General features: G+C 45.4%; 7 protein-coding genes across 14 annotated transcripts; 2 read left to right on the top strand and 5 right to left on the bottom strand.

Annotated features, from left to right (window-relative positions):
* Positions 1 to 4,148: 4,148 nt before the first annotated feature.
* On the bottom strand, positions 4,149 to 11,266 carry SUMO2 (small ubiquitin like modifier 2). Its single transcript, XM_066200349.1, has 4 exons — positions 11,079 to 11,266; positions 9,499 to 9,630; positions 6,375 to 6,446; positions 4,149 to 4,835 (listed from the first exon to the last, which is right to left on the bottom strand). Exons 1-4 carry the CDS (start codon positions 11,097 to 11,099, stop codon positions 4,773 to 4,775), a joined length of 288 nt encoding a protein of 95 aa, XP_066056446.1. The 5' UTR covers positions 11,100 to 11,266; the 3' UTR covers positions 4,149 to 4,772.
* Positions 11,267 to 17,096: 5,830 nt separating this feature from the next.
* On the top strand, positions 17,097 to 28,049 carry NUP85 (nucleoporin 85). Of its 3 annotated transcripts, none has more exons than XM_066200567.1 (19): positions 17,097 to 17,177; positions 17,270 to 17,363; positions 17,451 to 17,613; positions 17,967 to 18,037; positions 18,360 to 18,403; positions 19,151 to 19,220; positions 20,099 to 20,220; positions 20,547 to 20,681; positions 20,994 to 21,116; positions 21,443 to 21,574; positions 21,945 to 22,051; positions 22,325 to 22,408; positions 22,584 to 22,649; positions 23,124 to 23,275; positions 23,367 to 23,484; positions 24,801 to 24,901; positions 26,485 to 26,636; positions 27,201 to 27,287; positions 27,868 to 28,049. In XM_066200567.1, exons 1-19 carry the CDS (start codon positions 17,145 to 17,147, stop codon positions 27,967 to 27,969), a joined length of 1,956 nt encoding a protein of 651 aa, XP_066056664.1. In that variant the 5' UTR covers positions 17,097 to 17,144; the 3' UTR covers positions 27,970 to 28,049. The 3 variants fall into 3 exon arrangements, with proteins under 3 accessions (XP_066056664.1, XP_066056663.1, XP_066056665.1); XM_066200568.1 differs by having other exon boundaries at positions 17,119 to 17,174; XM_066200566.1 differs by having other exon boundaries at positions 17,270 to 17,613.
* On the bottom strand, positions 26,816 to 47,321 carry GGA3 (golgi associated, gamma adaptin ear containing, ARF binding protein 3). 3 transcript variants are annotated; one of them, XR_010723459.1, is made up of 18 exons: positions 47,266 to 47,321; positions 41,839 to 41,923; positions 41,370 to 41,445; positions 40,811 to 40,909; positions 39,887 to 40,010; positions 39,268 to 39,371; positions 38,661 to 38,741; positions 37,599 to 37,736; positions 36,504 to 36,585; positions 35,939 to 36,055; positions 34,759 to 35,019; positions 34,113 to 34,180; positions 33,400 to 33,722; positions 32,681 to 32,946; positions 32,328 to 32,497; positions 31,877 to 31,987; positions 30,467 to 30,674; positions 26,816 to 26,925 (listed from the first exon to the last, which is right to left on the bottom strand). XR_010723459.1 is itself a non-coding variant. In XM_066200563.1 (17 exons), exons 1-17 carry the CDS (start codon positions 47,303 to 47,305, stop codon positions 30,564 to 30,566), a joined length of 2,256 nt encoding a protein of 751 aa, XP_066056660.1. In that variant the 5' UTR covers positions 47,306 to 47,321; the 3' UTR covers positions 28,390 to 30,563. The 3 variants fall into 3 exon arrangements, 2 of the variants coding, with proteins under 2 accessions (XP_066056660.1, XP_066056661.1); XM_066200563.1 differs by lacking the exon at positions 26,816 to 26,925 and having other exon boundaries at positions 28,390 to 30,674; XM_066200564.1 differs by lacking the exons at positions 26,816 to 26,925; positions 41,839 to 41,923; positions 47,266 to 47,321 and having other exon boundaries at positions 28,390 to 30,674; positions 41,366 to 41,436.
* Positions 47,322 to 47,405: 84 nt separating this feature from the next.
* MRPS7 (mitochondrial ribosomal protein S7) lies at positions 47,406 to 51,210 on the top strand. Its single transcript, XM_066200576.1, has 5 exons — positions 47,406 to 47,487; positions 48,028 to 48,219; positions 48,520 to 48,583; positions 49,477 to 49,644; positions 50,485 to 51,210. Exons 1-5 carry the CDS (start codon positions 47,432 to 47,434, stop codon positions 50,704 to 50,706), a joined length of 702 nt encoding a protein of 233 aa, XP_066056673.1. The 5' UTR covers positions 47,406 to 47,431; the 3' UTR covers positions 50,707 to 51,210.
* Positions 51,211 to 51,387: 177 nt separating this feature from the next.
* MIF4GD (MIF4G domain containing) lies at positions 51,388 to 56,775 on the bottom strand. Of its 4 annotated transcripts, XM_066200574.1 has the most exons (6): positions 55,911 to 55,999; positions 53,932 to 54,068; positions 53,663 to 53,772; positions 53,213 to 53,368; positions 52,457 to 52,549; positions 51,388 to 52,329 (listed from the first exon to the last, which is right to left on the bottom strand). In XM_066200574.1, the coding sequence occupies exons 2-6, from the start codon at positions 54,011 to 54,013 to the stop codon at positions 52,102 to 52,104; spliced, it is 669 nt and encodes a 222-aa protein (XP_066056671.1). In that variant the 5' UTR covers positions 54,014 to 54,068; positions 55,911 to 55,999; the 3' UTR covers positions 51,388 to 52,101. The 4 variants fall into 4 exon arrangements, with proteins under 4 accessions (XP_066056671.1, XP_066056669.1, XP_066056668.1 ...); XM_066200572.1 differs by lacking the exon at positions 55,911 to 55,999 and adding an exon at positions 56,249 to 56,775 and having other exon boundaries at positions 53,663 to 54,068; XM_066200571.1 differs by having other exon boundaries at positions 53,663 to 54,068.
* Positions 56,776 to 56,850: 75 nt separating this feature from the next.
* Positions 56,851 to 65,714, bottom strand: SLC25A19 (solute carrier family 25 member 19). The gene is made up of 6 exons (XM_066200569.1): positions 65,536 to 65,714; positions 64,893 to 65,048; positions 64,033 to 64,203; positions 63,050 to 63,233; positions 61,763 to 61,893; positions 56,851 to 60,568 (listed from the first exon to the last, which is right to left on the bottom strand). The coding sequence occupies exons 1-6, from the start codon at positions 65,659 to 65,661 to the stop codon at positions 60,368 to 60,370; spliced, it is 969 nt and encodes a 322-aa protein (XP_066056666.1). The 5' UTR covers positions 65,662 to 65,714; the 3' UTR covers positions 56,851 to 60,367.
* Positions 65,715 to 67,093: 1,379 nt separating this feature from the next.
* Positions 67,094 to 111,196, bottom strand: GRB2 (growth factor receptor bound protein 2). The gene is made up of 5 exons (XM_066200873.1): positions 111,028 to 111,196; positions 77,812 to 77,909; positions 73,296 to 73,418; positions 70,828 to 70,996; positions 67,094 to 69,445 (listed from the first exon to the last, which is right to left on the bottom strand). Exons 1-5 carry the CDS (start codon positions 111,103 to 111,105, stop codon positions 69,260 to 69,262), a joined length of 654 nt encoding a protein of 217 aa, XP_066056970.1. The 5' UTR covers positions 111,106 to 111,196; the 3' UTR covers positions 67,094 to 69,259.
* Positions 111,197 to 119,888: the final 8,692 nt, after the last annotated feature.

Below are 119,888 nucleotides of genomic sequence, written 5' to 3' on the forward strand. Positions count from 1 at the left end.
ACCAACACAAAATTCACCACAAAGTGTATCCTTTGCATCCAAGTTTCCCTGAAGAGTATTTGCTACTTAGGTTTCCACAACCTTAGCCTTTCCCCAGGACCCCAAAGCCATCCTCATATTGGGATTGTTTAAACCTGCAGCTCTTCCCACAGTCCCCATTCCCACTGCAGCCCCTCACCAACTCACACACATCCCTTGGCCTTCCCCAGCACCCTGGGCCTTCTCTTCTGGGATCTCTGCTGACACCCAGCCAGTCCTTTCACAGCACCACCCACCCCACCTCACCGCTCCCATGGAAACTGAAATCCTTCCGGGATAGGGAAAAACTCTTCCCTTAAAGGGACTTCAACCATTCCATAAACACTGGGTGGGGCTCCCAGCACCTCCATGTTACAGTAAGATCACCATCCCATGCTGCTAGGGAAGAAACCAGGCAACTCCAGTAATTAAGCATCTTGGAGGTCAATCAAAAACTGAGAACAGGGATCAAAATTCCATCTTCCATTTATCCTCACACACCTACATCCTAATCACCCAGGAGAAGTTCTGTACCACCAATTCCTTCTGCCACTAAGTACTAAAAAGCAAGACAAACTAAAGGATTATTCCCTATCAGACCACATTGTCTGGAAACTCATTACAGGCAGAATGAACAAACCTCAATAAACCAGTGAATTAAATGCATTAATTATGCTGGTAATATAATTAATAATAATCCAAGTTATTTAAATGGTTTTAGATTAATACTCCACAAGAGTACATCACAGCAGCTGATACAATACTGAGAAGAGCCCACTACCTAAAATTCTAAGAAAATTACTTGGATTTATTGTTCACATGATGACTAAGGAGGCATCTTTTCATCTTTAGCTTTGAAAACAAATTGCTATTCCTTAGAAATTCAGTTATTTCCAGCTGGCTGAAGCCTAGGAAGTCTCCTCTCTTGGAGCCAGTCACATTATGCCTTTTCATTAATGTTGCAGTAAGAGACACAATAGAACCAGCATCCACAAGGCAAATGACACCACTTATGTTACACTGACTTGGAAGTAACTAAGTGAAGGTACTAGAAAGGAGAATTTCTGCTGGAAAACCATCTCACTTTGACCTTAACCCTTGTAGAGATGCTTTCTCGTTCTGATACTGCAGTTATCTTGAAGCAGCAATTATCTTAGTGTTACTTTAGGGATTTTCCTTTGTTAAAAACACCTCCATATGCCAGTACAAGAATCTCTCTCGTGTTACCACTTGGAGTATTTCCTTACAATCCCGGCAGCTTGGAAGATTCCATGCCAGAGCAGCCTTGCACTCCTGAACCCCTTTTGAATCAGCACCTCAGGCCAGTTACCACTGACCCCCAGAGGAGCCCCCTGGGTGGGTGAGATCCTCACTGAGCAGATAAACAAAGACATTGATTTTCAGGTGTCAACCACCAAAACCAGCTGTGATTTCAATCTGTCTATCTCCCCTGCACATCAATAAAAATGCCTTACTTAAGGTACATGACAAAATTTTGGTTACCTGTTTTTTAGTAACTGGTCATGTCCATAACTCATTTGAGGGAATAAAACCCCAGCACAGGCTGAAGGCAGGGTCCAGCCATCCACCAGAACTCACCAGGGGACTGGATCCAATTATGACTTACTCCATCCTTTTTCATTTAAAAACCATGGGAGAAATATTAACTAAATTGCACGGCAATCACTTTAGAAGACACTATTTGAAAATTGTAATAATGTAATTTTCCCAGGCTCTTGAAAGATCCCAGCTGTTTAATAAAACATGAGAACTTACCTCCCAACTAGCCTGACAAGACCTCTTTGCCCAGTTTTCCTTTATCCTCCAACATGTGGACTGCCAGAAGTCCATGTGGCTACCACTATAAACCTGGGAACTGCCACAAACCAAGCCAAGCAGCAAAGTGAACTCAAGTTGATCTAAATTGTCCATATCCCATATTCCACACCACTTCCAAATCATCACCCCCAGCAGCAGCTTCCTCAAAGGAGGCAGTCACAGTAAAACCACTGAGGATTCCAGCAATCACAAATCCACAGGTCAATCTGTAGCACCAGAGGAGCAGTACAGACAAAAACAGGTTCTGACTAAAGAGAGTATTGGCAAGAGTGCTATTTTTCTTTTTTTTAAAGAAGGACTGTATTTATGCGTTAGTTACACAAATGTGTTATATATCAGAACCAGAACTGGAAATCAGCCCACTTTAAGTTTGCTACACAAATGGAAATTCAACATTTGAGGCTCTTGAGGAACTAAGTCAATGAAGTTGAGATGTTTTTGTGATTAAAAAAACCAAGAAACTACTGCAGTTTTTGGCTGCAGTCACCACCATTCATAACACCACTCAGCATTGTTAGAGGAATCATTTCAGGAACACGAGCAAGCCCAGGTAACAGCAAAAAGATGTGAAAAATGGAGGAATGTAGGCGAATACTGCACATAAGTTCATGACAGATGAAGTAACACTGGACTAATTCAGGAAATGAAGACACTGTTTTTAAAAGCTCTTCAGTACCTGTCACTTGACTTCTGTTGCCTTAGGAAATAAAAAGTTCAAGGCAAGATACAACACGGAGCTTTGAGCTTCACGATCTTAAGTTGAGCTGAAAAAAAAAATTGTATTTAAGGAGACCTCACCCTTTCTTCAGAAACTAAAGCAAGTCCAAACAACTTTTTTGGCCAAACAAGATAAAGACAGCTTTCTCTTGGGAAAAGTCTTGGCATGACATCAAGTTGAAAGAATTTTATTCACTGATATCAGAAGTTTAGCCAGCTTAAAAGCCAGAGATTCTAAAGCCAAATAGCAATGTATCCCATGTGTAACCTAGGAAAGATGTTGAAATATATTCCCCTACCACCCTCTTTTTTTCTTCAAAGTAGATTTTTCTAGGCCTTTTAGAGTTTGGATATGTAAACATTTGTTCACAAGAAGGAATTTCAATCCTGCAAAACACCACAGAAGTCTACAAGATACATCCCAGAAATGTAATCTGCTTAGCAGTAGCATTTTCTTGAATTAAGAGAGGCACACAGTAGATTACATTCTTCAGCTACAGAGTCAAAAGCAACTGCAAAAAGATGTTAATTTTCCCGGGATCTCCATTAGATGGAACTAATGTAGCATCAAATGTGTTATTCCTGACAGAAGACAAATAGATCACAACTCTCCAGCTAAATGCACACACCCATCATTCTGTCACAAAACTTCCAGCTCAAGCAGGCACAGGCCCCACGTGTAATAATCACTCCTTGAATTAACTGTTACAAAAATTACCATCAAAGAGTGGTCTCTACTAAGAAATTTGTACCTAGAAAAGCATTAACTTGCTGCAAACACTCTAAAGTATTGGAACATTCCTAGGACATCAGAAAACGCTGTGGGGCTGTGGATTTCACAGGTATTTAATCTTTCACGAACATCCAAGGATTTCACTCCAACCTCTTAAATTCCCCCAGAAAGTTCCCAAGAACTCAACAACTGTGGAAAAGACTTCTGAAAAGCACCACCATCACTGCAGCTCCCTTCAGTACTTCCAGCCTCTTCCCCTCTTCCAAGCAGCACAGCAGAGTGGGGTAAAGCAGAGCTTGGAATCTCCACCACCACAGCTAAATACACCCAAAAACAGAACTCAATTTTTTATTTTTGCTTTACATTTCCAGGCAGCTCCCATTTGATACCATGGTAAACTGAACGGTTAATGAAATTATTTGCTCTCTTTAACTTAATGTTTACATCAATAAGCATTCAAATACAGAGTCTTAAATAAACTACTGCAACAACAATATTGATGCTTCTATTAAAGACTGAAAAGAAGAGCTCAACCCAAAGGCATTACTAAGTAGCTCAGTATTTTGCAGTTTGCCTAATCAAACAGTTTTGGCTTATCAGAACATACACAAAAAATTAAAAAGAAATCAAAGTAAGAGAAAACTGACTTCTATTTCCAGTTCAACTGCTGACTGACAGGTGTCAAGGAAGCTTTTCCTTTTCCAACAGTCTTCTGCCTAGACAAGGGGGATTATGCTTGCTTACCACAGAGAAAGCTGAGATTTGAGAAGCCTAAAGTGCTGCAGAGAAAGAAATACAGGTGCTGAGTACTACTACTCCACAGAAAAAGAAAGAAAACTAGTTATTTTAAACAAGAAGTTTATTTAAACAACAAGACGTTTTACTTGAAGGGAAAACTATCTAGGATTTTTTTTTCTTTTTTTTTAAAGAGTAATTTACCCCTACTTAGACAGAGATTGCTCTACATGTAACAGCTACGTACAAAAAAGTTATAAAATTGCCCTTGGTTTTACAATGATAAAAGAAAAACATTGAAATTATCCAATCAAACAAGGTATGCAAGGTTTTTGTTTTTGAACAGTGAGAGCAAAATAACTTACTGGAATATAAAGATAACTCGGCTTATTCTGTGATTCTGTAAAAGTAGAAGGAGCATGCCACTATGGGAGAGAGGGGCATTTTCACAGAACCAGTTTGTTTTCCCACCCCATCTCCATTAAATGTTGATCAAAACATACCATTGGCCATTTAGTTAAAAAAAAAAATGTATTATGTCTGTGCACATCACCAGTTACTTTATGTACAATAAAAGGAATAAGAAAAAAAAAATCAGAGAGAAGAGAGAAAACTATACTGCAGTAGTCAGGATGTGGCTGAACCAAGTCTCATTTTTCTAATTGTGAAGTGTCGCCTGTGGGAGCACAGTTCTGGAGAGGAAAGTAGCAGGTTCTTTTTTGTGTTTGTTTTAGTAAACTCCTCCTGTTTGCTGCTGGAACACATCAATTGTATCTTCATCCTCCATTTCCAACTACAGCAGAAAAAAGAAAAAAGGGCTTTCACTCTTCTCGTATCTCTGCAGCAGCCTGGGTTGTTCTTACAGTTCCTGACTTTATGTTTACTTTTTATGCAACTTAACCAGAGAAGCCCCACTCCCCTCCACCACCACCCCTTGGTACATTTAACAAAACTCACTGACTCAAAAGCAAAGAAACTGTCCAGAAAAAAAAAAAAGCCAATTGATAACTGCTGACCTAGAATGAATTCTAGTACTAACTTCAGGGTACATGGTGTGACTCCTAAGACACAGATTGATAATATTTGATTTCTGTTGCCTGCTTTGCCATTGCACCTTTGTTCTCCTATTTACTCCCTGAGTTTACCTTAGAACATTGCCACAATTCCAGCTGGCTGCTGCTGCTGAAATGGCTACAGCACTGGGGAACCAAACTGGAATTAAGGCCCCTGCCCAACCAGGCAGTAAAACCAAGGAGCAGCAATCACAAAAAAATTAAAAACACTTTGCATGTAACCATGTAACAACTGCTTGTGAAGAACAGCAACACTTCATTAATATAATTCTCTTTTTTCATCCTGATTTTTACAGTTGATATTCCTGGGATGTTAATGGCACCTACTGACAAAATCTGTACCAAAACTGAAGGTGATACTGTAACTAATGCAAGTTTTATTTCTAAACAGACTCAACTGCTGCTCAGGAAATCAAGTTGGTCTATGCCATTTACCACAGCTACACAAAGACTGATCCTGAGCTTTGGCATAACATGGATGGAAAGAAAAATCATCCTGTTGCCTCAATTATCAGTGTTGCAAATTAAAAAGTTGCATGCCTTGGGGCCACAAGAGACACAATCTTTGAAGCAACAGCTTGGAAAACTGAGAACTAGAAACTGAAGTCTGTTATTTCATTACAAGAGGTTCTGAAGAGCAGATAAAACTATCACTTGTCCAGGCTGATTAAACACAGTTCTGTGAGGCAGGACAAAAAAATGCTCCAGAGCCACAAGGAACCATCCTGTTCTTGGAATTACCTTCCTCCAAACACTTAAAGACAACTCAAACTTCACCATATTCATTAATTACATGCTGCTGAAACAGCTTCAGATTACAAACAACAGAAAATTAGTTTCGTATTAGAAATGCAAGCTTGCTAACAGGATCTCTCTGATAACATCCTGGCAAGCTTTGATACAAAAAATAAACTCATGGCTTCAAGAAAAACTTCAATTCTTACCTTACCATCCCTATCTCAGAGCCAAGAATCAATACAGCAGAAGTTTTACAGGACTCAACACCTGTACATTGTACTTGAGTCTTCTGTTTTGTTATTACAGTGATAAGAGATTTATTATTCAAAACACTAAATAAAGTCCTGGACTCCATTTCTAATTATCCTAAACTAGTTACACCAAAATAATGGTTAAAAAAAAATAAAAAATCCAGTTCTATCAGTAATAAACACATTCACGTAACTATTCGACAGGAAACAGAAGCATCAAGTCCTGCAGCAAATTGCAAGTAGTTCTTTAGCCTTGCTTGTGCTGTTTACCTGTGCAGGTGTGTCTGTTTCATTGATTGGCTGCCCATCGAACCGGAATCTGATTTGCCTCATTGACAACCCCTGCACAAAGAGAAGCAACACAAAGGGAAATAAATCTGCTGTAGAAGTACTCAGAAGTTTACTCTTGAATTGCAGCACCATCATTAAAAGCCACCAGAGATTCTGCCCTTCCCTCATGCCCTGACTTTTAGGCATTTCACTCCAAATCCCTGCAATCTGTTTTGTATTAAACACTGCATTGTGTCCAGCAACTCAGGAGAAGCAACAGTGCCCCCACTGACCGAGTTAAAATAAAGCCATTTGTGCTATACCCCAAAAGGTTTATTGTGTTAAAGGCCAGCAGGTTTATTGTGCTTTTGGGTAATTCACTTCAAAACCAGGTGCAACACTCTAGGTAACAAATGTCCAACAGTGACACTCAACACTCCTTTTTGATCTTCCCCAAAAACAAAGGTGCTCTAAAATATTTCTTCCAGCAATGCAACAACAAAATTAGTCTGCAGCAGCAAAGGGTAATTAATGGAAACTTTTTGACCTCCAATTCCTATCATAAAGAAATCAATATATCAAAAGTTTTTCCATGCACAGATGGAAAAAAAATAAAGGAATTTTCTACTTTCTACAGAAATTAGGCCGTATTTTTGGATAAGCATTTCTACCACACAACACTCATTTTGCTGACCTCTTCAATCCCTAGAAGATTCTCTCTCATTCTCACCTGGGCCAAGAGACTGAAAAATGTAACTCAAGAGTAACAACCAACAATCTCCTATTGATAACATCAGCTCCAAAATCACCAGTGCATTTTCCAAGGTATCTTCCAGCACCCCACACTCTGCAAGGGCAGGTCAGTGACATTTGGGGACACAAACTTCCTTTCCAGCTCTATCCACTCTCTCCACAGTATCTAAATATCCAAGAGCCCAAATCTGGCTTTGAAGCCAATCCAATGGATTGCAGGCTCATGCTTTGGCATTTCTTGAGTTAGAAGAGAAGCCTTCATTCAGCCTGGCACAGATGTCACACAGAACAGAAAACAATCTAGTAATTATTTCTGAGGAGCAGATTTGTCAGGAAAAATATTTTAGTAACTGTGAGTAAACTTTTTTTTATGAACTTTATGGCTCACAGCAAAATGCCTTCTCCAGCAGGACCAAGACACTGCAGAGTTCACTCAGAACATCATCTGGTCTAAGGGAAGTGTGTGGCTCAGTCTCATGGCAGCAACACATTTCTGCACAGCAACATTTGCTTTGAGCCCTCTTCCCTGACATTTGTTTGAAGAAACATGTATTTCCTATTCCCAGAGTGTTGTTTTCATCCAGGTTTATGACAACTTTAGGAGCTAAATAAATGTTAGCTGAAAACATACTGAAAAACTGTCCTTTGGTGAGCTTAGCGTCCACAAAACATGAAATATGGTTCATGGATGATTTTTTCACCACTTAAAATAATCACAAATAGCCTTGATCTTCTCAACAGATCGCTCAGGTTTAGTTACTTCCACTTTATATCTACTACACACAAGACATGATTATCATCCTTCACAGCTGCTAAGTTCTCTACCACCTCTCCAAAATGAAATCTAAAGTCCACAGTTTAAGGATTTTAAGTTGGGGTGTACCTAGCTAGGTAAATAAACACATGAATAAAACGTAACAAATATTTTTAAGCAAAATTTCAGAAGTAAAGACCTAAAGACAAATCTAGATCCACAAAAATATTCTTTGGATACTTATTAGTTTAAAACTGAGATCAGAAAAAATGTCTCCCACTCTCAAGATTTACTGATTTTTTTCCCTCCAATTGATACCTGGGTTTTTTGGCTGGCTTTGGTTTTGTTTTTCTTTAACCAGAGTAAACATTTTGGCAATCTAAGACAATTTGGAATCTTATTTTTGCCTGTTTCAAAGTAACTAAGAATGAATGATACTTTAAAAATTTTATATGCCAGGACTTTATAGACAAATAACCAATCCTCAAATTCCCTAAAAGACAGATAATGTAACTGCACTCTGTGACTGGAAAAAGCAACCTAGTGATTGGCAAAATATAACAAGAGTTTGTTTGACTGAGGTAGGAAAAACAAACTCACAGCTTCCAACATTCACTAATTTCTCCACAGAACACTCCTACAAGAACATATTCACATGTTCAGCAAGAGCAAATTTTTTGTGTCTTTACTCTTATCTGCTGTGGCACAGGGTAGACCCAAGGGGTTTTACCACTCTCTATGTGAATCACAGGGGTTTTTTTTCCTGGAGATGAAATAGCTGCACCAATATCTTATACTGACCTTATTGCATGCAATAGTATTTTTGAATATTTATCTTTTAAAAAAATTTAAAAATCACAAATTCTGAACACTTTTGTAGAGCTAGAACTTTTTAAAGGCAGACAGTCACTAAAAAAAAAACAAAAACAACACAACGAAACATGATAACAGAGACAAAACTGAGACAAAATTTCCCTTATCAGGAGCTTCAGAAGGAAGAGTTCCACAGCTCTACTCAAACAGGTGTTTTTAAAACTTGCAATAGCTGCCTGCAGCCTCAGAGACTGCCTGCAGCTGCCACCACATCACCAAATACCAGGAGTGTGTTTGTCTCTCAGAAGATTCATTTGTCAACCAGGGCACGAGAGAAAAAAAAAAGTTCATCATTAAATGTACCAGCTCCTTCTCAAGGTACCTTCTCACCTCAGTACAATGAAGCTAATAAATCACAAGTCAATGAGCAGTCCAAGAAGTTACTCAGAGCTATAAAAATCCCTGATTATCACTTAACTCTCCCCTAAGCACACCCCAAACCCAGCCTTTCCACACTAACACTTGTGAGCAGCAGAGCAGCCGTTACCTCCCAGAAGCCTCCACCTACAAATGCAGATTTCAGAGATGACACCAGATCTTTATTTCACCCATTTCCTGTCACAACCCTCTCAGTCTACCCTGCAACAGACCCCAAGGACAACACACTTCCCCACAGCACAATTAGTTTCTGTTCAATCTCTATCATTCGGCATATTTACTTAAGTTTTAAGACTTTAAGTGCCTTCCTCTATCCCTGTGGAGAGCAGCTCTCCCCCAGACACCGTTCTCCTCCTGAGATCATACCTGTCGTTCACAATAGGCTTTCATTAGTTTACTAAGTGGTGTGTGCCTCTTAATCTTAAACTGCACCACAGACCCATCTTGCCCTGCCACCTTCAGATTAATGTGGTCATTGTTTTCAGTCTTCACTCCTTCCTGTAGAGGAAATAAAAGAAGAAAAAAAAATACAACCAACACTTTTTTAAAAAAAGGTACGAAACAAGAAGTTAACATTTTACCAAAGTGCAACAGGTTATTAAAAAGGAGGAAATAAAGATATTAGAGCTGTTTACTGACTTGAAACCTTGAATTAGGGAATAAAGGTCAGCACTTCTCAGTTGAAAATTTAAAGAAAAATAGCTAGATACAAAAAAAAAAAAAAAAAAAAAAAAAAAAAAAAAAATCCGATATTAGCTGTCATTCTGCAGGTTGGAAATTTAGCAGTGAAGAATTTACCAGGTCCGGCGTTCAGAAACAGATTGGGGAGCAAAAAAAAGAAAAAAAAGTTATTTCTATCAAAAGCACAATACCCAACACCAGTGCTCCCACTGAAAGGAATTAAGTTACCTAAGTTACCTATATTCTAACTATGACCCGTTATAGCTGATTTGTGTTATAACTGCGATCCCAACCAGCAGCAAGGCTCTTTCTCATTGCATCTTAAACTTTTTCCTACCGTTTGACGTCCTCATTAAAAAACAAAACAAAAAAAAAACCCAAAAAACCAACAAACTTCCCAGATACTTTAAAGGGCTATATTTGAAACGGTGATAAAACCAGAAGCGGCCCGTCTTCTCCTTCAGAAAACGTTTCAAAAAAAAAAAACTCCACATCAAGCAGCCCGACCCTCTCGGAGCGGAAAACTGCGGAGATCAACTTCCAGCTCGGTCCCTCGTGTTCTGGCCGGGGCTCAGGGCAGGGGGCCGGGGATCGGGGCTGCTCCGCTCCGGGGGTGCCCGGCACCCCCGTTCCAGCTTTGTTTTCCCTCTTTTCTGGGAGCCGGGTCCCGCCATGTGTCAGCCCGCGCGCGGCACCGCGCCCTCCGCCACTTCCAACTCGGTTTATAAATCGCGTGGGGGAGGGAAAGAGGGAAGGGAAAAAAAAAAAAAAAAAAAAAAAAAAAAAGGAAGGAGAGGTGAGGGAAAAAAAAAAAAAAAAAAAAAGAGAGAGAGAGAGAAAAATAAAAAAACCCAGCCAACCCCCCGGCGGCGGCCTCTGTTAATTCCTGCCCTGCGGAGCGGAGCCCCCGCAGCCCCCCCGACCCCCAGCGGGGCCAGAAGCGGCACAAAGGGGCCGGAGCCGTGAGGGCAGCGGCTGCCGAGGAGGCCGGCGGGGATGCTGCGGCCGCGGAGGAGGAGGAGGAGGAGGAAGGCAGCAAAAACCGCCTCCAGACCTGCCTCTCTCCCCGCGGAGGGCGGGAAGGCGGCCCGCGTTCGCTCCCCCTCTCCCCGGGGATCCCCCGCCCGCCCCGGGAGCCGCGGTCTCGGCGCCCCCCCACCCGCGCAGGAAAATGGCGCGCAAAGGCGGCGCGGGGGCTGCGGGCCGGAGCCGCCGCCTGAGGGGCCGAGCGCGGCGGCGGGAGCTGCGGAGCGCGCCGGCCTCACCTTGGGCTTCTCGTCGGCCATGGCGAGTCGGCGATGCGGGGGCGGCTCGGAGCGCGCACAAAGGGGGGGCAGAGCCGGCCGAGCGCGGCGGAGAGAGGGAGAGAGAGGGACACAGAGAGAGGGGAAGGCGGGGGGGGCCCGGGAGCGCGCACGCACAGCCGCGGGGCCGCGCCTTGCCCCGTGCGCGCGCGCACCCGCCGCGCTCTCCCCTCCCCCCCGGGCGCGTTCCCGCCGCCCATTGGGCCCCGGCACGCGGGGAGGGGGCGGAGGCAGGGCCGGGCGGGGGGGCGAGGCGGGACGGGGGGGGGGACCGGGGGGGCGGAGGGAGCGCGCGCGCGCCCCGCGGCCGTTACATAACGCGGCGGCGGCGGGAGGGGAAGGGCGCGCGCACCCGCGGCCGCGCTGCGTGCGCGCTGCGTGCGCGCGCTCCCGCCCCGCCCCGCGCGGCGGGCATTGTCCTTCGCAAAATGGCCGCCGGGCCGCCCTCGGCGCCCCGAACCGCGCCTCGCACCGCGCCCCGCACCGCGCCCTTCCCCAACACAACTTCCCCGGGCCGTTCCCAGCAGCCTTGGACCCCTCAAATCTTAAATCCCCTCAAAGCCGCCGGGCCGCCTGCCACAGGTGCCCTCAGTGCCCCTTGGGTGCCCCGCACGGTGGTGTTTGCACGCACACCTTCCGTGACCACCCTCAGCCCAATGGCACGGGCGGCCCAGGGCGGTGCGGGAGTCCCCGTCCCTGGCGGTGTGTCGGGGAAGAGGGGATGTGGCACTCGGTGCCGTGGTCTGGCTGATGAGGTGGCGTTGGGGCACAGGTTGAACTCGCCGATCTCAGAGGCCTTTTCCCACCTCACTGATCCTGAGGTTCTGTGATCTCCTTCGTCACTGCCTCATCAAACCTCTCCGTCCTGCTTGTGCCCCTCGCTGTGTTACGGAGGACACCGATAGCGTGGCCGCCCTCCCAAAACTGTCGTGGGAGAGATGCCACGTCTGTGAGGGAACAGAGCACCTGCAGCGCCCCAACAATTACACTACATAAGTGACATAAATCAGAGGATACACCACCAATTATGTGATTTCTTAAAATTCATCCCAGTGGAAGGGAGGAGGAAATTTTCAATAACTCCAGAGATTTCACAGATTCACACAAAATGGTTCCTGTGCCTTTTTTCATCAGCATTACACTCGCCGCTATCATTTGTCAAATGCTTCTCTGCATCACATAGATGGAAAAGAAACACCACGAAAATGATCCCTGTCAGTCCCCCACGGATGGATTTTCCAGGTGTGCATCACTCCACGCTGGTGCTGCTCTGCGTGGGAGCACTCTTGGTTGTGACACCAAGGTGGCCGTGTGGTCACAAACCTCCTACTCCTGGCAGGCCAAAACTTTCTGCACCATTTCAGAGATGTTCCTTGTCCAGAATAAACTGCTCATGTAGCGAAATATTGACTGAAGAGACACTTCACTTACGGGCAGAGCTGTAGACTTGCTTTTCACCGTCAGTTCTGGTCCCTCTCCTCTGCCTTTATAATGTTACTTCACATTCTGGCTCCCTCCTTCTGAGCACAGACTGGATTTTTACTGCAATTTTCTGGAAATTGCAGATGAGTAACACCCACTGGGCAGAGGAAGCTGAAGCCAAACCTTTATCCAAGTACCCAGTTGAGAAAATGTCACAGCCATGGCCCTACCTGTGGCAGAAGGATGGCCCAGGCAGCCGCCTGAGCTTCCACAAAACGTGAGCAGTGAAGTCTTTTACCATCCCTTGTAGTCGAAAATTTAGCCTGAAATTTCATAAAACCTTTTTGTTTTAGTATTTTACTCCTCCTGAAGAGTTTTAATCAGTCAGTTCTTAAAAAATCCCAGGCACTGAAGCGTTTGACCCAAGAAGGCAACAGATGCTGTTTCAAATTGTGACAGCACTCAAACAGATCCTCCTTTGAGCTCTGCTTTCCACTCCTACCTATGTCAATTTACTTGATTTATCATCAGAAGATCAATCAGTTGATCCTGCCTGTTTTCACTGTGTTTAATTACTCATCCTGTTATTTTTCTATTTGTTTAAGGTACTGGGAGGTGAGAAGCACTCTGTCTGGGGAAGACCATGTGCTTCTACCCAAATCCCCCTTCATGTGTGATGCCTCAGGCTCCTATGATCTCCCTTCTCCTTTCATTTGAGCTCTGAAAAGCAATGGGCCACTTGGTTTGGACCTTCTCAAAGTCCATCATCACCACTAAGAAGTAGAACTACTAGTGAGAACAAGGAAACAAAGCACCTTAATGCCCACCCTTCTGTCTCATCCATGGCTTTTTAAAGGGAAACTCCAAAGCCATGGGGTACTTCACAGAACAAAAAATGAGTTGTAATTCCCAATGGACCTTAAGTTCTGTTTTTAAGAGACCATGCAACATCACAGAGAAGTGTGAGGAAGGGCATCATGGGGCTTGATGGTCCTGTTCTATATTGTTCCTGTCACTTCTTCCCCCTCTCTCCTTGAAGATCCCTGTGCTACAGGTCCAGGAGGAGGATTTTTTGGGGAGGTGGGATGAAACTGGCCAAGGCCTGAGCATGGCATGAAAGAACTGAAAGCAGGAGTGGTGTCAAGTGAGATACCCATTAAGGCAGCATCACAAATAGAACAAATGTGCTAAAAAGGACAGGAAAATACTCTAGAATTTATGAGAACATATGGGAGTTAGACGTGCTCAGAAAGGCTGAAAACGGCTTCAGCTGCACCAGCACTGGTCTCACTACCAATCACACAGATTCCAAATCACAGAGCAGGTTTCTACAAACCTCATCTCTGTGTGGCTTTTCTTTTTACATAGCAACAGTGGAAACTCTGAGAAACTGGAGCTGACAATAATTAGTGCTAAAACCTGCAAAGAAACGGGTCCGACGGCAGCCCTGGGAGCGAGCGGTGGGGGGAGAAGCTACACTGGGAACTACAAAGGCCCCACTCCTGCAGGAGGGTCTGCGCTAAAGCAGAGGGGAGCAAAGCAAAGCTTTTTTGTCCCTCCGAGCTTCTCTTCTTTAGTACACTGAGCGGAAGGCAAGCATCACGGTGAGAATTCCTGAGCAATTCCATCTCTGGGAGAAAAAAATTCCACGTGTTGTTTCTTAAAATATTTCCATGCTTTGTTTCGTTCTTGTACTGCAATTTTATAAGGAAAAAATCTAGATTTTTGCAGTGCTCTTTGGCTTAATTCTCCACCTTCTGATGAAGAGGGCAGGGAACACAGGCATTCCATATATATGCCCTTCATGCTGGGATTTTAAAACATTATTTTTTTTGACAACAAAGCAGCTACAGGCAGAAGGTGTATGCTCCTGCACATCAGCAAGCATTAGTCTACAAAAAGAGCTCCAGCCCCTTTAGAACTGGGTGTTATTTTGCACTGAGTCCAAGGCAAGAACCGAAAGCAAACAGTAATTTAGAGGTGTAAATAAATGTGTTGGGTTACTGGATCAGACCCTGCGGGTCTGAGCGCTTTACTCAGACTTTGCTCTTCATTAATTCTGTCTTAGCCCTGGGAATAGAAAATACCTTTTGCCTACAGCCCTGCCTGTGCTCTGCCTACCGTGTTCATGATGGTGATCATTCCCTCTGTTCCTCAAATAGCTTCCAAACATCCTATTGCACAAGGTAATTCCTATCCTCATCAGATCCTTTTTTTTTTTTTTCTTTTTTTTCCTTTTCCTTCCTGACTGTAAACCACACAATTTCTCTTTGCTTTCCTTGCTGGACCCACAGCCTGTACTCCAGAGCCTTTCTGAGCAATGTGAAGTTCCACGCTGACATGGAAATTCCCAGTTCTGCTCAATTATGTGGACTGGAGAAACACAGAAGCCTCCTTGAGAGGTGAGCAGGAAGGTTTCCCTTCTAGATATGAGCAGAACTCCAGCCAGTGTTCAAGAGGACTAAAAAAAAAGGTCAAGATTTCATACTAAAACTCACCTTTCCCAGGATGATTTCCCCAGGAATCATTCATTTGAGAACAACAGATGCTGCGGATATGAAAAACCTCTGACACTTTTAGAGAGTGAGCAAAGTGGATGCTGTGTGCCAAGAGACAGCAGGAGAACATCAAAGAGTTCCAACTTTCAGAATTTCTTTACACAGATGGACCAGGGAGCAACAGAGGACACTGTCCTACTCCTAGATCCACCTCCTCCATGGTGGATCCCTACACAGGTTACATGGATATTCTAAATATATTTTGCCACTCACAAGAAACTGCTGCAGTTATAAAAACATCACCTTAGCTTTGAGGAACAGTGGCAGGAGGCCTTGTACTGCTGGGTTTTCAGACATACGGTTTTGATTTGCATCAAGAGCCTTTTAGTGATGTGTGGAATGGTATTTTGGATCTAGGAATGTCCACTAACATCCTCAGAAGTCTGCAGCACAGAGCAGCACCACTGCGTAAGACAGTAGGTGAATTTGACTTTGTACAGCAGGGATTCAAATACAGCCACATCCTCAAATAATAAAACACAGACCCTTACTCATGATAAATGGTGAGGAATTTAAAATTGGTTAGTCTTCAGCTTCTCAAGCAGTTTTCTAAGTATTTAATTTGTTCAACCTGCAAAAATTCATTCCTTCTGACCTGAACAGACACCACTTCCTTTTCTCAGTGTGACTGGTTACATGACATGCTCTTCCCAGAGATAACTGCTGGCTTTATTTTTTTTGGAAATGATGGATGCAGCAGCTGATAAGTAAGAAAGGGCAATTTAGCTCTGGAGTTTTGCAGCATTTGTCATACAAGGACAGCAAAAGATTTACATTATCTTGAAATGTTAATTTTTTGTGAGTGTCCTGGGAAGGCACCAGCTTAAGTGGGACTGGTTCCAGCTGTGAGACTAGCAAAGCAGCACTGCTAATACTTGTCTTAAAAAGGTTATTGCTGAAAAACTTGGTTATTGGTTAGCACAGGCAAAAAGTGAGTAGACAAAAGTGGGAAGGAGAGCGGAATGGAAAGAGAGGAACAGGGTGCTGTTAGTGTTTTATCACACCAGGTTATTGAGTTGAATACCATGACAGGTGAGCTCCCAGCGTTAGCAGAAGGGTGATGAGCCTCCAGCAACCTCAGAAGGCACCTCTACCCGGTGTCCAGGGGATATTGACCTCTTCCTGGACCCTTAGGCAGTGAGTGAGTGAGGCTCGATGGCAGTTCTTCTTGCTGCGATCCTGCTTCATTTCAAGTCCTTCCCCAACCTGCACACAACTCACTGGTCAAAGCACATAATACGATTCATCAGCTTTATCAATGCCCAAGAGCTCCAGAAAGCATCACCTTCAGCATCCCAGAGGCTTCTCTACCTGTTTGACATGCATAAAGAAATAGGAGGCACTGGTTGTTACACAGCAATCGGTCAATGGAGTGAGCATGAAAACAACACTGCGAGTGACTGTGCTCTTGAACAGAGATCAGGCAGGGTGTGGGGTCTCCCTCACTGGAGATATTCCAGAACTGTTTGGACACAATCCAGTGCCGTGTGCTCTGGGATGAGCCCGCTGGAGCAGGGAGTTGGGACCCGAGTTTGTGGTGCTTCCAACTTGACCCCTTTGGTGAATCTGTGAACGCTGACGGACCAACTACATCACTGCACTACAAACCCAGGGCCAGCAATGCTACCACGCAGCACTCAGTCTGTTCTGACAAGAAAAGGAGGCAGATAGTGATGGGGTGGCATCCATCCGTCCGTCCCTCTGTCCGTCCCCCAAGCCCGCTCGAAGCACTCCCCGCCCTCCCCGGCGCTCAGGGACGGCAGCTCGGGCGGGGGCGGAGCGGAGCCCGTCCCGCCCCGGCGGGGCCTCGGGAACGGGCGGCGCTTCCGGGGCGAGCGGCGGCGCCTGCCCCGAGCCGGCGGAGACCCGCGGCCCCTCGCTGTCCCGTCCCGTCCCGTCGCGGGGCGGCGGCTCCGCCGGGGCGGCAGCGGCCGGGCGGGGCGCGGGGCTCGGGGCGCGCAGGCAGCGGCGCGGGCAGCCCGGAGGGGCCTCCGCAGCCCCGGCGGGCGGGAGCGGGAGCGGGAGCGGGAGCGGCGCGGCCGCCGCCATGGACGAGCCGGACGCGGAGCCGCCGCTCGTGGTGCGGGACGGGCGGGCGGGGCGAGGCCGGGGGTGCGGGGCCGTGGGCGGTGCGGGGCCGGGGCGCCGCTGACCGACGCCGTCCCCCCACAGGTGGTGCCGGGCGCGGACTCGTCGTCCCGGCAGCTCTGCTTCGCCTGGGGCCCCGCGGAGGTGCTGGTGTGCGAGACCCTCTTCGGCCGCGCTGGTGGGTCCCGTTCCCGGTGCCCGTCCCGATCCTGGGGTGAGGGCAGGGCGGGCGCTGCTGCCCCGGCGCTGACGGACTCTGTTGCAGGTACCGAGGATGGAGCGCCGAGCTCCTCCCGCGTCTTCGTGGTGCGCAGAGATCAGGACATTTACATCCAGACCCTGCGGAAACTCTTCAACGAGTCGCACGGGATTTTCATGGGGCTGCAGCGGAGCGAGGAGGAGCTGGCGGGGAAGTCGCGGAAGGCGCAGTGAGTGGATGGGGAGGGTGGGAGGCACCCGCCGCCCATTCTCCAGCCGGGGGCCAACGCCAAGGGCCGACAGACGCCTCCGGTGAGGCAAGTGCCGCTGGCCAGGCTGCTTATACCAGCTCTGGAATCAGCAGCGGGGCAGACAGAACGACCATTTTGGGGAGATTTTACAAATTAAGCTTCGGATCCTTCCAATAACTACGCCGGTAGAGTGTGACACAGTCTCACTGATTCCAGCTGGATCCACCCAGGTTCTGAGAGCTGCTGCTGCAGAGAAACTTGCAAGGCTTTAGGGGACATAACACTAAAACTCCAACAGCTCCCTCCCACCAAAGTCTTTTTGTGTTTGGCAGATTGGTTCAAGTGAGTAAAAACTACCGGTCAGTGATCAGAGCCTGCATGGAGGACATGCACCAGGCAGCGGGTAAGTTTGTTCTCTTACTGCAGGAAAACACCAGTTGCAATTACGAAAGTAGGATTGTAATGGTAACTTATTGCAACTACTGTACAATAGCATGTGTGGGTTTCAGTTATTACCAAGACTCTGTTTCCATGCTGGAGATTTCCAAGTTGGTTTGTAAATCTGGTCAGGGACTGTTTTTTTCCCACCATACTGTAACTGATTTTCTGGGGACTTGCAGCCTTTTCGTATCTCATGTGGCAGATATATGGAAAGCTACCAAAGCTCAGAAGGGACTGTCAAAGGTAAATATGTTGCTCTTTGACTTTCCTTGTTTTTCCCTCAGTTTCGACGCGGGACCCTGCGCTGCAAGGCCAATACAGCACTCAGGTAATCTGCAGTCCTGTCAGGTTGAATGTGGATTACTGGCTGGTGAATTCACCAGGCCACCACTGTGGCATGAGGGACTTCAGATTTAACTCTTGCCTTGTGTATGAGATGCAGTTCGTGACCAAGAATAGATGGAATAAATAGTTAATTCCCGTACTTCTAAAACAATAAAGATGCCAAACACCTCAATTCACTGCCATGTCATAAGCATATTTGCTGTTGTAGATGTGATGTTTTATTGTCATCCCAAAGCTGACAAGAAAAGTCTCAGACTTGCTTTGTGGTGTTTCACCTCTCAAACTCTCAGATTCCAATCAGCTGCATCTGAGCCTTGTAGCAACCTCTGGGTGTTGACGGTGAGCTGTCAGATCCATGGCATGTTCTGGGAAGAGCTGAGTGCTCACACCAGTTTTGTCCCATCAGCTGTAGTGATGTTGCTTCATTGGCTGTTCTTTCTTCCTTTGATGTTTGTATTGAGTCTTAGAAGTGCAGAAAGGCTGAAAATAAGACCAGTTAGGTTGCTCACTGGTGGCAGATTATTGCTGCATTTCATAACACAGTGTCAGTGTTTTCTGACCAAAAGAAGTGTGAAACTGTGGCCTGTGTCTCTTAATTTTTATCTCTAAAATGTCAGTCTGATATTTCTCTGTAAGAACTGGTTGCTGTGGACAGCGGATGCCTTTGTGTGGTTAAAATACCCAACTGGAATAATGACTAGCTCTGAAACTTGGCCCTGCTTTCTTTCAGGTTTCCATTCTCTCTGCAATGGAGCTGATCTGGAACTTGTGTGAGATTCTGTTTGTTGAGGCAGCTACAGGTGAGCCGTGAACTATCCTGCTGTGGACTGAAGGGTTTCTTCTTTGCATATTTAGTTGCTTAAAATGTATGTCATATTCATTGTGTCACAGTTTCATGTTTTAGAGATATGGAGACTGTCTATAAGCCTTTTAATACCTCTTCTGCCTCAGTTAATTGCCTTCTTTATATTGAATTATGTCAGGCTAGTCAATTTGCCTTCTACTTTTCTCCCTCACTCTGATTTAAATTGTTTCTTTGTCAGAACAGTTATGAAGAGGAGGGATATCAAAAGTTGTTGCCAATCTGTTTTATGTATAAACTTAAACATGTCTTTAAGCATTAAATGTGTCGATACCAGTTAACATTTACTCAGCTCTCATACAACTCCCTTGACTTTAGGTTGCCATTTTTGAAGTCAGTCTGTTTTACATATTAAAGTAGGAAATAATTTTTGAAGGAAATCATATTATGCAAACAAATGTGCTACTTACAGAGTCCCAGAATTCGGGAGAGATTCACAAATTATAGATTACTTAATCTAAATTGATCACCTAGTGGCAAATTCCTTCCTCTATTCAGTTAGTAATAATGGAATTATGCTAAAATAAACAGAAACATTCTATTTGTCTCTTGGCATTGCAGGATTTTTGATCTGGATCACTCACTTTTTATTTCTTCAAATTTGGGTTTTCTACTGAACCATGTGGCCACAGGAAAACCTGTCAGAGGCTGGGTACTCCCAGGACCTCTCTGCTCAAGGAACTCTGTAATTTGGGGGTGGCAGGTAGAAATCCAGTCAGTAAATCCTACCTAGTGATGTCAAACTGTTACGAAATGTGTGAGAGCAGTTTGGGAACAAGCACATGGGGACTGACAGAGGGAAATGTGTCTGCACAGCTGGGCCCCTCCTGCTGCGCCTCCTGGACTGGGTGCGGCTCCACGTGTGTGACGTGGACAGCATGGTCCGGGAAGTTCTGAGCAGTGAGAGTCCATCCAAACACAAGCTCTTCTGGAATGTGGTGAGTATCACCACCTGGAAGATTCTTATACAACAGGAATTCATGTCTGTGCTTTCCTTCTTCTTCTTCCCTGCTGGACACAACACCTCATTGCTGTCTGCCTGTGTCGGCTTTGGGATGAAGCCATTCTCATTTCCATTCTCATCCTTCATGGCCCAGAGAGGGCAAGCCTTACGCTGTTACTTGAATAAGCAGTGCCTACTGTTTAAACATTTTAACTCCACTCCCCTTGCCTGAATCACAGGTTAAAATGGCTCTCTGATCCCTTTCCTGGGTGTTCCATAATCTTGCCCAGTGTGGAGCTCATGGACAGGGGGTTTTTGCAGGTGGATGTCTTTGTGCTCCAAGGCCGGATGGACGAAGCGCGGCACCTGCTCTCCAAGGAAGCCAGTGCCAATCCCGCATCCAGGAACATGTACAAGATCTTGGATGACTTGATGAAGAAGATGCCTGTGCCCAGTGTATGTAAAAAGCGTGGTTTTTCATGTAGTTTGCTGGGAAAGGCCCCTCGGTTGTGTCCCTTGTAACAGTTTGTTCCCCTTTAGAACATCTCAGTCTTACTCCTTTACAGTAACAATATTTGTGTTCTCGAATTGCCCAAAGACCAACAATTCAGATAAAAGTCTGTTAGGTGACAAATCAACATAGAAAGATGACAGGCAGCCTTAAGTTTAGCTTTTTATCAGGACTGACTGTGAGTTTGGCCAAGAGCCTGCTGTGATTTGACTTGGTGTTTCCTCTATTCCCTGTATTCCTTTATTCCCTCTGTTCAGCTTAGCAACACCCAGACACTGACAGAGCTGGAGCTGAAGTGGCAGCACTGGCACGAGGAATGTCAGCGGTATCTACAGGATGGAACTTTTGCTTCCAATCCCCACATGGAGTCCATCTGCAAGGTGTGTTTTTGCTGGGAACAAAGGAAACTTTGGACTAAAGCATTGAATCCATCCTTGTGGATTTCAGGAGCCCAGTGTGGCCATAAGTAACTTTGATATGTCTCGTGTCCTCTGTTGGTGGTTTGCCGGCCTGGGCAGATGGGTTTCTCTCCCTGTCCAAGGCCTTAAGGCTGATTTGGAAACTGGGCTGTGAGAAAGGTCTTTGTTATGTAATTTTGAATAAATTCTCACCTTTGCAGAACAGGAGTGATGCCTCTGGAGGGCTGGAGTGCAGCAGTGTCCATTGCTGAGTCTGCAGCATTCCTCCCGTGTTTTTATCCCATTAGATCCTGCTGGGAGACGAGGATGCCATTCTGGAGAAGAAGGAGCTCATGACCACGTGGTATCACTTCCTGGTCACCCGGCTCCTGTATTCCCACCCCACGGTGAAGCCGATGGAGCTGCGGTTCTATGCACAGGTAGGAAACACAATTACTCGAATATTCTCCACTGTTTCGAGCACACAAGGGTTACTGCACTGAAAGAAAAACTTAGGAAAAGTCTTAGAGCAACTACATGCCTGTAAGATGTTGTCTGGAGTTTGTAAAAGGACTGGGAGAGTGATAAAGTTGACAGATAATTATTGAAGACCCACTTTTCAGTGTCATAACGTTGCCAGTCTTGTTCCTGCAAATTGTTTTCCCAGTTCCCTTATGCTAAAATGAGGAAAATTCCATTTTGTTAATGTGTTCAGCCCCTGTGATCTGTTATTTCCCAAAAAATAACTGCTACATCCAAATAAATGCCTTGCTTCTGCATTTATCATGTCTTTGTCATCTCATTCCACAGTCTAGTATGGACCTGTTCCTGGGTGGAGAGAGCAGCCCTGAGCCTCTAGACCTGATTTTAATGGCAGCCTTTGAATTTGAGATGCATCAAGTGATCAAGGAATGCAGGTTGAGTTTTAAGGTTTTTGAGTCTCTAGTCTACAGTATTGCTTCTGTGCATTTGGGGCAGGGTATGGGTATAGAACCCTGATCATCCTTGTAAAATAATTTAGCAAAAATACGTGAAGCTGGCAGCAATTAAAAGTATTCCATTAGGTCTCGGACATTGCAGCCAGACCTTGGACTGTAACAGAGCTGTGTATTGGTAAGAAATGCCTGTGGAAAATCTGATACAGACCCTGGCAGTGTTAGGCTTAGTTTTTCCTTTTGCTTCAAACACAGCATTGTCCTGAGCAACTGGTGGTTTGTGGCTCATCTGACTGACCTGTTGGATCACTGCAAACTCCTGCAGTCTCACAATCTCTAGTAAGTATTTATTTGCATTATTTGAATAAAGCTGATTAAAATAGCCCAGAGGAGAAAAAAAGAACCAAAAGAAAACATGCTGCAGAATTTTACAGTACTTGTGAAATAAAGTCATCTGATTTTTCCAGTGAGATGCAGATAATAATATCTGGATATTTGCTCTCTTTCCTCCCAGTTTTGGCTCAAACATGCGTGAATTCCTCCTGCTGGAGTATGCCTCAGGACTCTTCTCCCATCACAGGTACCAAGTTTTGTTTTATGACTCATAGGACAGACTTAGACTGAGTCAGCCAAAACAAATAACTGCATGCTCATGAAGTAAAAGAGAAAAACTTAGAGCAGTCCCTGTTAGAATTTCAGCAGAGGTGTCCCTAAGGGACTGCACAAGATTGGCACATTTCCCTTCCTGAATGGAGACAAAAGCTGTCTGTACTTTTTCATACTTCATGACTTGGGCACAGCCACTCCTGCCACTGTGCAGAGTGCCTTGCTCTGAAGTTCTTATGAGCTGCACAAATTCCAAAGCTGTGGGATTTCAAAGTTATTTTAAGGGAACTGGCATGGGGTAGAAAGGAAAAGCCACTTCAGGAATGAATACAAAGTTAATCAGAGCTAACAGTTACTAATGCAGGCTCGGATTCTCCTTGGGGCTTTTCTGTTGTGCTCATTGAAGATCTCTGGGGTTGGAATGGTGGTGATTTCTCCCCTCTCTCAGCCTGTGGCAGCTGGGGGTGGATTACTTCGACCACTGCCCGGAGTACGGCCGGGTGTACCTGGAGCTGCACATCGAGCGCATCCCACTGAGCACGGAGCAGAAGGCCCTCAAGGTGCTGAGGATCTGTGAGCAGAGGCAGATGCACGAACAAGGTGGTGCATTTTCAGTCTCCCTGTTCTGCAGTGGTCCAGCTGAACCTACTGACACTAATTCTCCCCCTCCTTTGCCGCGTTTCCCCCCAAGTGCGCAGCATCTGTAAGATCATGGCCATGAAGGCTCTGCGGAACAACCGCCTGGGCTCTGCCCTGTCCTGGAGCATCCGAGCCAAGGACGCGGCGTTTGCCACCCTCATCTCAGACCGGTGAGGCTCAGCCAGCAGCTCCCAGGCTGGGGGGGACAGGGGGGAGGTGGCTGCTGTGTCAAGAGCCAGGAAAGCTCCAACTCCTGCAGGTGGGGCCAGGCACTTCCTTCTGGACCAGAAAACAGCACCCTCAGGTGCTCTCCCCTGCAGTACCCCAGCTGTGCCTTCTCTGTGTTGTTTTCCTTCCTGACATCTAAAGACAAAACAGATTGGCTTTATCTGAGAGTCCAACCCCCTTAGACCTTGCTTGAAAAAACATTTAACAGCTTCTGTCCTCTGCCCTTCACCTGCTGTGACAGCTGTTTGATGGGCTGGACAGAGACCCAGGGGGCTGATTTGGGTGGAGGATAATCCCTACTTGTGCTGTATTTCAGCAGGTTATTTATAATCAAATTCACCTCACAACCTCCAAACAAGTCAGTGGGAGTCACTTAAGCCACAGTTTCTACTAGAAATCTCACTGTTTCTACTGAAAATTTACATCAAAGAGTGTTTTTATCATGTCCCTGGCTTTGTATGAGCCTCTCAGAATTCCTGACCTTGTCTGGGATGGGAGGGTTGTTATCAAAGTGAGGACAGTACTGACACTTGGCTCAGGTCTCAGCAAAAGCTCTGGCAACTCTTGATGCTTTGCAATCTCTAACAATCCATGTTGTGTGGATTTTGCTAATTGGAAATAGTCAGAGACCAGTCTCTGCATAGTTAAGAGTATAATTTTGAAATTACACTCTGGGTAGGTGGCCTGGCAACACTCTGTCTTCAGCACTGGAAATCTGAGTGATAAGAGATTGCTAGTGTGAGGTTTGGGTTTTTTTTTTGTTTGTTTGTTTTTTGAGGGAGTGGGAATCATTACATTTCCTTCAACAGAAGGATGAAAAAAAATCACAGGAAGCACCTCTACAGAAAGCAGCACAATGGAAGCTGTGACAAAACAGATGAAAAGCTTTTGGCATTATTTTTGTTCCTGCTGCTTATCAACTTTTTTGCACAGCAGAAAAGCAGAGCAGAGTGGGAGTGTTACTTATGCACCCACCAGCCTCAGCTTCCTGCTTGCCTTCCTTCACTTACTCCTTTTTAAAAGTAGATCTCAACTACCACAGAATGCAGAAGAATCAATGAACTGTCTTGAAGTACATTACACCAGTTCCTTGGCCACTTCCAGGGAATGTTTGACAACTTCTGAAACCCTTGGGAAGGTTGATGAAGTGGAACTGAGCTGTACAGTCAAGTTTTCTGGGAAGAGATTAGGAGGTACAGAATGGGTGTGGATGATGTCCTCCCCTCTAAGCTTTCCCTGTGTTCCACTTTCTCCCCAGATTCCTTAAGGACTATTGTGAAAGGGGGTGTTTCTCTGACCTGGACCTCATTGACAATCTGGGCCCATCCATGCTGCTCAGTGACCGTCTCACATTCCTTGGTGAGAGCTGCCTACAGCGTCCATGGTGGTCTGTTGTGGAGAACTCCATGGAATTACTTGGATTTATGCTTTCTTCCATCTGGCTACCTCCTGGTTTGGTGGTGAGGGGAAAGCAAATGGTGAATGTGGTTTGGGATGCAGCTTGTACCAGGGGTGGCCTTTACCGCTGCCCTCACACCCGGTTCCTGCTCTGCTCTGAGCAGGACGGGTCCAAGTCCTGACACTCCAAACTTCTTTCTTCTTTTTCCAGACTGTATCACTACCTTGAGGGGCTCTGGAATACTAACAAATGCTTCCTTAGGGGGTTCATTGGAAGAGTAATCCACTGGTTTAGGTTGTGTTGACCTTGTTATAATTTTACCAAGTCCTCCGAAGTCTCTGGTGTGTGGGTTCAGTGTGCCAGTCAAGCTCACTGGAACAAGAGCCCTGCATCCGTCCTCTTACTGAGCACTTGTGCCAGGAGACAGTGAGGGCCTCCAGCTCATTTCCTTCAGGTACCACAGCTTCCTTCTGCCTGGCACAAGGCAGGCTGTGGTAACCTGCAGCTGCTCGTGGCGTTTGATTCATGGACCGAACCAGGATACTGATTTCTCTGATGCTGTGAGTCAGGGATCTCAATTTCAGGGGCCAGAATCTGATAGGAATTTGGAACAGCAGTCAGCATTGGACTGACTCCCCTCTACCTGATCCCACCCTTACAGGGAGGGTGAGCATGAGTTTTACCTGTTTCCACTTGGTCCAGCTTGCAAAACTGAATTTCCTTCAGTTTGGAAACTGAATTTCCTGCATTAAAGCTTATCCTAAGTTAGGTCTAGAAGCTAAACATAACTCAGAAAATTGGTAATCCCTCAGCTCTGCATGCCCAGCATAATCTGGTAACTGTCAGCTCCAGAGAAGCCATTTCCCTTTCCGCTCTTTCTAAACAATCCTGAAAGGCCTGAAAATATTTCTGCCTGTTTATCCCTTGGGGTTTTTAGAACATCAGGTGTACCTTTGCTGGACAACTTCCCCATGACTCTGCCTTGAGCTCAAGCATTAGTCAAGGTGAATCTGAATGAGAATCATTAACTTCCACTATTGTGACAGTTCAGTGGATACAGAATGAACCCCACTTCCATCCTCAGACACTCCTCTCTCATGCTGGATATTGATGTTATCACTAATTCTTAACAAATGCAGAACTTTCCCTATTAATAGCAATTCCAGTTTCCATTTAAACAACCAAGGAAGACGGTGCAACCTTTCAGACCTCCTGATACTCTTGTGACCTCGAAAAGGACATTCTCCCTGCTCTCTAAGCCACTGGGGCATTACTCCCCTGCGGACACTCAGCATGAGGCAGCAGTGGCCACTGACCAGGCTGATGCAAACCCTGCAGCTCACCCAGAACAGCAGCGGGGTTTGGCTGCCCTTTCAGGGAGGCTCTGTTGTCACCCTCCTTCGTGCACCACATTCCCAGTCCTCCAGACCAGGCTGCTCTGGGCTCCTTTGGTTGGGGGTGGTTCTGCCACGGGCTTTGTGGGAGCAGACGGATCTCCCAAGGCCCAGCAGCCCCTGATGCCCCGTTCCCCCACCCCTGGCAGGGAAGTACCGGGAGTTCCACCGGCTGTACGGGGAGAAGCGGTTCCCGGAGGCGGCGCGGCTGCTGCTGACGCTGATGACGGCTCACATCGCCCCCTGCTCCTTCTGGATGACGCTGCTCACGGACGCGCTGCCGCTGCTGGAGCAGAAGGAGGTGAGGTCCTGTTCACACTGATACAGGAACCCTGACAAGGGAGCTCGAAGTGGTGACCCTCCTTTCCTGCTCCTGCCAGGACCTGTCCGTGGCGGTTCCAAGTGTCCCAGCAGTGGGAACACACAGGGACCCAGGAAGGGATAAATTGACTCTTACCTCGGTTCCCTGCTCTTACAACAGCAGCGGAGTTCATCTGCACTGGTAATTTTAGCACGCACTGCATCCAGCTCCTTTGGGTGCTTTGCTTGAAGATTGTTCCAGTGCTTCTTTCTTCTAAGCACAGTTTTTCCTTTAAGATCCATAAAGAAAAGGACAATTCAGCAATTACAGACTCACAGTAGCCACTCTGACTTCATAGCTGACCCTGCTTGGTGCAGGAGGTGGCACTAGAGACCTCTTAAAGTCACATGCAGCCTGAATTATTCTTGGATCCTGTGATTTCAGGGGTTAGAGTGGATCTGTGGGAGTGTAAAAGCATTCTCTTCCTTTCAAATGCATTATCTTCTCAGCCTGTGTGATCTCTTTAGATTTGGTCTTTTTCAGTAAATACTTTGATTTCCACAGGTCATATTTTCAGCAGAGCAGACTTACGAGTTGATGCGATGCCTAGAAGACCTGACAGCAGGGAATCCAGATAAGCAGAAATTTCAGGTAGCCCCAGTTCTGAGCACAACTGGATGATGAATCAAGGGGGGCTGTGGGAAGGGTCAGGGAGGGAAACTCTGCATTTATATTCCTAGTGATGGCATTAGAGACAGACAGCCCAAGTCCCAGAGACTGATAGAGTAGGTTCAGGGCAGTCAAATGAAGCATCAACAAGAGACTGAAGTATTCACAAACCCAGTGCAGGAGTGCTCCTACTCCTCACGTTCTCTTGGTTTGCACTGGACCATGCTGCTTTTCCAAGATATATAATTGCACGCTGCATGGGCAGGGAAGAGCTGAGATGTTGCCACCCAGAAGCTCTGGCTCTGAGCATTCCAAGAACAGCAGGGAACCATTTGCTGTACATGCAAAGCCCTGCAGCATCCAGGGAAGGGAAAGGCTGGCAGTGCTGTCTTGGGTTGAGCTATTATGTAGGAAATGTAGCTTTTGCCCTTCTCAGGAAGTCCCTGTAACAGGTAAATACCTCTCACCGACCTGCATCTTTACTTTCCAAACCCCAAGACAGACCCTGTCACCAGCTCATCACCGTGTGCAGTCCCCTAACCCAGGCTCTGCTCCCTTCCAGGATGATGACATTGAGACAACCAAAGTGGAAATGCTGAGACTTGCTCTTGCACGGAACCTCGCACGGGTCATTGTCAAAGAAGGCACTGTGGAAGGGTCTTGAAGACTGCAGGGTGTTCCTCTTCCTCTGGGGCTTGCTGTACATAAACTGACTTTTTCTAAGAATAAATGTTTTGTTTTGCAGATTGCTTGGTCATTTGTTCTTGTCTTCCAAAAACAACTTTACATAGGCTTTTTAAAAATCTTTTATGAAGGAGCTGCATCAAAACGTTACAGCTGCTTGTTCCAGCTTGGCCTGGCAGTCCTCCCCTGGTGGAGTGAGCCTCACTACAGCTTTTCCTTGGATTTTTTCTTTTCTTTGCCTCTAACACCCAGTACAGAAATGAAGGCCACCCTCTTAAACCAGTAGGGTTTTAGGTTTTTGGCTTAGGAAGGTCTTGAGTGGATAGTTTGAGTTTGAGGCTTTCCAGAAGCAGCACCGCACTGCAGAAGCCATCGAGAGAAAGGGCCAGCACAGAGCCAGGTAGGGAAAATGATTTATTCAACATGCAGCAGCACAAACGCATTGAAGATGTATGTACAGGCAGGACTGCTGGGGATGAAGCAGGAACCTCGCCCTACAGACAGGGAACATTCATGGTTTCATCTCCATTGCAGCAGGACTGTGGTGCCTGTCTGTGTCTGGGCGGCTGCTGCTGTTCACAGAAAGCACCTGTGCTCTCCCTCCTTCCTCCAAGTCACAGTGAGATCCATGTGCAGGGAAGTGGTGACCTCGCTCCTCAGGAGACACCACCCAGGCACTGCCCCCATGCCTACTGTGTCTAAAGTGCTGGCAAGAACATAGCTGAGGCAGAAAGAATTCTCTCCTTCTCCCTTATCCCCCAGTCCATCAATTTCAGACAGCTTTCTTTAGGATCCAAACAACCCCTCCCTCTCCCCTGCCTTCTACATCAGGGAGCTGACAAGGCTGAGGTCTCCACAGGCTTCAGACCAGGACAAGCTTGGATTCCACCTTCAGGGGCTCCTGCAGCTGCCTGGTGCCTCTTAGGAGGACCTCAGGCTTGTGAATCCCCCGTTTTTCATCTCTAGGGATTTTCCTCTGCAACAGTAAAGAAAATTAAACTACCAATAACTGCAAGCTGCGTTTGCAGCCAAAGTTTTACAGCCACCATTCATTTCAGCATCATGTTCTCCTGTGGAGTTTTCCTACATGAGGCAGGAGCCTCTGTGTACTGCTTTTCTCTGTGCTGCTCCTATCCCACATTTAAGAAGAGCTGTTACTTGTCAGCCCTGCTGGAAACGCAGAGCTGAGTGTCCAAGGACGGAGCAAGCACCCCTCTGTGCTTGTATCAATGGGTATTTAAAACCCCCATTAATTTACAAGTCTGTCTCAGAGCTCACTGAGGCACTGCTTGAGACGGGAAACTGAGAAGGAGGAAGGAGCTGCTGGAACCAAGTTATGGTGATATAAACCTCATTTCTAGGAGGTTGTAGCTAAGGGATCAACTCTTCTGATCATCAGTTAGCACTGATGTCCAGCAAAACTGCTTTCCCCTTTGTGGGGACAATTGCACTTGGCCACTTAATACAGGGATCAAAGAAAATGGGGCATTAACCCAGCACATGCCCCATCACAGCCCGGGGGAGCCTCTTCCTTTCTCTGCCTGCTTGTTCTGTTTTAATACCCTACAGCTCTATTATTTACATCTTGTAGGTCATTGTACTCAGCTCAATAAAACACAGTATTTGACTATACCAGTAACACTGTCTGTGGGAGGGGACATGAGAGGCATCTCTCCTTATCCCTGGATTCAGTCACTGGCCCTGACTAGTGATTGTAAAGACAGTTCTGTGCTCCAGGTGCTGTCCTCCTCCAATACTGATCAATACCCTCCAGCCCTTTTTCCTCCTCACTATGCAATTCCTCTTTTCCCCACACTGTGGAATGCAATGAAGGCAAAAAAAAAAAAAAAAAACCAACCCAAACCAGTGTAATCATTTGCAGACAAAACTCAGCCCCAGCTGCCCAAATGGATGCCCCAGGGCAGCAGCCAGCACTGTAAAATAAATATAACAAGTAGAGATACAGCAGTATGGCACACACAGAGCAAGGGGATGCTTACACGGGCCCTTGGGAATGAACCAGGAGAGGGGCAAGGGAGCTAAGTGCTATTTCAGTGTAAAAAAGGAAGCATTCCCTCATGGAGCAGCATTATTGCTCAGCATGCTCACAGGCCCGTGTGGCACAAGGAGGTCAGTCCTAGGGAGGGCTCTGTCAGGGCTCTGCACTCAGCTTGTGGCATCATCACCCCACAGCCTGTTGGGATCTCTGGACAGCAGTGCAGGAAAAGCCAACTAAGTCCCCTTCTCCTGACAGCTCTTCCCTCAAAATACAATAACTTCAAGTTTAATAGAGTGGAAGATAGAACCAGATTCACCCAGAGGTCAAGGTAAAAGCAGCCAGCACTGCCTGTCACTGGCTGCCTCTCAGTTCATGCTTGGCGTAAGTGTTCCAGGGCCCCTTCAAATGTGGGGCACAACATTCTGGACTAAAGCTACAAGCAGAGTGGTCAGGACATGTAAACAAAGCTGAACATCACCAGTGGATAGCATGTGTGTCCCTCCCCACGGCACATCCATTCCAGTCCTGTGGGATCCTGCCCTGGTCCTGTCAGAGTCTCTGGCAGTGTCCTAAGGTCATAGATTCCCCCACTGCTCGACTGGGGGAAACTGATCCACTTCGCCCACTTCTGTGCTGGGCTGATCTCCCAGGGTGAAGGTCAGTCTGTACCTCAGCCTCACCTTCTCCTGCAGGAAAGACAAAACCCAAAAGCAACGTGAGAACAGTCCCAGCTCAACAGCCCTGAACAGAACACTTCACTGTGACAGCTCTACAGAGAGCACAAGACTTCTGTTGTACAGAGCAGGGGCAGGAGGGTTCAAGTGAAGTTCACTGAGTTCAGCTATTTACAAACCTCAGTTATTCACCTTACACTTTTTATACCAAAAAACTTTTACTGCTTAGCATGGAGCAGAACAAGAAAAGCATCAATGACCTGTGAGCATAGGCTCCACAGATGTGGCCAGCTGTTCAGCTGCTCTCCCAAGAGCCTAAAGACTGCTGCTGGAAAAGTTCCAAAAATTAAATTCCTCATCATGTGGAGGAAGATAAAACAGTTCCTGCTCTGAAAAATGCCTTGCAACACAGTAAGCATGAGATGGAAGCAGCCCTTCAATGAGGGCACCTTCATGTACCCACACAGTTCTTCAAACATCCACTAAACCCCTGACATTCATCCTTTTATCTCAGAGCTTTCAGCTGATACTTGAAGAGCACTTTTGTTGTAATTCTCAAGTATAAACATCTAAATTTGTCAAACAATTAGAAAGTCCTTCAGCTTTGGGCTTTCAGGGCTGGCTGATTGAATGAATGACTACAGCAAGGAAAAACAGCTTCTCAGATGCTCTCAGCATCATCAGCAGAAAGCAAGCATCAACCCCATTGAATGCCTGGTCACAAGTACTTCCTCAGAGAATGATGGAACAGACATGATCTGACATTTGTCTGTTGGTTCATCAAAAGTACTGCTACAGCACCAGTTTATTTAGCATGGATCTAATTATCAGCAAAGCCAGGCACGCTCAGTGCACAGGGGAGTCAAACTTCTGATGCAGCTTTGCTACCCTTTAAAGCTGAACCCGACATGATCCTTGCCCTTTTGCTGGAAGAAGTGTACTGCCCCTTCTCATACCTCTCCCTGCCAAAGACTGTTGGAAGAGCCTCCTCTAGCCCTGAACCAAAACACCAGCACTCCTTAGTAACCACTTCTGGAGGGCACAGTAGAATCACAGATAATTAAGGTTGGAAAAGACTTCCAAGATCATCAAGTCCAAACTTTCAGGAACCAACAGCTGTAGCTGTTCAAATGTTTGGTCCCACCCCTCCATGGAGTTCAATCGATATCAAATGTGTCTGAAGAGGGCAGGATAAATCCCAGTGTCCCTCTCACCTTTGCAGGATTTGCCAGAAGCATGACCTGGGTGATGGCAGCTGGCGGCTGGATGGGATTGAATGGAGACAGCTCAGTGCCAGAGGGTGGCTGTAGCTTCACTTTCATGGACTGCAAGTGAAATAGAGAGCAGAACCTCAGTGATGATCTCCTGCCTTGGGGACAATGAAGGATGCGTGTACAGCTGGGGGGACAACAGCACACGTCCAAACAGAAGAGAATCAACCCACAAGTGAGGATGAGGGAACAAGAGCCAGCCCAGCTTGCAAAACACAGCAGGAACAGGCAGATCTCGACTTATCCTGTTCAGTGTTTTTTACCTCTGACAAGAACCTCTGTGTTCTGGACAGGGGCAGAGCACAGCCTATGGAAAGGTCAGACCAGGCTGTCCCAAGCCCCTGAGTCCACGGCCAGGCCTCTCTGGATGCAGTCTCTGTCCCGGTGTCCCTACCTTGGGCACGGCCGCCTGCAGCACGATGTTCCTGACGGGCAGCGGCGCCGTGTTCAGCATGGAGACCACCACCACCAGCACGTCCGAGCGGCCCGGCGGGCACTCCCTGGCAAAGTGCAGCAGGATCCGGAACCCGTTCTTGTCGTAGGCTGTCACGGGCAGGGCACTGCCTGCCACAGGGAGAGAAGGGAGAGGATCCAGGTTCGTGCTGCAGCAGATGGTCTGAGGCAGCATCAGGAAATCGGGATGTTTGGCTGGAGTTGCTCATCCTTTCTCTCTATTTCATGAGCTTTGACAAGAAGCTTTGCCTTTAAAAAATATCCAGAGCAAAGTGAAAAACCTGAAATACTTACTGGGTTTAATGGATTCCAAGGGAACATGGACATTGGCCAAAGAAATTTCAGGTGCTTTCATGGGACTGCCTTGCTGCTGGAATGATGCCGGCTGGAAGAGAGGACTTCCTGATCCAGCGGTGCAGCTGCTTGGGAAGGGAGCTGGAGGGGCTCCAGAGGCAGGGGCTGGGAGCCCTGCAGGTGCTGCTAATGGGGCAGGGGTGACAGTGGTTGGCAAAGTAACCCCAGGGAACACTGAAGGTGTTGCCATGCCTTGGGTGGCACTCCTGCAAGAGAGACAGAAGAGCCGTGGTGAATGGAGCTGGAGGTGAAGCAGGAATTTCACCAATAGCCAGAGATAACAGCACATCACAAGGACAAAGAAGCAGCCTGCAGTCAAGCACGGTCTCACGTGAGGAGAACTACAAGGACAGGGCTGGTGGTTGGGTTGGGGTCACTTCTCTAAGTCAGGAAGGAAACGAGGCCTCCGTACCTCAACTGGTTCCCCTTCACACCATGCGCTTGGATCAAAAAACAGTACAGCTGTCTGCTCTGCCTGCCTTTTCCTCCCAGAGGTGGGAAACTCCTATTAGTTTGTAAACTGAAATCTCTGAGAAGAAAAATCCCAATCCCACATTTCTACCAAACCAGGGAGTTGAAAGTCACCCGGAGAATCTGGCACTGCGGTGAGCTTGGCTTCCTAACTGCACAGCCAAAGCCAAGTCAGGACTTTTGGTTACCCTTTGGCTTCTTCAAGGAGTTGTCCCAATGCATCCATCTTATGTGGCACGTTGCTCCCCACAGATGAGCTGAAGTACCCAGGAGCAGCTGGAATAGTCTTAGGAGGCCCTGCAGGGGCAGCTGGTACAGCAGGAAATACAAATGGTGCTGAGTTTGGTGCTGGGATGCTGGGAGCAGTCTGGGAGGCTGGGAAAGCAGAAGGCAGCGTGGCTGATGTCCCACACGTGGTCTGTGATGTGTGATGGAGAAGAGCGTTCCCTGCAGGGTTGCAAGCAACAGTCACCATCTTCAGATTAAAGAAATCCAGGTCCAACTGCTCATTCTGAAAGAGAGGACAGGCAAATGCTCTAACTCACTGCTGGCCCTGATGCAGAGATGGCACTGCTCTATTACAGAGGGACAGAGGTTTACCACAAAAACAGATGCTGGGTGACAAGCAGCAAAGTCTGCAGCCTAAGTCAGGGCTACATCTGATCTATAACTTAGGCAAAGCAAGGACTAGCATCATGGGAACAGATGGGACACTGAGAAAGCCAGGTTCAGGGACACCTACTCTGTTTAAACATAGCTATCCCAGATTTTAGGGCTAAGTTAGACAGCCCCTTTGCCTGAGTGTGTGATCACATGCTTCTCCAAGGTGACAGTGTGTCCTGAGACCTCCCACAAGGACAATCTCTTCCTCTCCCCCTTCCCTGAGGCTCTTCCTTTGTACCTCAAACATGCTCCACTGGTTGTTTTCCGAGGTCTCCTTCCCTGCTGTAGGGGCTGGGTCATTGAGGCCTGGAGGGAAAAACAACAGGAGGAGAAAATGAATTCAGTGTCATTCCTTGGCTGCTGTTTCAGTACCATCAAAACTTGATTCAGCTCTGCCAGAGCCCAAGAACCTGATGAATACTGACACGGACTGCAAGGCTATGATGAGGAAGCGACTGAAGCATCAGCAGCCACAGTGTTGCCCTGCACACAGCTCTTCTAACCCATCCTGATTAGCACTGCCTTCTGCTGCTCACATCTGGGCTCCACAGACAGGCGTCCTGCAGGCTGGCTCCTATGCACAGCCTCTCTGAGGCACCTTTCTTTAGCACTACCCCACAATCAGGGCTTCATCTGTCCCAAACTGCAGCCTGTACACACAGCATGTCCCAGCAGCCCCAGAGATCAGACTGCAATTGCACTAAACATTTACTTTCTTGCAGCCAGCTCTGGGAAGAGATTTTAATACTGACTCACTGACCAGGTCTAATATTCAGAATGATGCAAGGGAGCGTTCCCTGGAAGCCAGGAACATGGACAATGCAGAAGTAAGTCCTTGTTAGGATAGACTGAGCTGTCCTTTTGCAGGCCCCTCAGTGTCTTACCCAAGCACAGGAGCTCCTCATCCAGCAAGGACAGGGAGTTGGTTGTGTTGCCCTGCTGAGCGGGTGCTGTTTCCACCTGGCTGAAGGAGCTGCTGCGCAGTGGTGCCAGTGCCTGGGGAGGAGGAGGGAGGATGGGGATTTCAGCTGGCCCAGGGGCTGTGCTGGGGGTGGCTGTCAGGCTGCTGGGTGGTGTTGGGGTGTTGCTGACGTCCAGTCCAGCAAGGTCAATGAGGGTGTTGAGGTTGTTGGTGGAGTTACTCCCTGCAGCAGACAGGAGACAAGTACTACTAGGAAAGAAGGCAAAAGGCTCAGAGCAAACCCAGTGTGTGGAAGAAATTAGCAGAGAGATGGTTTAGATCCTCATCTGAGCATGGCTTATGGCCCATTGTAACAGAGAAAGGATATTTGCTGTCTGGACTATGTAAATCAACACAGACAAAGAATTTCCACATGAAAATCTGCTGCAACCACTGCTTCAGTGCTTCACAATTCATGATCGCTTCAAAACCTTTTGAACTCAGATGAGGCTTTGGGAGATCCTAGGGCACTATAATAAACAGAGGCTACCAGAAAGCTGGAGAGCTGAAGGAAATTCATACCATCTCAATCTTCATATTTAAAACAACCTTGTCCCGGTAAGATGCTGCCAGGCAGCAGCAAAAATGTTTGAGTCCCAAATGGTAATTCTGTCACACTCGTGTCCAGAGTTTTCAATGGTGAAGTTGAAGTGTGAAGTTGGCAACTGGCCTGAATTCACAAATGGAATTACTTGCAAAACCAGGAAAAGGGCCCCTGGTCCAGCTCCTACTCTTCAGCTCTTGTGTTTTTTTAAAAAAATATCTTCATCTTACACATCACCATAAAGAAACAGGACAAATGTGGAGATGACAATGTATGAGAACTTCCAGCCACACAAACTGCTCACAAACAGGTTTGCTACTGATGTCATCAAAAGTTTCAATAATATGGACTGAGCAATGGAGAATGCAAAGCTGCAGCACTGCTGCTCCTGTCCAGAACTGTTTATCCACTGCTCAGGAGCCTTCTTGTTCCCCTCTGATTCACAAACTGTTGGCCACAAGAACCATCAAAAGCTACTTTAACAAAACAGGAAACATCATTCAAAAGACCTAGAATTGCAGGATTCAAAAATTAAACAGCTGGCTTCCCAGGAACTCACCTTCCACTAGAGACATCCCAGGGAGATCCACTTCACCATTGACCACCTGCCCCTCTATTATTTTTTTATAGGAATTTATCACACGTGATAGATTGTCACTGGCCTGCAGAATGTCCCCTACAAGAGAGACAAAAATTACCTCCAAGGTTTTAGTCACTTTGTTCCCACTAATGCTGAGAGTGCTCAGTTGTCAGCTACATAATCAGCAAGAAAAAACATGAATGTTTGGCTATGAGCTCCATCACTCCGCCTGTGCCACATTTCTGTAAGCAATACTCTGACCTTTTCTAGCTCCACAAACATTGAGTAACAAGAAAAACCCAAGGGTTGTTCCCCACAGCAACTCCCTTCCCCTCCCAAAGCAGCAGCTGTCCCCCATCCTCCTGAACCACCAGCTTTACTATCCAGTCCTCGCCTGAACTGAAATAAAAAGCACAAAGAGGGAAGGATTGTCCTTTATCAAAGCAACAGGAACCCACAGTGAGGAGATGACCTTACAGCTGAACCCTTACAAAGGCAAGGAGCACAAAAGCAATTAAAAAAGGACAAGTGTAGCTCAGTTTACCCAAACTGCTGTCATTATCCTCTGTCTCACTGGCCAGCTTGAACAGTGTCCGCCTTTTGGTTTCACACCTTTCGTAGAGCTCCTGGAAGACAGATTAGGACAAAGGGTTTCACTAGCCAGGAGCCACTGCCAGCAGCAGCAGTCAGCACAGAACGACCCCTGGAACAGAGCAGTCTCACTCTGCTGACTGTGCCAGCGTGGCTGCACTGCCAGGATGGGCCTCTGTGCCCAGCTCACAGTGCTGAGCAGCGTTACAGTGAGCTTGGGGTAACACAACCTGCATTCCCAACACATCTCTCAGTCCTCCCTCACATCAGCACTTATGGCCAAGTTCTAGTCCAAAAGAGATGCTCCCTCCCTGTACAGTAGTCCCTAAAAGCCTGAGGAAGAGCAGAATCATGCCTCAGCAATTAGGCTTCAATTGTGCTGCAACCACTACTGAGTCTGCAACCACAGAGCAAAAAGGTGGCAATAACGAAATGGTTCACAGAAACAAACAAGTTTCTCAAGCATCTCATCACTGTTTAAAGACCTTGTCATTAAAAATAAGTGGGTTTAATTTTTTTTAATATGATAATGTGCAATTCTTAAAGGCTCTGGGCCTACCAAGTCATCCCTGGTGGTTGTTTCAATTTTCAGCTGTTTCAATGTTTCATTTTTAGCTGATGTTCTCCTAACCCTGTAACACAAGCTAAAACTCTTCCTCTGAAGGGGAGGGACAATTTTCTGCCCTATTCAGCTTTTAGTTTATTCATCCAGAGTGCTGCAAGGCACAGTTATGACCTGCAATCCATGTGTCCTTATAGGACCCAGAACTACAAACTGCAGCTTCTTGGTTCTGCCATAGTGCACCTTTGGAGAACAGCTGCACCTCATTTCAAGCATACATGAAACTGAGCTACTCCCCACCCAGCTTTTTGGTGGAAGGCACTAAAAACATGGATATTTTCTTGCCTGCTGTTCGCAGCAACTGCTTCTTGTTTCTCACCACTGCTCTCCGTTTTACTGCAGTATTTGTAATTCTCTGCAAAACTCAAGACTGGAAGAAAGGACTGACTCCAGGATTGCTGGGAAGAAGGAGCAGCTCAGACCCACCTTCATGAGCTCCCTGTCAGCCTCTGATGAGTCCTCTTTGCTGTAATGAACCAGCATCTCATTCAGCAGCTTCACGTTGTTGTTCACCTCCTCCAGCGTGTGCATGCGCTTTGTCACCTTCTGGATCCGAGCCTCATCCTTCAGAGTGGAGACCACAGACAGAAAGGGTGAGTTTCCTTCCAGAAGTTCACAGTAACACAACTACAGATATTATCTGCAAACATGTCAAGTAATGGCTATTTAAAGTTAAGCTAGAAAAAAGCAAACAAAACCCTTCTTCATTCATGTGAAGCTTTATTTTATTGTCGTTTCACCACCATTCAGAAACTACAGGCAACCCCATATTTCCAAAAAGTCTCATTAAACAGACTTCAGTGTATAATTACACCACTAAAATGTTTCCAGAAGTTCTTTTCTGACCTTTTCAGAAGATTTTTTTTCTGTTCACTTGATGCCATTTAACAAAAGAGACGTGTTTGAAGCAAAACATTTACTAGGAACAACAAGCACACTCTGGTGGAAAATGTCCACCCATCTCTGATTGGAGATTCCAACTGAAGATGTAGGAGAGTCTGCCCTGGGGACAAGAGGAGCTTGACTGAAATATCTAGGTGACCTACACAACCACTACAGTCCAAAAGGTATCCTTTTATTTGCCAGAATCCCAGTGAGTCATTTCCTGGACTCCAGAGTTTGGAATGACTGCCATGGGTGGATGCAGCACAGCTTTACAGACAGGAAGGTATTTCCATGAACTTGTTTGTGAGAAGACCCAGTCCAGTGACTCAGTCCTTAGCATCCAGAGGTGGTACCACGATGCTCCCCCCAAACCTTGATATGAAATCCCACTTTGAATGATGGGAATGTGGTTAATTACAAGGGACATTCAATTCCTGCCCCATCCTCCACCAGAGACACCAACTGCAGACATTTCTGTGACACAAACATCTCCTAGGTACAAGCTAGAGACCAAATCCTAAGCTCTCCACCATTTGAAGTCAAATTGCTTAAAACCTGGAAAGCAGACTGCTGATCTGAACCAATCCTACCAGAATTTCTTACCTCTTTTACCATGGATTTTATAAGTTTGTTGGCCTCTTGTAAATCATCTGGGTTTTTGCTTTTCAGCAGCTTGGCTAGAAGCTGAAAGACAAGAAAATGATAGTCAGGAAACAAATAGAGACCCTTGAGCAAAGAGAAAGGAATCTATATGAACAATACAGGGGAAAAGGGATACATCCCAGTACTACAAAGCTTGCACAGCTTCCACAGTTACAGGGACTTCAGCAGTAGTCATTTAGAGTTTATTATCTATGTGAGTTGTTGAATTCCTTCTTTTTACACAGGACATGTACTGTGAAATCTCAGAGACTTCTGGCACTAGATAGTTATTCTTCCCATACATTATTTTTCCTCCTGTGTGTGAAAGTCTGCTTTCCAGTACTTCAGCAGGATGGCATGTTAACAGAAGTAACCCCATAATGGTAACACAGACAAGGTCTTAACTGAATTTTAGGTTAAGCAGGTGGACAAAGGAGTGAACCCTGCAAAAGTACAGACCATGCCTCACCAAAATAAAACCCACATTACTATACTTTGCTTCCTTATTCTAAATGTGCAGTGAGTAATCACTTTCCATCAGTGATTTTGACCCAAGTCTTTATTGTACCTTGGATTTCTCCTCATCATCAAATACCGGGTTCTTGGGACGAGGCGGTGGGGAAGGAATCAGTGTTCTGTCTGCAGGAATCACGGGATCAAACATGACAATCCCTGGAAGCACAAAGGGAACCCCTGTGGGTCAGCACACACCTTCACACCAGGCAGGGCACGCAGGTACACCCAGGCTGCTGTCAAAGCCAACACACAACTGCCCCTGACACCGCCATGCTGTTCCAGTGAACGGTACATCCAAATCCCTGAGCTGACTTTTACCCTTAAATTAGACTTGTTCAAAGCATCCAGTAATTACTTCCACCAAAAAAAAAAAAAAAAAAAAAGAACAAAAAAAAAAAAAGAACAAAAAAAAAAAAAAAAAACTTTAAAAAGGCCCTTCAAACCAAAACAAAAGTATTTGTAAGGTATTTCACTAATTTAGTTAACAGAGCCAACCCAAATCTGCCCAAGGCATTTACACGTAATGAAATGCTTTCCAGAGAATTTCTCCCTTGTTCTATCTCCCCTTAGAGCTTGCCTTGACCCCATTTCATTAGAAGCTGTATATTTTGTGACACTCTTGCTCAAAGCCCAGGCTGAGAGAATCCATGAGTGAACATTTGACTCCCTACCTTGTCTCTTCAGCATGTAGTAGGCATCCTTGATTTTGGATTCCTCTGGCAATGCCATAGTCCAGCTATACAGCAATTCAATGACTTTGGACTTCACCTTCTCTGAGACTCGGTCTCCCAGGTACTAAGTGTGGGAAAAAAGATCCAAATCCTTCATGTTCTTAATTTCTTTTTAAAAATAAAGCTCTGTGGAAGCTCTGTGAAATACATTCAAAGGTGTTTGATCCAAGTTCCAAGATATTCTAAGGTACATCTCATTAGGAGGAAAAATTGCTCCTCTAATAGATTTGAAATAACAGTGAAGAGAAGCTTTGTGATTGCCTTCATAAAAAAAAAAAAAAAAAAAAGAAGCAGCTATTCTGCTGGCTCCAGGATTTTGCTATTTTAAAAATTACAGCAATACAGAGAACCACCCCCTCCTCTGTCTTATGGGAGAGAATATGGGAATGCATTGCTGCATCAATCACACCACAGGGAAGATTTTCAGCACATTAAACTCATCATGAGTGCTGAGGGATTTAGCCTTGCACTCTTTACACAGCAAGTCAGGAGAATGAGGACTAGAACTCCATGGTGTGTTGTCAAACCTCTTGTTTTAACCTCTGCATCATATTTCTCTCCCACCATCACTGGAGTTTTATTCCTTAAAACAACACAGCCCAAGTTTTAGAAGCCCTTGAGTTACCTGAAGGATTAGAAGAGCCCAGAGACTGCATAGTGACAGCAAATTATTCCAACTTCCTGTAAAATTCAGTAAGGCATAAAAAAACCCCCAAACAACAAGAGCTTAGCTAGCAAATGCTCTTGAATATAGACTAATAAGTGCAATGAGCCAAACAGAATGCTGCAAATATTTTGGATGCTGCCTGTAGCTTACAGAGGTCAAACAAAAAGCAGCTACAGCTGTAAGGCTCAGGGACTAACCTTTGGAGACACAACTTTTATTAACTCGTTTAAAAAGCGAAATTTCCCAACTTCATTATGAAATCTTCTCCCACAATTCTTCATACAAGCTTCCAGCACCTGCATTCAAGGAACAGAAACAGGGGCTGAAAGCAACACCAAACCCCTACAATAACAGTGTGCATTCTGCTTAGAAGAGAGGTGAAGGGCCCCTGTCAGTGAGGCAAGTATTCCTGCTCCATGTAGGTATCAACCTCCCATCTTTAGGGATGACACATCAAGGCAGGCTGGTGTCCCTCCCTCAGCCAGGTGAATCTGGGTCTGTGTTATCTCAATACTTGGCCTCAACAACAAACACAAATCTTGTCTTAAGATAACAAAGGAAAGTGGCTCAAACTAACCCAGAGTTGTCTCTGGACACTTTAGGGATGGAACTGTGCTCCCTCCCACTCCTTCCCAAGGATCAGAGCACTCAGCCCCCAGCTGAGCCCATGGACACACCCCGTGCCCCCTGTACTCCACCCAGGGGATGCAATGGGATATATGCCTGGATGTAAGAGGAGGGGTAAGGACTACCTACTGTCAGGGCTTGGACTGCCTCCCATTCCTGTGGTGACTGGATTTTATGAGCCAGGAGTCTCACAGCTATCTGCGGCCTGGAACACACCACAGAGGATTTTCACACTTTCACAAATTCTGCTGTTTAAACAGAGTATCTTGCAAGTAAAGATTTTAACGATATGAAGCCCCACCAGCACTATCAGTGATAACCCCATTTTACAGACTGGTAAATGAAATAATTCTGGCCACATGAGAACCCTGGAGCTACAGAACCCAAAACTAGAAGCAGATTCAGAATTCCCAGTTTCCCAGGGCTCAGTCTGGATTAGCCATGCTGCCTTTCACAGGAGAGGCAGCATCTTCTCTCTGCTGTAGCCAGCACTTCCTTGTGGTATCAGTATATATAAAAGAAATGTTTGATAATGGAATTTCACACTTTCAACTGTGAACGTTAATTTATTAAGTCTAGTGCAGTTTGGGACACCTACCCTTCAAGTTCCTTGTTGATCTGGTCACAGAATCCGATGATGTATTCCCAGTCTTCTTGCCTGTTGGATGGGTTGGTGGCTTTATCTTTGGCAAGGGAAAGAGAACATATTACCAATCAAGAGAAGAAACAGTATAAAAGGTCACACATTTCCTAGAGAAAAGCATCTGACATCTATTGCCAGCTCTAAAAAAAGGAGAAAAGTTCACACGTGGTATGTCTGTTCAGGGAAAAGGGTGTGTCCAAGTTGAAACATCCACTAAGCACCGCAGCTTTCCAAAGAAAACAGGTGCCAAATTTCAAGCATTTAGAGACAGGCTATTCCCATATCATAAATGAGAGCACAGGATAAAGTATTTCAGCTCACAGTTTCCTCTGCCTGAAATGCTGTCTCTTTCTATTTGGCTGCAACATTAAACTCTTTAAAGGTTAAACCCTCACACTTTCTACATATGAAATTATTTTTGTATTCCCTGGGAATTCTGAAGAAGCAGGAGCTGGAACATCAGATGTTTAGTATCAGTCATTTAGCATTAGCACTTGCTTTTGGAGTGCCAGCTGATTTGATTGATTCCTTAGCACTTCTCCTGGGATTTATGAACTGAAATTTATTATTATACATTGAGTTCTTCTTGCAAGTAATAAACACTGCAGCCTGCACCTGATCAGGAACTCAAACCCTACATGCTGAAGCCAAGAGATCAACACTTTACAGACAGGGCTATTTCAGGCTCCTGAAGGATCCTCCCTCAAGCAGCAGGACCTCACTGCACTGATTGCAGAGTAGTGAGGCTATCAGCATCTCTTTGGTTATGAATGCATCTTCTCCATGTATTTTACTTAACCCTGATGCAGCAATGAATTTACAGGAGATCAGATTCCTGCTTTAACCTAATTTTCCAGCCAAGACGACCAGACAAGATGGTTTTTCTTTCTTGTAAGGGAAGAAACAATGCACTGTACCTGTCCCTATATATATAAGAGCTGGCATTTAAGAAACGTTCCTAAAAATGTTAATATAATGGAAAGAGGTTTAGGAAATTAAATATTGCTTAGTCAGATAGTATAGAGCAGGGGATGAAGGGCAGGAAAAAAACCAGCGCATATCCCTGTACTTTCATCTCAGAGAGAAGCATAACAAAACAAACATATGCTGCATTACCAAGTGTCATTTTTTATCATCATTAAAACATATCCTTTTACCTTTCCAGAGACAGCTAAAACCGGCTGTCAGGCATCTACTCCAAACCCTCCCTTTCCCAGTGCACCTCAGCCCTCCTACTGTGCCCATCCTGCAAGATTTGCTCAGGTTTTCCTCCTCACTGAGGATATGAATGATACATGCAAAGCAAGTAAATTTTTCCATGGATTGTATGGTAAAATATTCCACAGGTGAATCTCTGTGCCCACTGCTGGCCTTCATGGGACCCTGGAGAAACAGAAGACAGCAGCCAGGGAGGAATAACTGCAAAATAATATCATGCAGAACTTGCTGAGCTACCAGGCAGGTCTTAAACTCCAGAGATTCGAGGGAAGCTCAGTTTAAAAGACAACTTTTGCAGAGCCAAACAACTGCTCCAAACATGTGGCACCTAAACCTCATTACCACATTTCCATGTGATGAACACCACGGAAGCATCACGAAACCATGGACTTACAACAATCTGAAGCCTCTTCATGCAAGTCAAACAACACTGTGGTGCTTTGGTGCTCCAAAGCACCTTTTGTGCTCAGCAGGCCTGGAAGAAAAACACTCAGTTCCTGGCTGGAATGAAGGGAATTTACTTAATAAATGCAGGAAGAGCACAAACAGATAAGGACACACAATCAATTGGACTCTGTTTGCTGCACATTCTGAAGTCAGGAAAATTATGTGGTATAAACAGGAAAATGTAACTAAGACTTCCACGTTCAAAGTGTTAATTTTAAAGCTGTTCCAATACCACCAAAAACTTTTCGCAATGACACTGGATCATTTCAGGCTCTCAGACTCACCCAAGTTTTTTTCTGCAAAAGCTCTCACATGAAGACAGTGAAGCCTCAGAAGGAGAGAGTGACTTGCCAAAGAGAAGTGCTGTTCCACGTGAAGAAACTCCCTATTTCCAACATCCATAAAACAGCCACATGAAACCTTGGTCCATAAAAGTTAATGGGCCTGATCACAAGCCCTGACCTGGCTCTGCAGATTGATGTGTTCACATAACACACCACAACAGGCTGCATGGAGAGCTGCTCCCAGTCTCAGCATCCCAGCAGAGTGGAATCACTCACCTCACCTTTCCAGCTGTGTCACATCTATCAAGTTGTGACTTAAAAGATCAAGTTGTGACTTAAAAGATCAAGTTGTGACTTAAAAGCCTCTCTATTTTTATGCAGAATGCTTAAAATGTGGGCAAGGAGCTTGTCTGAGCTGCTTTACATATATATATATATATATATATATATATATATATATATGAAAAAAAATATATATATGTTGCTTCAACCCTAATGTGGAAGGATTCACTCCAGGATGAAGAGCTGGTGCTCTGGAATATCAAGTCCTTGGCTTTTCTGTTGAAACTGCCAACCAAGGCCCTTTTGGTACCAGATATTTGCTTCCAGAGACCTTTGTCCACCTGGCCCCCTCCTGAAAAATCCCATTTCACACTGGCAACCACATGAATCTAAACTAGCAATCTGGGACTGAAGTCTTGGCACCACCCCTGTCCTGCCACCACTTCTGCCTCAGTTCTCAGCTTTTTTTTTCTAATGTGCTCAGGACAAACAAAGCTACTTCACCCCCACCCTGAGTATCAGAGCCACTCAGCCATCAGGTGCTCTGCCAGACTGAAATGCTAACGAGGCAACATTCGCATTAATAATTAGATATGAAACAAAGGTGTTTGTTTTCTCTACAGAGAAATGATGCTGGAATGCAGAGAACCACAGACCACTGACTGGCTGGTAATGAATGCTCCTGTTTTCCTGGGTTCATTTTTCCACTGAAATGAGCCAAAAGCCACCCTAAAAAAAGAGTTTCCCCAGGTCAGGTGTAGCCTATGACTCCCAGCCCAGGCATGTCCAATCTAACAGACAGACTCTGCAGTCCAGAGCAGAAAAGAATGCTGAGCCAGACCAACCAAGGAAAAAAAAGAAATTAAGACAATATTTCATCCATTTGCATCTGTTCCACAGTGGAACACTGCCTTAGCCTGACATGAGTGGGATACAAGAAGCTTCTTTTTGGATGCAGCAGAAAAAAAGCAGCACTGGAGTCAAAGGCTCCAGTTGTGTTTGCACAAGTGACATTATCTCCTAACCTTCTCCTGCCTCAGCTCAGAGCAGAGGCAGAGCCTGCCAGCCAGGAGGGCCAGGAAGGATCACCTTCTCTCATCCCAGCTGCCTGGAATGAGGAATCTGCAGATGCCAGATCATCCCAGGCTGAGGTGCTGCTCTTGCTGCAGCAGCAGGACACGAGAATGATGTTACTTCATGGCTCTGTGACTCCACCTGATGCCAGAGGCAGGTCAGCAGGAGGCTGCACACCACCACAGGAAAAAAAAACCCAAACATTTTCAGTAAGAAACTCTCCATCTCCCCGTGGCTGGGAAGACTCCCTTAGGAAGGGCACGGCATGGCACACGCTCAAGGTTGGCATTAGCCACGGCTTTGTCACGATTACAGAAAAAAAAAAAACCCGTCGGGAGGGCAGGTGAAAGGCGGGAGCTGCAGCAGCTCTGCCTCGGCGCTCCGCCGGCAATTCCCGGCCACGGAAAGCTCCGCGCTCCCTGCGATGGGAGGGGCGACACAGCCACGCCGGCAGCGATCGCTGTAGCAGTGACCTGGCATAAAAGCATCCTCCTAAATCAAGAGAGCAGCACTCAAGCCTTGAAGAATGCGTGCCCCTCTGCAATCAGGCTCGCTGCAATGCTTCTCACAGTGAGTAAGGCCTTTACAACTCTTCCCTTTAGCCCCTTGGCCAAGGACACATCACCTCTCCCTTAACTTCCTCAATTAAAAAATATCCCCACGAAACAAGCAGTCAGGAAGCATTCCAGGCTATACAACCCAAAAATATCCTTCCTACTAGAGATATTTTCACACACAAACTGAACTGGGTGAGTCAGCTCTCCTCAGAGAAAGATTGCAAGGAAGGGATGTGGGTGTTCCTTCTTGTGTCTCACAGGCTACAACAAAAGATATTGACAAATTGTGGGAGTTCAGAGGAGAAGCAAAAATGGTGAGGGGACAGAAGGGATCGAGCTAAAATGAGAAGAGCTGAAAACATCTTTCAGCCAGTAACTCGTGTAACAGATCATGACAGCATGTACATGTTTGAATTTTATATAAAAATACCAAGAAAGAAGGAGAATTGTCTAGTCTTGTTTATGGAAGGATAGCTCCAAGGTAACAGGTTTTGCACTTTGAGGTATTTGGGATAATGACCATCTTTTGCTGTTTGTCCTGTGCCGGACTAGTTGGAACTCCACTTGCTGCCATAACCAAATAGTTATTAAAAAAAAAAAAGAAAAAAAAAAGAGGAAAAAAAAAAGAAAATCTAGGCAACAGGCTATGATGTGATGTGCAGCATGGCCTCCCAGGGACAGCAGCAGGAGCTCCTGTGTGTGGAATATACGAAAAACCATCACAGTTATGACTGATTCATTCAGGAATCACATCCCTGTGTTCTGCACAAGCAAAGCCCAAATGACATGGGCAGCACGGACGGACACACAGGCAGGGGACACTCACCAGGGGCTGGGCATCAACAATAACGGGGATTTGTCCCCTGTAACGTTTAAGGTGCCTTATCCTGACAAAGGGTTTTGATATACTCCAGCCTGTACGGAATGGATGTCCACAACTACCCTGAAACTTCAGGCAGGCATAAAGCAAGATTTGTCTGCTTAAAAAAATCACAGTTGTGTAACAAACGAATACGTTTCATCCGAGAAAGCCCACAATTCTGAACCTCCCGAACAGCACTCAGGGTACACACTCGACGGGCCACAACCCAGGCAAGGGAAGAGACGGGAGGGACAGGCACGAACCATGACCCTCAATGGACAAGGAAAAGCAGCAGCCTGAGCACGGCGAGCTGCAGACCGGCCCGCCGCCCGCATCGCCCCCGGGAGCCGGTACCGGCCCCCACCCGCTGCCGCGCCCCACACCGGGGTGACCGCCGGGAGGGGCGGCCCCGGCTCCCCCCACGGGACGGCACATCCCCGCGGTGCTGAGCCCCCGCGCCCGGGGCGCTGGAACTCTGGGGGCTAAGCCAACCCGGCCCGAAGGCGCTGACACCCCCCGGCCTCCCCGGGACGGCCCCGGGGCTCCCGCCCGGCTGATGGGAGCGGCGGGGTGGGAGGCTGCAGGGAAGCGCTGGGAAGCGGCGAAGGGGCCGTGGGGCAGCGGGGCCGGGCGGCGCCCCCACGCCCGCAGTACTCACTCAGCCACGACTCCAGGCTCTCCCCCTCAGCCTCCGCCATGTTGCCGGAGCGACCGGGGGCCCCGCCCCGCCCGCGCGAGAGCGGCGCGAGGGAGGCGGGGCCGGCGCTGACCCCGCCCCCACGGCCGGGCCGGCCCCGCCCCGCGCGGCAGCGCGCGCAGGAGAGATGGCGGCGCCCAGCGCGGCGGGGTTGGGCCGGCGGTTGCGGGCCTGGCTGCCCCGGTGAGCGGCGAGAGGGCCGGGGGGGCTCCCGGGGGCTGCTCCCCACCGCGGGAACACGGGCAGCACGGGGGGAGGCCGGGGGGCGGCTCGGCGGGAGCACACGACGGGTGCGGGGAGGGCGTGCGCCGCACCGGGAGCACACGGGCAGAGCGCCCGGCTGGTTTTGCCGGGCTCGTACCGACGTGGAACTGTCAAGGTTAAACGAGACCTTTAAGATCATCCAGTCGGATCGCACACGCAACACTGCCATTCTAATCCCTAAACCACATCACACAGCGCCAGGTCCAGACGCCTCATGAGCAGCTCCAGGGATGGTGACTCCACCGTCCCCCTGCGCTGCCGCTTCCAATGCCTGGCCACAGGAACAGTGAAAAAAGGGATAGAATCCCGCACTGAGCTCCTCGCCCCGCTGCCGCCTGATGCCTCTCACATCTGGCGTGTCCTTCTGGGGCGTGTTCACATCGGTCCACATCTGTCTGCATCCCTGTCACGACACAGCTCGTGCACTGGGTTACAGCCCGCCTCTCCTGATCCCTGCAGGATAATGCCGGTGAGGTGGAGCCGCTACAACCCCAGCTACCTGGAGCCAGAAGTGAAAACGGAATCGCATCAGAAACCTTTAGAGGAGCTGACTGAGGAGGAAAAGGAACAAATGGAGCTAAAGGCTGTTCGACCCATCAAAGCTGCTCCTCCCAGTCTCTCCAGTTCCGTGTTCAGCGACCCCATGATCAGGTCAGAGAAAGCAGCAGCTCCTCCTCTCTCCAAAAATGCCTGGGAGCTGTGCTGCCCTCCTCTACCCTCACCTGCTGGTTCCACATTGCCTTTTGTTACAGCACAATCCCTATATTCTGGGTTAATCTTTTCCTATCAACGAGTCCATTGTCCTGCAACGATTAGAGATAATTATAGCAGATGTGGCAGCACCCAAGCTTAACCATGGGAACAACACAAAGGGATGGGGGTAGGGGGCTTATTTCTGTGGGTGATAAAATCGGAATTCATATCAGATCCTGTCTGATTTTGTGTTTACAGTAAATTCACCAATATGATGATGAAGAGTGGAAATAAAGTGCTGGCCAGAAGCCTCATGTCTCAGGTAAGAACTAATGTTTCTTCTTACTGTTATGTTAAAACTAGACAAAATGGAAGGCTGGGATGTCAAACCCACTGAAATTGGAAATTACCAGAACTTGGGTGGTCCATCTCTGTGGTCCTGATGTGTTTTGTTCTGCCACACGTTGCTCACAGCATGATTCCTCTGATAAACCATGATTTGTTTGATAAAATGTACATTGCCCCAGCCCCGTTAGCTCACAGACCAGCAGGTGACAGCTTCATGGAGAACTTCCTCTTTCCATCCTTCAGTATCCCTGTGTCCTTTTGTAATGCATGAACACAGAGAATACCCTTAAAAAGCAGAATTTTCACTAAAAATCATCTTTGCAGCTCTCTGTCACACCTTACCCTCTGTATAACTTGCCCTTGAAGTCCCACAGGTGTGTCACCTACATGACACAGCTCTGAGCCTGCTCTGACCCACAGCAACTGGTGGCCCCATCTAGTCTTTTCCACCCTTGAAATCCCTTGAAATGGGAAAACATTTTGCCCAAATGTTCCCAATTAACTGCTGATACCTTGTTACAGAAAAGCACAGGGGCTCTGGAGTCCAGGCTTTGCAGGAGAGGATGCTCACTGCACAGACCCCTGTTCCTGGCTCCACTTTGTCCCTGCCCTTTCCGGGCTTCTGGCGGAGGTTTGTGCTCCTCATCCCCCTCATCAGAAATGCAATGACTGATAAAAGAGACTGAAGAGCTGGAAGAGGGTGAAGTAAAACTTGAGTTAAAGAATTTAAGAATGGGTCTTTTGCCTCTGGGGATGGAGGATCAGCTGCTCAGGTGAAAATGGGTGCTTGTAAAAGTGATATAACCTCATGGAGTGAGAGAATCCATCTGCTCTCTATGTCTTCTTTCTTGCCTTTCTTCCTACTAGACTCTGGAGGCCATTAAAAGGAAGCAGGTGGAGAAGTACCACAAAGCTCCAGAAAATGAGAAGGAGACAATCGAATGCAACCCCTACGTCATTTTCCACCAGGCTCTCAAGAACTGCCAGCCCATCATCGGGCTCAGCAGCATCACCAAAGGAGGCAAAACCTACCAGGTGAAAGGGGGCTGGGAACACATCTAGCTAGGGAGGCAGATGAACTGGTTTCCACCCCATGAGCTCAAGATCATCTCTCCTTGGAAATAGCCACTTTGCAATCTGGAATAAAACAGCACCTAGAAACTGTCCAAAATCAGGATCCCCACCTCTGGGTATTGTGCTTCCCCTGTCACAGAATCACTAAGGTTGGAAAAGACTTCCAAGATCAGTCAAGTCCAGCCATTAATCAGCAGCAGTCTCTGGTTCTCTGACTAGATGTGAGGAGAAATACACAGCAAGTATTTTCCAAAGAGACAGGGATCAACAGCAAAAGAATTGGTCGTCCTTGGACTACCAGTCCCATCCTTTCCACTGCACCATGTTGCTTGGGGAGAGGTCCCAAACCCCTGGGGCAGGTCAGTGTAGCAAAATGGGTCACCTAGATCCAGTGGGATATTTAAAACACGAGCAGAATCTGTCTCTGCGTAGGGCTCTACAGCCCTTGGGGCCTGAAGGAGAGGTGAGATAAGGAGGCACTAAGAATGAGATGATCCCTTCCAACTCAAACCATGCTGGATTCTGTGACTTCTCTGTATTCAGTGCAGAGATGGGGTGACCATCTCCCATCTCTGCTAACTCAAACCAGTCTGGACCCAGCTCTTGAACAGGCCAGAACTTCCATTTTGGTAGCAGTGGCCAGTTCCTACGGACACAGCAGAACTGTCAGGGCTCAGCTGTGGGGAGCAGGTGTGTCTGCAGAGAGCAGCACAGTGAACACCTGCAGGTGCCAGCTGGTGCTGTGTGGCTGCTGGGGAGGAGGAGGTTGCTGATCACTGCCCTGGTTTAACCCTTTCCCAGGTGCCCGTCCCGCTGACGGACAATCGGAAGCGTTTCCTGGCCATGAAGTGGTTGATCACCGAGTGCAGGGAGAACAAGCACCGCCGGACACTGATGCCAGAAAAGCTCTCCCAGGAGCTGCTCCTGGCCTTCAACAACGAGGGGCCCATCATCAAGAAGAAGCACATCCTGCACAAGATGGCAGAGGCCAACAGGGCATACGCCCACTTCCGCTGGTGGTAGGGACCCTGCGTGGGACGCGCTGCCACGGCCTGGAGAGCAGAGCCCCAGGGCTGCCAGCCTGGGAGTGGGAAAGGTGGAATATCCCTTGCAGGCAGCTTCTGATCTCACCCAGGGAAAGCTCACACGATCCCCATGAGGTTCTTTTTCTTTGTGCTTGTTTGGATGGGGGAAGGGGGAATCTGAGTTACCAGCCCCAGCAGGGCTGCTCCAGTTATTTCATAATCACTTCCCTGTGAAGACAAGCCTTAGATGTTTTTCTTGCAGCAATGCTAAACAAAACCATCTTTCACTTACCTGTTTCCTGGGGATGTGAAAGTCTCTCTGCTCCTCAAATCAGCAATGTTTTTGGCTGCAGAGCTAAGAGCAGAGCTGGATTCTCTTCCACAGGAATTGGTACAACAGGCAATAAAAGGCCCTTTTTGATTTTTGGTTTTGGTCATCAGCAACATGGTCTGCACAGATTCGATGGGAATTCTGACAAAATAAAACCAGTTTTATGGGAAAGGTTTCCTGATTCCAGACCTTTGTCTCTGTTGCTCCAGCTGCCCTGGTTGTGTAAAGCCCTGAGGCCCTAGACTGGAGCAGACACTGAGATATCACAGCCTTAGGGCTTCAGTCAGGAGCAACCCTTCAGTATTGCCCAGAGCTCAGCAGCTGCACAGGGAGAAAATGGGGCGCACATTAGTTGAAAACTTTTATTAGAAAAAAATCCTTCAATAGACTATTTTGTTTCCTTTCTTCCTCTCCCATGCTTGTAAGAAATATACCGTAGCTGAAACTTGCAAAATTCTGAAAAAAAGTGACAGTTATTGTATAAAACCTATAAAACCCATTCCTACATGTGCTCAGGGACCTCTCCTGTTACAGTCTGCCCCGTGGCAGATATTCCTGGCTGTGGGCGAGGCTGTGTACATGCAGCATGCTGGAAGGAGTCTGGGAAAAAGAAGCACTTGATTGAGCTATTTGTGAGGCCACAGTGTGTTCTGTGACCTGACCCAGAGATCTGGGAACAACCTGAGCTGGGAGATTTCCCTGCTGCCTCCCACAGCTCTGCTGGCTTTGGGGTGAAGCAAAATATTCTCAGCCTAAACTGTGCTTTCCTTAACACTCATAGAAAATGCTGGTGTGAGCTAGAAGCCTCCCGAGCCCTTTGCTGGCAGCAGCCCAATATTAAGACAAAATCAGTGGGAGAACTTGCTGGGTGAGGTGTGCCCTTCCCACCACCCTGAACCTCCTAAGTCAGACCAGCACCAGCTGCATCTGACAGTAGGTGCAAAGAGGCTCTAGCCAGTGTAAATCCTATTTACAGGAAGTGCTAGAAAATTAACGTGAAAATTTCCAACTTGGTACGAAGCTTGCTGGTGAAGGTGCTGGGAACTCCTCTGCCACAGGAGGTTAATCTGTCACTTCACTGTAATAATATTTCTGGGCAGCGTCTGTCATCTTCCAGTCAGCAGCTCGGAACTCGATGATCTCCAGGAGCAGGAGCTGGGACAGGGAGCTGAGCCCCTCCTGCAGAAGGAAACCATCTCGAAGGAGGGAGAAGAGCTCGTCCATCCGCTGGGAATTCATCTTCTCCAGCTGCTCACCAATGCGGTGGAGCTGCAGGACCAAGCAGTCCACCTTCAGAAGGAAGAGCAGATGGCTGAGCACAAAGCAATGCAGGCTCCTCTGCACCCCCCCGGGGCTGGGCTTTCTACAGATCCTTCACAGGACAACAGGAACATCAGCAGCTCTTCCCTGCACTCACCTCCTCCTCCTTCTGCAGGCTGTCGGGCTGTGCCAGCCGGAACAGGCAGTCGTACACAGGGTTCACCAGAGCCATCATGGGCATGTTGTTCACCTGCAAGGAGAGTGGAGCATTGGCAGCCTGGGGCCAGAAGGGAGTCTGCAGCTATTTTAAATAGTTATTCCCTTGCTGCTCTCCGAAGGAGAAGGCAGCAGGATTTAGTTGTGCTGTGTTAGTGGGATTTGCACCAGAGATCAGACATTTGAGTCTCCAGGAAGCAGAGGAGCTGAACAAATGACGTAAAAAACATCTATTTTTAAATGTAAGCAGGTAGTCATGGGAAATACACTTGTTCCAACAGTATTTTTCCTGCCTGCAGCTCTACTTGCATCATTTTTACATCTACTCCAAGCAGGAATTCAGTGTTCACACACTGCACGACGGCCTGAAGCCAAACTCCATCAGCAAACCCCACAGCAACTAAACCAGTCCAATCTGGGACATCTGGGAGCAGGCAAATCAGGGGATCTCAAGCAGCAGGTACCAAATGAGGAAGCTGAGACACTGATTGTTCTTGAAGACTTCCTCTGCCTCTCCAAGCCTGTAGGTAGCACCACCCCTGTCAGCATCCTTGTGCTAAGAACCAGCTCTGGCCCCCACGGCCCTGGGGCTCTGTACAGCACCCACCCAACACCCCTGCTCTGGTATCCTGGGATGTCTGGGCCCTTCTGGCACTCCAGGCAGCAGCAGCTGGCTGCTCCTGCTCCAGCTCCTCACCCTCAGGTAGTCAAAGATGTTGCAGATGAAGGTGACGTAGCAGATCCAGGCCTGGAGCGAGCGGGTGCGCAGCTCCTCCCTGTCCTTGTACTCCTGCTGCAGCCGGTTCAGCAGGCTCCTCCGGAAGATGCTCTGGCCAACTTGTTTGCTCTCTGCCTATAAGCCCACAAAAACAGGATGAAAGAATGAAACAGGGGTGTCAGAGGGGCAGGGGGATGCAGTACCACAAAGATACCCTCCTGTGATTCCCAGAGAGGCAGAAAAGCTGCAGCTTGCTGCCGGTGCTGGCCCACTGCTTCTGGATGCTGCCACTGCATGGGGCAAGTGGCAGGAGAGGAGAGATGGGCAAGGAGTCAGAGCATGTGACTGGGGCAAAGCCCTTTCTGGCTCAGCCCATGGACAAGGCACACAACAGCCCAGGTGTGTCACTGTCCAGACACGAGCTCTCACCTGGATGATGGTGTAGCAGATGCGCCCAGCCTCCTTGCTGAACACAGAGTCTTTGAGGGACTGGTCCACTATAATATTGGCCACTTTCTCCAGGTCCACATTACTGGGGTCTGCAGAAAAGAGAAATACTGTCAGGACCCAGCCCTCTTTGGCCCCCGATTGCTTTGAGGCACCTGGAAAGCAACGAAGGTCTGTAGAGGGCCCAGTACAGTCACATGAAATGGTGCAGAAACCACGTGTGGCTGAGGAGCTCATAAAAACCTGCTGACCTTTGAGGGCTGTTTTCAGCAGCTTCTGAGTCTCGGAGTCAAAGGACTGTATTTTGTATTCTTCTTTGCCTGTTTCCCCCATGACTGGTTTCCTCCAAGGGCAAGAGTCAGGCTGATGGATGAGCTAGTGACAGTCCCTGGGGAAGGAGCACACAGAGCTTAGCTGGACAGAGGCCAACCTTCACCCATTTGTCATTTGGCACATCCCAGGTAGTGTTGAAGAACAGGCTGTTTCCTGACAGCTCCCCACCCCAAGGAAACTCCTCTTTTATTAGGTCACCAACTCCACCCCTAGATTATGCAAATCCTCATTCCCACATCTTTTAAAGCCTTTTCTCCTACCAGCTGATGATAGAACTTCATCTTCAGAGCCTTTATATTTTTCTGATATGAAAAACATATTACAGGCAAAGCAGATCCAAAATATACCCAAAATATATGTGGCTGTATCACAGGAAGGCTCCCTTGGGCCTTTTAAAGACCAATTCAGCAGCTTTCATAGGAAAATTTGGGAAGAATCAAAACCAGTACAAAAGCATCCAACACACGCTCACCAGAGCACCTCTCCTGCACCAGAGACAGGCTCCTTCAGCTCCCAGTGCAACACAGCAAACTCAGCTCCCAAAACCCCAACAGCAACAGCTCCCATCTCTCCTCTACAGTCAAGCACTGCTCTGCAGCACCCTCAGTGCTCCTAACTAATCTCTAGATTTAGATTTTCTTCTGCTTCATGATTGAAGACAGCAAGAGGGTACCCACGGCACACAGAGGAAGGGCTTGCTTTGACTCTCACAGGATCTGCTGGATGGAAATGTAGGGCTGTCCAGACGGGCAGCACAAACAAGAGAAGGCAATCGGCCAGATGAGTTTTGCCAGCTCGTCGAAATTCCTCGGCCATTACTCACCCCTCTCTGCAAACAGGTCCCTACCAGATCAAAGCCCAAGAGCCTTTAGGGGCATGGGGCAGGTACCATGGGCAGTCCCCTCACGGAGAGCACAACAGTAACTTAAAGAGCAGCCCCATGGGGGTGACCACCTGCCGACGCTGCTCTCGCAGCCAAAGCTCTCACCTACCCTGGGACTGGCACAGTGGTTTCCCAGGTGGATTCACAAGCAGCTGGGTGCCCTCCGTGCCATGCCTGGTTGGCAAACACCTCCCTAGCCGACCTCTTCTCTCCCTGCATCTGCACTCATGCCGTGCTGCACTGCCAGTGGAGCAGCCCGAGATCACCAGCAGCCCCGTGTCCCACCGGCAGCATCTCCTCGCAGCAGGAACCTGGCGAGAGCACAGTGCCCCACGCAGCGCAGCACTCACACACACACGGCTGTGCCGCCGCCGCCGCCCGGCCCCTCTCCCGGAGCTTCTGTTCCACGGCTCCGTGGAATGGCCACGGCTGCTTTTTAACTGCTGTGCCAAATAGCTCTGCCCAGAGCAAACCACAGCGTGTGAACACCGAGCCAGCCAGGTCGCGCCTGCACTAGAGACCCTCCTGTCAGCACCACCTTATCGGAAGGGCTGGTGGCAGTGGGTGACATGGGCTACCGACTGCTCCTCTGCCACTGGCCCCTGCTAGACGAGCCCGGGGGCTGACACGGTTGAGGTCAGCACCCTCAATCTGCCGGTGATCCACCAGCTCAGGTGCCTGCAGGGTCACACCGGGCAGTATGGGCTGGACAAGCCCTGCCATTACAAGGAGAGGGAGAAGAGCAGAGTCTCCTCTGCCACCCCATAGTGGGTCTACTCCGGAACCCCTATCCCATCCCCACCGAGCCGCAAGTAGAACCCCCAGCGCCGAGACGCCTCTTGCCCGGGGCAGCTGGACCACCGGAGTCCCCAGGAACCCTCGCCGCTGCCTCCCGTCGCTCCAGCCCCGCGGCTGGCACAAGCCCAAGGGCCACCGGACGGAGGAAGAGGCGGATCCCGGCGATCCCGCGCTGCCCCGGGCAGGGCACGGGGAGCCGGGCGCAGCCCCACCGACCTGCCGGCCGCCCCCGCTGCGTCCTCCGACCGCCGGGACATCGCCGGCACCTCCCGAGCCCGGCGCCCTCCCGGCACGGCCCAGGTTTCCTCTTAGGTCATTTCCTCGCCCAAGCCGGGGGAGGGCCGGGCCGGGCCGGGCCGGGCGGGAGAGCGGCGGCAGCGCCACCGCCTGCGAGCGCCGGGGCACGGCGGGCTGAGCGCCGGGTACGGCCGGCTGCTCCTCGGGAAACTCCCGGGCTCCCCCAGGCACGGCCGGCTGCCCCCCGACACCCTCCGGGGCACGGCCGCTGCTTTTCCGACCCTTCCCCCCCGCGGCCGGTCGCGGGCAGCACTCACCCTTCCGCCCCGGTCCCCCGCGGGGCTGTCCCGGCGCTCTACGGGCGATAACGGCGTGAATTCCACACTCCCCTCCGGGCCAGGGCAGCCTGCAGCTGAGGAGTATAAAAAAAATGAGTAGAAAAAAAAGTCAGGAAAGGGGAGATGCACTAAACCAACGCGCTGCAACAAGAGCTGTGAGTATAGTATAACACACTTCGTTTTCCCTCTCAAATCTCAACCATTTCATAAGGGAAGACCCCGCCGGGATTGAAGCCTTCACCGCGGAGCAGCCGGGCTGCTGAAACCAGGGAATGGCTGAGGGAGCACAGAACCAACAGTTTGGGAACATTTTCTGTAGCACTGCCTGGCCTGGCTGGATACAAAGAAAGCCTGAACTCGTCCATCGGGGGTGTGAGGCTCAGGACTGGCTACCACAGCTCCAAAAGCCCCTCTAGGACACAGCAGTGGGACTGGGCTGAAAAAATCCCCCTTGGGTGATCCCCTTTGGTGCAGTCCTCAACAGCGTTACCCAACACAGAGGGGACAGCTCTGCCTATGGCTGAGGAGCACCCACAAGCCAGCGATGAGAAGTCCAAATAAGAATAAACGAGCTGCAGCCAGACACTGCATAACAAAATATTTAATGTACTTTGTCTTAAAGGTAGGCACACACTGTGCGTGTTGTGCTCGGATGCTTTCAGGAAACAGCAGCTACAAAAGATCCACTCAAGCAACACAGCAAAATGCCACAGTTACAGTTTCTACATCACAAGAGAAACTTAAATCCAAATTAAATACGATCCATTCCAGTCCCAACCATAAAACATTCATTTCATGTCAAAAATGATGCTGTGCAGCTCTGGATGAGCATCTTGAGAGTGGGACTGTCCGAGGAACTTGGTGAGCCAGCCAGCACTGCAGGGAGCAGCATGTTCCTCGAAAATCTTGTGTCTGAGGCCGGCTCAGTGCCGTGGTGGAGCTGCAAACAACCACAGGACAACCCCTCGCCAACCCGCTAAGAGGCTTTTGGATGTTCTCGTGGTAAAAGGCACTAGAAGAAAACAAATGCAACTGCTGAGCAGCTTGTGAGGTGAACTGCAGGCAAATTCCTCGTGATAGGATTAGCTTGGAAAGAAATCCCAATGGCCAAAATCAGCCACGTCTCACAGCGAGGCATTCGCCATGTTGAGTCACTTCACACTGAACGGGAGCACGCAGCTTCCAGAAGCAAATCTGTTCCAGCACCTGGGAGAACAAGATGACCACAGATCTCTCCCATCTTCTGCTTCTCTAATTCTAAGAGATTTAGCTCCTAAGAGCATGTGTTTTGCCAGAGCAGCATGAGAAATAAGACCTGTCCTCCTTAGTACTCCATTCAGCCTCAATTCTACAGAGAAATCAACATTCCTCTTACAGTGCTTTCCCCAGCAAAGTGCACATGAGAAATCTATGAAGAACAGATGCTGCTGGTTGGAGGTGAAGAAGAGATTGTTGGATGCAGCTCCTAATATTGTTGAGGCTGTCACCTCTTTCTCCCTCTCGCTGGAAGCCCAGATGCCTTTATGGGCCTGTAACATTTGTGACTCACAGCCCAAATGCCTCTGACCAAGGAGTGTCTCTCACAGCCTGGGCCAGACAGGCACAACTTAAACTCCAGCTTTGCCATCTGTTGGGTGGAGGCAAGTTCAGTTAATGCAGAGTGGAGGAAAAAACGACCCCAGAGTAAAAGCTGCTGCATACTCTCCAGTGCTGCCCTCTCTGTGGAGCAGCCAAGCTGCCCACGCCAGCATCACCCCAACCTCCACAGCACCCTCAAGGAACTTCACCTTAACAGAGCACAGATCCTCCTGTTCTTTCCTGCTGCTGAGTTCCCAACCAGTGTCCCCCTATTTCGTGCGGTTTAACAGCACTTCTTTGACAAAAAAAATGGAAGACAAGTCTTGCAATGTTTATACAGGATGGATGAGTCCCCATTTCCTAAGGAAGCCCAGGTCAGCACTGAACATTTTCTGCTCTGGCCTGTCCCTCCTAACCATGACGGCATTCCTCTCAGCAGCAACAAAAGACCGTAACGAAGCCAACCTGTTGGTGTCTGTTTTGAAAAGAGACATTTCTCTCCATCAGAAGGATGTCATGAGGCTGAGTTCATGACTCCTTATGATGTCTTTCCAAGAACAACAGGTGAACAATAAACAAAGGCTAAAGGTTAAGAATATTTTGAGATATCTCAGAAGAGCCTAAATAACACAGGAAAATGGCAATAGGATTGAGGTATTTGGAGAAACTCCACATTTTCTGCATTTTCTGCTCTAAACAAAACGGCCATTTTTAGAGTATATGCAGCTCTCTCCCTCTTTAAAAAGACTCATATATTGGCCTCCTGCCTGACACTGACACTGCTCAATGACTTAATTTTATGTAGCTCAGTCACCTGTAGGCCACTCTGTACTCCCAGATCTCAAACCTAAAACAGACACAATGTTACTGAGCCTGGGCTTGCAAGGAATTTCTCCAGATACCTCAGCCACCAGCGAAACAGCTGTTTTTTAAAAACAGCCTCTCACAATAGCTCAGGATAAGTGAGCAATGCTGATATGCTCAAAATTGCCAGAAGTTGCGTCAACGGAATGGAATTGGTCACGTTGGAATTTGGCCAGACCATTTGGGATTAACACCCTGAATACTGCAAAAGAGCTGGGAAAAGCTCTGTGTTAAGAACAGTCAAACCATCCTCCAAATAACTGCAGTGCTCTGCCTTATCCACCCCTTACAGATGACGAACTGCTTTTGTACGGCAGGACTGGGAACTCTGCCTTCCACACAGTGGAGCCACACCCTACTAGGCTTGAAAAAACACAGAATAAAAGGGGAGGAAGAAAGTAATTTTCCTCTTTTCCACTGTTACATAAATCAGAGTTGTTGATAGGTTATTTTGTTGGTTTTTTTAACCACTCATAAAACCTTTGAAACTCAGAAAAACACTTTTCCATCTCTAATTCAATCACCCATGTGAAACGCCACGCTCAGCCAACCATTTCCCATTTGATGTTCATTTCTTTCACTTCAGCAAATCTTGTCAAAACATTTTCATCTGCTAGCACCAGTGCAGGACTGAGGTTCTGAAATATTCTGAGGCCATTTCAGAAATGCTTGTTAGACACATTCAAAGGTGCTATTAAATAAATAATGATTAAAAAATTACTAGTTTCCACAGGACTTTCCCTTCATTATTCCAACTTAATAATAATTCTTGCAAGAATAATTATTTCTTAACTCTATACAGACTTTGTTTACTCACTGCTTTGAAGCAAAGAAACCCTGAAGTAAAAATTGGGTTTGTGCGTTGAATCCCCTCGGAGTGGGGCTCTTAATATGCAGGTTTGCTTGTAAAAAGTGTGAGGGAGGCACTGCAAATCCCTAAGAGACGTATGGCCAGACACCCAGGTAGAGAAATGGGAATTCAGCATGCAGTCAAGCTCACCGGAGTTAAAGGAAGAACAAGTCTGGTCCAGCATGATCAGAGAACATGCTGTGTTTAAGATGACACAGAATGCTCAGCCAGCAAGTGGTGACCAAGAAGCAGTAGCTGGCGGCAAAGGAAAGAAAAACTGAGGGTCTGTGCACTAATGTGGCTTTACCTGACTTCACACCAGCAGGACGGAGTGACCTGTGCAACACCGAGACAAGAGTCTGGTGCAAACAGCAGGCACAGAGCAAGGGAATAGAGCTGTGCAGATGCAGTGCTAGGAAGTGTCTGGCTGGTTAAGCAGCACTAGGCTGGGCCAGAATCCCCTCTCTGGGATCCAGGGCGAGCTCAGGGATTCACCCGCTTTACTGGGCCTTTCCAGAACACAGGCATTGCTAGGGAGTGGTCTGTTGGTTCCCCCTCTCCCCACTAAATGTGCACTGATATGAGAGGAGACAGAAGAAAAGTGCTCTGTTAAACGGCTCCCAGCCAAGCAGCTCAGTGTCTCCAGCAGAACTGCAGTTGCCTTCTCCTTCTGCTTGGTCCCGGGAGGTGATTCCCCACAGGCTGGGGGAGCTCTGGGAGCTCTGACATTTCCAACATGCTCATGACAGAGCAGGGCCATCAGTCTCCCCCGTGAGGAGAAGTGCAGGCAGCCACACACGTCCCCTTCAGCCTTCCTTCCTCTTGGTGCTCTCCGGGCTCTTCATGGCACACAGGAGGCCACAGAACAGCTCGTACCAAAAGAAGATGAGGCCAGTGGAGCAGGCAGCCTTCAGCAAGCTGGGAGAGAGGCCCTTGAAGAACCCACCTGGGCCCTCCTCTCGCATGATCTGCCTCATGCAGTCCAGGAGACCCCCATAGGTCCGTACCTGGGAGAGAAATGGCAACAAGGGTAAACAAGAAAACTTCAGGACAACTGGAAAAAACCACAAAGATCCCCAAACTATCCCACAGAAACATTATCTTGACATGCAGCCTGGAGATGCCTAACTGGATAATATCATAACTAACTGAAAGTTTCAGAGACAGTTTAGAGAGAGCAGGATAGAGGAAACACACATTTAGCATCAGCAATGTTTTATGCACATATTCACTTAATGGCTGTAAAACCTCTGCATGCAACAGCAGCATTACTTCAAATTTATAGCACAGGTTTGTGAAGTCATTATTTCAGATTGTGCAGCTGCTATTTTCTATCCCCTTCACTGTCAAAGAAGGAAAAAAATTTGAGTTTTCTGACAGAAAGAAAACACAGCCACTTAGAAGCTTCCAAATTAGCTGTCTGCATGTTGTCATGTTACACTGTGCAGTTTCAACATCTTGTGACACATCAATCCTAAGAACAAATTCTGTATCTCATTGCAAGAGGAAAAGCATCCAATGCAATGGGCTGAGACATCAAAATCCTATTCCAGAGTTTCTTAGGGTACAGACTGATTTCCTTCTCAGATCCAAGGAATTTTAAGGAAATGAAAAAATTTCCACACTTCACGGAAAAAAGAGCCTTGAAAGATCTGTATTTGTCTTCAAGCTTATTTCAAGGTGGTAACAACGGTGCTAAAGAACATCAGAGTTTTAATTTGTTTTGAATTTCAGGCTATTGTCATACATAAAACACATGTTGAACACTTGGTGCCTATTTCTTGTGTCAGAATATTAATTGCAGGAGAGGAGCTTGACAGCCAGGTGACAGCACAGAGCCAGTGTCATCTTCTGCTACTAATTTGGTTCTGAATCAGGAAAACCAAGCTGCAACTAGAAAAGTAAAGTAAATCAAAACCCCTTTCCCTGCCTGACTCATCCCCATCTCCAAGACACAGCTGATGGAGAGGGATGACAAGCCAGAGCACAGGTATGCGGGACAGGTCCTTCCTGGGACCTACCACAAAATAAACCCAGTATGTTCATGTATAAATTCACATTATTTAATGAGACAATTGTTCACTGGGAGCTCCCAACCCAAACAAGAACTCAACAGGTACCACTGGCGGACTGTCACTGCATTCCAGTGCACTGGACTAGCTCCATACTCAGGAAAATCTACCCCTTTTAGCAATTCTCACCTGCCCAAAGGCTGCCCGAGCGTGCTCAAAGCCACCCACTTGCAGTCGCTTTTTGACCACATCCAAAGGGTACGTGAGGCTTTTGCTGATGACTCCAGCACAGCTGCCACAGACAAGGTTTTTAACGTTGGCTGAGAAGCAGAAAGGGAAAAGGATAGTAGGGAGGAAAAAAAGAGGATTATCAGGGAATTCTGATTAAAGATCCTAAGAGGTTAAATTGTAAGTTAAAAATTACTTTTCACAAGAAGGTCAAAAAAGTCCTTTGAAGTTGCATCACCCCTTCTGCAATAGTTTCAGCCAAAGAAGCTATTTTTTCAGGCTTGCAATGTCTGTTGGAATCAGAGGACCAGCTCTTCTTGGTCCATTACACTGACTTATGGTTTTGCTCTGCTCAAAAAACCCCAATTCCCAGTCACCAGACAACTTGCTGCCAGTGGATAGAAGTCTTCATGCCCCACCCCCAGTAAAAGCATGGTCACTGGAAATCATGCACCCCTGACTGCTCAGGCTGATGTATTCTGGATTGGAATGTCACAAGCTGACACTATCTGATGATTTCAGAGGTTTGTACGAAATGATTTCTGTATTAGACTTTTTCCTGACAAACATGAGCTCGAGCACAAAACCACCATCAGCCTCTGCCGCCTAAAATTAAATATGCAGACATGATATTGAAAAGTCTAGCTTCTCTGCTGAAGAAATTTCACTGAGGAACAAAGTCATGCTGCTGCTGTATCCCTCTCACTCAAGGAGGCACAGGTATCTAGAACTGCCAAGGTGGCAGGTTGCATCAGGATGAGGTTCTCTTACAATGGAGCTAGAAAACCACATAAAAACATCAAATCAAGAGCCTGGCAGCTTTAAATCAGAGTAAATGAATCCTCTTCCCTAACAGCTGTGCTGGAATCTGCGGGCAGATTTACTAAGGAAATCAAAGAGTCCTGTCCCCACAGCACTAATGAAACAGAGAGATTATGGCAGCAGTGTCTTCCCACAGTATCAGTAACGAGACACTGTTAAAGAAAGAGCACCCTGGCCTGTGGCACTTCACTTTCCCATCCACCTACTTCCATCATGGTTATTCCACAACGGGAGCTGTTTGTGAAGTCTGCTGTACTTAATTTGGCATTTCTGTGCAGGGGTAAAAATGAGAGGTGGGAAATTGAGATACTTATCAGATGTTGCATCAAAAATGTGAAAGGACTAATAGAGCTTACATCAGTCACCCAAACCAGCATTCATCCTCTTTCTCTCCTGACTGCAGCCATCACTGTCCCAAGTTCCTACCTCCATTCTTTGCTTCAGCTGGAATCACCCATTTGGAAAACTGCTGCAGGATGTTGTAGAAGAAGAACTGGAGACCAGCATATGGGAAGATAGCCACGAGTGTGGGGGTCAAGCCTCTGTAGAAAGTCCGAGGCCCTTCTGTCTGGTACATGGTCACCACTGCATGGCGAAGGTTGGGGTAGATCTGGACAACAAGGAAGAGGCCGAATGATTTTCCAGTGAACTTAAAAACAGCAAACCAAAGGTCAGGACATTTCCCAGTAATGGGTATAGGAATTTCCCACTGCCCAAAATACAGGTGACTGTCTTCAGCACAAAGTGATGAGCGAGGTGATTTTCCACACCCTCACAGTGTTCTCTGCTAAGCCCTTGTGACTTAAAAGAAACAAGGCATGGAGCTGAGTTCTGAGACCACCTGCATCACAGACATGATTGTCTTTCTTCTAACAATTCTTAACTCCTGCAACACAATTCATATAATACATACTGCAATTCTACTGCAGGCTAAATGCAGAAATGGCTCTGACACAAATCTATCTCATTATTACAGACCTAGTTAGCACAGAGATCAATTCCTGTGTAAATAAGGCCATGAAGCACAGGTAAAAGGTGACTGGTTTCAAGTATCATCCCCATCACTATCTAAACATGACTCTGCATGTGCAAAGATTCAAAAATGCAATGTTTAACAACCTGGGGAGCGGGTTCTATAACAAGCCAACAGCCAAAGCAAAAACTGAGTTATCCTGGACAGTCTTCCTTTCTGCATCACCTGTCAGGAGCAGAAGCAGCAAAACACAATTAGGAAAGCTGTGTCAACAGCACGAGGGATAACTTGGCAACAGCGCAAACGCCGGCCGTAACAGCACCTTGCTCCTTCCTTTTAACCCACAACGCTGCATGTGCTTTCAAACCTCCTGCACCTTCCGACGCGTGAAATACTGCTGCTGCTGTGGATGACAACAGGGAATGCTAAGGCTCACCTTTGGCTCGCCCTGGGCAGCAAAGCGGGTGCGCAGCGTGTCCACAGGCTGCACCGCCACCGTGGCCGTGCAGGCGGCCAGGCCCCCGCACACCAGGTGCACCAGGGAGTCGCGGGCGTTGAAGGAAGTGACGTTGTGCACCAGTTCTGTCAGACTCTCGAAAGCCATGAACTTGCAGAAACAAAAGATCACGGGTCAGGAAGACGATCCTTATGACTCACGCAGGTCTCCCACTCCTCTCTAATTTCACCGGCAGCTCCACCCCTCCCTGCTTGTTAACACCTTCTACATCCTTCAAAAGTCCTCCCCAAGTTACAAGGTGTAAAAATCACTAAGCAGCCCGGGGAGTGCTGGGATATTCTGATGTCCCACACTTCTGCTAATTCTTGCATTTAGAATAGTGAAAAATCTCATTTTAATGTTCTGTGGATCCAGAAGAGTGTTTGCTACGTCTAAGATATGCTGTTCTTTACCCTTTCAGCCAAAGCTGTTATTAATGTTCACAAATTAAGCATAACAAGGCTGTGTAAAACACCCTCATCAGCTTCACTGATTTTTTTCCTAACAAGCCCTTAGGGTGACAGCATGAGTAGAAGCAAAAAACTGCCCAGGCTTGGGGCACAAACAGCTAAGCCACGTGTGAGGAGTAGAGAGGGCTTATCTATGACACCAGATACAGATACAGTTTGCTCTCGCTGTGCTCCAGTCTATTCAGCAAGCTCAGGAATATTAACATAGGAATTACACACCAGCTTTATACAGCTACATAACCTTCCCACTCCTGAACACAGATGGTCTGAGGGAGCAGAGCAGTGTCCTGTGTACACACAGTGTGCCCAGGTGACGCCTGGTCTCCTCACCTGCACGGCTCCGAAGCCGATGGAAAGGAACTGAGCAGGAACGTGGCCCTTCCAGAAGGCTGCCAAGCCCTCCTCCCGGAAGATGCGCTGCACGGCTTGCAGGATGCCATGGTACTTGGCCGTGGGGCTTCGGGAGGAGAGCTGCTCAATCTGGAGCTGGAGAAAATATTTTCAATTTCAGCCTTCAACACTGGTTCAAGTGTCCAGTTCAGGAATTCACAACCCTGTCAGCCAGCCAATCTTAAGGGATGACATTCTGTCTTCCCACAGAACCACATTCAGATCTGACTAGGATGTTATTTATGAAGGGCTCTAAAAGAATAAAAACATGCATGAAACACAAAGATAAGCGGGAGGGATGATGGCGAAATTCAGTCAAGAGAGTCGAAGTCATTCACAAAAACAGAAAGAGAACGATCTCTGAGGAACACGAGATTCCATTCCCACACAAGTTAAGTTGTATAAATAGAAGTGGTGGACACAAGATAGCCCCGCTTCCTTGCATAACCTGTACACAACGAAGGTGAGAGCAGCTTTAGTGCTCTCTGGCTGCACAGGTGACCTGTTCACTCAGGACACGATCAGCTCTGCTCCCTGACACGCTCCTTCATCCCTGCCCCCGGGCACGCCGCGAGTGAGGTACCTGAAAGCGGATCTTGAGGACATCCAAGGGGCTGACAAGGACCCGAGTGACCAAGCCAGACGCCGATCCTGCCGCAGCCGCTTCCGCCGAGGACACGCACTTGGCGTCGGGGTCGTACCCCACCATGCCTGCCGGCTGGCCCCAGCCTGGGCAGGGCCACAGGGGCACCGAGCCCCCTCACGCCAAGGCCCACAGCCCCCTCCTCACCCCAAACTCCCTCCTCACTCCACGGGACACACAGGTGCCCCTCTGCAGCACTCCCTCGGCCCCGCAGCTCCCGGCAGCCACCAGAGGCGGGTCCGAGCCGAGCCCGGTGAGAGCGGGGCTGTCCGGCCCTGGGCCGACTCCCGCCGCGCCGCCTCACCCGCTGCCGCCGGCTCCGCACTGCGCCTGCGCGCCGCGGGGGCCGCTGGGAGATGTAGTCCCGGAGAGGGCACTGGCGGCCGCAACACGCGCGGGATGGGGGGCTGGACAGCACCCGAGACCGCGGCGTCCAACCTGTGAGCCAGCGCCACCTTGTCAGCCAGACCACGGCACTAGGCGTCTTTCCGCAGACACCCCCAGGGGCAGGCCGTGACACCTCCCCATTCTAATGTCTAGTCACCCTTTCCATGAAGAAATTCTTCCTGATGTCCAACCTAAAGCTCCCCTGGTGCAGTTTAAGATTACGACCAGTCACTTGTTACCTGGGAGAAGAGCTCGACTCCCACCTGGCTGCACCCTCTTATCATGGAGTTGTAGAGAACAAAAAGGTCACCCTGGACCTTCCCTTCTCCAGGTTAAACCCACCTCCCTCAGCCACTCCTCATCACACTTGTGATCCAGCCTCTTCTCCAGCTCTTGCTCTCCTGTGGTCCCACGAGCCAGGGCTGTGAGAGGGGAAGGTCAGCCCGCAGGGCACGCTGCCCTCAGCACTGCTCCCACTGCCACCTCCGCCTTACACAACCACAGACCAACAACCTTCTCTTGGTAAAGCACAGGGGAAGCAAGATTTTCTAAGCAACCCAAGATACAGTAAAACACCACTTAGAGCAACATGTTCTGCTACAGCATTACAAAAAAGTCAAGTGCTTCAAGCCACACTGTGAATTTTCCATGCTGACTTCTGTCACAAAAAAAGAAAAAGAACTAATCATATGAATATCCAGGTATTTCCACCTTGACATAAACAGTATTTAAGCTAATAGTTAAGAGCAACTGTTTAAAACCCACTCAAAACTCCACTGCAGGCCTTTTCCTACTGTAGGTTAAAATTGACTACAACATTCATGTTCACAGGTACTTTCTGACCATTACTGAAGGTTGGGGAGAAGCTGCAGAGAGCTGCCCCCACACCTTGTTAACCCAACAGGGCCGCTCTTCTTTATGCAACAGAAGTGAAAACAGTCTGCAGGGCTCTGATGGAGCAGAGCCAAAGCCACAACAGTCCGAGGCTGGCTGCTGTGCTCACACCAGCCCAACACCCACCTCCCCCTTTTAGCAAAAGGCTCCAGAAGTGTGAACTACAAGCTCAGTCATAGCTTGGTCAGTTAACTGAAATAACAGACAGATGCTCAAGTGAAGAATTCAATGTATATTTATTATTCACAGTTAATTACTATCTACCAAATGCTGTTGCAGAGTTAAAGGATTAAGTACATAGGCCTTTTTCTTATTTAAACACGGAAATTTTTTTTAATATATATACACACACAAGACATATGTCTGCAAGGCTGCATGATATACACCAATTCCAAAATAAGGAAACAATCAAATGGTCCAGGTGTAGAATGCCATAGATTCCTTTTCCAATCACTTTACAAAGTGGGAAGAAAGTGAGTGACAGCTAGCAAGGAGAGGGGGGAAAAAGTAATACTCTACAGGGTAGCTCTCTCTTTCATTTGCTGGAAAATCAAAGTGTAAGGCAGAGTCCATCTCAGGATTAAAACTTTTGTAACACTTACTACAAAAAAAGGCACCCTCCAACAAAAGATTGCCCGTGCTGAGGCAGGGCGGGAGGAGATCTCCGCTGCAGGTTGGGATGTGTTGGTGGGGTGAAGGGATCCAGCCAAACGGCCACCGAGGGAAAAACAACGCAACTGAAGATTGGCACAGAGAGCGCTGCGGGCTGATTGCTTTCCTTCTGTCCAATTTAATGTCACACTGCTCTGGTGAGGAGCAAAGGGCCACCAGAAATGCCCCGGGGGTGCAGGATGGGGAGAACAGTCACACACAGCCTGCTGTGAATGGGAGCGGGCAGGGAGCTACTTCAACAGGAACACTGACCTGAGGAGGGAGGAGAGACTGGAGAACAGGGATGCCAACTCCACTTCTTAAGAGCAACACGACTGCAAATACTGCCTATCCAGGCCGAGGAGACAGGCTGATCACATGCATCACGTAGAAACATTCACTAAGAGCGTAAAGTTTTTTTTTCAAGCACTATTTCTTGAGGTTTCTCTGCATTATGAAGTTTTCCATCAAAGGAATGTACATTTTGTAGGACATCTCAGGGCTATTATTTCTCAAAATCCCCCCTTAACCCTCCCTCCCCAAAATATTCTTCCTTATTTTCCCTCATCATAACTTTCCCCTTTCTCTTACTTCTTTTGAGGCTTCTGGTTGCAGCTCTCCACCTCTGAGCAGCCTAAGTTGCCACTTGAATGCCTTGATTTTATTTTCCTTGGAATAAGGGAAGTTGAACAGTAAGACAAATCTGAAGATTAAAGCTCCATCTCTGTTTGTAGATTTTTCTCAAGTGTCCATTGATAAAACCACCCTCCTTTGCCCCCTTTCCCCAAAGTATTTATTTACACATAGGCAGAAAAAAAAAAAACCCCACTGAAAAGCTCTGGACTGTCCTTTTAACTTAAAAAATAATAAAAAAGAAAATAAGGGGAAGGCACTATGGAAAAAATTACAGAATGTGCTCAACCGTACACCTTTAAGAAAAAACAAAAAAGCTGTCAGCACAGCATTAATAGACTTCAGTTGTACGTTGGAGTTTCTCAAAGCAGCTCTGTGACTCAAAAGTAAAAAATAAAACAAAAAGCCACACAGCTCTTCTCCCTTCCTCTGTTTAGAAGTTGCTGAGCTTCAGAAGAAAGTGCCAAAGGAGAAGAGACAATAAAAATTAGATTAACACCTCATTTTCCCAGGCAAGAAATGCTGAATGTTGAAGGCAAAAGCAGAAACTGATGATTTTTGTTTTTTTTTAAAGGCAGGACTGTGGATTTGGTTCTTCTCTCATGTCCCTTCATGTCAAATGACGACCGTTTGCAGAGAGAAAATACCAGCAGAGTTTCTCCCTTTTCCTTTAACTGCATGGCTAGGACTTAATATGGCATTAAAACTTCATGCACTGATGAACAGAGAAGGGGGAAATAAGAGTTGTGGTGGTGAGACTTTAAGTAACCTTAAAACACTCATTCGCAACAAGAGTGAATAAAAGGGGATAACCCAGGAGCAGCTGAGGAAATTTGTTATTTTCATTTTTCTCTCTCTCTCTCCTTTTTTTATTTTCCTTTTTTTCTCTTTTTTTCCTTTAAGATAAGTTTTGGTGTGTAAGTTGAACTCTTCCCCCCCGCCCCTGAAGTTCCGTACTGAGGGAAGGAGGATCACCTCACGGTGAAAGGTGACTCCGGTTTTACCGCCGTGTGATTTTTTAGGTCACTGGCTGCAGTTAGGCTCTGTATGTGTATTTACTGTTTCTCTGGATTCCTTAAATAATCTCTAATATTTATCTCTAGATGTTCCGGTTCACTGGGGTCACGTAGTTGCGCGGGAACATGCCCGTCTGTCCGCGGCACGCTCCCTTCCACCAGTTGGGGTCAGAATTGTCAAGGACTTGGATAAAGTCTCCGCGATGGAAGCCCAGCTCTCCTTCCTCTTGGGGATCAAAATCGAACAGGGCCTGAACGTATGTTGGTTGCTGAAAGGGGAACGAGAAACACACACACAGTGAGAATCACCCACGGCACTCCAGACACCTGCTCCTGCGGGCAGGAGCTGTTTTACACAGCAGATTAACAATAAACATTTGGGCTGTTCCCTTTCCCTGCAAGCCAGCTCCTGACAGCTGCAACAAGGTGCTAACACAGCAAAGGACAGGCTATAGAGCGCCTCAGAAAAAGGTCAAGTTTCTGTGAAAGAGCTGAAATACAGCAGATGATTCTGATGTTTTTCTACTATTTTTCCACTCTTTGCGGCCTATTGTAAATCTGTGTTCTACTGCAATACAGTAATATTGCTGTTTCCTTGTCCTGTTTTCATAACTGACAGCACAAATATTATTCATCTACACAAAGTCCCCCTAAAAACTGGATGTTGACATTTTACACGTTTTCCTTAACTCTTCTGTCACAGAACATTTTGCCTGGTCAGCAAGTCTTCCTTTCTGATGAAAAAGCTATCAGCTCATTTAAAATACATTTGTAGTAATTGTGAGGCCAGGAAGGTCTCTTCATGCTTGTCCTTATCAGCCAGCTATTTTCTCATCCTCTGTTTATCCGTGACCTGGCAGTGCAGAGCCAAGTGTTAAGTTCAGACAAACTGTGACAAAGGTGCCTGTGGCACCTGGACAGCTGCACAAATTCCACACCCCTTCTCTTCAGGCTAGAACCAGAACGCTGTACCAGGAAGCAAAAGGATTTACCCAGAACTGACAAAACATGCAGTTGCATGAAATATAACGCTCTGATTGACCTGGGAATTGGAACAAAATAAAGAGTTGGATATACACAAGCTGCTCTGCTGGCACTTCACAACTGTTTTTGGATTCTCTTCACAGTGGTTAGATCCAAACCAGAAATGCTCCATGTGATGTAACCACCTCTTCAAGAAAGCCCAGTATCAAAGCCTCTGAGGCTGCATTTCTGGCTATGATCAGGTATAAATCAGGACAGAATCACAGAATTGTTTAGGCCAAAGAAGACCTTCTAAGATCATCAAGTCCAACTATTAACCCAGCACTTCTCTATCATTTCTTACTGTGCCCTATAACAGGAGCAAGTCCATTTTTAGTTCACAGGACTCAGATGATCTTCCTGCAACAGAATCCATAAACATTACAACAAGTCAAACGTTCAAGCAGCAACAATTTTGCCTCAACTCCAGGGAGAGCAGGAGCACAGGTAGGCTTTGCACAAGAACGCAGCTTATTTACCAGTTACATTTTGACTGCAGGATCTAACGATATACTTTCACAGGTAAAAAAAAATCAGTAAGCTTCTTTCTTACTCTAAAATGCAATCCCACTTCAGACTGTGGTTGCAATAACCTGACCAGGGCACTCTACAGGGACACTTCTCTTACCTGTGGCACCTGCTCAATGTCCCGGAGAAATATTTGCTGGTTCCTGGAGACAGATGTGGATCTGTGATAATCTACCAGCTCGTTCAAAGAATTGAACTTCACCACCCAAAGGAAATACTTGCCAGCCCCATCTCTAAGCACCTTGAAGTGCTGCACATCATTTCCAAACCTGTGTGGAAAGAATGAAGAACATAAAGGAACACATTATTAGCCACAGAGAACTCCTTTTGGGATCGTCACCACAGAGCTTGGGAAAAAAGGTCCTCCAGGGCACAGTGAAAACTGTCAATGACACTGATAACATAGATGCAATCCCATAGCTGGCATCACGTGTATTTCTTGATGTATGTAACATATGCTGTCACCTGTGTTGCTGAAGGTGGTGCAGAATCCCAAGGACAAATGCCAGGGACTTTGCAAGGTCACAGTAACACAGCTGCACCCTGGTGCTTTCCACTTCACGTCCCTAAACACAGGATTGCCAGTCAAACAGCACAAGCACTGTGGTTTAGCTCTTCACACCCAGCAGTTTCACAACTGACTCAAGCCACTCAGCCTGTGCTACTCTTGCCATGGTTCTCTGCTTCTCACAGTCCCAGTTCCTCCCTCCCACAGCATCACTGGATACATGCAACAATGCAATACATAAACACCAGTCCCATTACAGGCAAATTCCTGGAAAAACACGGCCACAGGGAGGGTAGGATTGCCTCTTTTGGCAACTAGCATGGACTTGTGCAAAGGGCTCTCTTGTGAAACAAAAGGACCACTCTGGTCTTTAAAATAAAAGTCCAAAACAAAATGTAAGAGGAAAATCCCCCTCAAACCCCCAAATGTTCAAAGATGATGCTGCACACATAAACCAGCCACTTCAATTTCGTGTTAACATTTTTTTCTGACAAATGATGACATTCAGTTGAAGCTACACTTCCAATGGTTTTACTCTGAATAAAGAGGAACTCTGGAGAGGTCCACTGGGATTTTCCAGATGAACGGCACACTGGTATTTTTACTTCAGCCCAAAACACTGAAAACAGAAGACAACTGTTCCCCCTTGGCATGCATGGCTCCTATACATCAGTGGGGAAAGCAGACACTGCCTTGAAACAACTCCTGGGTGCTGCCTCTGCTCTGCCTTCCTCCATCTGTGAGCTCACAATTTCAAATCCTACAGATCACTGTTTAGGAAAAGGACTTTCCTAAATTATACACAGGAAAAACCACCCAACTGAGACATTACCACCAGATGGCAACACCAGGCTGAACAGGCAGGCCCAGCTATGCCATTGTAACTTTCTGTTTCTTAAAGGAATGCACTTCCTGCAATTGAAGCTTCCATTCATATCTAATATTCCAGCCCAGATGACTCTATCCAAGACAGAAACATAAACATCTCTAAAACCAGTGGCTTTAATCCAGTTTGCTGGCATGACTCAGTGCTGCTGTACAGAAGGACAAAAATTTGGTTACAGACCAAAGCTGACCAGAAAAAAAGAAACAAATCTTGTTGAGACAGGTCATTGACGGCCACAGAAAACAGAGCCAGCTGGAATTGCACATGAATGATAAAAAATGTTGTAAGGATTCTAAAGAAAATCTTGTTTATTTGTGGTAGAAATGGAAAGATTACAGAAAACAATTTAAAAATCCAAAAGGCCAAAATCAACTGCTGTGGATAGATTCCCTTCCACCCTCATCCTACATTAAATTACTTTACATACCTTTCCGAGTTTCTAAAACCTCTATTTGAGTGACTTCAGATCAGAGAATTGCTTGTGCTGGGAATCACCTAAGGATCAACTCACACCAACGCTCCTCCCATGGGCAGGGATACCTTCCACTAGACCAGGTTGCTCCAAGCACTGTCCCAGCTGGCATTTAACATTTCCAGGGATGGGGCAGGCACAGCTTCTTTGGGCAAGCTGTGCCATAACTTCACCACCCTCACAGAGAAAAATTTCTTCCTAACCCGTGTGGAATATACTTGTGAGAGTTCACATGGACCTCTGGTTTCACAGCTCCACATCCCAGTGCTAGTCAATGGGAATATCACCAAAGCATGTGCCAAGCAGAGAAAAACATACTTGCAAGTGTACTACACAGAGAGGAGATAAAGTAGTAACTTGCACTGCAGAGGAGGAATGAAGGAGGATGGGAGGTTGCCCACACTGGGTGCTTTGTGGCTGTAAGAGGGAGGAAAGGGATCCACAAAGAAGCCACCAGACACTGCCTGGGCCTGTGTGAGTCACGTGCTACCAGGTCAGACCTGCAGACTCGCTGCAAACGAGAGCAAAGATGTTTGTCCTACCAGAGAGGGAATAAGTGTCACTAGAAGAACAGGAATGCTATAGGCCATCTGTGAGATTATTCCTGCTCCTCAGTACTGACAATCACCTGCCCTTTACTCACCAGTCCAAAGGAGCAGCAGATGCTTGATTAGCACACAATTGCTCCTGGGCATGACTTACTTGACTGAGAGGGAGAAGTCCCCAGGAGCACTCTCACTCTCCCTGATGAGGAAGGCACCATCGTGTCTCTGTTTGCCCAACATTTCTTCAGCCTTCGCTCGGGGAATCTTTCCAAAAAACCACCTGTGTGGGGAGGAAAAGAAAACAACAGGAAAAGTTAAGAATTTTAATCCATTCATGGAAGAGCCAGAAACACCACAGCCCTAAAAATAAGATCTTCTCTATGCACTGCCCCATCCAGCACACGGAAAGTGCATTTTGTATCTAAATCAATTTCCTGTCTCTTTCAGATCAGGTGGTAAGACACATCTGCTTCAGCAGAAAGAAACAACATCTTCATCCAGTAGCTGTTTGCTCCTGCAGCCCAGAAGAGTCCAATCTCTGAGCCCCACCAGAGTCCTATGGTCCAAGACAAGTCTCATCTGTCAGAAAGCTTAGGCAGGTGCCAGGACTGCAGTTACACACAGACCAAGTGAGAAAAGTTCCCTCAAGGTCTCTCGGCTCCATTGCAGAGGAGTGCTGAGCTAGGCATGAATTCTGTTCCAGAAAAGATGCTGATGACACTTGTTTCAGAAGCCTCTTTTCTTGCTTTCTCTCACAGGCAAGACAATCCAGCAGCTTTCACAGGAGGAGTCACATGAAGTAGTTGCCTCATGTAAACCACATCCAAAATTCTCACCAGCCACAGGCTGACCATGATACCAAGGCTGAACCTACCTCAGGCCACCAGACCGTCAGCACTGACCAACAGCCTGGTCACAGGATCCTTGCCCCCATTTAGATTTGCACTTCCAGACTAATCCAAGATTAAAGGCAAAGAAGGGATGAGTGGTAGGTCACATGGCATGAGAAAAGCAGAAGCATCTTCACAACTAAAAAGCAGAGCTTTCAGCTCTGAGGAACAGATCACACAGGACAGCAGCACTGATCACACCCACACCCACGCAGATGACTGACCTTAGAGGAGAACATTTCATAACAAGAGCTCCACTCACACAGCCCACTGTCTGCAGTGAAGGGTTTGCTGCAGCCAACAAGGCAGGAGTTGCAGAATCCTTCCTGAAACAGTCATTCTTAAGAGAAGCTGGGGCTCTCGTGACCTCAAAAAGTCGCCAGATCTTTCTCTATAAGGGAAAACTACCTCTAGAGCAGAAGAAGGACTGATTACTTGGTAACCAAACACACTTGCTTGAAACTCTTTTTATCCCCTGGAATGAAAAGCTTCCTCCCTCAACCATCCTATTTCCAGTGATCAAGAACTTCATGGCATTTTGTACATTCTGGGTGGCTTAGCACCTGTGCTGCTCCTTGGTACCCGAGGTGAGGTGGTGGCAGACCACCACGGGAGACCCACCTGCCCCTCACTGCACTCTGCTGCCCACAAAAATGAACCAAGAGAAACTATTAAGTGAAACTCCTACAGAATTCAAATGAAGTATTTAATTTCCTGGGCTTCTGGCACTACTGTCAGAAACACAAGGAAGTCTTGAATTTTCTCACTGCCAAATGCTGCATGAAGCAAGCTTTATATTATGATTTTAGATATCTTGCCGTATTTCTTGTTTAAAGAGTGTCTTAATCCTGTTTAGTTCTCAAATAATTCTCAATTACTCATGTGACAAAGTCTCACCTTAAACACAAAAAAACAACTTCACCTTTCTCTGTAAAATAAGAAGGAAAGCCTGAGGGAGCTTAATAGAATCCCTCCTGAAGCCTCAACAGTTTACCTGTTTTCCCCCTAAATTTTACTGAATCACTACAAAGTAGAAGGGTACTATTTTTTCAAAAGAAATGACACTTCCAAAGTGACAATACCAAACTACGTAAGTTTTCTGCCAGCTGCTTCTAAGGCACTTCAAATAGAAAGACTAAAAATTTTTCACAATTCTTGAACTTCCTTGCAGTTTTAAAACTTTACGACCACATTAGCCAGAGTAAAAGAACCTGAATTAAATGAAAAGAAAACGTCAGAGATGAAACAAAGTTATTTTGCAGGACTACTGTCTACTTGAGAACACTATTGTAAAGCAGCAAAAGTGTTGTGCACGTATCTTTGCTACAGAATGTCTGAAAAAATTAACAAACATCACAGCACGTCAAAAATCACTTGTGGAGAATTAGGCAACGTGACAACGACATTCCCACAACTTTTCTCCTGAAGGGATAAGCCTGATAAGGCTTGACTCCAACAAGCTCTGTAATGCAGGTGAAACTCATCCTGTCAGCAATGCATCACAGGCATTCCTGCTGATGCTGCACAGCCAGAGGGAGCTGCAGTGATTGTACAGGACAGGTTCTCATCGCTTCCAGCCTCCCCTCAGTCGGCACTTTGACAATTTTTTTGGCTTCACTTCGCACAATCATTTCACTTGGCCACGTTCCTCCACAGAAATTACAATACTGCTAAGTGAGTCTTCAGCAATATCCCCAGGACAAGCTGATAACAAACACAAAGACCTTAGATAGCCTGGATCAGATCCATGGTGTGTTTCAAAAACAGCAAAGTCTTCCCCTGCCTCCTTCAAGAGCAAGGTGCTGCTGTGCCTTCACAGTAACCTCCCTGCCCAGGGCTTCCTGTAGCTCTTCTCTGTCCTGCCTAGTTCTGCTCAGTCTTTGCTCTGTTAATTGAGGTGGCAATTCAGATTAACCCTTCAGGTTAATCCCCAAGTGAGTCTGGTCACTGAGAGGTGCCACATTTTCCTTTCAGTTTCATTTGCTGGTAGTTAAAAAGTGATCTGTAAGATTTGCAAAATACAAGAAGAAACATTGCATTTAATACCAGCTGTGCAGATGGAAGATTTAAGTCTTGGATCCTAAAACAGGACTTAAAGGCATATTCAGTTGCTTTCTTTCCAAAGCCTCTTGAAAATGATTTGATGATAGTCTGATTAAAGGAACATTCTCTTTCTCACTGCTCAGCTGCCTGCAGTTTTTTTTGTGTGACCTGTATGACTAGCGCTCTGCACTACAGCTAAGCCAACATTACACTATAAAAACTTTTGCATAATTTCCCAGGGTTGTTAAAATGCAGTAGTTAAGACTCCCAGCATTGCTGACACATGGCACTGCCTCCCTCCATCCAGGTGCCATCAGCAGTTTAAAACATCTTCAGATAAGATCAAATTAACTGTGCTTAAAAACCACTACCAAATTCACCCACTTGCAGGCTTAAATATTGTTCATTTCCTTTTAATACTAAAAAAAAGTGTAAAAATGACAGCTCTATTCCTCTAAAACAAAATACCTCGGAGGATCACGGAATAAACTGATCATCATAGGAGACATCACCACAGAATAACTTAAATGCCTGGAAAATTGTCATAAGAAGGTACAATTCACACAGTCAATGTGAGAGAAACTGCAATGTGGATTTGTGAACCCCAGTGGACTGGTACAATCAGGGTAAACCAAATGTTACTATAGAAAACAAAGCTCCAAACAATTTCAGATTTTTCTTGTGCATCCTTTCTTCACTTCTCACTTGGCTGCCCTAAAGTGTGACACCTCTTCTTCTTTCTTGGGGCCAGGCCCTCAGAAGCTTCCTTCTGCTATTTCAAAAGGGCCCTTAGAAAAATAATTCCTGATTGCATTTAACTGCAATATCTCCATTATATAATGACAGTCAACACTTACATTAATCATCAGGTTTTTTGAGTAAATGAAACGCTCCAGCTCCTTGTAAAAACCCTGATTACAGGCTTTGCTTCTCCCTCCTAAACCTTTTTTTGAATCTGTTACCCAGAGCCTGCTGTTCTTGTTCAGATGTTGCAGGATCTCAAAGGTTGCCAGAACTGAAGTTTAGCAGAAGACAGCAGAAACACATGAACTAACACAAAGAAAACACCCAGTCATGAAATGCTAGAGTTTTTATATGCCGGGTTCATTACACCTAGGGGGAAAAGGTTCAAAGTAGTTACCCAAACACAGCCCTCTGGAGCAGCAGTTCAAGGCAACAATACTTGTGTAACAGCACTGGGAGGTCAGCCTGTTTTGTGAGGAAGGTGTTGGACCAGATGACTCTTACAGGTCCTGTCCAACCTTAACAATTCTATGATTCTATACTCAGGATGTGACAGACATACTACAAGTTCAGCTCCAAATACCCTTCACCTTTTGCAGAGCTGTGAATGCCATGACTTTTACTCTTAGGTGCTCAGGAAGTAAAATTGAGAATCATCACAAGAACACAGACACTTTTCCAGCGGTAGGGGTAGTGACAACTCTCTACTAAAGGGTTTTCTGCTGGTTTATGGCTGCTAACTCCAAGGCGGAACAGTCTGAACCTAAAATACACCAGAGCAAGCACCAGAAAAGCCTCCCAAAACACCCTGCTATGCAGCTACTCTGAAAGGAGTTAAAGCAAACACTACAGCCAGAGACACACAACTCACCAGCCATCCTTTATTGGTCCATATATGTGAGCAGATCTGGTAAAATTTTAGCTGAAAACCATCCTTCTGTTTGTGAGGATGCCCAGAGTAAGACCAAGGGAGCCTATCCCCAGAGCTCTACTTACGGATGGGGTTTCATTTCTATGTAGTTCTTGGGAATGAAGCCGTCTTTTCCATTGAGTTCTGCCTTGTACCAATTCTGATCGCATTCTTCATTCAAAACCTGAAGGGAGGAAGCAAACAAAAATTAAGCTTGTGATATATTCAAGATACAAGCAAGACTGACAAAGGCACCAGGTTATTCTTCCCATTTGTGTTGCGCAGTTTTTATATTAATAAAGTTAAACACACTCAAACAGCAAATGTAGATGAACAAAGTTCCTTCTTTCTATTTTTAAGGGGATACTTTTCTTGCTGTAATTTTAAACAGGAATGAAAGATCAGGAGTCACAAGAGAGGAGCCACGTGGAAAGTAGTTTTAAAAAGCACAAATTGATATTTTAAAGCATACTTGCTCTATAAACTTTGATGCTTTATTTTTCATTGAATTTCTGTCCGCTGGTCCGGTGCAATATGCAAGCCTGGTGCACTGACTGAAAGCAGTCCCTCCAATATTATATTATGTTCTGTAAGTAAAACTATGCTCTTGTTTGAAACTAACTCTCCTCAAGATGATTTTGTGCTGGAAGTAAACACCTCAGAGAAACTGCCCCCTCTTCCCTTCAAGATTAAACACCACAACATCACTTTTCCTCAAGCACTTTCATTTCTTCTCAGCTTTCTCAGGAGGATCCCACAAAAAGCTAGATCTGAGTTAAAAAAATAAAAAAGCCTCAAGTCACAAAGTATCACATGATTAGCATTGCCTGAACGCAGGAAGATGAGGAAGTACAAAGAGAAAGAAACATGAATACAGATCCAGAGATCACATACTTCACACACACAGTTATGGTGAAGATATCCACCAAACCCTCAAACTATCCCTTTCGCTATGTCATTATGTTTCTTTAAGGGTGGTGAGAGGAAATTAAAAAAAAAAATAAAAAAAGAGAAAGTAAAAGCACACAGGAATTTGCAAGTGCATATTTTATTCTTACAGCTGACAGGAGAGCTTCAGAAAATTAAAGATCAGTACTTGCTGCCTTTCAAAAATGTGATACACCAACACCCTAAACCTGCCTCACTGCTGACTGCTATGTACGACAGAGAAAAACTTTAAAACCTACTGAAATGAAATGTGGCAAAGGAAAGAGAACAAAATGGGAACCTCCTCAGCAAATCACAGTGGGTAACAGTTACCTAGATATTCCCTAACTCCCAAGGGAAGAGGCTGGTGGGATGTACATTCCCCAGGTGCCAGCACTTCCACTGGGGAACTAGCACAGCAGCAGGGCCACATCTACAGAACTTAGATGAGCAAAGACATCCATCTTTACAGCCCATTTCAGGATATTTTCAGCTGAAGAGGCTTTAACACTTAAAAGATCCCAAGTATTTACATGTGGATGAAACATTCAAGCTGTCTTTTGTGCAGTTACTGCTTTGGGCTTCCATGCATTTCTTTACAAGCACTGTTCCAGCATGCACAGCAGAGTTCAGTCATATCGCTGCGATAATCTGAGCACAGGTCATGAGCAGCTCAAGCCTCTGTTACAGGCTCTGAGGTAAGAGCTCACACATGGAGAACTGCCCTGGATCAGCTGATGTCTGCTGGACTGCCTTGGAGCTGCAGGACACTGACCTGGGCAGGGACTGATTCCTCCTCAACATAAAATAGAGTGAGACACCAGCAGCAGTTCTAGAATACTGAACAGGGATGACAGACATCAAAAACAAGCGTGTAAAATAAGTGAATTGCGCAGAGACCAGGGAGGCCGTGAGCTGAAGCCCAGATCTGTAACTTAAGTCATTTAAAGATTTCACCACAGAGCTTCCAACAACAACTCAAACACAACTTATTTTTGTATGGTTTCTAATAAACCAAATCTTACACAATGGCGTGCATTCCTTTATCAGAGATATCCCCCATGAGCTTTGATAAGCTCATGTGCTACAGACTCGTTTCATCATCATCAGAGAGCAGTTAAGGGATCTGGCAGTCTGCTCTTTTTCCAGAAAGAATGGCTAAATTGTAGTTTCACCTGAAGGACACTGCCACAGTTTCGGGGGTTTGGCAGTAGGTATTGGAAAATTATCAGAAATTCTAATGCCCAAATGTAAATTATTTTAATGAGTTTTATCTTGCTCTGAAGATATGCTAATAGATTTGGAGGAGCCAAAGCACATCGGGCTTGGGATACTCATTAATGCCTGGCCTGAAGCCAAATGCCAGCAAGGGAGCAGTGCTGAGGGATGCATTAAAGCTTTGTGACCAGAGTAAAAAATACCTGACTAAAGGCAGGGTAAGGTAACTGCCAACATATCTGCATGTCTAACCTGTTCAGGGGACTTCTGCAGTGCTGAGCCCTCCACAGCTCCCCCTTCAGCGGCTTTGTTTGCTCCCAAGACCTTTTCCTGCCTCACACCCAGGCTGACGTTATCTTCGCAGCCCGCTGTCTTTTCTAGGATCATTTTAACGAGCTGTCACAGCTCCATTCACAACCTGGCAGGCAGCCAAGGACCCATGCCCTGTGTTATGGACCGGAGAGCTCATACACACACACTCACCCTGCAGACACCCCTGGGTTCCCCTTTCTGGCTCTTCCAGAGAGAACAGAACACACTGTTTTCTTTCCAAAGCTCAGTGTTCCCGCATCATTTCAGCAGGAGTCATTTCTACAACACAGATCTACAAAACCATTTCTTCTGACAGTGTCAGACACCCCTGGACCTGCTCCCAAGGCTTAGCCAAGCAAAACTGACTTGTACTGAAGTGCCTTAAATTCAGGACAACTTTGCAGTCACATGCACAAGGCTGGAATTCTGGTAGTTCCTATGAAGTTATGGAGCTAATGAAAACTGCACAACAGTCCTTCAAAATTGCAGCTTCCAAAAAAAATCATGCCACTAACATCCTTTGGTGAAATGTAACTAGAAAGTAAGTCAGGAACACACATAGGAATCTTGTGCATTGATGTATCTGCCTTTGATGTTTACATCTGACACTGCTCTCTTATTTTAAATCATAAATCCACTGAAATGAAAGAACTGACTTTAAGTAATTAAACCATTTTACTGCGAAACGTCTTATGAAAAGCACACAGTAAATCCATCTATTCCACGCTTCCAAGTGACTTCCAGATAATAAATAATATTAGAATTTATCATCTGCATATCAAAACACAGTGCTATGCCTTTAAGAAAAATAATGATTCCTAACTGAACTACAGTAAGATTTCCCTGGACTTACCAAAGCTACAAAATTCAGTCGAACTACCAGATGCATCACTGGATTTTGCTTTGAATAATTCACCAAATACAAAATGAAAATGCAGATAAATTAAGTAACAAAATGAAACTTTAAAGATTCAGTGCTCTGAACTGGACAGCCTACCAGGTCTGCAAAAAATCTGAAACACTTTTGTCCCAGGATGGAATGGCCCTTGGGAGCAGTTCAAGGGAAACTGTCTGGATTCAGCAAAGCAAGTTCACCATAGCCCAATATAAACTATTTTTGTTCTCTGCAAATTTATTGTAAATGGCACCACAGGATATCCAAATGCATCTTTAGGGTTTTGCAAAGACAACACAAGACATGGACTGGTCACCTGCAGCTCCTGTCTCATCCTTGACAAATGAATCCTCCTGCCTCTGGCTATGTGTCACCAAGGTGACTGTGAGGCAGGAATGGAATCTTACGGAAACCTGGGGAAATCTGCCCATCAAAATGACACTGTGACTCAGACCAGGCCAAATCAATTTTTCTTTTCTTGATTTACTCATCACACGGAATGATTTAATTTTAACTGCAAGCTTCCAATACAAAAAGATATATTGGACAATTAGGGTGACTCAAGAGCACGTAACTGCTGAAATATTTTAGGCTTTTCATTAAATTCGATTTATCACGATAACACATAGGAAATGCAAAATATCCACATTTTTCAGAACAAAGCCTACAGCACCACGTTTGGACATCCTTTAAGACTGTGCACACTTGTTCTCCAGGTAGATATAAAAAGCTGTGGAAATGCTTAACAACCACTGAGCAAATATTACTGAAAACAGTCAGAGAAAGATTATTCCTTAAATTGCACTCAACTACCAAACATTATAATGTATTACCTAAATAATGGATGTAGATTGCACTATAATGCCATAATGCGTTATGGATACAGGCTTTCATTCTCACTCTCCCCAACTCCCATTATCACTATAGAAACACTTCTTCCACCCACAGCTTTTTAAAGGCACAAGAAGAGCACAAAACACAAACTCAAAAGAAAGTAATTCAGAAAGTCTCCCCACCACAACCAAGTCCAGGGGTCTTTCAGTGGTGCTTTTGTCAGAAGCCTTATCTGAAGTGATGCTGCTGCTTTCAACACACACGGACTTGGCACATGCACACCCACAGCCTTTTACCACAGCAGCCAAGCAGCTGGAAGCAGGAGTCTAGAACAGGAAGTTTTGACACAAGGCTGGTGTCTGGGTTACCAACTGCTGTCTTTAGTTTCTTTGAGAAGAAATAACGTCGAAGTTATTTCCATTCATCTTGACGGAACCTGGAAACTCTTCCAACGTAAAATACGTGACAAAGTTGGGACAACAAACCAACAATAAGGTCACAGGACAAGGACACTCTAGGACCTAAGCTTCTCTTTCCAGACCCTAAATAATATTGCCCTCCATATTTGCTGCACAAAACTACTCAGCACAGGAGGTTTATGCAATATAAACATTTACAGATAAATTCAGATTTACCCTAAACTTCTGAAAGGGTTGATGGGGAGAAGTAGCTGGGAAAGATTACAGGAAATGATGTTATTTTTAACTGCATCAAATAAAGACCAGTTGTCACTATAACTCCATGTAATATTTCACCCTGCAACACTCAAATCCATAGAAGCACTGACAAAAGTCATCAAGAAATCCACAGATGCACTGGCTGGCAAGCACAGTAAAATCTGTTGTAACAAAGGAAACTCCAAACAGAGGACTGGAGCAAGGAATTAGCATTCAACCTTTTACAAAACCATCTTTTATGGTTTTTTTGTAGGTAACAAAAGAATACTTGAGACAACTTTATGTTAGGTGAAGCACAGTCAAGTCTAGCCACAAGGACAGAACTCAGATTAACTCACCATGCCTCCCAGGCCTTGCCAGTCTGGCACTACCATGTCCCCTCTGGCAAAAGCCTTCAGTTGTGAAGAGTTATTTATTAAGGAGAATAGGAAAAAGAGAAGTGAAAAAACAATCTCGACAACAATTCTCTACTCCCCATGGCTCATCTTTTTTGGTTCACGTGGCACAAAGATGGGAGGAAAAAAACTAGTATTTTAAAGTATACTGCAGTGACCTCCAAAATGTCTAATGGAGATCCTGGAAGAAGTCAATAAAGTTCAAGAAACTCTGCCACAGGTCTTGCATTCCTTCTGTGTAGAAGCTTCCTCTACCACAAACACATGGAGGTAAAGTGGTAACAAATGTGCCAGTTCTGCCTCTGCTCTTCTGGTGGATAGAGAGATGTCAGCCCCAGCGACTACAAAATTCCCTTCAAATTAGTCCTCCCACCCACCATTACCACCTGTATAAAGGCTAGGCTGTAGATACCACAAATAGCCTATTTCCAAAAAGGCTGATGGAATATCTTTCTAACAGAAAGCATGGCAGCCTGAAGCAAAAAATCAGTATTAGTGATTTTACAACTCAAATAAAAATAGCTTTACAGAGCTTGAAGTAGCTACAGCTCACATTCTAATTAGGCTTTCCACATCTCAAAGACCCCCAAGTGTTTCCAAAACAGCAGGGACTCTCAGAAGTGAAATTCATTTTATGTTCAGCAACTTTTATGGTACTTAAGTGAACACTAATTCTGACAAACTTCATAATGTAAGGACTACTTCAACATTTGATGCTGCAAGGAATGCACAGCCTCATTCCAGCGCCTGATCAAAATGGAGTGCAAACCAGTAAAAAGCCTGTTAGCACAGCCTGAGCTCCACAGCTTGTCCTGAATATGTGGAGAGCAGAATGCTCAGGGATTCACAACAGCAGTTTCCTAAAAAGAGGACGGGGAGTGTTGTTTTTCCCCAACAGACCAAGGGTTACTTTATAGTGACTAAAGACCAGGACCAGCCGCCTTTTATTACCAGCTGTAGCACTCAGGATGTTATCACGGAAACAGAAGACAAAACATCCTTCCTTAATCTCAAACCCAATCCAGACCAAATTTGGAAGCCCTGAAGAACACAGCATTTGGTTGGTTTTCTGTTGTGCAGTGTGGATTAATTCACTCAGGTACTCCTAGGGATGGGCATTTGCTTGTAAATGAGCTATTCACTGAAGTTTTATTTAGCACTGCTTAATTTAGAATTAAACAGGGTCCCAGCAAACCCATCATTGCTGAAGCACAAACTGAGGAACAGATAATGTGCTGAAGCCTAGAGAGCTCTATGCCATCCTCCCTCTTTTTTTCCTGAGGAAAGAAAACAGCCTTGTATTCTGAGTACAAACCTGCTCTATCTGGGAAAAGTTCAAAATCCAAATCCAGACCCCAAAAGAATCCAAGTGCATATGCACATGTCTACAGAAAGAACAGAGTACACATTGCCTTAAGCACCTAAATAAAACCTCAATTTTGAGAAGAAAATTTTTGAAAGAAGTCTTTTTATGTACTGGTCAGAGTAAGGTCTCCTGGTTTCTATTCCTGTACCTGCTGCTAACACCAGTGCTATAAATTCCAGGCCATCTTACAAGGGATGTTTCAAGCTGAAACTTCAAGTTTAGCAACATGGACATCAAGCATAAAACACATTGTTATCAAGTGCTCTACACTATTTATCCAAGTACAACCAACTGCAACCTTTCAGCCCTTTAAAGAAATTATGAGCCTTTTGTAAGAGCACTTGGCATAGGCTCTGAGGGATGAAGGTTGAAAGTCACTAGCAGAAAATAATAAAAAAGAGCTAACAAACATTCCAATGACAGTGTTTCAGAATTGTTTTCGAGCTTTACAGAGAAACAGCAGAAGTATCCGCAGTGGGTTTGTGGCAGTTTGCAAAACATATCAAAATTACACATTTCTCACTTTCTGCACTTCTCTCATTGTACTGGCTGTGTTGGAAGGCAGGACTTGATAATGTGTCTCAAACAAAAACTGAAAAAGTAATAAAGAACAAGCAATCATAGCATGTGCTTGTCCTTTTAGAGCTTTACAGTACACATGAAGCCGGTGACTGCAAGTAAAACTGAAAATACCTGGGGAAAATACACATGCCTGACAGCCATGCAGGTCAGATATTCACAGCTTGCAAAGCACATTCACCTGCTTTGCACAACAATTTTACCTGAATACCCAGCAGTTCCTACTTGTATCTGCATGGACTGCTATCTCCCACTAAAATGCACCGCTGGAGAATGTATTTCTCACCATCTCAGGAGGAAGCAGATACACCTGTCCCAGAGACAGGGACAATGCCTCTGATTATACAGAGGCAGGACCAAAAGGCAGAGATCCTGGCTGGCTGTCCCACACGTTGTCTTTGAACACGCCACAGTCAAGGACCAAAACACTCACTAGAGGACAAGGGAAGGTTTGCATGAAGCACAGGATACAGCACCACTAACAACCAGCCCTTCATCACCTCACGCTTGGTACTCCCAACCTCTACAGACATAAAAACCTCAAAATTCCTCCATCAAGAATGAAAGAGAAAAAATGCTGAAATTAGGACAGCTGTCCTTTCTGTTCTAAATGGAGAGCGTGTACCATTACCTCTGCTACACTTCACTGCCCAAGAAACCACCAAACCCAACACTCCACCCCAGTACTTTCACTGTTAATTACCGCTTTCCCTAGCACACAAACTCAACAATTTACCTATCACTTTTAACCAGATAGGAATAGTTATTTGTGGAGTGACATCCAGCAACTGCTTCATATAGGACATTCTCCATTGCAACCATTCTAATGCTTGTACCCAACAGAGGGGCTGTGATGTACGTAAGTAACAGCAGGGGAAAGTCCTACAGGATGTGTTAAGGAAGACAAACTAATTACGAACACTTGGCATCTTGTAAAAATACTACACTACATAAGGCACCTCGACCCCAGTGCTGGAAAAGCTGGGTGGGAGGAATGATGATTACCAGTGGGACAACCTGGACTTAATCTTTGATCAGAAATTTAGGGTATGTGACCAGAGGGCAGCTTTGCAGCAGCCCTGTGGACATCAAACTACAGCTTACACTGTAGTGCTCCCCAGCTACAGCCTTATGTGCACCAAGTGGAAGAATGATTCTGCATGGTGGGTAGATATTACAGCCCTGTCTGTACAGCTCAATATCAGGTGACTTTGATTTCAACCAATTTTCCACAGTAATGTTTGGGGTATTTTCTGAGGAACTGATACTAAATGAGGTACTCCCCGTCCTGTATTGGTGCAGTTGATTACTTCTGCCTACAACTCTGACAGTTCATTGATCCTTGTTGAACATTTTCCTGTTTTCACATTTCTTCAAACCATCATGACAGGAGGTGTCACCTAAATGAGGCCACTCTGCTTGCAAAACAGACTGACAATGACAGTGGACACAGTTCAAGAAGCGTTTGGACCATGGCCTCAGGCACCTGCTGCGACTCCTGGAGCTGTCCTGTGCAGGGTCAGGAGCTGGACTCCATGATCCTTGTGGGTCCCTTCCAACTCAGAATATTCTATGATTCCATGACAACCAGGATTGATAACCCAGGATGCAGTGATAAGTCTGAGTGACTAATAACATGATGTACTTAGAAAACCTGGAAAAACTTAAAAGACAAAACGTACATGCCTTGCACTGATCACCAGACAATCTGCTGAGGAGCAAGCCACACACCAACACTGCCTGCTACAGAGCAAAAATGAAGGAAAAAAAAGTAAAGGCTGCCCAAAACCCAACTACGTTTCCGTGGGAAGTACCATTAGAAACGTTATCTGCTGCATTTTAAAACATGCTATGAAAAGGTACAACCCCATAAAGGCCTTTAAAAAAACTTACATGAGCTCAAAGTACCAACTTTCAGTTTTTGTGTCTAAAGGAAGCAAATTAACTGAAGCTGCAGCTGCTCTGTTTTTTCCAGTGAAAAAGCTACTGCAAACACAGAAGCAAAGGGTCCAACATGTTTCCAAAGATCCAAACAGGCAAATTTCTGCTATTAACGACAGTAATGTAAGTGGAGGGGGCGGGGGGCAAAAAGGTTTTCAGCACAACTGGCATATATTTACAAGACAGATAACCTTTGAATTTTTTTTTTCTTTATATGCATGGTTTTGTTTCAACTGTTTTATTACAGCACTCAGTACGCATTCATTTTACACTGCAGACAAGTTAACAGAGCAATAAAAACCTTAACTTTGCTTCATCTGGTTTTAAAATTTAAAAGCTTTAGCATTCTACTAGCATATATTCTTATTTAATATTGATTGCTTAATATATTATAGCATTTATATAGTAAATTTTACTGAATGTGAAACAGTCTTACTCTGCTCTTTGTCAGAAAAATTCCAGGAATGATATCTGGCAACTAATTATCTACAGGATAAAGTTTCCTAGGTTAGGACGTATTGAAAAATGTATTTGAAAAAACTATGCAACACTGTAGTTATTCTGATACTACTGAACTTTTGTCCATCTCTTACTGATGGTCCTCCAAATCCAGTTAACTCATGCCTTGAAAGGCACAAAAACTTATTCTACTAAACACGGAGCTATTAGCCAAAATTCAGTTGATTTAAGCCTTTTTTCAGGAATAAGGATAACTGCAGGCATCTCTCAACACGGTCAGCAATCAAACTGCTAATACTGATCCTGCATGCATCTTGACCTTGGAATTAACAACCTTACTCAGGAATTCATACTCCTGAGCAGGAACTCCTACCCAGCTAAAACTCACAGGCCACACTCCCAGTTTGGGATGGCTCCAATTTTGGCAGCAGCTCTGTGAGCTGGTTTATGCAACGGCTGCACCCTCCCACCTGTGCCCCCCAAAGTGGGAACAGGCACCTGTTTAGCTCCCCACACTGGAGAACTGATGTGCAGAAGAGTTTAGGGAGGTGCTGTATTTCTCAACTGCCTGGTTGACTCCACAGAAAGTGCAGGGCACAGCTTTGGGAGTGAAGCAAGAGAGGAGACAGGAAGGAAAGGAATAGGGCAGGACTGCTGGAGTGGGCACTGCCGTGAAGGAAACACCCTTGGTTCCAGTTTCAAAGGACACAAAAGGCTTCTCCAAAATTCTTGCAGCAACCCACCTCAAAATGTACACATGCAGGAACAGTTCCACTTGCTCGAAGATTTAAACACAGCAGATTAGGGGAAGAAGGGACAAGAGTTCAAGAAGGAGCACGTGGGTAGTCCTGCTCTGGGGCTACTAAAATTCAGAACTCACTGACTGCAAGTGGGAGGAAGGGAATCGGGGAAGCAGGAGTGAGTGACTCAGCTGAGACCCAGATGTATTTGTGTTTTCTGATAACAGGCTTATTTGCTCAAGTGTTCAGATTGTTTTTTTTCAAACTGTATACAAGCTGGGACCTTCAATGGATAAAGATGGAAAGGAGAGTCAGGTCAGCCATACCTTCATGTCAGCCAGCCAGGTCAAGCTAACAGGTCCTGGCAAGACACATCTAAAGATTTCTGTAGCATAGACAGAAAAAACTCAGACTTCATGCATGAAACAGCTCTGAAGTTCAGGGATACACAAGAAACGCTGGTGGGCTCATCCATCAAATCTGGTTTTGTGCTCTGTACTGTCAAGAATGACAGCTGCTGGTCCTTCTGACAAGTTTAATTCTTTGCAGGTTACATCACCCAGGTGCAGAGCAAAAGTCATCCTTTCCATCCTACCACACATTACAAAACTGCACTCAGGAGAAAGCAGGGTTTTGTGGTGCTGGAAATCACATGTTAATACCAGCCACAAACCTCACACCTTTTAGACGCAGCACATCAAGTGAGTGCTAACTGCAATAACCTCTCTCCAGCAACTGAACAATCAGAACTCGACAATCAGTATTTACTAATTTCTTTCACAGCCAAGACCCACATGGACTTTTCTGCCTGTCCCCGGGGCATACTGTGCAATTTGCATTTGAAAGTACAGAAGAAGGGAAAGCCCACGTTCCATTACCCTGAGACAGCTGCCCCAAATGTCACCACCACCCAGGTCAGGCCCCAGCTGCAAAGGCTCATCACTGGCCAATGACGCTCCAGCTCCCATTTCCTCTTAGCACCAAAAAGGTTTTACAGCCTCAGTGACCTAAGAATAGTATTATCACCATCTATTTAAACTGCATTTTCCCCAATTTCAAAATATATCCTGACCTCCCCATCCGTGCATTTCAATCCCCATCCTACTGAGAAGAGTGAAATAAAGGGTGATGAAATCTCATTTTGAGATGAAAAAATGGAAATTACTTTTAAAAGGAACACACACAATTTTCTGAGCAATTTCTGTAAAGCAACGGTGACAGGAGATCCCAGGCAGGGTCTGAAAACCCCTCCACAAACTACTGTCAGTCTGTGAAAAGAAGCCTCTTGAAATATATACCTATAAAATACATATGTTTCCATATAATCTGTTGCAAGATAATAAATAAATAATTAAATTTATAAAAATACATTTTCCTAGTGTTAGGATGGGCAACAACAGTTGCACTTACACCTTTGGAAACGCATAATTTAGCTTCAGTTATAAAATTTCCCAGGCTTACTGATGGAGAAAAAAATTATATAAATGCTTGTGGGATGGAAGGACAAAGATTTTTATTAAGCAGACTTCACACGCAAAATAGAAAAGAATAACTAGTGATAGTTAGACCAGAAAATAGTATTTAAAGTAATCTAGAAAGCCTCATTACTCTTCTACTGTGTTATGAAAAATCATCATCCAATCTCCAGGCTACATGAGGCGTTCAGACACAAGGCTTACTGCAGCTGTCTTACACCAATAGACACCACAAATTAAAGACTTGCCCCACCAATACGGGGCTTCAACAACTCTGTCTGCTGGAATTTTGTGCAGGAGTCTTATGGATTTTGTTTACAGGGCCAACCCCTGCCTCAAAGGGACTGCAATCCATGCTCTGCTGTGACAGCTATAGCTGGTCCATAGCTGCACAGATAATTTGGATCAACAGACACCAGCTCCACCAGCCTCGCTCGTTTGAAGATGGAAGTAAAAAAGTCCCCGGGCACGTTACTGACAGGTCAGATCTAAACTCGAACAGGGGACCCCAGCCAAACCCTCTGAACAACGAAGGCACCCATACCATTGACCAGTGAGCTGGGCAGAGTTAAGATCCTTAACCCATCTCGTATGTAAGCATGGGAAATTTGAAGCCCCTATATAAGGGGGTGCCTGACAATAAAATTCGGCTGTTGCACGATCTTGGTGTGTTCTTGTTGCATTCCTGTCTCCATCATCAGTAACATTCTGCTTTGCCAAGTACCAAGTTCAGGGGAGAAGAAAAGCTTTGTGTTTGCCACAGGAAGGGTTCACTGTGCTCTTTTGAATTATTCTCTCCTTACAACAGAGGAGATATGATTCACATCGAGTGTCAAAGTCAACGAATTCTCAACATCTTTATTTTTCCTTCCACCCCTGACAGATGCTCACTGAAGTTATTACTGGGGGAGTGTCACAGCAACAGCTCTTACCATCTATTCCCCTTTCCTCCTCCACTACCCCAAATGGAACAGCCTTGCTATCACTGAGCCAGCTCATGCAATTCTTTATTCTTTGCAATTTCCTACCTCTCATTTGAAAAAACAAATACTTCACTGTTATCTAAAAATATATTAAAGCATTGCCAGCAACTCAGCACTTGAAGCAAAACAACCATCACCACCCAGTGTGAATGAACAATAGAAACAGCATTTTTGGTAAGGCAAATTTTTAAAGAGTTCTTGAGAACTGCAAGAAAAATAACTCAAGGTACAAAACGAAAGGGGCTGCTTTTGCCATCATGAGACTTGGCCAAATGCAGAGGCCCAGGGAAGGAATGGAGACTGCCATCCACGTCAGCTTGGGGTGGCTGATCCAACTTGCACGGGAGTTCACACAGCACAACTAACTACTTTATATCAAATCAAAGATAACCTTACCTAAAAAAAAAAGGAAAAAGGTAAACTCCCACACAAATCCAAAAAAACAAGCCAAAGCAAAAAAAGCCACTGAACACAAAAAACCCCCAAACACAAAACCACAACAAACCCAAACCCCTGTCCAGTTCACAGTGCAACTCTATGAATGTCTGTGCTACCACAATACGAGTGACACTCAACACAGAGCGTCCTGTCTGTAAAGCTTGGACGTGTCCCCAAGACACAGCTCCACAAGTGGAGTTTGTGACAGAGCTAAGATCAGCTTCTCACTGTATTTTCTTCCCTCCAGCCATTCATTCTCACCTCTTACCCCCACGCTGGTCCAAGTGTTTGAGGAGTCAGTCAAGACAGGACAGAGTGAAAGAAAAGAAACAAGCATCATTTTCAAGGGCTCAATTTTTTCTAACTTGCTCAGTCCCAGTGAGGCTCAGCTCCTGGGGTGAATTCTGTTTCCACAGAATTACAACTAGAGGAGAAGCTCAAGTGGTCCTTGTACTGCACAAAACAGTAAGGCCTGATTAGAGTCAGACACTCCAAGCAGTTCCAGGCAGCAACTTCAGTGATGTTCCAGCACTGCAGATTCTCTCAAAACCAGGTGTAACAATAAACACCACTGCACAGAAAGGGACCGTTTAGATGACCTATAAAAATGACAGACAAAACACAGGAGGAGAAGGAATTTGCTTTTTCCTATCCCAGCTTCAAAGCACTATCGCATCTTTTCCCCTTTCTCCAAATGTAGTTTCTGAGTGGGAACTGGCAAATATGCTCCATGTTCAAAGATGACCAGTAAAATACTCCGAGCTATATCCAAATGCTTTTAAAAGAAACCCCTACACTATCTAATCTAGAACTCCATCAGTGTACTACAATAAAATCTCAACTATCCTATGAATCTGTTCAAACAGGAGTTACAACAAAATACCAATCTTTTCAAGAGAGAGAATCACATTTGCTTTTTAACTCCCATCACCAGCAGCTGTCCTCTTGCTTTCTTTTCAATCCCAGGCCTGAAGAAGCAACACCACTTGTTTCACAACTGATGCCCAAAACTGTGTAGAGAGGACAGATCTTCCTCCCTAAGTTTCCGACAGAGCTCTGGTAATCTTCAAAGCCCACCTGACAATGTTTGCTCAGTAAAACACCCCAGTGCAGAAATCTCATCTGTCACAAACGACGAAGTTAACCCTTTACACTCAGTTAAAACTGAAATGACTTGCCAGTAACCAGAGTGAACCTGTAGATAGGGAAAATCCAGGGAATTTTGTGCTCCATTTGAGTTGTCCCTTCTGCATTTTAACTTACCCAGCTACATATTCTCCATTATTTTGCATTAACTTCTGTGTTCTTGTAAGAATATGAGGAGACACTCCGTGAAGTTTTATATTTTTGTGTGTCAAACACTGAGACAAAGCTCCGGAAAATCCCATTTCGTTTCAGAAAAGCTAGTAAATAAAATAATTCTGACCTATTGGGAAGTAAGAATTTCCCAATCTTCTGAACTGCAATATCCACTACTAATTTGTTGTCACATGTGAACTGCATCCTTTCTAACTCAAGAGAGTTGATTTATCCATCATTTTAGACCGTCTGCTAAGACAAAAACCCCTCCCCCAAAAAACTCAACCAAAAAAACCTTCCAAACAACAAACCACCACCACTGAAGTGTATGACTCCAAGTAGCAAAGTCTTTGAGTGCTTTGCTACTTCAGGATAAAATAAACATTTACTCTGAAGTTTGTAGAAAACACCTCAACCACCTTTTTTCACTACTTTTTTTGTAGCTGTTGAAGAAAGGGTTAAAGCCAGGACATTTTCAAATCTAGAGATTAAGTGTAATGAGATCAGAATAATAAGATTATCATAATCTGCCTCACACACATAGCTAGGATCAGCCCTAATCTCTTCATTTTGAGACAGATGGAAAAAGCATAAAATCAGAGATAACAGGAGGCCAATTTCCTAGAATCGGCAGCTTTGCAAGGTTCACCATAGCTGTAAGTCAATATTTTGCTAGATTTGTACCTATTTAACCAATTCTAACATAACATACTGGAAGGGAAAATCAGGTATCTCTAAATCCATACTACATAAACAGTAAGTAATACATCAGTGTAATTTTAATATATCGCAGAATATTAAAGATTAATTTTCTGAGACTGGAGCCAGTACCATTCCCAGATGCTTTAACTGGAAATGCAGCAAGTAAAGAGCAAACCATTTGAAAAACAAAGATCTTAAAACTGCACATGACCAGCGGCTGCTCATTGATTTTTCCTATGTGGCGGATGAACACAAAGCAGCAATTTGCATCTGTGACCAGTCTGACAGAAAGCAGCCACAGGAAGGGACAGTTTTAACCTTGCTTTAAGACAAAATATTAAAGAGATGCAGCATGGAACCATCCCTTCACTCTTCTTTCTGCAGGATATGAATATTGGCAGGGGGGAGACGGGAGGTATGAAATAACCTCAAATATACAAGAGAGTGGTTATGGTGGCTACTGTCCTCCTACCTCAGTGGAAGCTAGAAGCAAGAATCAACAATAGGGAAAGGAGAAAAAATTAGAAATAAAAACTAAAAAGCATGCTGGATTTCAGCACTGAATAGGCTCAGGATGACGCCTTAGGATTAAGTAACACTGTTAAGGGAAAACAGAGGTAAGCAAGAAACCATCCCAGGAATTAAAAACAGACTGGTGGCTGTAAGATAAATGGAAAATTGTTTTTCAAACAGGTAACAGCTCCTAACTTTTTCCCTTCAAAAACCAAACCCTATCCTGCAGGAGAGTAAAAGCCTCAGTCTCTCTAAATCAGATCCTGCAACACAACACCTTTGAGGTTTGATGTGATGACTTAGCAGCACTTTAAGACAGTTCTGCAAAGACTTGAGAAGGGGAAAAAAAAAAAAAGAAATGCCACAAGATCCAATCTCTTACTGAGCAGGTTCATCTGTCCGTTCAGACTAATTACTCCATAAGTCTCAGAGCACAGCTCCCATGCATCTGCCCTTGGCCAGTGATTTTACAACATGCCTTAATTCAGCCCACAAAAAGCCTGTTCACACTCTCACAGCCCTCGTGATTTTGTATTGCATTATATAGACACAGCCACAATGAGGAATTTGGTCAGTCTCCGCACAAAGCTCTTCACTGCCTCAGCCCTGTTTGTACACATGCAGAACTTGCTGCCCCACCTCTTATCTATCCATTTAAAATGTTAAACTTAACTCTCATTTGTGGGGAAGACTTGCAGATCTGCCAAAAGCACTTGTCACCCATTTCATTTTGGGCTGCCTCCCTGGGGAAAGCCAGAAGAGGAGACCCGATCCTGTCAGCTCTGCAGGGCTGCACCAACAATCCTGTCCCCACAAAAAGAACAGCAGCGCCAATAGTGTAATTTTACCCTCCTGGCAGAAAGGAATTTTTGCTAACAGAATCTTAATCCAACTGCATGTAATCAAACCCTTGCTTAATACATGACACTTTCATAACTAGATCGAAATTCACTTATAAAGCAGCATTGACTAAAATAAAGAGAAATTAATGAAGCTTATCATTCCCTGTACAAATCAAGGCATTTTCAGTGCATAGAGCCAACAACATTCTGGTTCAGTATGACATAAGAGCTGAGTTTTCTACAATATAAAAAACACTGTTTAAGGCCTTTAAACCACTAATTTACCACTGAGGAACTGCAATGATACTTATCAGAGATTTGTCACCTGCAGAGGGATGGTTTTAATCAGTGTGTTTTTGATTAAGTTTATTTAATGTTTTTACTGACTTATGTCTTGCAACATCTTGAAGAGGAAAGGGACAGATATTTAGTCTGGCTGATCTTCAGAGTGAGACTATTTAATAGAAAAGGGAACTTTCCTCGTTTTCCTGTAACTGCAAAGCTGTTCCCACTTCCTTGCTGCTGCTGGGACACACACACACACACAAGAGGAAGACACTTGCAAATGGTTTCTGATCCCAATGTTGAACATCATCTGACTTGTTCCTGTCCCATTTGCATAATGCAAAGCACCCCAAGAGCCTCAAACCCGGGTGTGACAGATCAGACCACACTGGGGGCACTTTGCACCACTGGCTCTAGAACACTGAATTCACAAACACTTCACAGGATGTCTCAAACCTCACCAAACAGAACCAAACGAGGAGAAAAGAGATGAAGCTTTACTGTACAACATTATATGAACACCAGTGATTTCCCTGCTCATGTAACACTGAATGGGGGAGAAAGAAAGGATAATAAAGAGGCCATTTAATGCAGAAAGATTTTCGGGGAACTTGCTTTTAAAAGGCTCGAGAGGGCACACTGCTGGTTCCTTGCACCCATGTTTCAATGGATGGGTGCAGGTCAGTCACATTTCAAAAGACACCCAACAAAAACCCCAACCAGGTTGGTTTAAAAACAACAACAACCCAACCGGGATTATGCTAGTGTTGCACTAATAACCTGAAGCTCAAACACAGTTCAAACAGTCCATTCTCACATGCTGTTCCAGCCAGCTCTGGAGGTTAAGAGACCCAACTCTGGACATTTCCACCTCGCCAGGTTCTACTAAGAGAAAAAGATTTCAAATAAAAAACGCACTGAAAGATCTTTGTTCATCAAAGCCATGATGAATACTGAATTCAGATTGCTGCGCCTGCAAGAAGCAAACCCTAATGTCAAAAAGAAAAACAGTCACCAAGGCGAACACATTAAATAAAATATATATTAAAAAACCATACAGGAAAAATGGATTTCAGTGGATTTTGCAGTAAATAACCTTTCTGAAAATATATATAATCACAACTTTGCTTCACAGGTTGTTCTGAGCAATTATTCTAACAGCTTTCAAAGCCAATAGAACCAAACTGCACCAACTGGTTATGCTCAGTGATCTTTCCAAATCCACAGTTTCCCAAACAACTGGTTTCAGTTTTAAATCCTTCTTTTCCAGGTTTCTATAGGTCTTTGATCATGAGGCATACAACTTGTGTGTCAATACTCTTAACATTGTATCTTAAGAAATTCGATGAGGAAGACTTAGGCAGTCCACTTATCCACCATCAAGCCCATCTTTTACACAAGTGCCAATATTCCAGCCTCTCCAGCACAAAGCTTCCTCAGTGCTTGCCCAGTGACTCGTGCCTTCAGCATATGCAAACCTCAATAGGGCAAACACACCAAACTCTCTAAAAACAGAGCAGGGTTGGTGCACCAACATCTCATGCTGATCTACAATCCATGATAACTTTCAGAAGAAATGTGTGATTGTTTTCAGGCTGCTACAGGATAATGAACTATTATATCCCAGAAATCTTTTAATGACATTTAAGTTTAGCCTATTTTGGGGTCACAACAGGCTTGAGTCAAAAAGTTATGATTCATTCCAACATTTATCCATTTTTCTTTCTTCTCCAAACTCATCATTCAACAAAGGTTCAATTAGTGAAGAACCAACCGGATACAGAATGAAACACCCACAATTCTGTACTCATAAGTCTGGAATAACAAATTCTGGAGTCACAGTTGCCTCGATTTAACCATAAAAAGCTCAACAATTTCTGGGCAAATAGGAAAGCTTAGCCTTTTTTCCAAAGAGAAAAGAAAAACACCCTCCAACTGGGGCCTGTAAAAACACAGACTCCTTAGGAGACTGAAAAAAGAACATGCTTTGATAACTGCTGATGGAGAGAGGAGCTGGAGAGAAGGCCATCTGAACCACAGACATGGAATCAGATGGTAAAGGATAAGGATCATTCCTTTAAAACAACAAAAGCTATCAGAACTACACGGCCTTTGTCTAAGCCCAAAAAGAAGCACCAGAAGTCACTGTGAATGGCAAAAAGTGGAAAGACACCAGTAATCTCCTCTTTAGGAAAGGAAGAGGAAAGATGAACAGCAAGGAGCACATGTGCTGCCATAGCTGTTGATGGTCTGTGACATCCACTCGTGCCAAAACACTGTTCCTACTCTGACTTCAACTGGTAAAGTACAAGGCCCAAGAACTCCAAAGCAAAATTCATTCTACCTCAGAAAAAGTCCAAAATCACAGCTGTGGGGGCTTACTCAAAGTAAACTGCTGAATTACACATTGGAAGGGAAGAGAGAGGGGAAAATGAGAAGAATAAAAAAGAAAAAAAAAGAGATGGGGCAACATCTGCACATCAAATTGATGCTTAAAAAAATCCCCTTGTGTAATGAAGTTCCTCTTTCACTTCAGAACTAATAAAATAGCATTTGTTCATGTCCAGTTCTCTCCATAAAAGGAAAATAAAGCATTTAAACGCCATTTACTCACAGTAAGTTAGGGTAGAACTTTGTATCACTAACAGACTGAGGCTACACTAACTAGTCTCTTGTAGGTCACTATCCCATGGACTGGGCTAAGAAACAGTTGTCCAGAGTTACTCAGGGTCAGGAAGCAAACCAGCATCCTAAAACAGGAATAATTTTTTTAAATTTAAAGAGAGACACTACTTACATTATCTCAGAGGAACGGAAAACATGGAAGTGATAAATGCTGCCTATTTTTTAAATATAACATACTATTAGAAACACCAGCTATATCTACAATAAAAGTCTATTGCTGCTCTCTTGGCTTGTGGGCAAAAATGAAAAAATCCAAGAGTCTCCTCATATGAATAATGCAGAAACACAGATATGAAATGCCAAAAGCAGTAACTTGCTCCAAAATCTTAAAGTCAAGACAGCTGAGGCACAAAATTCTTTATGGAAAAGATCAGAGATAACTAAACCCATCTCCTAATTAGTGTCTCAAATTAGAAGAATTGTTCCAGGTCAAGAACAAATTAGAAAAAGAACAGAACTCGTTCTGGCTCCTTTGCAATAACCTGGAAGGGATATCACAATGCAGGTCACTGACACCCGAGGGTGTATGATTTGACTATAGACTAATTTTCAGCTTCCAAGTACATTATAGCAGCACAGTATCTCCACTGTAAGTGGCAATAAAAGCCAAGGCATTAAAACTCTCCCTTACTGGGAGATTCCAATCAGGAGATCAATGCCTTGGCCACAAAAAACTCCCCCCAGGGCCCTGACAAGGGGTCAATCATTCCTACAGAACAAAATGGGATTTTCAGACCATACATCAGTGTGGATGCATCCAAAAAGATTCCCAACAGTGGAACTCTGGGTGGACCTCAGTATGTGGGAGCCAACTTAGGGATGTACTCACCAACCAGGACCAGGCCTTATCTAAAGATTCTAAAATACATATGATGAGATGACAGATGCTGGTTGGTCCCAGCTGCTTTGCAGCAATATTGCCAGTCCACAGCCATAAAACCTCCCTGGAAGTACAGAGAATATCCAATTAAGTTGACTCAGGCAGCTGTTTGGAGGCTGGGCTCTTCTGGCAAAGCTATAAAAGCAAAAAGCAATCTTCACCTCAGACCTCTCCACTTAATCAGTGGCAGCAGAGAACAAAAATATAACTCCATATAGAGGGCAGATGAATCACTCATTGTGATAAACTGGAAATAGTCACAAGGCTTCTCTAGGGTTTATTTGAGCTGCTTCATTTATAAACTCAACAACTCAACTTTTGGCTACTTGTCCCCACAAATGTGCTCATTAACAAGACAAGAACCCCACCCTTGGTGGTTAAAAAGGAAACCGAAGGGTCAGGTCTGCAGCAGAGGGTGGCTGGGCCACACATCTCAGGACTGGCCACAGCTTCAGGAGCCATCCAAGGGGTGAAGTGGAGAAGTTCATCAAGAGAGTAATGAAATGTACTCAAACCCTAAAATTCATAGGTTACACTGATAACTTTTAATACTAAAAGGCCAAGTGATAAATGCCAGATTAAATATAATATGCAAAATAACACGTGGGAGGAAAACCACAACCAAATACCCCAAAAGAACTGTAAATGTATGAACCTAAGGGTTTTAAAGTATTACTCCTCAGCAATTATAACACAATTTTTGGGGGGAGCAATCTGAAAATAAATTAGAAACATTGCCTGTTTCTGTTAAGAACCAAATAAAACAAATATTTTGACACTAAATTTGTGTCAGCCCCTCCGTACCCTGAGTACTTACATTTAGCATTTTTTGAGATGGGTTAAAATGAACTAAAAGAGTTGTAAAAAAAACCCAAGACAAAACAAAGTATGGAATGGGTTTTGGACTACAAGAGATCAGACTCTCCCTATTTCCTTCTCAGGAAAAAAAGCAACAAAGACAAGAAGACATTTGCATATCAATTCTCCCTGTGAGAAATACAGGGGAGATGTTTTCCTATTGTCTCTCACAAGGGGATGGGGAGAGAAGAATAGAGAAAAATCAGTGAAACTCCTAGGTAGCATGTTTCAAACGAAGCAAGTGACTTTATTCCACACAGTACACGTTTTCATTCTGAGGCTTTCATGCTGTAATGTACAGATGGATTGGAAATGGGTTTAGAAAGATGCATGGAAGGTGTGGCCACCAATACCCAGACACAGCCTGCAGCTGAATGAGTCACTCCAGCCTGACTGAAGGAAGCCAACACCTTACATAAAGAGGAAGATGATGTCCAGGGCTAAACATCTGACCAACACAGCGCTGGAGGGGTCCATCTAGCCCGGTCTGGAATGGCAAATATTCAGAGTACAGAGGAAAAATGTATGTCTAAGAAGTTTTCTATTTCTTTTAATTGTGAAAATTGCGTAATTCCCTTCAGATGGAAACTGCTCCCAGAACGCTGTGAGGAGTAGAATTTACTTCCATCGAAGAAAGTTTAAAGCATAATACATAATCCATTAAAAAGGTACAATAAACTGAGTATTATCTGTGGGAACCAGCAGTGAGTGGGAGAAAGCTGACTAATACAGGTAGCTGGCAGCACAGTACAAGAGCCATGTGAAAAGTCAGCTCAAATCTGTCTGTGGGGGCTGAAAACCCTCGGCAAGCCAAGCACACCCCAGGAGTGTTACCTGATGGTTGCCATTAGGACAGGAGAGTTAGTTTTCACCCATGTGGACGATGGCCTCTCCCTCTCAGTTAGCAAACTGGGAGTTTTGGGAACCACGAGTGAGGGAAAACAGGTGCTTTTAGAAGACTTTGATTAGCTATGGCCAGACTTCTCAGTTTCAACTGCAATTCTGACCGAGAACAGCTAAATCCAGTTGGAGTCAAAGCAAATTTAGAAGACTGCCTGACAGTATTTTCTTTGTGAGGACTTTAAACTAGGGAGCCCCAAACTACCCCTTGGAGGGTAGTTCAGCCACTTCCACAGAATTTCAACCTGCAGCACACCTGAGTCCCCCACAGATCGTTTTCAGTAGCTGACCAGCCTGTAGAGCAGCTCTTTTATCAGCATATTGCCCCGTGTTTAATAACTCCAGCCTTTTTGAAAAGTTAAAAATAATGTTTTCTTCTCAACAAACAAGCTTTAGGGGGAATTTATTACTCATCATGCAAACAGAATCAACAGTGCCTCTAATCTTACTGCGACATCATGCAGGTGTTTGTAATCCAAACAGAGACAGGTGGACTGAAACACAAACTTTTCAAAGGAAAGAAAACTCAACAAAGTTTAGAGAAGTGCTGGAAGCCTTTTTACTTAAGCCCTTCCTTTTCAGATTACCTAAAGAGAGCAAAGGTAACAGCTAGAGAGATTTCCAGACACAACAAGCTGTAATGGGAAGGGTGGAAATCAGGAAATGTGGGTCAACTATAATCACTTTGGTTATCTTTACTTTGTGTGACCCTGCAGAGAAAGTTGTTGGTTTCAACAATTCAGTTGTTGAATTTTTCTAGGTAGGAAGGTTGGATGTAATGATTTTAGGGGCCTTTTCCAACCTAGGCAATTCAATGATTTTAGGGAGAGTCACAAGAGTCTTCAGCTGCCCATCCTGGCAGAGATGTGACAACCTTACAGGCAATTTTCAAGGAAGAAAAATGAGGAATGTATCTCTTCTTAGTAAAGTCTAAGGAAGTGTCAAGACAGCTTGATGCTTGAAGAAAGTTTGAACACCCTGGCACAAACAGTCAAAACAGACAAATCCACACAGTTTTTGACAAACTATAGTTTCAGGAGAGGTAGGGCAGAGGCATTGGTGCAAAACTTATTTTAAGAAATAGGGACAGAAGTGAAGGCAAGGAGGAAGCAGAAGCAACTTCTGCTTCCTCCATTTCAGTGACCAGCAGGGAGCTGAACTGCCAGCTCATGCTTGAGCACTTCCAGGATTAAGGATACAGCTTGTCCAAGTAGTCTTTAAGGACATGTAGAACATTACAGAAACAGAATTTTAGTGAAATACATGCACAACAGGTTCCCCTAACATAACCTGGGCAAGGCAAATTTGTCAAGCTGATGTTCATGTCACCAAAATTCAAGCATTGTTCAAAGGCAAGGCTGGGAAAAAGAACATTTTAAATACCAAATTTCATCTTTAAAAGTGTTCACTGTCCTTGGCTGCCACTTTCTCATCTTTCTCCTTACATTTGGTTCTTCCCTTCTTCTGCAAGTTTTGCACTTTGAACCCTTGTTTCCTTCTCCCCTACCAAGAATTTCCTTGATTAGTTGTGCCCCAAGAAGTAGTAAAGATTAGAGCACAAGACCTGAACTGCACAGGAGCTCAGGGAAATACCTCTGGAGCAAAAGCAGCAGATTTTCCAGAGGTACTCACAAAAGGTACTTCTGCAGCTTAAAATCCTACTTATTCTAAAATAAATCCACTTAGACCAGGAATCTAAGCATAGCTCTTTCCAAGCAGACCATAATCTATTAACAGCAGTTAATCTATTAACTGCAGCTGTTAACAGCAGTATGTACGTAAAAACCACATTAAATGGTTAAAGCATTTTCATATTTATGCTAAAGAACTGTAGGTAACAAAAGGATACTCAAAATCTGACTGTACATCAGGACTTACAATGGCAAAACCCACTCAAGCTCAGCAAGAGCTGCAAGAATTTAAAAATTTGTGCAAATTTCTCACAGACTAGAGGGCTGACTAGCTCATACTACAAGTCTTCAGCACTAGCAGAGCTGCTGTGATTAGTGGAACCTGCTGGCTCATACATAACTCATGAAGAATTCCCCCCTTTCCTCCCAAGGGAAACAATTTTGCATAACAGCAGCACTTCCCCCCCCCCCCCCCCCCACTACCCCGTAAACCTGTAGAGTTTTAGTACAAGTTAGAGCAAGAAGTAGGTTGGCTCCATGGAGAAAGCATGAATTCCAGAGACAAATTATTTAAATAAGAGGGTTTAGAGACTAACAGTATAATTACAGTTCAGCTGAAATAAAAAAAAAAAAAAAGAAAAAAAGAAAAAGGAAAAAAAAAAGCTTTCTGCTGTCTCTGTATGAGGTCCAGCTGCAGTGGAGCCAACAGGCAGCTCCCAGCACGGCGTGCACACTGACACGAACTCATGCAAACCAGCAAATCCAGCAGGTACAAACAGAATAATACCACTCTGTTGAGTATTCTCTTCTTATATTTTATTTATAAAGGGCAGTAACATCTGAACATCAACATTCTAAATTAATTACTCTGCAGAGGCTGACAATCTACTTCCTAGACAGAAATAGCTGTTCCTAGGTTTTGCCTTATTCCAGTCACTGTTCTGATCTGCCACCACAGGGTCAAAACCCAACTGATCTCATGAGTCCCCAGTACCAGGACTATTTGCTTTTCACAACCTCAAACAGTTGGAGACAAAAGAATCCAAGATCACGTAGAGAAATTCAAGAGAGCAGTCATTCCTGAAGGGGATAAAAAGCCTTTTAAGCTCTTCGAGACATTTAAAACATTTTTTAAACCGGCTTTTAGTCAGTATCTATAGAAAAACACCATTCTTTTCTTAAAGAGAGATGTACAGGCTGAGGAAAATTATGAACACAACCATTTAAAATGCAAATTTAAGATGCATCTAGTAACTAATCAGGAAGTATTGTAGAGTAGCATCTGGGATTCAGGAATATAATAAATACCCTAAAAATAATTTTCATGAGCAGTTTTGGAGACTGTCAGTTCACTTTTTGCTCCATTAGAGCTCAGCTGTACAACCCCGTGTGTTTAGCACATGTCATCATGAAAAAAAACACATTCTTAAGTTTATTAAACCAATTCTCACTTGAGTTGTCAGATGGTGGCACCAGTCATGCATACAAGCCATGGGAACAAGTTCAGGCTCCACCACAGACATTCTGCTTCACAACGTTTTCTGTTCCATTTGAACACCTACTCCTAGGAGGTGTTACAAGATGTCTTCAAAGCTGAAGGCATGTGCCACTCACACAGCGCTTTAAATACTCAGCAACAGGGCAGGAGCCTTCAAGTGACAAACAAGGACAAGCCCGAGGCTTGACAGATTGAAATGGACAATGCTGCTGGTCTGTCTAAAAAGATTTGGCTATTTGAGGGAAAGGAACAACTTTATCCAGCATTTCCCAATGCAGAAAATGAAAACAAATCCAACCCACTGCCAAAGTCATAGAAAGCATTCTCCTATCCTATTTTCCCTCTCAAGGGCCAAAGCAACCAAACCCCACACTTATTTCCAAGTGTGTATGTATTAATTATTCCAGTCACTGGTGCTTGCCCAGCCGGGGAGGTAAGTGAACTGCCACTGCAGGACCAGTAAAGGAAATGAAAGAGCAAGAACAGCTGGGGGATAAAGCTGCAGATAAGAACTCGTATCAAACTGCTGCAGTATCAGTCTCCTGATCTGCCTTGAAATGCAGAACACACACAAGTCACCCACTCATTTGCATTTTAAATCTAACACAATTTTCAGAGAAAACTGGAAATGATAGAGATCAAAGGCAGCTTTCCTAGCAAAATGCTAAATGAAGCAAGTAAAACATAAAACCCTTGGACCTATTGCCTTTTTTCACTAGTGCCCCAGTGAAACAGATAACTACACAAATGCTCTAAGGCTGTAAGACTGGGCACCAGAGAAAGAACAAATGCATTCCCTTGGTCACTTTCCTATGTAAATATTCTATTCCCAAGTCACAGCTTCATCTCCCTGGCTAGGACCCATGCCACTAGCACCGAAAAAAGTGAGGGCAGGGGGAAGAAGACGAGAAATAGGCTGATCCTCTGCTGCCCTGTGTTAATTAAGAGTAGCTGCTCAGACATTAACTAACACAGCAAAGGATTCATCGAGACTCCTGTGTGAGTTCTGTCATTCACATGGAACCCCACAGTAGGGTTATCATCACTCCAGCCATCTCCAGGTCAGCTTGGCTGTAGCTAAAGAAGATCCAGTCCTTTCTCTTGACCACACAGGACCTGACAGACACCTCAGGACCCACTGCTGCAACAATCCTCTGCTGTTACACCTGGAAAGGACATCCTGCAATTCAACATCACATACCAGGAGAAAGGTGATGCCACGAGAGACATATGAAAAACTCAAATCTCATCTCCACTAGGTCCTGTCTGCTGTTGAATCCTTTGTTGATGTGAATGGCTTTAAATATGCTTTTCTGGGGGAGCTGGGGGACGTGTGTGTAGGTGTGTTGGTTGGATTTTTAAAATTGTTGTTATGGTTCTAAAATTACCTTTGCTTCTACAAGCCTTTTAAAATGCATATAAATAGAATTATTAAAAATTTAGCAAAGGTTGTAATTCAGGGATAAAGAGCAAGTATGGAAATCTGCCATCTTCAGTATAAGAGCTTATAATACAACACTTCAGTCTCACAGCAATCGTGGAAATGTCCAAACATTATCTTTAGTAGTTCTTCTAGTTTAGACTTCTACTGTAAAATTAATCAAATTTGGTAAATAAAGTCCCTTTTTGCTCAATTTGAGATTATAAGATTTATTTGCTCCAGTGTTGTTAGGGCACTAATGCCTAATTTTCTTACATTTTCATAAAATAGGATTCGTTTAGCCCAGCATTTTTTTTTTCCCGAAGTTCAGGCTTTAGTATTTGATTTACAGCACATAGCCCCTGGCAATTTTAAAGCACAAGGGATTTTATCAAGGGGTCATATAGTTCACTCCTTGTTAGGCTGAGCTCTACACAGAAAAACTGGATTTCTTCCCTTCCCTTGCTTAGTTGGACCCTTATTAATTGTAGAGAGAAATCAGAACTCTTGAATATCACTACAAACAGGATCCCTCCATTAGCAATTAACAGGGCTCTGCACACAAACGGGGAATCTATGAATACACTCCCAATCCTTAATACATGCCACTAAAAATCATAATCCTTTTTTTCTTCCCTCAAGCTGTGATCAAGCTTTTACCATTTTAATTTAAAACAATAAATTAAATCAAAGTTAGTTCATTAACACCCAGGATGTCCAAGAACAACAGATGCTATCGATCTGAAATTCTCAGACAATCCCTAATCACAAAGCTAACGCAACAGAAATGTCACCTGACTGAAGATGGGAGGCAACATTTTTGTGTTGCCAGTAAATAAAAACAAAAGTGCATCACGTTGGTTGCAGTTTGACAAGCAGGTTGAACAAAGCAGATAAATAATTTATCAGGCTAAAATGTGATTTGCTGCTGTGCCTGTGCTAATGTCACGCCTGGCATATCACAAGCTGGACCTTGCAGAGAGGCTGCAACAGCTCCTCCATTAAACTGCCAAAGGCAGCTGAGCTTTAAATTAGCACCACCTCCCCAGTTATCACAGAATGCAACATATGCTAAGGCAGTGTCACAAAATCAGCTGAGATGACCACTAGCTACAGTCAGTGTTTGTTCAACACTCAGAACTCCTGCAGCCTTCAGGTACCTCACAGAGCTCATCTTCTTCTGCTTTCAGGGACAAGTTTAAATAATCATCATCACCAAAACCTTCTAAGTAAAAACAAAGATGCCATTTTTAAGGTGGAATGTGTTTACTCCTTGCTTGCAAAGACCACTTTACATCTTCAGACTGAAATACTCCATATCTATGTCTCCTGCACAGAAACACCTTCAGCAACACAATCTTGGTCTAAGCAGGTCCAAGCTTTTCTACAAATACAGAACACATATTTTGTTAAGATCAGGTATTTCGTTCCCACACACTTCACCCTGATGCCTGCAGAAGTTGTCTGATGCAACATAACCCACCTTCAGATTACTTTCCTACGTAAAGAGGAACAATATTTGAGAAGTTTGCACTCAAACCGGGCCAGAAGAATGCAGTCCCTTATAGCAGCATCTCCTTGTGACACAGATCTCCAACTGCCAGGCTGACAAATCAACTACGTTTCAGATAATTGTACCTGGTTTTATGTCTCTGTAGTGTTCTCACAGTTTTGCCATCTTAGACTGCAATCTTGATCACATCTTGATGGCAATTATCATCTTAATTCAAGACCACCAGCCAGGGAACATGACCTAAGCACACCTCTACAAATCGACCACCGCACACAGCAGAGTTGCCACTCACAGCTAAGTCACAGAATAATGGAGCTTGGAAGGGCCTCTGGAAGTCACCCAACCCACCCTCCTGCTCAAAGCAAGTCTAATTAGATTAGAGTGTTCAGGGACTTGTCTGAGTATCTCCAAGGATGGGAATTCCACAACTTTTCTGGGCAACCTGTTTTAATATTTGACCTATTTCACTATAAAGCACATAGTGGTTGCAATTTCACAGAATCATTAATTCAGAAAGTTGTTTCTCACGCATTAAAATCATCAAGACCACACTGAGTCCACTACATTACAGCAAACGGGAAATGATGGAGGAGTGTGTAAAGAAGGGAGAGGAAGGATGAATGTGGAGACAGTTTTACTCAAACCAGGAAAAACACTGGCACATCTCTTCAGCAAGCCCTGAATTTCTGTTCTCTGGGACAGACACGACAACTTAACAGCCAATGCAGGTGAGGTCACAGATGACGGAGGGGAAAGATCAGAAGGGAGACAGTGCTCCCCTCATTTATCATCTTCCTGCCTCTGTTTGAAACTGTTCCACTCTATCCTGACACAGAAAAATGGTTTCCATGCAGGAACTGAAAATGCCACCTCAGCATCAACTGTTAGCAAACACTCAATCCTAATCCAATCTTAAGGGCTGACAAAAAAATAAGTGTGGTGACAAACACTCATGGACAGAACCTGCAGCAACTGTCAAGTGCATGATCAGAATGGGAAAAATAATCTTGACTTTGCTGAACAAATTTGGGAAGTGATCAAAATCCTATCAAGGAAATCCTTCTTTTAGCACATAAGGAAGCTGGTTTGTGTGTCACACAAAAGTGAAAACCACAAAATTCAAGATGATGGCCTTCTACTTAAAAGACCTGAACAATTTGAGTCATAAAAACAATCTCTAAGCACCCCTGAATTAATTATGCTGACATCTACTGGGAACAGGAACTTGTTCACTTGTTCAGAAGAGCACTGTCCAACTATGCCCCAACCCGGTGACAGGAGAAAGAGGAAATGGAGCAGCAGTTTATAGTTTAAAAACAAAACGCTTCTAAGATTTAAGATGTTAACTTGTATGTTTAGTGCTCCTGCATTAACCATACAGAAACAGTTCTCAGAGCACCATGGCATTAACTTTACACTTCTGATTATATTTAGGAGAAGTAGAGAAAAGAAATTACAATGAGAATGACAAAGAATGGTGATTTTTTTCTTCTCTTTTCTCCCCCTGGTTCCTGCCAAACCATCAGCAAGTATTAGTACACTTTAGATCTGGGTATTTGCCACTTAGCATGAAGACTGATAGTTCTGGGGAACATAGAACCTGAATAACAAATACAGAGACTGAATTTAACTCCTCCCAACTTCAATATATACAGCCAAATAAAAAGGGTGAAGACTGTAAAGGCATCAGGACAACTGTCAACTGTTCAAAGTGCAGAAACCATAATTCAAGATTTCAAGTAGGAGTCCCTCAGCTTCCTTATTTTACTTTTTTAAGTAACAGGACACCTTCACCCCTCCCAGTAGGACTACAGTCACCAACAAGTTCCTGTGAAGCAACAGGAAAAGCACGAAGCTGAAGAGCAGCAGTACTGTCAGAAGACACAGAAGGAAGCAGTAGTCTTGCCTTTCTTTGGAAAAGGCTCAGCAAGTAGTATTTAGAGTATGTGAAGTTTAGAGAAAGCTGCCAGTGAACATCTCCTGAGAGGCAGTACCACACACTGCTGCAGAACCACTGGACAGAAGGGTCGGGGACCCACTCTACTGCCAGGGTTACAGAAACCATAGAAGCAGCTTCTACCACACAGTGCCCACAAAAAAAAAAAAAAAAAAAAAAAAAAAAAAAGGCCAAGCACTTTTCCTCTTCACTCAGCTGTTTTACAATTGCAAGCCAAAGGTCAACTATCTTCACTCACTTTTGGAAACCAGCCACAAGATTACTAACAACCAGCTTAATGGCTCCAGTTCAAGTGCTATTCAATCAGGTCCTGAATCTGTGGGTAGGCAGCAGTAATGGCACATGACATCATAGGCAAGTTATCTGCTGAGGTCAGAGCAGCCAGACTGGGCATCTCTGCCTTCCTTCCACACAGGGAGAAACATGGACTTCCAAGGGCTGGGAATTAAACTGTCAGAGATTTTGTTCTTGCCTTGTGTGACACATTTTGCTATAAATCCATCCTCTGCCATCCTCCAATGGCCATCAGGCTGCTGTGGTTCTCTGAGGTACACCACCACAGGTGTCTCACAGTTAAAAGGCTTCACTACACATGAAGTGACACGCGGCCCTCAGCAAGGGACCCTGAAGAGTGCAGGTGCATTCAACATGTTACAAGTTTATTCCTCTTCCCAACTCCTTTGAGGACAGGAGGACTGACCTGGTTAATGAGAGACATCACACAGGGCACATGACTGGGATACCCTGAGACTTCTCAGTCATGAGCAGAGCTCTAACAAACAGATCCAACATTTCAGGTGGAAATTCATTTCCACAACCTCAAACACATTTGAAGTGAAACAGATTTTTTTCAAAGCAACAAAATGCCACAGAAGTTTATCTGTTTGGGTAAACTGGAACAGTTCTAACTCGTTTGGATTTATTTGTCTGAAATTTGCCAGTTTTACACAGTGAATCTCACCACACTGCACAGAACTCAGCTCAACTATGTGCTGAAGGATTCCTGAAACTCCCGATGCTTCCACTGAATTTAGTGATAATCTTGAGCAATTTACCCTTTCTGTGGCTCAGTTTATACATCAATGAGGTAAACACAAAAAAATGTGTGAGCATTTTCATATGAATATGAGCTGAAAAGAAAGGAAATACAGATTGAAGAACTGTTCATAAATGCTTTGTTCAGCCTAGATTTTGGCTAAAGTAGGAAAATCCTTCTTTGTATCCTAGGAAAAGTATAATTATTAATGCAGTGTAACAGCATACATGTTTGTATTTGTGTGACAAAATTTGTATCTGTGGGATGACATCAAGCAGACAGAACTCAAGAACATCTTACTATCAGCCACTGTGCACAGATGCAAGACTTTTAACATAGACTTAACTTTAAAAACACTAAAAAAAAGTATTTTCCCTTACTTCTTAGAGAAGAACATATTTTTAAACAAATGAAAATTTTATTCTATTTTTTCCATGTACTTAAGCAAACTTCTACCCCAAACTAAATTAAAATAGCTGAGCATACACTTTACAATAACCTATATTACATTATACTACATTTTCCCTTCCTGTTCAGCATTTTCTACAAGCTGATTTCAGCTATGCTCCAAATACACTACAAAAGTTGAGGGCAGCTAGTTGTAACCCAAAATAGAAGAATACAGCTCATTAAAAAAAAAGCAAGGTTATCACAAAAAGGTTTCCAAAATGTTCAGTCTCAAATATTTAAAACTAGCCCTAGGAAATATCCTGGTAATTTACACACACTGTGGCACTGAGGTGTACAGGTCTAACAGGAGTTTTTAGGCCAATTATGGGGCAGGGATGTGTAGGACATACACAGATGCAATCATTTTATAAGTTAAAAATCTCAAAGCATTATATGCTTTAGCAACCTTTATCTCTTTATTGCCTCACACTTTTAACAAAGTCACAGTTGAAATATCAGCTATAAAAGACACATATTAGGTTTACACATAAAAGTTATTTTTTCCAGCTTATTTTAAAGTAGTAGTTAAAATCAAGCCCTTCCCTGGCAAAAATGTTGAGCAGATGAGTAATCCCACTGAGGTCTGCAGGACTTGATTTGTCAGCACACACACAGTTACAGCCTTACATCTGCAGGAAAAGCACCTCAAAACTGCTTCTACTCCAAGCATTTTAGAAAAAAAGCAGCTTAAAAATACCTTAACATCACATATATCACACTAGGAAGGTAAAGCACACCTTTATGGAGAAATAGTGACTATGAATGAATTCCATTAAAGCATTTTACAGCATGGCTCTTATTACTTGGAAGCAGGAAAGCTCTGAGCTCCACTTCACTGAGGCCAAATCACTAAGGATTTTTGTATTTCACTCCTCTCCAAGATAAAATTTTGGGCTTGTTCAGTGTGTCCAGTTTTATTACAGCTGTAGAAACTCAACTGTTTTTTCAAATTCCTGTAATATAGCAAAGAAGAAGCCTAAAAAGCCTTTGATATATTGAAAGAACTATAGACAAAAATTCCTCTAATGCACTCCAACGTTCACTTACATCTGCACAGAACCATTATATATTCAGCCACAAGTTTATCACTCCAGTTCATCAGGACTGAAGATAAAACTCAGCTTCAATATTTGACAGACTGATGCTAAAAGATTATCTACTGAGGAATAATCCAATCACTGTTCTTTGATATTAGAATCCTTGGCAGGAGGCAAAGAAAAGGAATACCAAATTGATCTTGATTACTTTATGGGGCTTCCTCTCATAATCTCTACACTGAATTCCCCTTTATCTTCTACTTCTGCTTATTTGCTGCCCTGTTTATGACTAAGTTTTCAAACATTCCAATCTCAGGAGAGAGAATTGAGAGACTTTGGGATGCATGCTTAATACTGAAACAAAACAGCCTCTCCTGCTCCCAGAGAGGTGTGACTGGGATTTAGAAGATCTCGAGGCTCCGTACTGAAAGGAGATTCTTCTGGCATTCTCTGGGGACCCAAAAGAGGCTCTGGTCAGACAGACAGGAAGAGACTCAGGGAGAAACTGAAGAGCCCGGGGGTAAAGGGGGAACTCCCGACTCGAGCCCTCCACTTACCTTAAGGATATCCCCCCGTTTGAAGCTCAGCTCGTCATCCGCGGTGGCTTTGAAGTCGTACTTGGCGATGGCTTCCATGCTGGGGCTGCCGCGCCCGGCGGTGCGGGCGGTGGGCAGGAAGCGCTCCCCGAAGCCTCCGCTCCTCCCGCGGCGGCGGCTCCCGGCTCCGTGCGAGGCGCCGGCCCCGTCTCTCACATACAGCGAGGCCGGGGGACGATCCGCCCTAGGGGAGGGGGAGGAGGAGGAAGAGACGGGCCATTAGGGGAAGTGGCACGGATCGATGGCCGGGGCCGCGCCCAGCGCCGCTCCCTCCGCCCGGCGCAGCGCGGCCGCCGCTTCCTCCCGCCGCCGCTCGCCGGGGCCCGGCTCGCCCGAGTGACGCGTCCCGCGGCCAATGACGGCCCCGGCGCTCCCGGGGGCGGCACCGCCACCGGCCCCCGCCGGGAGCCGCCGCCGGCCCTGGCCCCGGGGCTCGCGGAGGAACCCGGCCGGCCCCGCTCCCGCCTCTCCCGGGAATCTCTCCCGCTCCTCGCTCCGGTAATTACGGCCGTGTAACGGCGGAGGACGCGGCCAGGCGGCCCCCCGAGGGCCCGGGAGGAAAGCCCCGGGCTCGGCACCCCGGGACTGGCACAGCCCGCGGCAGGCCAGGGGATGCGCTCCGCTCCCCACCGGCTGCCCTGGGGAAGGGCTGTCTGGAGATGCCCGCACCGACGGTGTGAGTTCTGCCATTCACACCGCTCATGCCGATTTAAATACAAGCTGGACAAAGCAGGGAGTGCGATTGGATTTTTGGAATGGAAATGCTTATCAGAAAGTGTCCTCAAATAATACGACACAGAAACAAGAGTTTGGGCTCTTTTCTGAGTAAAAGCAACCATCCTAAATGACAGTGTTTTGAGTAGCAGGAACATGCTAAAAAATCTTTGTAATTCAGTGTGACAATAAGCAAGTTTGAATCTCTTAAGGGCTCACAGAGCACGTTAAATCAAACCTGGCAAGTCATATATACACACTGAAACCACTGAAAAGGCTTAAATCCTGCTCTCAGGTTTGAATAGGAATGATTTACACTAACTCCAGCTACACTTGATAGCAGAGAAGCTAAATAATCAGGAAAAAACCACCAAAACACAAGTAAGGCAGTCTATAAGTTAAAACCCACCTTGAAGAGCTAACAGAGAGCTGGCACTTGTCAATGACAATTCAAGACAGATCTGAAAAACACTGGTGAACCCACGCATCTGCTAATTCGGGCTCTGTGGTTGTGGCCCAGAAAGAGCCCTGCTGCATGCAAAGGCAGCAGATGGCAACAGTAATTTCTCATTTCTGAGAAAAACCTGCCTTACATAAATGTAGTGCAGCAATCAACATGCTTATATTCCATGAGCCCCATGTTTGCCCAACCTTCAGCTCCCTGTAGAGAATAATGAAGCTCCAAGCAAACACCAGAACTGCGATTCTATCACAGGAATCTGGCAGAATGAGAGGAGGTATTTACAGCACTCACCTAGATCAAAAAAAGACCAGCTTAGCAGGGTCCCCCACCTGGACAGAGCTTTGGGATTTCTCTGGTCCTCCTACACAGCACTCCTGAAATGTCAGCAAGGCTGAAACAGTCACCTGCCACAAAGATGCCAACAGAACCATCTCCCTGTGCCGCCATGACTGATGGAAATAAATGTCCTGGATCCAACACACATAATGAAATCCATAAAGTGAATCATCATAACTACATTTTGGTAATTACGAAAGATTTCATTTTAGTCTCAAGGCTGATGAAAAACCTTCTTTCTGATGAGAGTCTTCCACATCATACTCATAAAACAGCAACAATGACTTCCCTTCACCCAAAGGATTTTCTCTTTGCTGCTTCTACCGTGTTGTGTTTACTGTCTCCTCACCTTTCCAACCTGGCCTTTTGGGGTTTGTCAACTGATGGCACTGAGAATTTCCTGCTACGATAGCACCATTAAAGAGCAACATGAATGACAGTGTATGAAGCAATGGAAAATACAAACTGCTCAGTGCTTGTTGTCTATCTGTCCTGTATCTTTCATGGTAAACATCAGCTATTTCTAGTGCTTCTTAAATATTACTGGCAGCAACCTTAGGGTGTTCCTAAGACCACCACACCACATATGAAGACAAACACCTCCAGCCGAGGGAGCATGCCCTGAAAACCCCAAGTTCCAAACCTAAAGAACATAACACCAAGTTGCACAACTTAAAGTATACACTAAAGGCTTGAGACATGTTTAAAGAAAGAAACTACTTCAACTTATAAATATTCCTTTTTAGGGGTCACACAAGTCTGGCTACCCAGTACTGCATTACCAGTTAAGAATTACTTTTTTTAACTGAAGGCGTTAATACACAACTTTCTTAGAGAAACTGATGCAGCATTTCCAAGAACTATACTGGTATTTCCCTGAGCTTAGTAACAGCACAATGACGAGAAATCTTCCAGCACAATTCAAGATGAAAGAGACTCATCATGCAATACTCTTTAAACATGCATTAGTATTACTACCACCATCAGATATAGTGTCAACATACAAAGGAGTGATGTTTCCAGGTAACAATGTTAACAGCAGCTGCAGTGTAGAACAAAACTTTAACCTTCCTGGCTTTGGACAAAAGTGCAGTTGAAGTTTAGGCACTAAAGTTACAGCCGAAACAGGGCAAAGCTTTGAAAATATTAAATCAAGATACTCACAGAGCAAACGTCAGGAAAGGTAAAGTCAAGGCATAATTCCCTTTAAGTCTCTTAAGGAAGCATTTGCTGCTCACAATCTTATTAAATAAGTTCTTACACACATTCAGCCATGTCGTTATTAAAACACGAACACATCAACTGTGGGGGGGGGGGGGGAAGCACAGCTGTATCTGCTTCAACCAGAGAGCAGCACAACAGGACACGTTACAGCAGTGACCCCAGCCCAGACTGCAAATGGAGTAACACTGGAATGAATTACAGTCAATATATTAATACAATGATTACCTGTTACAAAAATTATCAGATGATCTTGCTAGAGAAATGACTACGACTTCTCAAAATATCAGTGTTTCTCACCTCACTGTGACCTAGGCTAAGACTTCCTTTGCTCTTAAAACACTGGGAGGGGTGAGAGAAAGAAAAGGCAGCAGATGCAGCCAGCAGTAAATGCTCATTAGCAGTGGTGCTGCAGCTCAGGATGGAATAAAAGTAATTATAAATACAAACCTCCCTGTTGTGGCCAACAGGAAACAATTCTCATGTTCGCTTCAACAGATATTTCAAAAAGCACTGAGGCAAAGGTGGGATTTTTTACATTACTCTTAGAAACAGCATGGTTTCTAAACAAAAGAGAGCTTCCTCATTGTTCTCTTTTCACTATTCTACTGCTCTTCTGGAAAGTGATACAGGCAGGAATAGAACAACAGACAGTTTAGAAAAGCCAAAGAGAGGCAAGATAGATTCACTGGGAGATTTTTGGAAAGAATCAGATCCTAAACTTCATCAGCTGTTTTAGGACAAAACATTATTGAGAGTGGTAGAAAGAAAAATGTGTGCATACATCATCTGGAAGACATGCAGAAATGCAAGTGTCAGCCTCTAGACAAAAGAATAGAAAGTAAAAATTATAAGGGCAGAACACTAATTCAAAGTAGCCAAATAAGGAAGTATAACATAATAAAGGAGCAAAGTAAAATATAAATTATATTACCAACATATAAACCGCAGAACGTTCAGGATCACAAACGATCCCCCTGATCTACCAGCTTTAAGTGATTCAACTTTGTTCAACACCAGACAACTCGAGATATCACTTACAAAACTAAGCTCCAGCACAAAGCACAGATAATACTTATCAGATGAAAACATTTTATCAGGTAACAGAAAACTTCACCTCTGCCAGAATTTATTTACTGGCAAGTCTTTTTTTTTTTTTTTTTTTTTTTCCTTTTCTTATTTTAAACTGTCTAAAACTGCTTTAAATGTCACAAGCTTAGCTAGTATTTTGAAATACTCAAAATACTGCGTGACAATCAAGCTAATAACAGATGATAACAACTGAAAGGCCTTTTTGTGGCACAAATTCTCAATATCCAAAGTTTGCACAGAAATGGATTACAAACAACACCGTGTTTGAAGATTGATTAACCATCTGTGGTCCTTCAGATTTTGCCCCTTGACCCCGGGCATTCAATAATTTTTGAAACAAAGAATTAACTTCTCTAAGCACTGTACCTGTGAATTGCTCTCACAGTTCCTAACTGTGCTACAGAACAGTTTCCACTGTAGGTTATAAAAGAGGTGTCTGAGTCAGATGTTGTGGGAGTTAACAAGGCTGGATCCTTGTCTTCTACAGATTATTTGAAACTATATTGGCAAGTCAAACCTTATCCCACAAACCCAGCACTGGTTCTCAAGCAGGAAGTTCAGAACAGAAGGAAGAGGCCAAGAGAAAAACGTCCTTCTCCATCGCAGAAACTCCCGTTTGAAGCATGACCCCAAATGTTTGGAGACAGTGCGGCAGGGATGTTATCCTGCCTACAGGGTACTCGCAGCCTTTTAACCTTTGGAAGCGGCCTTAAGTTATAGAACTCTTTTTGGGGAACACAAAAGATAAGCCCCAAGGACCAGGACCAGGCAGCGCTCCCCGGCCGTAGGGCAGAGAGGAAAACATCCCCCGCCCGGTGTTCCCTGTACGCGAGCCGGGAATCTCGCCGAGCAGATGACGCCTCTAGAGCCCAGAGCTTATTTCCACCAGCCCCCACCGGCAGAGCCCGCACCCCGCCGCACCCCGCCACCCCCCGCGTCCCGGGCGGGCCGGGTCCCGGCAGGACACGGGGCCGGCGCCGAGGCGAGTCCCGCGGAGCGCAGCGGGGACAGCGGAACCCCCGGGGCCCAGGCCGCGGCACCGGGGGCTCGGCGTGCGCCCTCCCCGCTCCCCGCCCCGGCACGACCCGGCTGAGGGGAGCCGGCGGCCCTCCCCACGCCCGGACTCACCGCGCAGCGCTGGGCGCTCCCGCCGCCTGCCCGGCCCCGTGCGGCCCGGCCCGGCCGCCGCTCCAGCGCCGCCTCAGCCGCCGCTCCGGCCCGGCCCCTCGCCCGCCGCGCCGCCGCTCCCGCTGCAGCTCTCGCGAGAGCCGCCCTGGCACAGCCCTCCGCCACAGCGGCGCCTGCGCGCTCCCCGCCCCGCCGGGAGAGCGGGCCCGCTGTGCGCACGCGCAGTGCCGGTCCGGTCCGGTCCCGGTGTCGGTCCCGGGACCCGCCGGGTCCGTGTGGGAGCGGAGCGGGGCGGGAGGGCAGCGGCAGCATCCGAGCGGCGCGGCAGCACGGGCCCTGCGATATGCCTGAAAGGAGCGTCTAGCCAGGCGGGGGTCGGGCTTTTCCAGGCAACTAGCCATAGGACAGGAGGGCCAAAGTGAAAGCTGCGCCAGGAGAGGTTTTGGTTGTACATGAGGAAGAATTTTTCCAGCGAAATGGTTATTAGCCACTGCAACGGGCTGCCCGGGAGGTAGCGGAGACACCGTCCTTGCAGATGTTTAAGGAAAGACTGAATGTGGCACTCAGTGGCACTGTCTGGTTGACATCGTGGTGTTGGATCCCAGGTTGGCCTCACTTGGTCTTTTCCAACCAAATTGATTTTGTGATTCTGCTGTCGAGGCTCTATTAACACCTCGGGGAGGAGGCCCTGAGTACCGGATTCTGGAGGAGAAACCGCGCTGGCTTTGTACAAAATACTTGCCTAATTCATCAGTGTCTCCACTTGTCTGTAAGACAGAGCCATCTACTACACCATGGAGCCAGCAGGAAGGAATTGATTTCGAAGTTCTCTACCAGAGATTCACCATCAGCTTGTCCAGGCACCGAGGGGTGCAGAGCTGCTCACCAAGCTCAGAGTAAAGAACACACCTGGTGAGCCATTACCTGACAACTGCCCTCTCTCCTGAGCAGTGATTAAGGCACCCGTGCTGTAGGAACAAACAGTTCAGTCACACATAGCAATTACAGCATCCACAAAATTCAGATTGCACTGGCAACTAATGTCAGGGTTTGCATGGATGACCCTCCTGACATTCTTTTAGCTTGAAGATACTCTTAATTATACTGTAAAGCAGTTGCTCAAGTAAACATCAGGCCTCAATCCTTGGATAAAGGCATAAATAAAAAAGCTTTCCTCTGGCTTTGGAGGGGAAAGGTAGTTTCTGAACAAGAGGCTTTATGAGACTGTACTCCCACCCTGTGAAGAGACGAGTTACTAAAGGGTTACTTTTATCCCTCCCCACTCCCCCACCTCCAAAAAGACACCAAGACTGGAAGTGGGCAGTTGAAGCACGGCACAACCACAGTGTTCAGACATCAACTTCAGAGCTCACAGCTGAGCTCAGGTAAATTTAGGATTATAGTGGCCCAAAGTCTACAGTTTAGGCACAGGTAACAGATATTTAGTTTTATGACAGAGATGCACATTTTCAGTCTCCAATTAAACCCTTTTTTTAAAAAATAAATCATGACAGTGGTTGCTCTCCCCAGCCAGGGGTTATGGTTACATCCATACAAGACCAGAGTACCATCAGAATATTTACCACAACCTCAAACAATCCGGTTTACAAATCATGTTCTGCAAACATTGCCTGCTGCCATTCTCGTTATAAATGCTTAAGCAGCTTGATAAAGATTGCATGACATTTGTGCTTTAAACCCTTAGCAAGTTCATTTTCTCATCCTAACAACATTGTCTTTAAGGAGTTTTAAATCATTCCCAGATTCGGGTGTTGGGGGAAGATGTGAGTTCTTCCCATACTTCATTCAAAACATTGGAAAGGGTGGAGAAGAGGAGCTGTAGGAGTTGAGATGTTACAAACGTTTCAGACATTCCTTCTGAGGATGCAGAAATGATTCATTTAGAAGTGAGACCAAGACTGATGAAATCAGAGCTAGATTCCAAGATCCCTCAAGTCCCCAGTATTCGTTCCTAGAACAGTCCTACAGAATCTCTGGTTTCATGTATGCCCTTAAGATAGGGATTCAGAAGTTTGTAGTAAGTTTCTGTAAGTTAAATAACATCCAAAGAAGTTATAGGAGCTACTTATAGCTGGACTTGAAAAGCCAGCTATGGCCAACAGCTGCCAGTTGAATGACAGCTACTTTATGGGGCTGCAGCTGCCTGGCTGTAAAAGGGCAGCCCTAGAAAATCAAACAAGCAACAAATTTCAGAAATAGCAGAGATTACAGCATTACAGAAAGATATTCCTGACTGAGGAGTTGCTGAGATGTATTTGCTTGCAAACCAATCCATGTAGAATGTTCCCCCAGTTTGCAAACAAGTTAATACTTTATAGAAACACACAACTTATTGTGCAATACTGTGCAGCTTCGCTACTGCAAGAGCCAAAATCCTGACATAGCTGTGGGCAAGGGTGAAAAAGGCAACAGAGACATAGTTTTGTTAAAGGTTCAATTTAATTTTTTTTTTTTGCAGTCTAGGAATAGCTTGAATTTTCTATGACAGTTGATGATGATAAAATACAATCCAAGATTAGCTCTGAGTATTTTAAGAAGGTAAGAAAAATCCTTGTGTCTGACATTTCTTTCGGATGCCTTTTTAAACTTCTCAGAGCAGTCTGGGGAAATAAATGTATGGGTTTTGCTATCAATAGATCAGAGGAATATTTGTTAAAATGGGTCAAGCAGCCACTAAAGGTTTAAAATTGCTGCTTGGAATAGTCGTATTAATGCCACGTTCCTAATTATGTTCTCCTCAGACATGAGGATCTGTCATCATCATGAACTACAATGCACTATTGACAATTTAAGGAACTTGGTGTTTGTTGCAAATTTTTTTTTTAAAGGCATCTGGCACAATAATTGTAATGAAATACATTTATAACATGCACCTTTCTTCCTCTGACGCATTTCCTGCTTTCAAAGAATTATAGTGGCTTTTTTTTTTTTTTTTTTTTTTTTTTTTAAAGCAAACCCCTGACTGGCTCAGCACATCTGAAGATGTTCAAAATTTCATGCTGTGATTCTGCATTGTACTGCTGCAGTTGGTACAGGGTAACACTCCATGTGTTGTGTGTAAGTTGTATCTAAGCAATGATGTGTGAAGCAGGACACAAAGCTTGCTCCCATGGAAAATCAGACATTCTGCCACAGGGAATGTGGAGTAGTTGTAGACAAGCCCCGATCAATTTTCTTCCAAGCTGAAGATTTACTGCCACAGGAGTGTTCTGACAGCTGTGGGGGGACTGCCTGGATATCCACCTCTGTCTGAGATGTGCAGGGATACAGTGGGTGTGGCACAGGGGCGAAGGACAGGAATGTAGGCACACCATGGAGGGAATGGGGCTGTTGAGATTTATTGCATTAATATTACCTTCTTGCCTTTTTCTTCCCACATCAACCCATGTTAGCCTCAGTGTGATAATCAAACCAGGGACATTAGCCATAAAATTCAAAACCATTCCATTTACTACATATTTGGGTCTGTCTTGGAACAAAGTTGCTTCAAACATGCCTGATGCAACCAAAGAGCAACAAATACGACCTGCTTTAGGAAGATGCTGAATACCTTGAGAAAACCCAACACTGAGGTTCTAGGCTATAGTCAGACTGTAGACTGGAACAAAACTGCAGGTACCACTTACAGAGAGAACTGGCAACAAATTCACTTCCTTTGTCAGCTCATAATAAAATGGACAGCAAGGAGGGGGATCTACAAGACTTAACTGCTATTACTAGAGTTTCTCTAAAACCTTAATTCAAGATTTAGGTTTCTGGTCTATAGGATTTCCCCACATGCCCATATTTGGAACACTGTGTGACAGGACTAATTAGGGGATCAGACAGCAAAGCGAAGGGAAAAACC

Source organism: Chamaea fasciata, unplaced genomic scaffold, assembly GCF_029207755.1.
Source record: "Chamaea fasciata isolate MVZ Bird 193981 ecotype frontalis unplaced genomic scaffold, bChaFas1.0.hap1 SCAF_19, whole genome shotgun sequence".
Classification (NCBI taxonomy): domain Eukaryota; kingdom Metazoa; phylum Chordata; class Aves; order Passeriformes; family Sylviidae; genus Chamaea; species Chamaea fasciata.

Coding starts and splice junctions, on each gene's coding strand:
- SUMO2 (XM_066200349.1), bottom strand. CDS start 11,099: ATGGCCGACGAGAAGCCCAAG. Junction 9,631..11,078: donor TGGCCGACGAGAAGCCCAAG/GTGAGGCCGGCG, acceptor TTTCCTCTACAG/GAAGGAGTGAAGACTGAAAA. Junction 6,447..9,498: donor AAGCCTATTGTGAACGACAG/GTATGATCTCAG, acceptor CTCTTTGTGCAG/GGGTTGTCAATGAGGCAAAT.
- NUP85 (XM_066200566.1), top strand. CDS start 17,145: ATGGACGAGCCGGACGCGGAGCCGCCGCTCGTG. Junction 19,221..20,098: donor GTTTGTTGAGGCAGCTACAG/GTGAGCCGTGAA, acceptor GTGTCTGCACAG/CTGGGCCCCTCCTGCTGCGC. Junction 22,409..22,583: donor CTGCAGTCTCACAATCTCTA/GTAAGTATTTAT, acceptor CTTTCCTCCCAG/TTTTGGCTCAAACATGCGTG.
- GGA3 (XM_066200563.1), bottom strand. CDS start 47,305: ATGGCGGAGGCTGAGGGGGAGAGCCTGGAGTCGTGGCTGA. Junction 40,910..41,369: donor AGGCAGTCCAAGCCCTGACA/GTAGGTAGTCCT, acceptor CCTTGAATGCAG/GTGCTGGAAGCTTGTATGAA. Junction 36,056..36,503: donor GGATAATGACAGCAGTTTGG/GTAAACTGAGCT, acceptor TCTCTCTTGTAG/GGGACATTCTGCAGGCCAGT.
- MRPS7 (XM_066200576.1), top strand. CDS start 47,432: ATGGCGGCGCCCAGCGCGGCGGGGTTGGGCCGGCGGTTGCGGGCCTGG. Junction 47,488..48,027: donor TTGCGGGCCTGGCTGCCCCG/GTGAGCGGCGAG, acceptor TGATCCCTGCAG/GATAATGCCGGTGAGGTGGA. Junction 48,220..48,519: donor TTCAGCGACCCCATGATCAG/GTCAGAGAAAGC, acceptor TTGTGTTTACAG/TAAATTCACCAATATGATGA.
- MIF4GD (XM_066200572.1), bottom strand. CDS start 54,013: ATGGGGGAAACAGGCAAAGAAGAATACAAAATACAGTCCTTTGACTCC. Junction 53,369..53,662: donor TCTGCTACACCATCATCCAG/GTGAGAGCTCGT, acceptor GTGGGCTTATAG/GCAGAGAGCAAACAAGTTGG. Junction 52,550..53,212: donor ACATCTTTGACTACCTGAGG/GTGAGGAGCTGG, acceptor CTCTCCTTGCAG/GTGAACAACATGCCCATGAT.
- SLC25A19 (XM_066200569.1), bottom strand. CDS start 65,661: ATGGTGGGGTACGACCCCGACGCCAAGTGCGTGTCCTCGGCGGAAGCG. Junction 65,049..65,535: donor TCCTCAAGATCCGCTTTCAG/GTACCTCACTCG, acceptor TATTTTCTCCAG/CTCCAGATTGAGCAGCTCTC. Junction 60,569..61,762: donor CTCGGGCAGCCTTTGGGCAG/GTGAGAATTGCT, acceptor TTTCTCTCCCAG/GTACGGACCTATGGGGGTCT.
- GRB2 (XM_066200873.1), bottom strand. CDS start 111,105: ATGGAAGCCATCGCCAAGTACGACTTCAAAGCCACCGCGGATGACGAG. Junction 77,910..111,027: donor AACGGGGGGATATCCTTAAG/GTAAGTGGAGGG, acceptor TCCTCCCTTCAG/GTTTTGAATGAAGAATGCGA. Junction 70,997..73,295: donor GACTTCTCCCTCTCAGTCAA/GTAAGTCATGCC, acceptor CTTTCCACACAG/GTTTGGAAATGATGTGCAGC.